The following is a 144,179-nucleotide window of genomic DNA, read 5'->3' on the forward strand; positions in this document are numbered from 1 at the left end:
AAATAGGTCCTTGCTGGCAAAGAGAAGGGGCAACCAGAACGGAGATGTGTACCTAGGTGAGAGTCTGTCACAGGTATAGGCACCATATTTTGAGAAGGATATTAACAAATTCAAGGGAATCTAAATGAAAATGACCAGGGTTTCCAGGGCCTGGAAACTGTATCATATTTTGAGTAAATAATGGAATCAGGCACAATCCAGGTTCTGATGTCATTAGACAACTGGATGAGCCAATCCTTGAATTTTCTTAATATACAGAATACAAAGCTTAAAGGATATCATAATTACCATTTAATATTTGAAGAAATACCATTAGATAGTTGATTAAGTTTAATTGAGATGCACCAGGGGATATAGCTAAGAACAGTATAGGAACTGGATCTTTTTCCCATATATTAGACAGACATTTCCCTTTAATAAGTCATAAATAATATGATAAAATAACTAATATCTTCACCAATAAAAAATCAAGCAAAAGCTGAATGATATTATCAATTTATATTCCTGTAGGGGTCTATGCATAAAAAGTACAAACCTAATTATACTTTTATATATTTATAATTTTAGAGTATAATTACATTTGATTACTCTTAAAACCCTATAAAATGTGTGTGGGGGGGTACCTGGGTGGTTTAGTCAGTTAAGTGTCTGACTTGATTTCAGCTCAGGCCATGCTCTCAGGGTTGTGAGATCAAGCCCTGCATTGGGCTCCATTCTGGGTGTGCAGTCTGCTTAAAAGACTGTTTCTCCCTCTACCCTTCCCCCTCTACCCCCTCCCTTCCTCTCTAAAACAAAGCAAAACAAAACCTATAAGGTAGGAGAGTGTAGATACTGTTATTTCTGTTTTCCTTGTGGAAAGTATGAGGCTCTGCAAGCTTCATGATTGCTCAAAGTCGGAAAGCTAATAAATAGCATGGATGTGACACTCAAATTATCTGGTTCAGAACTACTGGCAATTCCTAAAACTTTATAACTATTAGGCTTTGGTTCTACTGCCTTATGTTTTATTGCTGGCAATCTGTTTCCAGGAATACCCATCATTAGCATCTTGCCCCTTAATAACTTAAAATATCTCTTAATAGCCCCTGCTGCTATATTTCTATATCTTGTAGATTCTGCCTGAACCCCATTAGCAGAAGATGTTTTATTCAGTATTAGTCATTATGCAGATTTTTACTCTTTCTAGTATTCTATTGGGTCCAGTTTGTGAATATATAAAAACACAGCTAGAGGAAGTCAATCTTGTTTCTCTCCTTAATCAACCTAAATTTTCTTTCTTTCATGGAATGTTCTGGTTTATTTCATGACTTACCAGAACGCAATAAACTCTGTTCTCTCCTTTGTATTAGATTTTAAGGATTAAAACTGTTGTTCCAGTCACCTTCTCTTCTGTTTTTAACTTCCTTACTGGGGGAAAGGATAGTGACGTCTCTATAACCAGCACTCAGTGGGATCTCTATGAATTCTCTTCGAATAAATTAGGGAATTCTAACCTGAGTTGTGGGATCTTTTGATATAGTTCTGGGTGTTACCTTATGGTTCTGTGGTTTGGTTTTTTTTTTTACAGTAGTGCAAACATACTATTTCTGTAGTTCTTGTGTTGAAATTTTTAACAACCACCAGATCTTCAAGCTTTGCAGGATTTGGAGCAACTCACTATCTTCAGGTGCCAAAAATTAGAAGTTAAAAAAGTTTAAAAAAAGAAAAAGATTTTGCATCTCAAGTATGTTGATGCAGGATTTTTCTTCAACTCATGCAGATTGATTCTGAGCCAGGAAGAGCAACTGCTGATATTGGACTGATGGCTGAGTTTGTGTTATTTGGGAGCAACTCCAAAGAATGCGTAAGAATTTTTAACTCCAAGAATAGAGTATCAAAAGATATAGATTAGGTAAATGACTCTACAATTATTGCCCTGATGCTTGTTTCTTAATGTTCTTTGATCTGCTATTTCCTACTAATTGATGCTTTATTTTGGGGTAGCGATAACAAAAATATAATAAACAACAATACCTAACAGTTATTAAGTGTTTACTATATCCGACACAGGATTCTAGGTATTTTATACATTTTACACAACTCTGTCAACATTATTATTATTCTCATTAATTGTGCTCACCAAGTTGAAATTTTTAGAGGGCTGTCAAGAAAGCATAAAAAAAAAAACTCATTTCTTAGAATCCATTAATGTATTTCTTTCTTCCCTTGCAATAAATTCCTGTTGTTTTAACTTTCATGTTTAAGTGTTGGCCAACTTTAAATATTTCATTTTTATTAATTTCTACTCTTTGCTTTCTATGTAGAGAATATATATACATATGTATATGTGTATGTATATACATATATATGTACATGTATATACTGTATTATGTTAATTATATCATATATTACATATATATACATATACATATAATAAATTGTTAGGGCAGATATTCTTGAGTAAATTCCCTGTTTAGACCTCTAAAATCTTTGAGATTAGAGATTGTACCTTGGGAATTTTCTGAAGGACTGACTTGGCCTATCTTTGAAGGTAGTCCAAACTAAGAAGTAAAATTGACTAAGAGAAACTAACCAGAACAATGATGGGAAGGATTCTCAGTAGTTGTAAGGACAGTAAAAGACATGTGAATAAAAGAGAAAAAAGATTTTAGTCATAAGTCCTGATGGAGAAAAGCAGTTGAAATAGTATAAATATTCTTATAAGGGGAGTAAAAAATTAGGAATGTTTAGAAATAAAAGTTAATCTATAGGAACAGAAATTTCAGATTAATATTTATAAATCAAAGAAAAAATGAATTTCTACAAAGAGGTACAGATATATACAGGAAAGAAATTGCAATTATTACTACAGAGCCTCTGAAAAATGAAGGAAAAAAGAAGCAAAAAGTCAAGGAGATGGATAGGGGAAAGGTGTAGTAAAGCAATGAAAGAAAAACAAGAAAGAAAAATATTGAGGGAGCAATATTCACAGAGAAATTCCTATGGTTTTTAATGACACAGATACATAAAATGTGAGAAAAAGGCAGAGTTGAGTCATTCCCACAGCTGGCTGCTGAAGTAAAGGCTGCAATGTTTCTTTATTATGACAATTGACCAGCCAGATAAATTATGATTCAGTAAGTTACAGGTGTAGGAAATGGGGTGGAAACGTACAAGGAACTCAGCAAACTGTAAAACTGCATTGGCTTTATCAGTGGACTCCTGTTGAGTCCATCTAGTTGATGAACATCTTTATCAGCCAGCAAATATAAATGACTTATGGGAATAATATTTCAAGGCATAATGACACAGCTATATCTAGTATTCTTCTAAGATCTGGGTTATTAAATATTAAATATCAAAGCTGTAAATTATAGTAGCAGCTTTATATAACTAAATCAAATTCAAACAAAACCTAATTTCCTTAATCATTGGCTGTAATCCTCCAGGAACATATGCTATTAACTCAACTACAAATGGCACAGAAATTGTATGACTTCAGTTAAGTTATTTGATATCAAATTCTAATCCAGGGCAGACTTCTCTGTAAATCTCCTACAGGGATTTTAGTACTTCTACAATCATATTGGCTTTTTTACAGAGTAACTAATCTTTTCATACTCTTATTTCTCACTCCTTTATCCAATTTCTTTTTATTTTTTTTCTCTCAGAACACATTCTAGGTCAATTTTTAAAACAAATGTCTCATGGAATTAAAAAAACATTACTCAAAATTATCACCAGAGCTATCATAACCTTAGATTCTACACAGAAAACTAATTAAACTTAACTGGGAATATTTATAGATCCAATTAACTGTCTATGGTCATGTATGTCAGTGCAAACCCAAAATAGTAAAGAAATGATCAGTATAATTTGGCTCATTGTCTCCATTGGACAAATTTTTATCATGGAGTTTGTTCAATGATGAAGTACATTGTGTCTATTGTAATTATAAAGAAATGGTTTAAGTGAATTTGTTTTGTGCTCTTCTTGGACAAATGTTAGCCATTTTTTGAATAGTCTATAATGGATATAGACTACATATATGATTAAGAATCTACAATTGAAGGGGAGGTGAACAATGAGAGACTATGGACTCTGAAAAACAATCTGAAGGTTGGAAGAGGTGGGGAGGTGGGAGGTTGGGGGAACCAGGTGGTGGGTATTAGAAAGGGCACGGACTGCATGGAGCACTGGGTGTGGTACAAAAACAATGAATACTGTTATGCTGAAAATAAATTTAGAAAATGATTTTAAAAAAAGAATCTACAATTGCTTAAAGTACAAAAGTTCGAAGAAGAAGGAGGAGGAGGAGGAGGAAGAGAAATTAGTTCATATTAGGGGACTTACACAACAGTAAGGAGATGAAAGTCTTGGCCTTAATAGATGTCTGGGAAGTTGGGCTTCTGTTCATAACCAAGGTGAACAGTGATATTAGGCAAGGGGATATTGGTCTTGATAGATACTAAGAAAAAGGAAAGTAGCTTAGGCTTTAATCCTAGATCTCAGGCGTCCTGAATGTGAGGATGGGGCAGTCCAAGACCCCCTTGAATCCAATGAGATGGTAATTCAAGATGGTGGGTAGTTCAGTGAAAGGAGAGGATTGCTTTCCTAAAAAGCAAAAGGTCATAACTACTCTCTTCTGCATCTGTATACTGTAGATTCTTACTGTTTTTTTTCCCTAGCCCAAACTTTCCCAGGCTTAGGGTTTCTCCAGACTCATTTTTGTTTGTCTATCTATATCTTCACTTGGAGGTCTTGTAGGAAAATCAACAAGGACATGGATCCTATCACACTCAGGATCTCATCATGGACAAGCTGGCACCTTCAAAAGGTTAACTGAGACAAGTTTAATGAGAAGCAGTTCACAAAGGTATTGGTAAAATTAAAGACACCAGTACAGAATACTGAAACACCCAAGGATGGTAACATTGGGAAGGTATTATCTCCTTCAAGCTTTCATGTAGGAACAGGGGCAAGCAGCCCAGATGGCACACTGAGCCATGGATCAGAGTCCGTCAGATTGAAGCAGTGAACCCAGAAAGCAGTCACTGGCAGAAATAGGGTGGGACAGGAAGGAATTAGAAGAATAAATTCTTCTACTTTTATTTTCTCCTGCTTCCTGCTGTTACCTCACATATATGCGTCTATGACAGACATACGTCCATTGATTTATCTATTGACACATCTATCTTCTATCTATAGATTTATATAAAGAAAGAAATTCCTTACTCATATGTATATACATGTATACAGGTACATATAAGTCAACTTTCTCCTGTATTAAAAGTACACACAAACATCAATATTTTTACTAGTTACTGTAGACATCTGGGCTGGTTGATCCTTGCATGAGGCAACTGACTTGGAGCTCTTGCTTCTCCCAGGCTCCCTTCACTGCCTAACTGCAAGCATTACCAAAGACTGAGCCCTCAACCCTCGAGTCTTTCTTCTTACATTCTATTTTCGGAATTGAACTATTGCCTTTATGCTACTGTGAGTTCTGACCTCAAAGCACAAGTCTTAATTCACAGGAACAATATTTGATTAAAAGTGTAGAATTTAAAACAAGATGAAAAGCTGTAGAATTAAAAATTAAATAGACCCACTTTTGTCTTTTTTTTTTTTTTTTACTAAAAATTAAGCAACCCAAATGAAAAACAAAAGATAATGGGAGCAGATGGTCCATCAGAGTAGCAGTATAGGGTCTAATATAGATTCTTAAACTAGCTGCGGTATGCTCTATAATCATAAACAAGTTTTGATCTAATGTGGTTTAAGACATAAGTAACTCAAATGTTCCCTGTTCTCTCCAGCTTGTAGGTGAAGTCACCAAAAGTCTTCCCTCAAGTCCCTGAGGGTAGATGGTTGCCCTGCATATAATTGATACTCTATTGAGTGTCAGTGCCTTTCAGACAGATCTTCTCCAGAAGTGCCAGACTGAGGGTACTGCTGTGACTGTTCATGTAATGGTGTTGGTTATCCACGGCTGCTCCCCTCTGGAGCATCATCAAGTCCACACTGCCCTTGGAGTTCCATCGCCACTTGCTCTTGCCTCTGGTTCTTTCTGTAAGCAGTAGGAAAATGTCTTCCCTTCTCACACTTTATGCTTACAGGTGATGTCCCATGGTGGAGTGGCCTGTTTCCTTGGTCATGGCTCATTGCAACACTCACCCAAAGCGGCAGGTGACTCAGGCATGGATGAATTAGAGAATCACCTCACAGAACACAATAGACTACTCTTTCCTCATCTGCTAAGGCTACTCATGTGAGTTTGACTCACAGAGCCAGAATCCCTTATCAGTTTCGGTGAATGATTTCTCTTAGGGGCCCTCCTTGCAATGGCTCTCCTACAATCTGTCTCCCATTATATACCCATGCCCAATTAGACTATATCCCTGCTGCAGATGGAATTCAAGCTCTTTGAGACTTGTGGGTCCCCCAACCACCCCAAGCATGGGGCATGGCTAGGTCTACCTGTGTGGAGGGTGCAGAATGGGAGTAGGGTAGTAAGGGAAGAATAAACAGCCTCTTTCTCTCTGAAGGCAGGAGAGCAAGTTTCCTTAGCTCCATTTGGGATAAGACTGGAAGTGGGGATGAGGCAGGGAGGCAAAAGGGTAGAAAGGGAGTCTGAAGTGTGGGGCCAAGGGACCTGTCATCCTCTAATGCTAACACGTTCAAGCCTCAACTCTGACCTCTAAATTACTTGAGAGGTTTATGTGATCAGCCATATGGAAATTTTCTTTTATTATAATCCATGTTTAGCTAATTCCACTGAGGATATCTTTATCTGTGACTAAATGTTCAACTCTTTGTTTTAGAAAATGATAAAAATTGTCTTAAATGCCTTTGACTCTAAATTGGATTGGGTTGGTTCATGAGAGACTATTTTTGAAGTTTCTTAGATTTCTTGTAAAAAGTACCACTGTCCATTAATCTTCTCCCTACTGTTTCCATTCAACATTCATCACTCATTTTACCACCACAACTTTGGGAAGTTGTTGTCATAGTTGTTGTAGAGGTTGGTAGAAGTTAGAAACTGAGAAGTAACCATGTTGATATATGACTTTTCTTAAAGCTCTGTGGGAAACAAAGGTAGCATGTGTGTAATTCTTAGATCTCGGGTTGTTAAAAAATTACAACTTTTTTTTCTTTATTGGTGGTTTTGAAAAGATGAAAAACTAAGAATTGCAGTCAATTTCATACTCAATACAGAATATTATAAGCTGAAAACTTCTGTACCAGGGGCTTCAAAGAAAAAAAGTGGCTCATTTTAAAGACATAAAGCTTACCTATTCCATTAGGTAATTTGGCAAGTCCAAATAGCTTTAGCCGTTGCTATGAAGTCTCCACAATTTTCTGAAGACTGCTACTCTTCAAGTTACAACTTCTGTTCAATAAAAAGAAAAGATGCTGTAGTCATGGCATTTGTGCAATATTTCTACATTATCAACTTTTGCTACAGAAAGAAGGGGGGAAAAAAAAAACCCTTTAGTTTCTCCAAGGAAAGTCTGTACCAATCTATTAAATGAATCTCACATTGTATCTATTGGAGAGTTTAGAAATTGTTTCACAGAAAAATTGTATTGCTTTTATTTACAGTTTCATAGGCCATCTCCAAAATCTATGAATGCAGCAGAGTGAAAATTTGAAACACCTAGTGTTGTTACATATCAGACTTTATTTGGCTTTTCTTTAAGATGTACTGCATAAAGGTGTTATATTAACACTGAAAATATTTCAAGAGCTCTCTTCAACTTTGTCAAAAAATATCCCAAAGAATGAAAACCACCTCCATACAAACATGGGCCTTGCAATAAATTAGAAGTTGGCTCCGTAAGTATAGTTAAAAACACAAGACACACATATACACCGTTCTGCAAACCTACAAACTCTTCAGACTGAAATCAAGTTTTTTACAACACAGCTGGTAGCACAATGTCAAGGTGTCAAGGTGACCAGGCTAGAGCAAGTGCTACTCCCACTGATAGCCCACGATGGTAAGGGAAAAAGCAAACACTTCCCCAAGCCAGGGAGGAATAACATCCAGTTAAGCCTTATGCATAGGTGGGATTCCTGCTAGACTCTCCAAATAAACTTTTTGACATCGTTTTTTTTTTTCATGACAACCTTACAGATTCAGAGGAAGAAATACTCTATCCCACCCTAGAAACTAGGGCAGCACTAGAAGAGTACCTGAGGGTAGGGACAATGTGTATCTTTTCCTCATTGTATCTACCAGGCTCAGTGTATGGTAAACACTCAGTAAAACTGCCTCCTCTTTTTCCCAGTCATTCCTCCTACAGCTGGAAATTTCGCCATGCTGCTTTTGAGAAAATGTGGAAAGACTCGCAGTTTATAAGTTATAATCCAGCCCTCAACATACCAGGAAAGTATGTTTTCAGAGATGCTTTATTAAAAAGCTTCATTTAGGGTTTATGCCCAGCCTAGAAGTTTAATGGAATGGTTTAACACATGCAGATAATTGTTGGACTGACATACTTCAAATAACTTCCCTCTTCTGTGATAGTAACAAATATCTCAGGTGGGGCTTTGGTCATTGTATTGGTCAGTTCAGGCTGCCATGACAGGATACACACACTGGGTGGCTTACATAACAGAGATTTATTTTCTCAAGTTCTGGAGGCTGAAAGTCCAAGAACAAGGATCCCACAAGGTTGATTTTTGATGAGACCTCTCTTCCTGCTTTGCAAATGGCCACCTTCTTGCTCTGTGCTTACATTGCCCTTCCTGTGTGCACATGCAGATTGAGAAAGAGAGACATCTGGTGTCTCTTCTTATAAGACACCAATCCTATTGGATTAGAGTCCTACCATTAGGACCTCATTTAACACTAATTATCTTCTTAAAAGCCTTATCTCTGAGTACAGTCACATTGGCCATTAAGGTTTTAGTATAGGAATTTTGAGAGGGGACACAATCCAGTCCATAACATCTCACTCTCATAGTACTTAAGTTATGAGATACCAAATAGAAGAGTAAATATCACTCAAGGACTTTGTTTCCTTTTCTGGGAAAAGGGTTAGTGTATTTTGGTTGAATATAGGATAGTTGTATCATATTAGGTGATCTTGCTATTTGCTTTATTTTGAGATTAAGTACAGTTTAAGGAGAAGTGTATGGGTGACAAATTGACAAGGAGTAGACTAGTGATAGTGATGATTAATTTTATGTGTCCACTTGAATGGACCCAGATATTCAGTCAAACATTATTCTGGGTTTTTCTGTAAGGGTGTTGTTGAATGAGATTAACATTTAAATTGGTAGAGGGAGTAAAGCAGATTGCTCTCCCTAATGTGGGTGAGCCTTATCCAATCAGTTGAAGGCCTGCCTAGAACAAAAGCCAGGCTCTTCCCCAAGTAAGAGTGAATTCTCCTGCCTCATGGCCTTCAAACTGAGACCTCTTTTATTCCTGGTTCTATAGCAGCCTGCCATTCTTCAGATTTCAACTGGGACATGAAATCTGCAGATTTTCATCTTCCCAGCCTCCATAATCATATGGACAAATCATTTATGATAAATCTATTTATGTATTTTTTCTGGAGTTGACTAATACAATCATCCATTCCCTTCAAAGGTTGGCTATCTCTGACTTTTCACGTAATCATGTATGCACACATTTACTGTAAATGTCTCCCAAGTAGTCAACTTTATAGTTTGTTGTTGCATAATTTAGGAATCAGAAAATCCTAGACATAGTTCCAGCAGTGATTGCAAAATGTTCAAACGACTACATATTATTTCCTAAATTCTCTAACTTACCAGCTACATGACCGAGCATGAATTACTTATCTTTTCTGAAATTCAGTTCCTTATTTGGAAATGGGTATACAAATACATCCCCTTTCTATCTCATGAAATCACTTTAGGATCTCATGAGATGATACATGTGGAAGTTCTTCTGAAGACAGAAAGCATCATCATATGATTGGATTTATTACTATTACTGCATAATACACATATGCATTTGTTACTATGGGTTGACCTTAAAATAAAAATTTCCAACCTTTGAAAACAGACACTATAACAAACTTTCCTGGTTAAACCAGGGACAGTAACTAAGTAGCCCATGGGCTGCTACTCTCTCTGCCCCCTTCCCTGACAAATATCCAAAACCTACTAGCTAGGCACTTTCCCACTGAGTTTATAAAGAGCTTTTGGATTCTTCTAATGCTTCCTATTCCTGGCAGCCTCTACCAGTGGACCTAAGTAGGCACACAAATTGATACCTTGTTGTCATCTCTGAGTTTGTTACTAATCCATCAATTCTGTGGGCCAGCCTGTTCTGTCAAAGGAATGTGTAGATTACTGTTAATTTATGTAAGGCAATATGGATCTGTGGATGAGGTGGAGAACACATATCTAATCTCAGCTACTGACTGCATTTAACCATGAGAATCATAACTTCTTTTTCAGCTTTGCCCCACATCACTCAGCCTTTTTAACCTTTGTGGTCAGAGACACAGAGGTGTCTGCTCTCATCTGCAAATTTCCTTACAAATGGGAGATGTCTTTGCAGAAGAGTGTTATTTGAAAGGGAGCAAGAAATCAAACAGATTGGTTGCCAAAAGAAGAAAATAAGCTAAATTATTCACCTTCCTCCCTATCTCTTTCTCACCCTCCTCCCCCTCTATAGGTACAACTAGTTCTTCTGGGGATATTTTCCCAGTTCTTCTTCAGATTACATAGAAGAAACCTGAGGTCTGTGATTAAAGTAAGCAGAAGGTTTTAATGTTTCTTTTGTCACTGAGTCATAGAAAAGAAACAAAACAAAACATGTTCAGCTCAATCGAAATCTAACCAATCACATAGCTTTATTAAACATAGCATCAACAGAAAGAAAATACGAAGTCCTTGCCCAGGAAGGATGGATTCCAAGAACAGAGTAATTTTCTGGCTTTGTCCTTGATATCTATAAATTTTTTTCTTTGTGCAAGTCACTATGTTCCTGTATTGCTATTGATATTAAACATTGGGGGAAACTTACAAATAGACAGTGAAATGCACCAGGGATTACCAGATGTTAGCTAGCCACACTCCATAAGAACTTTATTCACATCTGTTTTTGAGCTCCAGAGTACATAAAGCACTTTCTTCTCTCTTCTATTATTTGATCTCCTTATTTTTGTGGCCAAATATATATTGGATGCAAAGACTTTTTCAGACCAAAACTTGGCATGTGAACTCTTGATTTGGCTGCAGTTGGGTTACCACCAATTTGCGAAATAAAGTATGAATAATAATCCAAGCTGTAAGAGTGCAAAGTAAAATAAATCTTTACTTTACCATCTTATCAGGGAATATAAATCAATCTGGCACATACGTCAACCTTAATTTCTGTGTAAAGTTTCCAGATGTAGTTATTATTCTATTTTATAAATATAACCAACATGTTATATATAATGAGAATTAAAGACCCCATAGATCTCGTGAATGTCCCTTTCCTTATAAATACAACCTGAGCCCAGAGCCATGGAATTCGACTGAGTTCACTTCACAGTATTGCCTCTCCACAGGTTTTTCTCTTCTCTTTGTTCCTGCTCCTTCCTCGATTCCTCTTCCCCCTCTCCTTATTTTCTGCTGTGTCTATGCCTCCTCCTTACCTAGGAACAAAAGACTAGCCCTTTGGACAACAATCGGGGCCCCAGTGGGAGTTGTTTTTAGAACACGTATCTGCAGAAGTGATTTGCTATGTTGCTTTTCCCATCTTTTGTATCTCAAAATAGACTTTAATATTGAACTCTTTCTTGCTACTGGTTTTTAAGGCAGAGCCCTCAGTTCTGTCAGAACCTGTCACTGTTACTCTGCCTGCCTGGGACCAGGGTAGCAGCTAGGGCTCTCTATCCACTGTGTGCAGGTCTTGCTCAGATAGACCAGACCCTCCAGGACTCCCAGCCATAGTCAAATGGAGAAAAAAACCCACTGGCTCTCATTTACTATGTATCTCCCACATACTGAGGTAGGGGGCACATGGCCTTCTTTGGGGCCATGACAGCCTCCTAGAGCAGAGGTCTTACACGTGAAGAAAGGGAGGCTTAGGGAGTTAATGGACTTGCCTGTAGTTACACAGGTAGGTTGGCCTGATCCCAAGGCCCATTCCTTCAACATGAGCTGTTTCCCTCCTGGCTGTATTTGAAGCAATCTATTCTAGCTTTTGCTCCCATTTCTGTGATCCTTGGTCCCTAAAGAGAAGGCGTCTCTAACCATGTCCTTTCCTTGCTGCATCTCCCTTACTGCTTTGCCATTCTGCACCTCTGAAAACCCTGATACCTGGGATGCATTCTCCTGGCACCACACCCAGTTTCTACCCTCAGGTAAGTGTCATCCTCTGTTGAAGTCGCATGAATTGAATGCCCATTTCCCCTCTCTCCGCCATCTGGGCATCTCATTTCATTTACTCAGGTCCTCCACACGTGGATTAGCCTTCTACCAAATTTAGTTTTAAGACAGTTTTACTTTCCCTTATCCCTATAGAGACATCATATGTCCTACTACCTTGATTTTCTTCTAGTCTCTTGACTTCCTCAATTTTCCTTTTTGCCCTGCCCATCCTGGGCTTCATAGCTGATGTCTGTAACAGATGACATCAACCATTCTTGGTTCCCTTAGATCCCTATACTCTGCCAGCCCTGCCTGGGAATACTGAACCCAAAATGAACGTTACAGTCCACTTCCTCTGTAATTTCTCTACACTTGGACAGCTGAATGCTGCCAGAGGAAATTTCACATTCCCATATGTTTGTACTAATGCCAGCTCAGAATTGTTCATTAGCCCTTCATTTACCTTTGCTTACATTTTACCCTCTTTTCCCTCAGACACAGGGCCAAATCTTTACCTCTCTCTCCAAGTTGCCCACCCAGTGCCCATCCCTCACTATCAGCATATGGCTTCATATCCTACTTCACTGTGATGAGTGGCATCCTCAAGCCTGATTTCAGTTGACTTCTGGTCGCCCTTCATCCCCTGCCTTAACTAAACTCACACCCTTCCTTCCTAGCTTGCAATCACAAAGGATAAGTCCCTTCTGCCTGGAATTCCTTCCTCCTCTCTCTTCATTTGGCTAACTCTTCAGTCATCTTTTAAGACATCTCTGGTGGTCACTCTTCAATGAATGGGTCTTTAAAGCCGATCCTGTAGTTGGGTCAGTTGTCTCTCCTCAGTGCTTTCTCAGGGCTTAAGGCTGCCCCTGGGCTTTTGAGGTTCTAATGGAAAGCTGCTTCGGTGTTTGCTTTGTAGACCAGTCTGTGAGGTCCTCAAGATTAGAGACCAGATATGCACCCCTTTAAATCTTTAATGTTTCATACAGGCCTATCACAAGGACAGAGTTTTATTTGTTTTTGTTCTCAAACTTCCTTCCTTAACTGAGCTGGATGTGTTTCCTTAATAATCTAGACCAAAACCAAACCAAAACAAAACAAAACAAAATCCAGCAGACTAATAGACCCACTAAAGAGACTGTCTTGTGCTTTCATTTCTATTTAAAAGGAATATTATATACATAATGCAATATATGATTTATGTTTTGTGTGTGTACATACTTCTACACAAATACATACATATATATCCATATTTTTAATACTTTAGGTGCAATTAAAAAAATTTTTTCTTTCACATTCTTAGCACTGCCAAAAGTGAAATGAATTGTGACTTTGGACAAGTCATCTGCCCATTCTGGGGCTCAGTATGCAAGGTAAGGAGGATGATAAACTCTCTGGTCTCTTCAGCACTGAGATAATTTTGTAGATGGCAATGATAATAAAGGAGAAACTATTCATGGGAAACAGGAAAAGAATAATTGACTCTTCTGTAAATATTCTCACAATATCACATAATTCCTTTCTCTAACATTTTTAAAGTGAGTGTTTGAATTTTTAAGCCATTTTCAAATCAGATTAAATAACCAAATAAAATATACATGCATTTTAAAATAAACTTTTTAATTCTATCATAGTTTTTTCATAAAATTTGCAAAGATAATTCAAAGAGTTCCCATAACCCCCCACCCAGTTTCCTTCTTCTCATATCATCACATTTATTAAATTAGTCAACACTATAGACCCAACATTGGTATATTACTACCAACAACTGTAGATCTTATTTGAATTTCACTTGTTTTCCAGCTAATAAACTTTTTGTCTTCCAGGACCCCATCCAAGATACCACAATACACTTAGTCATCATGTCTACTTAATTTCCTCCAGTCTGTGAGAGTTTCTTAGTCTTTTGCTTGTTTTTCATAACCGTGACAGTTTAGAGAAGTGCTGGTAGGGTATCCTGTAGAATGTCACCGATTTAGGTTTGTCTCATGGTTAGATTAGGGTTATGGGTTTGAGGGAGTAAGACCACAGAGATAAAGTGCCATTCTCATCACATTATATCAAGGGTACATTCTATGGACTCAGCACTAGTATGTTAACCTTGACCTTGATGTATTTTCACAGAGCATTTTCATAATCATTACCTCATGTGACTCTTTAAAGGATCATGGCATGTACAAGACTGGCCCTTTCAGCTTCATTTTACAAAGGAAGATCCTGAAACAGAGCTAGAACTAAGGCATTATAACTGTTAACCCATTAATCTCTTCTTTACACCCTGACCACTTCTTCCAAATCAAACCTAAAAGAAGTATTTATAGGAAGCAACATCTTATTATGGTTTCCAGTGTAAATTCATTTTAGTGCTCCTGTGGTTAAGAATTTTCACGATTAATATGAACCAGTAATTCCACTTCTGGGTATTTACTAATGAAAACAAAAACAGTAAATCAAGAAGATATATGCCTCTCTATGTTTATAGCAACATTATTTACAATAGCCAAAATATGCAAGCAACCTAACTGTTCACCAATGGATAAGTGGATAAAATGATGTGGTATATAAACACAATGGAATATTACTCAGCCATAAAAAGGAAATGAAATTTTGCCATTCACAACAACACAGATGGATTTACAAGATATTATGTTAAGTGAAATAAATCAGACAGGAAAAAATAATGCTACATGATTTCACTTACATGTAGAATCTAAGAAACAAAACAAATAAACCAACACAAAAAAGTAGAAATAGATTCACTATTAAAGAGAAAAAACTAGTGACTGCCAGAGGGAAGGGTATAGGGGGATGGGTGAAATAGGTAAAGTGGAGAAAGAAGAACAAAATTCCAGTTATAAAATAAATAAGTCATTGCAATGGAAAGTACAGCATAGGGAATATTATCAATAATATTGTAATAACTGTATGGTGACAGATGGTAACTACACTGATCATGGTGGACATCAAGTAATGTATATAACTATTGAACCACTATGCTGCACACCTAAGACTAATATAATATTGTATGTCAACTATACATCAAAAAAAAAACTTAGAATAAGAGAATTTTCATGATTAAATGACACATAGTATCTTCAAGCAATAGCTATCACCCTTGGCTAATTTGAACAAATTCAAAATGGATCAAAATGTCCATTTACCTAACAGTGCACACAAACTACATGAACTAAGCATCATGATTTAAATTCCTGTTTCGGATAAACTTTCTTTTTCAAACTGATTATTTTGTGTTTTATAGTCATACTTTATTCTGTTGAATATTCAGGCCTTTTTACCAGACCCCAAAAATCATTTAAAAAAAGGTTATTTTCACATCTGTAAAATAGGGTTGTGATTACAAAAAAAAGATGCACTATTTTGGGTGTGTAACCGTGCTGCTCACTTTCCAACCACATAGGGAAGGTGCCTGATAGCTGTACCCTCTGAAGACATTAGTAACAACAATAATAACTATCACTGTTTATAGCAACAATAATAATGATGATAGCTAACATGTTTGGCTCTTACTGTGAGGCAGACTTGGTGTTAAATGTCAACCTCATTTCATCCTCAAAAATCTATGGATTAAGTCCCGCTAATATCCTCATTCTGCCAATGAGTTAACTGAGGCTCTGAGAGAGAGCAAAACCTACCCACCTTTACTGAGATCATATGCTTGAAGCTTTAGTTTGCTCCGACTACTGTAACAAATCAGCACAGATGGGGTGGCTGAAACCATAGGCATTTACTTTCTCTCAACCTGGATCACAGAAAGTCCAAGATCAAGGTGTTGGCAGGTTTGATTTCTTCTGAAGCTTCCCTCCTTGTCTTGCAGATGGCGGCCTTCCTGCTGTGTCTTCACATGTTCTTTCTTCTGTGCTGGTGTATCCCCAATATCTCTCTGTGTGCCCAAATTTCTTCTTTTTAGAAAGACACTAGTCAAACTGGATTAGGACCCACCCTAATGGCTGCATTTTTATTTAATTGCTTATTTAAGACCTTATCTTAAAATCTAGTTACATTCTGAGGCACTAAAAGTTAAGATTTAACATGTGGGTCTGGGGGAACATAAGTCAGTCCATATAGGAGCTGTGATTCAAACCCAAGCTGTATGACTCCAAAGTCAAAATCCTAACTATACATAACAACTCAGCTCTCCTGGGAGATGAGTCTCACACTACTCAGGGTAGTAAAACCACCAGCGTTAGACGTGCTTATCATCACCAGCAAACATGCAGTGTCTCTACTTATCTGTGATCTCTTTGGGATCTCCTCCAGGAATGAGGCCTTGAGCTCAGACCAATGACATTTACTGGCTTTATTACTTCCCATATCATGTACAAGCAGCTGGCCTTAGAAGAAGACTCCGTGATGGTACCAGCTGGAGAATAACACATTTCTGTTTCAGATGTTGTTTATTCAACCCTCACTCATATCTTCTTATTCAACAAATATTTACTGAGTGCCTGCTATATTTCAGGCATTTTTATAAGCACTTTTGAAACATCAACCAATTTGATCCTTACAGTAGACATGAAGATACTATCATTCTTATCTTATGGATAAGAAACCAAGGCTCAAGGAGATTAAGGAATTTGTGACCTATAGTTGCATCACTTAGGAAGTGAAGCCGGGGCCCAAGAAGGCAAATTGAAGAAGGAAACCTCACTCCTGTTCCTTCACTGGCACTTTAGACTTCTCTTCTTTGCTAGCTTTGGAACTTCCTTGCTAGCTCTGAAACTTGATCATCCACTGACCTTTAGTTTCTTTTTTAAAAGAAGAGTAATCATTACTGTTAATGATAACTTAATAAAGCTCTGCTTATTTTCACTGTCATACATAACATACAAGAGTTGCAGTTGCTGTTCCTATCTAATCCACATATTTCACAAAGAAATCTGTGAGTCTTCTGATTCAAATTTTGGTCTAGAAACTAAGACTTCATCTTTGAAATATTAGAAATAATTTTTGAAACCAAAGAGTATGCAATACAACCAGTACTAGGAAGAAGGAAGGGGTGGACCCAGAATGTTGAGGACTTCCAGGAATTCCAGGAGTCCATGGTGAAACCAGAGCATAGGAAAATAGCCAAAGCTAGCAGAGGTGAGCACGGTTCTTCCGTGAGAGCCCCCACGAAGCTGAAGTCCTACCAGCCAGAGCAAAGAGAAGTCGTGCTTAAGGGGTCTGTGAAATCACTGCATTCAAGACAGCAGAAATGGTTGAAGATCTTGTCTGCTTCCTTACTCAAAGTCATCAATGATTTCCAGCTAAATCTGGGAGCTGTTCTTTGGACACAGATAGGAATGGGGTAAGACTCCTAGCAAAAGTATAAAAAGAATCAGAGCATCCTTGGGGGCTGTGGCTAGGAAGTTGTAGCTTTTGAGATACATTGCAGCTTTGGTGATGATTTGATGATGAATCAAAGGATGATTCCTGATGGATGAAGATGATTTTGGATTGCATTGCTGTTGGGAGGTCATAGGTGAGCCCATAACTGCATGTACGGTGTTTAAGTAGTTTCAGAGAGGGACATCTCTAGGACTGTAGGCATAGGATGTGTGCATATCAGCTGAGCAGTGAATGGTCCTAGATGTTAGTCAATGTGCCTGCTGTGACCCTTCCTCCCCTGCTTATACTGCCCTACCCAGAATGCCATGTTGAAAGATGATAAAGTAGCATCAGTGTTGGTCTTCCCTTAGGGATGATCAGTGACCAGATTACAGTCATTCAATAGCCTATTCACTGTCCATAATGTGACCTGGTAACTAGAGTTGAAAGAGTTCAGTGAATTCCTTTTCTTAGGAATTTGAACTCAGAATGTGGAAAGACTTGCCTGGAGGTGGACAGGGTCAGAGAGCTGCTATGAAAAGGTCTACAAACTGTAACCATGAGATCCCAGAGTCACTCAAGTCCACAGCTGTCTTACAATTCCAGCCCAAGGCTCTACTGTAATGCTTGTGCTTGAGTTCCAAGGGGTTCCATCTCCTATAAGGCCATATGTACCCTTCTAATAACTACTCCTTTTACTTGAATTAGCTTGAGACAGACTCTTGCGTGCAACCAAAATCACTCTAAATGAAATAAATGCTTGACATGGGTTTCAATTTGCATTCAGAAGGCAAGAGAGGCCTGGTGACTGCTGTCCCCTGGGACAATAAGGTGAGCTCCACTTTGTGCAACCCAATCCTATACCACAAGAATTGACTGCATGAGGCTAAAATTGATTTTTTGAGGAGAGTAGTTTAAAAAAAAAAAAACTACATATTTTTTTTCTTTTTTAAAAGCTTGCTGCTGTATTGGATTGGAGATCTCAAGATAGTTCTCAAAGCTTCCAGTCTTCTTTTAGATAGATTGATAGATGAAAGATAGATAGATAAGTTTATTTATTTATATTAGAGAGAAAGAGAGAGCACATACATGAGTGGGAGGAGGGACAGAGGGAGAGAGAAGATCTTAAGCACACTCTGTGCTGAGCGTACAGCCCTGAGGCAGGGCTCAATGTCACGTCCCTGAGATCATGATTCTGACATCAGGACCTGAGCCCAAAACCAAGAGTCAGACACCCAACTGATTGATTGAGCCACACAGGTACCCCAACCTCCAGTCTTCTAAAATGAGCTTAGGAGAATTTTTTTTTTTTAAATAACCTCAAAGTTCCATTTAATGACAGTTTTGTTTTTCAGACCCAGAGGAAATGGATCCTATACTGACCTAAACCTTCAAAACAGAGAGCAGCAAAGATGTTTGGAAGCTGTTAGACTGACTTTCTTCCTTTCTTGTTAAACCCTTCTCTTGGAGCCCTTCCTAGGAAGCCTGAGAAGGAGAGAAGCCAACCTTGACCGCAGGAAACTGGTCTGCCCAGCAGCCAGGCCTTGCCATTCTCCTGTTGAACACAAAACTTTCACCGAGTATGAATATCAAGCAAAGCCATTTTGTGAGCCTGATGGATCAAGATAAAGACAGGATCACTCTGTCGTTGTGTCTGAACTCAAACAAAACATAAACATTGTCCTAACTGTCCAAACAGTCCCCTAAGTAAGCTTTATTAAGACAACCCATTACAGAATTAACCCCACTTCCTCAGAGCATCCAATTAAAGTCAAGCCCTACTTTCTTAGTCCTCCTTAAAGCACCTAACACAAGCCCATATCCTTTCTAGTAAGTTCTCTCTAATCCTTCTAATATCTTCTTCCTGAGATGCCCACAGTTCTCCCTGGAGTGTGCTCTTTCTCCCTAAAAGACCAGTAAACCAAACTTGTTCAGCAACAGATGTATTCCTGATGGTGTTCAGCCTGAGGCTTTGACAGGTCTTATGTTTGTCTGCTCTACTCCTAGTGTTACTTGTCACAGATCATCAAAGAGCGTGGAACTAACTTTTTTGGTCCAGGCAATAATCACCAGTGTTACCAAGTACTTATTACCTGCCAGGTGCTTTGTATAGATTAACTCATTTGATCCTCACAATGGCCCTATAAGTTAATAGGCTTGATAAGGAAACTGAGTTACAAAGGTTATAACACTACTAAGTGGCTGAGCCAGGACTCCAAGGCAGCCAGCTGGCCTGGCTCTAGGCTCCAGTGTCCACACCACCCTGCCTCCCACTGCACTGGTACACTGTGCTCTTGTGTGTCACTGAATAGCGTGAGGTCACTGGTCACTATGCCATCACCCCACAATGAAAAGCACTATGATAAGATGTCCCAGGAAATCACTGCTGGGTTTCCTGAGATATGGAAGAATACACACACACGGGGAAAGGAAAATCTTCCTGATAACAGTATCAGAAGTAACTGAGCTTCTAAGCAACTGGATTTTTTTTCACTTCATGAACACACTAATCATATAATTCAGAGTTTTCAACCTAATTTTAAGAAAGGTAAGGGATGATCATAAGTTGAATAAACCTAACCAAGATACTCCTTTTGTGTTTTTCTCTCAGTTTTACTAATGTGGTCAAGAGAACATCCCTGTTTGGTAGTATTATGACCGGAATTTCTTTTTCTTTTTTTTAAGATTTATTTTTTTAAATTTATTTGACAGACAGAAATAACAAGTAGGCAGAGAAGCAGGCTGAAAGAGAGAGAAGCAGGCTCCCTGCTGAGCAGAGAGCACTCTGTGGGGCTTGATCCCAGGACCCTAGGATCATGACCTGAGGGGAAGGCAGAGGCTTAACCCACTGAGCCACCCAGGTGCCCCCTGGCATTTTTTTTATCTCCCCAGAAAGAAGGAGGCTGAGGTACAGAGTCTTAGAAGGCAATAATTAATATCTACTGAGATTTCAAAAACTTAGTTTCATTTTATTTTATTTGTTTTTGTAATACCATCTACCTCTGGCCTACTATACTGGTTTTTCCATTTGCAAGTGATATAAAGTTTCATTTTAAAAATTATTTCAGTAAAAATTTGAGTTCATTTAAAGAAAGGTGTCAAATAAATAGTGGTACAGGCAGTAGGGAAACAAGGGAACAGAAATCATGAAGGTATTTTGGGAAACCCTGACTTCAGTTTCCTCTTCACCTTGGATGCTAGAAAGACCAGAGTTGAATTCATTGGTCATTGATCTCAAGGGTGCCTTCCCAGCTGCATGAATTGCTCCCACAAGTCCAACCCCTGGCTTTATCCTCTCCTTCCTTCTTCTGTCTCCCCTCTGCCTTCCTGCCTTGCTAACCTCCAACTTTCAGAAGAAATTCCAAGGGGTGGGGGGTGGGGGGGTAGTGAGAGTAGGGACGACATAATAAAGAACATCTCTTTGCTTTGATAACACATTGACCAAAGAGTGGGAGTAACCTGGGCTACCCACTCCTTAAATGAGGTGCAGGGACCGCTCTCAGAAACCCCCCATCTGATTTCCTCTAGTCCTGTGAAGTTTCATTCTTCAAACTGCGCAGGAACAGCATTTCCAAAACTGCTTGGACAGCGGATTCTTGGGCCCTCCTCCGGTTCCAGCTTAGAGTCACTATGACAGCTTGTTCCCATAAGAAGTGTGAGTGAATCAAACTACTTCGCTGGAAAAGCCAGGGAGGAGATGGCAGTGATGCATCCTCCTCCCCCCTCTCAGGCTATGTAGCATCTCGACCCTCACTCCACCCTATCTCTGGGAGTGGGGAAGTTTTGGAGGACACCCTGCGGGGGTGGGATGGGGTAGACTGCAGGGTTGGAGCCTGGCTCCCGGGATTGAGAGGGAGATGGGCAGCGCCGGGGAATAACGCCCCGGAGATCCCGGAGGCGCAGCCCCAGAACTCCCTGGAAAGCCCAGCAGTCTAGACAGGCTGGGTTTAGATTCTCCCCTCTTTGAGAGTTGTCAGGAAGTTTGGGGGAGGGGCGAGCCGCTGTCTCCTGTTCTCCCTGCTCGGGAGGCTGAGGAGGGACGGCAGCAGCGGCGGGTCTCGAGCTGTCAGGTTCCCGCCCACGGGCGGGCTCCGGGGCTCCCGAGGGGGCCTGCGGGGGCGCAGGCGGGGGTCGGGGGGCGGCAGGCAGAGCGCGCGGGCCGGCATGGAGGGACTGGTCCTGCTCAACAATCTGGCCACCCGGCTGCTGTTCGTGCTGCACTCTCTGGTTGGGGTCTGGCGAGTGACCGAGGTGAAGAAGGAGCCGCGGTACTGGCTGCTCGCGCTGCTCAACCTCTTGCTCTTTCTGGAGACTGGGCTCACCCTCAAGTTCAAGCGCGGCAGAGGCTACAAATGGTGAGCGCACCCCGGGACAGGGAGGGCGCGCGGAGTCCCTGGGCACTGTTCCCTATGGCATTCGCCAGCAGCCCAAGAGCCAGTCTCCCCGCAGCCCGCCCATTTCTTACTCGGTTTCTGACCCTCTTTGTCCTCGCCGGGAGCTTCCAAGGAGCGCGAGATGCTTGCGCATCTCTGGGACATGCCGCAGTACCTCAGGGTCCTTCCTGTCCCAGGGCAACACAGGAAAGACTCAGTCTCTGCCCCGTGTCACCCAGTCCCAGGTTTGGCAACTTGAAAGATGTGAAAAAAGAAGGGAAACGCTTGCCTTCTCTGCGGAAGGTGCTCCCGAGCGGGGGAGTCGTGGGGCAGGGGGGATGTCCATGAGCCCAGCTTCCTGAACTTGGGGTGTGTGGGTATGCACTCGTTACTCTGTGCCTGCAGGTGGGGGGATGCCTTTCGCTGAGCACAAGCGACTTTTGTAAGAGCTTGTGTGCATAGAATAGTCGCCTAGGGCAAGAAGCTCCTCGAAGCACTTCTGTGCTGCTCTGCATCAGCTTCAGGTGCCGCAGGTTGGTTCCTTGGGAGCTCCGTTAATGGAAGTTCACCTTGCAGAGAAGGGTCGCCACGCTGGTGGAGGGACTAGCAAGGAAGGTTCAAACTTAACCTCAACCTGCAGGAACGACAGGCTCTGTGTGATGTTTTATTTCCTCCCGGAAGACTTGACTGGCAATAGAAGAGTTGAGAAAAAGAGTTTCTTGCCATTTACAAAGAGTTTCCACCTCCATCCCTCCACTCCCAGTAGATTTTCATTTAAACTTCTCCAAGCTAGGCCTCTTCCTGTATTATTTTTTAAAAACAGCAAGACTAGAGTCACATAAAAAATCAGTAAAATTATACTATACATTAGTTTAAAAAAAAAACAGTAAGGCAATATTTTCACATATGTCAGTAGTTTTAAAAATACTTAATGCTGGAAGAAAATATTATTAGTCAAATCAAAGAATTACATACACAATGGCATTATAGTCAGCCACCATATTAAGGGGGGGATAAAACCCCCTGTCTACAATTTTGCATATTAAACTGCAAAAAGCTTTGTATTTTGTGACAATCCAAGGGTGAGAATGTGTTGTTGTGTCTCTTAAGATGATGTGAATCTTGCTTAAAATTTCCACTTTCAAAAATTGCCAGAATTATCAGTGAAAAAATTATGCAGGTAGACTCCTGATGTAATACAATAAGGATGGAAATGTTTCAACCCCTCCCCCCACCCTATGATCAGCTTATTAAGGAGGAGAGATTTGAAGTACTTTCCAATGTGTCCTTTAAAAACCTCAAAGAAAATTGTCATTAGCTTCCCCAATAAGCCTTAGGGTTAAAAAAACAGAAGGGGAGAGGAATGTTCACCCAGCAGGTCGTATGAGATATTTTTTTCATTTTTACTGAGTAGCTTTGAGATCCTGGGTAGAAAATATCTTCAGTAGCAGGAGCCTGCGATCTGAGGCTAAAAAGTGTTCCATGCAACGTAGCTCTGTCACCAACCAGCACAGCTTCTGCGAGAAAGGTCAGCCTTAAAAGGGGGACCAACCCAATGGTCCATGAAATATTCTCCCTTGTGCTCCAAGAGTAGACCAGAGGCCTTCACTCATGTTAAGTCAGAATTCCCCTCCAGTTATGTAGAAATACTGTAGCCCATTGAAACTTTACCTTCATGTCTATACCATCACTGGCAGCTGATTACAACTATGAGAGGAAAAATGATTGGGACAAAAATAGGTGATCAATGTATAGAATTAAATAGGGAACTGGGGACCTATTCGTGTGTAGTGTGGTCTCAAAATCAGAAGGAAAATGGAGCAATGGAGCAATACTTATTTGTTCTGAGGCATTGGGCATGTTACTGAACCTCTCTGACCCTCGGTTTCCTCATCTATAAATACTTATAGGTCATTATAAATTAAATGAAATAATATATTTTATGGTTGATGAATAAAAAAGGAATTATTTTTTTAAATACTAGGGTTTTTCTCTTTTCTTCTTCTTATTAAGAAATATTATGAGTCAATTGGACACATTTTCTGTCTGTACAAGTCCAACAACTTTACTTGAGGGACTGGCCAATAAATAATTGGCTCAGAATCAAAAAGTAGAAAAAAATTTCTCACCTTTATTTCAGAGCAGGCCATGATGTGTACTGTATATTTTAGCACTTATTGAAAAAAATGTGCTGGCTCAATATCTAGACTAATATTTGAAAATAGGCAAAGAAAATAGTAGATTTGACTTATAAAATTTCAAGAACAACTGAGTCTTTGTAAATTATCTAAATAAAAATGTGATTAATAATGCTTTGTTCTACTGATATTACTAAATGCTTTGTTCTGCTGAGTCTGAAAATGTGGTCAATTTTGTGGTGGACAAAGCTCATACACTATTGTCAGTAAGTTTGAGGGGGAAAAATCAGAAGATAGGATGCTGAAAAAATATAGACAATTATCCATGTATATCATGGTAACAATTAAAAAGTATTTGATTTGAGACATATTTCATTGCTGGGTTGAAGTTTTCTGAGTAAGGCAAGGCATGATTTTTATTTTTGTGTGATTAAAAAAAACAATTTCCATTAGGAAATCAAGACTGATGAAGTTAAAAAAAAGCTAAGTAAATATGACAGTATCCAGATCTTTCTATAGAAAAAATGTAAATATATAGATTTATGTACAGATCTACATATTGTATACCTTTTGATCCATTGGTCTTATAATCTGGAATCTACCCTATAGAAACCAAGGTGGTCGTATGTAAAGACATACATATGAAAATATTAATTTCCATCTTGTAGTAAGTAAAAAATAAACCTAAAAACAACCTGATTAGCCATCCATAGACTGGTTGAAAATTGTTAATATACCCATACTGTGTATATTTTGTTGGTATTAAAAGTGATGAGCTGGAGTTTAACTATTGACCTAGAAAGATGCCTATGACATGTTGTCAGGAGAATAAAGTTACAGAATTATGTATACTATGGGTTAATTTTTTTAAAGGACTTGTCAAAGAATTATATTTTGTATCAGTTGGATACATTATCCACTTACAAGTTAAGAAGAAGGGACACCTGAGTGTCTCCGTTGGTTAAGTGGCTGCCTTCAGCTCAGGTCATGATCCCAATGTCCTGGGATCGAGTCCCACATCGGGCTCCTTGCTCAGCAGGAAGCCTGCTTCTCCTTCTGCCTCTGCCTGTCACTCTGTCTGCCTGTGCTCACTCTCTCTGACAAAAAAAAAAAAAAAAAAAAGTTTAAAAAGAAGAAGAAGAAAGTGAAACCTTTCCATACTTAAAATCCATCAACCAGTCAAATAATGCCTGGATGGTAGATGAAGCTCCGTACATACAGGAGGTGAAAATTTCTTTTCCAGAGCATCAAATCTATGACCCTCATTTAGATTACTCTGGTCTATTCTGAACATTGTGCTTTTTACTAACTTTTGCACCTGACCCCACATAAATCAAGCCCACAGAAATCATGGAACAATACATTGAGCTATAGAGGAAAATGTGAAAAAAAATTCCTGAAACATAGCAAACATATTACACTTGTCAAAAGAATGTTTCTTTAGCTATCCTTTGGAAAGGAAACATGGAACTAGTGCTGCTGAGCTCAGCTGTCCAGGGACAGCAACATTACGTCAACACTCATAACTTCCAGTTGGAGAAGTTTAAATTGTTGGAATCCTATAGGATAGAGAGGGTAAGCCAATGACACATCCCTTCTTAAGCCCAATAAATGTGTGCTGGTGTAATTTGCTCATTTTCACCTGGTATTTATTAATTTCACATGAATATTCACTTACATTCCTATACGATGGAGATTAGTATTGCTTGCTTTTTTGTTTTCTTGATTTTATTTTCTATTATCCAGGTAACAGTCTAATAGATCTATGAATTACCATTTAGGTAAAGTCAAACACAAGACAGTGTTTCTGTTGCTTATTTGCCAATACCAATAAAATATTTCTCAGGAGTAAGAAAAATGACCAATCTTGTGAAAAGTTTGAAGCCTGTTTACTTGAAAGGAGGCAGCATCCTCAAATAAATAGAAATCTAAGTTGAATTTATTGGCAAAAAATACTGATTAAGCCTTGAGATTTCCTCATCAGAATTTCAAGAATATAAGGTAAATATAATTGAGTTAATAAAAGACCTTACCTACCTTTCTTCATTATATCCCTTTCCTATTTCCTTTATTGAGCTTAACCAAATGTCTATTTGTCGAATTACCCAATAAGTACATATGATACTATGCTAGACTCTGTGTGAATAGGCAGAAAGAACAGAAAACCAAAATATTTGAGATTTTAAATTTAAGGGCAGCATTCTGATTAAGTGCTCAAATATGTAGGAATAATTATGAATATTTAGCATTTGTTGATGATCGGGCTCTTTCGTCCTACACTGATTATTCCATGTGATCCTGACAGCAGCCACCATGATTTTCTGTTTCTCTGTTTTCCCCCATTTTTAGATGAGGAAACTGAGGCACAGAGTTATGAAGTCATTTTATTCACAACTCCTTAGCTGGCAATTGAAAGAGCGGGGTATCAAGAGTCCAGCTATTTAGGGGAGAAGGGATGTGATGAAGTGTAAGGGAGTGGGGTGAACATGGAGAAAGGCCATCATGGCATTTGAGCTGAAACAGGAGATACGGGTAAGAGACAGGAGTGCAAAGGCTGTGTAGTGAAAGGATGTCCTGAGGGAGGGGAGTATAGGAAACCTTGAGCAGATTTCTCTGGAAAGCCTTATCCGTCTTCATTCAACAAACGTATGTCGAATAGCTAATAGGTATTAGACACCGAGTGTCAAGAATATGGAGGGTGAAAAAAAACAGGTAAAATTCTTCCCTGAAGGAACTCACGTTTTAGCCCAAGGACTCAGAAAATAAAGAAGTCAATAAGAAACAAGGGAGCTAAAAAGTAACAAAGAGGGATCTCAACCCTGGAGGCCTAAGTGGTAGCAGTTACAGAGGGATAAAGGAGTAGGGGGAGGGTTCCCACTGGGTGGTTAGAGAAGCCTGGCTGAGAGGAGACGTCTGAGGCTTGTCTGTTTAGAGAGGAGAAGGAGTCAATGTGGCAACAGCCAGGGCGATGAAAAGAGGGAGAGAGAAAGGCCAAGTGTGCCCTGGGACATTTCTGACATACTCCCCAGAAGACAGATAAAACTGCATTTCTTTTCTCTTCTTCCAGGTCTCTACTCTTCCCCAGGTCCTTTGCCTCTAAGTGAAAAATTCCTTTTAAATTTTATATTGTTACCATATCTCATTTGAGACACCATGTGTTTGACAGTGTATGGGTGGCTCCCAACTACAAACAGGAAAGACAAATGGGGAGTCAGAAGAGATTCTATCCTAAACGGATTTCAAATTCAAACCAATTTTGTAACAAAACAAAACAAACAAACAAACAAACCTCAGTGTAGTCTGTTCTGAATACTCAATTGTATTTAGAAGGTTCAGCAGCAGAAGTGGAAACACAGACTTGACAGAAACCATATGAAGCCTAACCTTGAACAAGTCTTGGGTAGTGTAGGAGAATCTTTGTCATTCTGTAGTATTTGACAATGTGTATCTTCCTTCATCAAAATTGTTTAGCCAGTGAGAAAGTTGGGAAATAAAAGCACTCTTCTCTTGCTGATCTTTTCAGATATCAGGGAGGATGAAATGGAGAGATTTAGAAGGAGAACCTGTGATTTCCATATGGCCAACTTGGGCAATGGAAATTCTCCCAGCAGATTATTTCTCTTATTGTTCGCACTTGCTGTCCAGATTTCTTGAAATCTCTCTTTAGCTTTTAAGTTATTCTAGGAACACTTTCCACTGTGCTTTGGGTTTAACAGCCGTGTCTGAAGTGTGTATCCAGAGTTTTATAATATTCATTGTCCTCGCAGGTTGTGTGTTTATGTTTTATATCCTGAGCCTTGAGCTCAATGCACAAGGATGACTTAGGTTTGCATCTGTTTTGGAAGCACACATTGAATGTTACCAGCAATTGATTTTGTTTTTAGTGATCTGACTCACTGTTTAGGAAGAAGAATCTTACCTTAACTTGAATTAGTAAAATGCTTCACTCCTAAGAAACTGTCATATTTTCTTCTTTTATTTTGCAATGGACTTGGGATCAAAGCAATAATTATGTCTGCATTTAGAATGGGAACCCCAGGAAACTGAACCATTAAGTGATGTCCATGCTTTTTTCAAGAGTATGTTCAACATAGACATTTAGAACTAAAAATTAAGGTTCTGGTATTTTGTAACTTCTTATACTTGACAGAGAGAAAAACAAAGTGCAAATTGATGTGGGAAGCTCCCATGAGCTGGTATAAATATACCCTTCCTCCTCAATTTCATGCATTTCTCCTTCTCATGCAGTGCCATTATTTGCATACAGCATCAGGACAAATCTGAATAGTTTAACTTCTTTTCCAACAATGGAAAATTCACCTTTCATTCAAGGTCTCTTCTCCTCATGCGCATGACCCTCATTACTCCAGAAGTTTCTCTGGAGTATGGGTATCAGGAGGGTTAGATTTAGGGGATATAAGTTATTTTGTTTAAAAAAAAAAAACAGTGTTTTGTTTTTAAACAAAACAGGGGTTTTTATATGCAGGTATTGAAAATTGAACTTTCTTTGAAAGCCACATTGAAGTGATATTAAGGACACAGAGATTGTTAATACCAAATGCCAGGATAGGATTGATTTGGTTTCTTTTCTCTGAATACAAACCTACAATAATTGTTTAGAGAAGAGTGTTGTATTTTATCTTCAGTTTGTCCGACTGATTTTAAAAAGACCGTGGATGTACAACTGACTTAATGTTGTATGCTTATTAGAATAAAAATTAGTATTCTTTAGGGGGAGGAGTCCTCTCTACTATCAGCCTTGCTGCCAGTCCTGGTCGGGTGTTCCAGTATACCTTTGCTTTTGTAGGTCCCTGATTGAACTTCCTGTCTCACACACCTGTTTTAATCTGCCTTGAACAGCCTCCTAATAAATTGGCTGTGCCATTTTCTGACAGTCCGTTCATAGTAGTGATGAGCATGATGATGAAGGTGATGGTGATGGTGACAATGGGGGTGGAAACAGTTATCGGTAACTGTGTACTGACAATGCTCCAAGCCTGCTTCCCATCCATTATGTCAGTGATCCTCACGAGGACCCTAGACGAGAGCTTCACTCTTTATTACCATTTGATGATGAGGATGCTGCTGCTCAGCAAGGCTCCACCTCTTGTCTAAGGTCACAACTAATTATATTAAATCACAGAACAATTCTCAGCATCTGGTTAGTGCTCCCATTTATTTTTTTTTCTGTTTGCATGTTTTATTTCAATTTCAGAAAGTGCATTATAAAAGAGAAGGGAGAGAGCGCTCACATTTACTGAGCTGGGAACGTACCTGGCCCACATTACCTCATTCAGTCCTCACTAGAGCCCTGGAAGCACTATTCTTGCTTCTACCTGCACAGAAGGAAGCAAAGGCTCAGAGGCATCCTCATCCCAGCTCTGAAAGCCATCAGCTGATTTCTTGTGCTCTGCATTCAATAAGCAGACTGGGTTTTATCTGTGGAAAATACAACTACCTAGATTTTTAGGATCAAGGATTCCTGATAGCAGGAAAAGGGTCAAAGTATTTTGTCTTTTTCAAAATTGGGGTGACTTGAAAATGAGCAGTGGGATGATTTTGCTTAGAACGGAATGTAGAGGAGTCCAGGCTACACATGGACATGGCTCAGAGACACTCTTGCACAAGTAGACATGCTTGGAAAGCCAACACAGGATGTAAAACAAAACAGAAGAGGGGGAAAATCCTCGAGCGCCTGTATTTTTGTTCCTAAGGTGAAGAAATAAGCTTTTCTACAGAACAGAAATAAATTCCACTGTCTTTTATAGAATGAAATGAGTTACAGCATTACATAAATAACATCCGTCATGCATTTTATCCTCTCAGAAACCATTAAAATTCCTGTAGTCATTAGCACTTAGGTTCACTTAATCATTAAACAATCAGTTATTGTACTAAGTGCTATAATGATGTTCTTGAAGGAATATAAAATTCATGCAGTTATATGAGAACAGGAAAAAAACAACACCCTGAAGAACCAAATAATTTTCCACAAATTAAGTCCAAGACTGAAGAATGTTTGCAGAATAAAGATACGGTCATTACAGTAGGCTTGTTAGACAAGGGAAATTTCTCAGGTCAGTGATTTATGTACTGGCCTTTATAATAGCTGGGGGTTTTACAAGAGTCCAGAAAAGAGAGAAAGGTTTTTCAGGTTGGGGGGATATCATGATGGCAGCACTTAGGGTTTTAGTTGGAACCAATTCATTTAAGAAGATGTTGTGATTTTCTTTGCCTCAGAAATTTTATGAGATAAATAGTACATAGAACTTAAAATTGATGCATATTGTGTTCCTCTAAATTGTTTAGTCATACTGAAGCATACTGCTGAGTTTTGAATGTGAGCAGCTTCAAATTTAATAAAACTTGTTCTTGCTTTAAATATACTTTGGGAAATTTTTTTAAAAAATTATTTATTTATTTATTTATTTGACAGATCACAAGTAGGCAGAGAAGCAGGCAGAGAGAGAGAGGGAAGCAGGCTATCTGCCGTGCAGAGAGCCCGATGCTGGGCTCGATCCCAGGACCCCGGGATCATGACCTGAGCTTTAGCCCACTGGGCCACCCAGGCGCCCCTACTTTGGGAAATTTTTAAGTGACGTATCTATTACTAATTTTGCCACCAGTTTATATCATAATTTGGGAATATGACTTTATTAGAAAAACAACTGGCAATAACAGTGAAAATTACAAGCAAGAGCCCTACTCCTATTCACCTCCAGAAGGATTCCCTCGGCAAACGCCAATGTGGGCGTTTGTGAAGGGCTTCCACAGCATAAAGCAGGGGCGTTCCCAGCCCACGTGAGATTCCTCCAGTCTCCTGTGATCTTGTACTTCACCTGTTCTCCTAGAAGCTCACAGAGAACACAAACCAATCATCTGATTTGGGTACCAATTAAATCATGATCAACCCCTACTCCGTTTTCCTTTCAGAGGGAGTTCTCAGGAGCTTACGGCCCGTTGGTGTGGCCTCCTCCCCTGCCTAATGGGGCAGACACAGGCAAAGGCTGCGGGAGGGTGAGCTGCTTAAGAAGACAGACGGGGGGGGGGGGGGGGGGGGGGGGGGGGGGGGGGGGGGGCGGGTATCTGGGGTTGGATCCGTGTCTTCCCAGGTGTGCAGGGTTCTGTGTTCTGCAAGACTACCTTCAGCTGTGTGTGGAGGCTGCCATGCTGGCTGCTCTTCCCAGCGTGGACGGACACCAAGCCGCTGCTGAACAGCCCAGATGGAAATCGCGGATGTTAAGGCCCACTTAGACAAAGTAGTCTGTGTGAAAGGAGGACAGACAATCCTTAAACAGTTAGACACCGTTTGGGGGCTCATGAAAGGGTATCTTGACCTAGTTTCTTGATTCCATGAAAATAGGCCTATTATTATAAAGTGCTCTGGAAATTTTATTGAGGACACTCAAGGCAGTTTAATATGAGACTGTGAAACTTGTATCCTTACAACTCCAGTCTGCCTTTCTAGCTTAGGAAATACTGAGGAATGAAGTGCAAATAAAATCGTGATCCACACCGAAGTAATCTTGGAACCGTATTTTTGTTTCTCTTAAATATTATCTATTTTCAGATCTATGCGTATGGTTACAAGACTAGAATCCTCACTGTTTGCAGAGAGAAAAGCCATACAGGGTAGTGGGGATATTATGGTTAATTTTTCTATTTGCTGATATATATTATAATACATTTCTAAAAGGAACAAAGGTTACTTCCCAATAAGAAAATGGTAACTGTCATTTTTTGAAAAAATAAAATGGAACCCTAACTTTAGACTAATGATGAGATAAAGTAAATAAGATGTGTTGTAGGGCTAAACTGCTAAATGTCATGACATAATCATTTTGTGAAGAACACTGTAATTTGTTGAAATGACAACTTTGTATGATTAATAATATTTTATTTTTGGATGAAACAAAAAAAATGAGGATAGCTCTTTAAGAGCTCAGGGCACTGTCTAGCAGGTAGCAAGACCTTTAACACATTTGATTAGTAAACAAATGAGTACATAAACAAATGGATAAAAAAATCCTTTAAGAGGTTGCTCCTGCCATGTACTTTAGAGAAAACTGGTGGGTTGGATAAGGGCTGTGGTTTAAAAACCAAAACAAGGGGTGCCTGAGTGGCTCAGTTGTTTAAGCACCTGCCTTTGGCTCAGGTTATGATCTCAGAGTCCTGGCATCAAGTCCTTCATCAGGTTGTCTGCTCAGTGAGGAGACTGCTTCTCCCTCTCTCTGTCTATAGCTCTTTGTGTGTGTGTGCACTCTCTCTATCAAATAAATTAATACAGTCTTTAAAAAACTTTATAAATAATGAATAACAAAACAAAAACACCAAACGTCTTGGAAAGAAAGAGTATCTTTTGAAAGGCTTTAATTTGAAAAAAAAAAAAAAAACCTAAGCAACAAAATTTATCATGAAACTGTTAATGTTGGGAACCTTTTGTCTTCTGACAGGATAGTGGTAATTTGTATCATTGCATATTTGAGTCTCTAAGACCAAATAGCTGATTAGTACTAAGGTGTTACACATTTTCTAAAAATTTCCCACTTGAACGTGTCTTATGAATTTATCATGTTTATCAGTTTTTGTTAGCTTATGAATAAATGGTATATCTTATTTTCATAAACAAGTATCCAGAAACCTAATTTATTTCTGGATTGGCTAGTCCCCTCTATGGCTTTAGACTTTATACAAAATGCTTGGCATTGACTTACTTCTGATGCTGTTGACATAAAGTCTGGAGTAAAATTATTTTGTAGCTGCTAAGAAAAGGCATGCAATCTGATTAATTACACAGAGAAAGGTAGGATCAGGCATAGTTTTTAATTTTTAGAGTTCAGATTCTCCTGAATCTGAATGAGAATCAGAGTCTCAGTTTCAGATTCTGAAACTGAATTGCACAGACAACACATGGTCAAGAATATGGCAAACCTTCCAACTAATAAGTAATGGCTAGAATGTCACCTTGGAATATTAAATCTTTCATAGTAGCAAAACAATATTTTTTTCCAGTTTTCTTTTTTGCCTTTAATAAGTAGTGGTTATGTATAATTCTTTTTTTTAAAATAAATTTTATTTTTTTAAACATATATTTATATTCCCAGGGGTACAGGTCTGTGAATTGCTAGGTTTACACATTTCACAGCACTCACCATAGCACATACCCTCCCCAATGTCCATAACCCCACCCCCACTCTCCTAACCCCCCTCCCCCCATCAACCCTCAGTTTGTTTTGTGAGATTAAGAGTCACTTATGGTTTGTCTCCCTCTCAATCCCAACTTGTTTCATTTACTCTTCTCCTACCCCATTAACCCCCCATGTTGCATCTCCTCTCCCTCATATGAGGGAGATCATATGATAATTATCTTTCTCCAATTGACTTACTTCGCTAAGCATGATACCCTCTAGTTCCATCCACGTCGTCGCAAATGGCAAGATTTCATTTCTTTTGATGGCTGCATAGTATTCCATTGTGTATATATACCACATCTTCTTTATCCATTCGTCTGTTGATGGACATCTAGGTTCTTTCCATAGTTTGGCTATTGTACACATTGCTGCTATAAACATTCGGGTGCACGTGCCCCTTCGAAACACTACGTTTGTATCCTTAGGGTAAATACCCAGTAGTGCAATTGCTGGGTCATAGGGTAGTTCTATTTTCAACATTTTGAGGAACATCCATGCTGTTTTCCAGAGTGGTTGCACCAGCTTGCATTCCCACCAACAGTGTAGGAGGGTTCCCCTTTCTCCTCATCCTCGCCAGCATCTGTCATTTCCTGACTTGTTAATTTTAGCCATTCTGACTGGTGTGAGGTGATATCTCATTGTGGTTTTGATTTGTATTTCCCTGATGCTGAGTGATATGGAACACTTTTTCATGTGTCTATTGGCCATCTGGATGTCTTCTTTGCAGAAATGTCTATTCATGTCCTCTGCCCATTTCTTGATTGGATTATTTGTTCTTTGGTGTTGAGTTTGCTAAGTTCTTTATAGATTCTGGACACTAGCCCTTTATCTGATACGTCGTTTGCAAATATCTTCTCCCATTCTGTCAGTTGTCTTTTGGTTTTGTTAACTGTTTCCTTTGCTGTGCAAAAGCTTTCGATCTTGATAAAATCCCAATAGTTCATTTTTGCCCTTGCTTCCCTTGCCTTTGGCGATGTTCCTAGGAAGATGTTGCTGCGGCTGAGGTTGAAGAGGTTGCTGCCTGTATTCTCCTCAAGGATTTTGATGGATTCCTTTCTCACATTGAGGTCCTTCATCCATTTTTAGTCTATTTTCATGTGTGATGTAGGGAAATGATCCAATTTCATTCTTCTGCATGTGGCTGTCCAATTTTCCCAACACCATTTATTGAAGAGGCTGTCTTTTTTCCATTGGACATTCTTTCCTGCTTTGTCGAAGATTAGTTGACCATGGAGTTGAGGGTCTATTTCTGGGCTCTCTATTCTGTTCCATTGATCTATGGGTCTGTTTTTGTGCCAGTACCATGCTGTCTTGATGATGACAGCTTTGTAATAGAGCTTGAAGTCCGGGGTTGTGATGTCACCAACTTTGGCTTTCTTTTTCAATATTCCTTTGGTTATTCGAGGTCTTTTCTGGTTCCATATAAATTTTAGGATTATTTGTTCCATTTCTTTGAAAAAAATGGATGGTACTTTGATAGGAATTGCATTAAATGTGTAGATTGCTTTAGGTAGCATAGACATTTTCACAATATTTATTCTTCCAATCCAGGAGCATGGAACATTTTTCCATTTCTTTGTGTCTTCCTCAATTTCTTTCATGAGTACTTTATAGTTTTCTGAGTATAGATTCTTAGCCTCTTTGGTTAGGTTTATTCCTAGGTATCTTATAGTTTTGGGTGAAATTGTAAATGGGATTGACTCCTTAATTTCTCTTTCTTCTGTCTTGTTGTTGGTGTAGAGAAATGCAACTGATTTCTGTGCATTGATTTTATATCCTGACACTTTACTGAATTCCTGTACAAGTTCAAGCAGTTTTGGAGTGGAGTCTTTTGGGTTTTCCACATATAGTATCATATCATCTGCAAAGAGTGATAGTTTGACTTCTTCTTTGCTGATTTGGATGCCTTTAATTTCCTTTTGTTGTCTGATTGCTGAGGCTAGGACTTCTAGTACTATGTTGAATAGCAGTGGTGATAATGGACATCCCTGCCGTGTTCCTGACCTTAGCAGAAAAGCTTTCAGTTTTTCTCCATTGAGAATGATATTTGCGGTGGGTTTTTCATAGATGGCTTTGATAATATTGAGGTATGTGCCCTCTATCCCTACACTTTGAAGACTTTTGATCAGGAAGGGATGCTGTACTTTCTCAAATGCTTTTTCAGCATCTATGGAGAGTATCATATGGTTCTTGTTCTTTCTTTTATTAATGTGTTGTATCACATTGATTGATTTGCGGATGTTGAACCAACCTTGCAGCCCTGGAATAAATCCCACTTGGTCGTGGTGAATAATCCTTTTAATGTACTGTTGAATCCTATTGGCTAGTATTTTGGTGAGAATTTTTGCATCTGTGTTCATCAAGGATATTGGTCTGTAGTTCTCTTTTTTGATGGGATCCTTGTCTGGTTTTGGGATCAAGGTGATGCTGGCCTCATCAAATGAGTTTGGAAGTTTTCCTTCCATTTCTATTTTTTGGAACAGTTTCAGGAGAATAGGAATTAATTCTTCTTTAAATGTTTGGTAGAATTCCCCCCGGGAAGCCGTCTGGCCCTGGGCTTTTGTTTGCTTGGAGATTTTTGATGACTGTTTCAATCTCCTTACTGGTTATGGGTCTGTCCAGGCTTTCTATTTCTTCCTGGTTCAGTTGTGGTAGTTTATATGTCTCTCGAATGCATCCATTTCTTCCAGATTGTCAAATTTGTTGGCATAGAGTTGCTCATAGTATGTTCTTATAATTGTCTGTATTTCTTTGGTGTTCGTTGTGATCTCTCCTCTTTCATTCATGATTTTATTTATTTGTGTCCTTTCTCTTTTCTTTTTGATAAGTCTGGCCAGGGGTTTATCAATCTTATTAATTCTTTCAAAGAACCAGCTCCTAGGTTCGTTGATTTGTTCTATTGTTTTTTGGGTTTCTATTTCATTGATTTCTGCTCTGATCTTTATGATTTCTCTTCTCCTGCTGGGTTTAGGGTTTCTTTCTTGTTCTTTCTCCAGCTCCTTTAGGTGTAGGTTTAGGTTGTGTACCTGAGACCTTTCTTGTTTCTTGAGGAAGGCTTGTACCACGATATATTTTCCTCTCAGGACTGCCTTTGTTGTGTCCCACAGATTTTGAACCATTGTGTTTTCATTATCATTTGTTTCCATGAATTTTTTCAATTCTTCTTTAATTTCCTGGTTGACCCATTCATTCTTTAGAAGGATGCTGTTTAGTCTCCATGTATTTGTGTTCTTTCCAAATTTCCTCTTGTGATTGAGTTCTAGCTTCAGAGCATTGTAGTCTGAAAATATGCAGGGAATGATCCCAATCTTTTGATACCGGTTGAGACCTGATTTAGGACCGAGGATGTGATCTATTCTGGAGAACGTTCCATGTGCACTAGAGAAGAATGTGTATTCTGTTGCTTTGGGATGAAATGTTCTGAATATATCTGTGATGTCCATCTGGTCCAATGTGTCATTTAAGGCCTTTATTTCCTTGTTGATCTTTTGCTTGGATGATCTGTCCATTTCAGTGAGGGGAGTGTTAAAGTCCCCTACTATTATTGTATTATTGTTGATGTGTTTCTTTGATTTTGTTATTAAATGGTTTATATAGTTGGCTGCTCCCACGTTAGGGGCATAGATATTTAAAATTGTTAGATCTTCTTGTTGGACAGATCCTTTGAGTATGGTATAGTGTCCTTCCTCATCTCTTATTATAGTATTTGGCTTAAAATCTAATTGAGCTGATATAAGGATTGCCACTCCTGCTTTCTTCTGATGTCCATTAGCATGGTAAATTGTTTTCCACCCCCTCACTTTAAATCTGGAGGTGTCTTCGGGTTTAAAATGAGTTTCTTGTAGGCAACATATAGATGGGTTTTGTTTTTTTATCCATTCTGATACCCTGTGTCTTTTGATTGGGGCATTTAGCCCATTAACATTCAGGGTAACTATTGAGAGATATGAATTTAGTGCCATTGTATTGCCTGTAAGGTGACTGTTATTGAATATTGTCTCTGTTCCTTTCTGATCTACTACTTTTAGGGTCTCTCTTTGCTTAGAGGACCCCTTTCAATATTTCCTGTAGAGCTGGTTTGGTGTTTGCTAATTCTTTCAGTTTTTGTTTGTCCTGGAAGCTTTTTATCTCTCCTTCTATTTTCAGTGATAGCCTAGCTGGATATAGTATTCTTGGCTGCATGTTTTTCTCCTTTAGTGCTCTGAATATATCATGCCAGCTCTTTCTGGCCTGCCGGGTCTCTGTGGATAAGTGTGCTTCCAATCTAATGTTTTTACCATTGTATGTTACAGACTTCTTTTCCCGGTCTGCTTTCTGGATTTTCTCTTTGTCACTAAGACTTGTAAATTTTACTATTAGTGGCGGGGTGTGGACCTATTCTTATTGATTTTGAGGGGGGTTCTCTGAACCTCCTGGATTTTGATGCTTGTTCCCTTTGCCATATTGGGGAAATTCTCTCCAATAATTCTCTCCAGTATACCTTCTGCTCCCCTCTCTCTTTCTTCTTCTTCTGGAATCCCAATTATTCTAATGTTGTTTCATCTTATGGTGTCACTTATCTCTCGAATTCTGCCCTCGTGGTCCAGTAGCTGTTTGTCCCTCTTTTGCTCAGCTTCTTTATTCTCTGTCATTTGGTCTTCTATATCGCTAATTCTCTCTTCTGCCTCATTTATCCTAGCAGTGAGAGCCTCCATTTTTGATTGCACCTCATTAATAGCTTTTTTGATTTCAACTTGGTTAGATTTTAGTTCTTTTATTTCTCCAGAAAGGGCTTTTATATCTCCTGAGAGGGCTTCTCTAATATCTTCCATGCCTTTTTCGAGCCCAGCTAGAACCTTGAGAATCGTCATTCTGAACTCTAGATCTGACATATTACCAATGTCTGTATTGATTAGGTCCCTAGCCTTTGGTACTGCCTCTTGTTCTTTTTTTTGTGGTGAATTTTTTCGCCGTGTCATTTTGTCCAGATAAGAGTATATGAGGGAGCAAGTAAAATACTAAAAGGGTGGCAACAACCTCAGGAAAATATGCTTTAACCAAATCAGAAGAGTTCCCAAATCGTGAGGGGGGAGAAAGGGGATAAAAAGAGGTTTAGAAAAAAAAAAATTAAACAAGTAAAAGAAGAAAACGAATAAAGACAAAATATAAAAAGGAAATATATATATATATTAGATAAACTAGTTAAAAAACGTTAAAAAAGAAAAGGGTAAAAGTTTAAAATAATTTAGCAGAAGAAGAGAAAAAAAAATTGAAAAAGAAAAAAAAATTTAATTAACTGCAAGGCTAAAGAATCATGAGGAGAAAGCCATGAGTTCCGTGCTTTGCTTTCTCCTCCTCTGGGATTCTGCTGCTCTCCTTGGTATTGAAACTGCACTCCTTGGTAGGTGAACTTGGTCCTGGCTGGATTTCTTGTTGATCTTCTGGGGGAGGGTCCTGTTGTAGTGATTCTCAAGTGTCTTTGCAGAGTTGCACCGCCCTTACCAGGGGCCGGGCTGAGTAATCCGCTCGGGTTTGCTTTCGGGAGCTTTTGTTCCCTGAGTGCTTTCCATAGAGTTCCAGAGGACGGGAATGAAGATGGTGGCCTCCCAGTCTCTGGCCCGGAGAAGCCGAGAGCCCGGAGCCCCACTCCTCAGTGCGCCCTCAGAGAACAGCGCCCAATTACTCCCGTCACCCTGGCCTCCGGCCGTGCTCCGAGCTCACTGAGCCTGCGACCAGTTCAAGGTAACCCGAGTTTAGAGCTCATTCCTCGGCTCTGTCTCTGTAGCCAGCTTCCCCATTCTAATACCTGTAAGCTCTGCGACACTCAGACACCCCCAATCCTTCTGTGACCCTGCGGGACCTGAGGACACGCTGACCCCGCGTGGGCTTCACCCCAGTTAAGCCTCTGGAGTGATGTCCCTCAGCGGAACAGCCTTTTAAAGTCCTGATTTTGTGCTCCGTTGCTCCGCCGCTTGCCGGGAGCAGGCCCCTCCCCCCGCGGTCTATCTTCCCGTTGCTTTGGATTCACTTTTCCGCCAGTCCTACCTTTCAGAAAGTGGTGGATTTTCTGTTTCCAGAATTGCTGTTCTTCTTCTCTTTGATCTCTCGTTGGATTTGTAGGTGTTTGCAATCTTTAGATAAGCTATCTAGCTGATCTCCCGCTACCTGAAGTAGTCTCAGCCTGCTACTTCTCCGCCATCTTGACTCTGTAGCAAAACAATATTAAATTCATGTAAGAACAGAATAATTAATTTCCCTCAAAAAACTTTTGATAAGAATCAACTAATGTGATATATCAGGAAGAGGTTTCTAGTCAAACAAGCAACAGAGTGTCAAGAAAATAGAAATTTTAAATCAACCAGGACCTTACCATGTCAACAAATATTTGTGGAGAACACACAGCCAAGTACTATGGGAGGCACTGAGGATATAAGGATGAACACACAACTTTTGTGCTTATACTACTTACAGTTGCTGGGAGACAGTTAAGTGCCAGCGAACACTCACACATGTGCACATATATAATTATAAATTTTGAAGATCTACAGGGTAAAAATGAAGAATCCTATAGGGCAAGTATAACAAGGAGATCTAATTTAGACTGGAGGACCAGGAAAGTTCTTCCACAGGGTCTCCTACATCTGACATGAACTATGAGAAGGAAATAATCAGGTGAAGAGTGGGGGGAAAGAGATGTTTCAAGAGAGAAACACATGTGTGAAGTCCTGAGTTAGGAAGGTACGTAGGTTTTCTCCAGAACTGAATGAAAAACAATGTTATGGGAGCACAGTGAGGAAAAAAAGAAAAAGCGACAAAGCCCAAGAAGTAGGCAGGGCCCTGACTTTGCAGCATTCTGTAGGCCATTATGGGCAAATGACCTGTGTAAATCATGACTGGATGACAGGATTTGCCTTAACATCAAATGTGGAGTTAAGGATAATGATGTCTTTAGCAGTGCAAACAATTTCCTCTGATTCAAGAGGTCTTAAATGGGTTTCATTTGGGGAATTATAGTTTGACAATAGGATTGATTGTGAGTTATTTGAAGAAACAGCCTTCTAACCTGGTATCCTCTGGTCCTCTTTAGGTGTAGGTCTTGAATATGTAGCTATGAGTTTACTTGCAGAGCTGAGCCTAGGTAAGGCAGCAATGCACATGTGTTGAGCCATACACTATCAGGCCCATGACACACACTCTCTCTTCTCATCCTCGCAACCATCCTATGACCTGGATATTTTATCTCCATTCTATAGATGAGGACATTGACTCATAGGGAAGGTAGCAAATTTCCACTACCTTGGAAGATGTGCCTTGGAACAGGTGATTCAAATCTGGGTCTCCTAGGTTTGTGTAGTAATTCTTCACAGGCCACAACTCCAGGGGTGTACTTGCTACTGGATCTCCTGAAATGGGCATAAAAAAGGTCTTTGTAGATGCCAGTATCCTCTATGCCCTCCACTTTATTCATAAATTCAGGCACTCAAACATTTAAGCATTTTCTTAATAAGTGTTTATTAAAGACTTAGTAAGACATCTGACATCACTGAGAAGAAGAAAAGATGAATGAGAAGAAAGAAGGGAGGGAGATAAATATAAATAAGACAGAATCTGCCTTCTAGGAGCCTGTATTAGGAAAGCTAAGGCTAATATACACATAATCATGAAATAGTGGAGAATGTGTTAGGTCACAAGAGAAATATAAGCTAAGATTAAGTCCTACTATGCCTCTGAAATATAGGTAGGATGTTGATGGCTAGAGAGGCAAGAGGAGAGCATTCCAAAACAGTCATAATTTGGAGGGACGTTTCCTCTAAAGTCATTTCAGAACCTCTCTTCTCAGATTAATCAAGCTGATGGAGCAAGGAGCACTTTGTTCTTAACAGGGACAAACGGTCAAACAAAACATATGCTATATGTGGCTGAAATGTATTCCTCGTATCCAAAAAAATAAAATATATTTAGACATGTTTTAATACTTCCCTAGATAAGAGAGACTTCTATTTTCTCCATAAGGCTTGTTGTTTTAATTTCAGCTGTACAACTACCACTGCTGACTACAGGGGAGTTAGAAAGGAAGGACAGGAGGAAGCTCTGGATGGTGATTTGTTGTTGATCACTTAGGCATGCTATCCACGTCACCAGTAACTCTTCCTGGAAGCCTCCCAAAATTCCAGCAAATCCTCTCCGGTATAGGGTTAGGAGGGTAGAACATATGGGGAGAAACGCTACGGACTAAGTTGAATATGGTAAATTCCTAAGCTCTCAGCCTGTTATCTTCTTTCTACCCCCTTCTCACTTATGTCGAAAAAGATTATGAAGACAGATTGAAGTGAGGGGATCTTTGTAGAAAACGTTCTGTTTTGAGGATGTAGTGCAGGAAGAGAAAAGGGAAGTGGAAAAACTAGAATACGGAGGCTTTGAATGTCCGATTATGGAATTTAGATGTTCTGTGGCAGGTAATGTAGACAATCTCGGATCTTAAAGTTTGTTGTTGTTTTTGTTTTTTAGGTTTGTTTTTGTTTTTGTTTTTACATAACTAGATTCCTAATTAGAGGAAATACCTTGAAATAGGGTAGTATTTTTTTTCCAATTATAGAAATCATTCTTATGCATACAAGATGTTAAGGGTTGTTTGTTTCATGTTGAACCTCTTTCAAGAGTTATTATATGGTCAGTCCATGGTTTCCCTGGATATTATTGTTATGATATTTTTAGGGAAGTCAGTCCAAAATTAATTCCTAGAGAGTCAACAAAATTGCAATCCAGTCAACATTTGACATAGCCGAACAAACATTTACATATTCCAAATGTCCTTGCAATTGGAATTCATTTCCTTTCTCAATCTCACAAAGGAAATACTCTCTCCTGATGTTTCCCTTGATATGTAAGGTCAAGGAATAAATTTTCCTTATTTTTTTTTAAAGATTTTATTTACTTATTTGACATAGACGCAGGATGAGAGAGGGATCACAAGTGGGAGTGGGTGAAGGAGAAGCAGGCTTCCCGTTGAGGGAAGCCTTTCAGCTTCCAAAAGCTGAAATGCACTATTAGTGAAATTGTTAACAGACTTGAAAAAGCCCATTCTAGATGCTTTCTTCCTTTTAGGTTTGCTCACTTTTCTCTCCTGGATTATGATAATATGGTTTTAATACCATTTCATCTAAAGTAATTCTATTTGTTGAGCAATTAACATTTCTGTTTTTCAAACCATTTTAAACCATCACATGCATATACTTAAAGTATTTTAATAAAATTATATTAACTCACAATTTTTTTCTTTGAGATGGCCTATAAAGCAATAGTCCTATCTAAAATGATAGAGGTGCAATTTTAAGAAATAAATTTGGAAACTATGTTACTTTTATCTTATTTTGAATTTCTAAGGGTATATTTTCATTATATAATGTCCTATAAAAATACTAATAGTAGTTCCCTATTATGGAATACCCACCTCTGCCATGCACTGCTTTATAGAAAGTGTAATAAAGACCTCTGTGAGATAAATGGGACCACTCTGGACTAAACTGTGTTTCCCAAAAATTTGTATGCTGAAGCCCTAACCCCCAGTGTGACTCTATTTTGAGATATAGCTTTTAGGAATTTATTAAGGGTAAAAGATGTCATAAGGGTAGGATCTTAATCCAATAAGATTGGTCAACGTTTAAGCGGAGAAGAGAGTGATCTCTGTCTCTCTCTGCTTGTGATGTGCATGCCCTGAGGAAAGGCCATGTAAGGCCAGGATACAGCAAGAGGGAGGCTATCTATAAACCAGGAAGGGAGACCTCACCATGCTTCCAACCTCCAGAACTGTGAGAAAATAACTATCTGATGTTTAAGCTACCCAGTCTGTGGTATATTGGTATGCTGACTATTAAGTGACTGTCTCCATTTTGTGGACTAAGAAGCAGACAGAGCCACTGGTATTTGAACCTAAATATGTTTGACTATAAATCCCACTCTTTGGACTACCCTCTGAATTTTAAGCCAGCAAATAATGAATATAGATAGCCTTTTAAAACAATACCAAGCACTTCATCTGTTGTTGTTTCTATGCATTTTAATTTTTACTAGGTTTATCAGATATCACAAAGTCAGTTGATTTTGTTCATTCCTATTCATTATCATCTGATTTTTGTCTTCTAGTAGGATGTTACTATTTGAGCTTTCAGAATTCCAGGATAATATTTAAAAATGTAGCTAATCTTCTTGAAATTGCAATCTTGAAAAAATCCAAGAAGATTTACTATTGCTGTATTTGCTTGTTGTAAAACATATTAAATACAAAATACCCAGTTTTGTGCCTGAAACTAGTTGGCAGTGTCCCATTAAGCCATATTAAAATTAACTTCTATTAATTGGATTAGAAATTCAGTGAGAATGACAGCTGCTAGTGCCTTTTGCAGTTACTTTGTTTCTCTACAATCCATATGGCAGAAATCACATAATGCTTTTATCCCCATTGAAATAAACACTTGAGATAAAAAGGTTTAACTCAATGTGATCAGGGTATGTGTATTTGTTTTTCTTTAATTAAAAAAGGGTTTTTTTTTTAAATGAACTTTTTCCCTCTCTTTTACAGGTTTTCACCAGCCATATTTTTATATCTGATTAGCATTGTTCCATCATTATGGCTTCTTGAAATGCACGATGAGACCCAGGTATGTCCCTTTGGAAAGTAAGAAAGTGGAATATTTATCAGTAAACTATTTTCATACTATAATTTATTTCAGAAATGCACTTCTCAAAGGAATTGGAGTTATCAAGAATTGAAAAAGAGGCCATTAGCAAAAGAAAGTGAATTCATGATCTATCAAAGCCAATAAAAATGTTACAGTTAAGAGTTAAGATTATATAATTAGCTAACAACTTACGTTAAAGATCTTGTTCTTAAGCACTCCTGACCTCAAATATGCTAGAGTTTTTTACATGGGGTACGGGAGGGTTGTGTGTAAAAATTGGGTTTTAAACTTCGCAGATTCAGTGAATTCCTGTATTGTACTGAAAATGGGCAGGGCTCAATAATCTAGCATCCTATAAAATAAAAGTAGCAGAAATTAAAAAGAAACCCCATTGTCTAGACTCTGCTATGTAAATGCAATGAAACTTGGAGGGGCTACTAAAAACAGTCTGTCTTAAAATACAGACCTTACAGATTACAAAAGATTCCTTTTTGAGGGTCCCATGAGCTGTTTTAGTGAAATAGGTATTCTACTCTGGAGCCAGATAAGAAGAGTTAAAAAGAAGAGTTAAAAAGAAGAGTATGAGATCTACCACTGGGAGAGGTGTGCTACATGTATAAGGACTGACTTAAAAAATAAACAATGGCTTCCAATGAGAGTCCCTAATCTATACAGAGAGAAAGAGCTACTGATTTTTAAGTGAGTTGCTTCTTAGATGGGCAGCCCCAGGTATCAGGATCTGGATTAGATTCACAATCTATTGCTATTAATGCTCCTGTACCACACTGCAAAAGGCAGACTCCACCAGATGCCAGCCTGGACTTCACATCTTCTGGGTCAGGTTATAGGGCTATGTTATAGATAAGCTGTAGTTATGATATAATATTATTATAGTACTTTCACTGATATAATGCATTATTCAAGATAAGAATTTGCCCCTATACAGATTTCTTTGCTGCAGTTGGTCATTTTATAGTAAAGTTAAGCCTCTGATGTATGTTTCAGATATCCAAACCTTGTCTGGAAAATGCTTGCTCCAAATTTTAGGCACACACAGGGGAATTTAGTTCTGTGGACTATTTCTGAAGAATTCCACAAGCACATACCAATAAAATAAGCATGAGGAAAACATTTATCTGCTTTAAATCCCCTGTTTAAAAATATTAAAGTCATAGGCATCTCTATGACTGTAGCAAAATATTTTTGTAGCACTAGATTGGCTGGTTCAAGTTGTCATGGTTTTTAAAAACCGTACCATAAGGAGTTAGGGGACTGTTTCAATTTCCTTACTACTTACTACTTTCAGGGGGATGGAAATAAGCTCTGGTGATTTGAATCATTTCTTTCTTTCACATCCAATTCTATAACATGACTATCATCCACAATAACAATTCATTTCCCCAAATGATTTTATAATATAAATGCATTGCACAGTTAATTGATATACAGGTCAAATCCCATTACAACAAATAGCATGCAACCAAAAGCTTTCTTTTTGATAAAAAAAGATTTTTGAGCCCCAGGCAGTACCTCTCTAATTTTCATACTACAAAAGAAATTGGACCTTTAGTAGTAATGGATTTGACTCATTTTGACACTAAGAATTAAAATGAATGCCCAAAGATTGAATTGGGCAGGGTGGGCAGAGATGGAAGTAGAAAAAGGTAAGCGTAAGGGAGACAAAACAGTATTGGAATTGCATTTAAAGAAATGAAAAATGGCAGAATAAAGGAAGGTACAGCAATTCTCTTAGTCCATTCATTTAAAAAAATTTGATTGTGATAATAACCACTTTTCTTTATGTAGTCCTTTCTTTCAAAGTATTTTCAAATGCATTTTCTCCTTTATGAACTCATCAACTCCATGAGTTAGGCATGTTATATATATTTCTACTTTACTGATGAGGACGCCGAGACAGAAACGTTAAAGTAATTTTCTCAAGGTCACACAGCTAATCAATAACAGTCCTGGGGCTTAGCACCTAGGTCTTAACAGCCACTCTGTTAAACCACACTGCCTTTCTCAGTTTTGTGTTCTATGTTTTAGAGGAGTTATCAAAATTACCTGATTTTTTTTCATGACAGATTAGTGATTTAATTTCTTTTCACATTTTCTATGTATTCTACATCCTAAACGTTCTAACCTATGTCTTGTCATTAGGAAAACATCCTGACCTATCTCATGAAGACATTCCTACGAGGTGATCAGTTCTGTACCTTCATTTCTGCATTTGCCTAGGTCCACATGACTAGAAACAACATGATTATGATAACAGTTATGACCATAATTCTTAGGTCTATTTATGAAGTGGCAGAATTAAAGCAATGGAAACTTTCTGGTCTTGATGGGGTTAGGGTCTGGTTTGACCCAAAGGAATATTCTTGAAGCAATAAGAGTTTTTAAGACCCATGAAAAAGTGGCTTGTTTGTACCCAGATCATCTAAATGAACTCACCTATACAATGCTAAATGGAAATAATATTACCATAAAAACAATACAAGCCAGGTTAGGTTGTAGGAATCAAACCAGTTGATCTTTGCAGTCCCAAGAAGCTGTCACTTAAAGGAAAAATTTCATCAATTTGTAACAAGTAGAATTACAAGAATGGAATGGGACTCAGGTTGCAATATCATAATATGGACTACAAGCTGTTGGCCACTACAGGGCAGATGAATTTTTTTTTCTTTTTGTAATAATCAGATGTCTATGGATTTTGGTGCTAAGGATGAAAAAAAACATATCAAGGTCACCACTTTAATAAATAGATTTCATGCCTATGGAATAAAGTGATCAAAATTATTTCCTCTTGCCCTTTTGATTCTCACAAAGCTACTCTGCAAGGAGGATTTGTTGCTTGGTTCAAAGATTTAATTTTTTATCTTCATTATCTTTCCATGGAGTCTTAGCTGCACAGAAAATAAAAGTGTGCAAACAGCTAGATTTTTGCTCCTAGAGATATGGCACATGGTCATGTTTCCTAAGTATTCCTGTCATTTCACCCATAACACTAGTTGTTTTGATGGGGAGTAGAAAAAAATAGCTTCTTGACAGACTTTCTTTTATTTTTTCAAGTAGCTTATAGATTGATTGATGTAGTATCTAGACTAATTAAGAAAAATACACTTCTTACAGCATTAGCATTTAAAAAAATACTTTCTAAGTCCAAATATGTGAGTGTTGTTATGCGGTGGTGATGATGATGGTAGTGATGTGTGTATATGTATGTGTGTGTTTCAAAAGTATATTAGCCTTGCAGGTGTTTGAAAAAAATCAACTTTTTTTTAAACTTTTTTTTTTAATTTGTGAAATAATCATTAGCTAAACTTATATTTTCAAGTACCACTCTTTTTCTTTCTTACATATTTTTTCTGTACCTCAGATTCCTAGCATCTGGATAAAAATCATGCACAGTTAACTTGTAGAAATTTACATGCAAAATGAAGGAACCAAAAGGGAAAAACTTCAAGTTTGGGTCTTTGTCAAAGTTTCCATAAACCTAAGTTGACCTCCAAACTGACACTAAAATACATATTTTAATAGAGGAACATGTTAATTTTTTTGGTTGTCTCAGTGTTTAACAGGCAAGATTGAAAATAATTGGATTACCTGCTTAAGCAAACGTTATTTTAGATAAATATCCTTCTGGACAAGAAATAAACTCTAAGAATGGATGTTCTGACCAGATCATACATGTTTTCATGGTGTCACTATTGATTTGTTTGTTCTACAACTGGTCCAGGTTTCAAAAAAGGAACCCCAGTTATTACTCTGTGAATTGTACAGCTCTCAAATACCAACAGCATTTTTCACAGAACCAAAACCAACAATCCTAAAATTTGCATGGAACCAAAGACTCTGAATAGGCTAAACAATCTTGAAACAGATATATATATCTGTTCTTCTGTCAGTGGATGCTTTGGGCTGCTTCTCATATATATATATATGAGTGTATATATATAGTGTATATATATACACACTAAGTATATATACTCAGCCACAAAAAAGAATGAAGTCTTGCCATTTGCCATTTTCAAGGACATGGATGGAACTAGAGAATATAATGTTAAGTTACATAAGTTATTCAGAGAAAGACAAATACCATTGATTTCACTCATGGAGTTTAAGAAAGAAAACAAGCAATCAAAGGGAAAAAATGAAAGACAAATGAAGAAACAAACTATAGAGAACAAACTGATATTCACCAGAATGGAGGTGGGCGGGGGAATGGGGGAAACTGGTGACAGAGATTAAGCAGTGACTTGTTATGATGACCACCAAGTGATGTATGGAATTGTTGAGTCGCTATATTGTAACCTGAAACTAATATAATACTCTATGTGTACTAACTGAAATTAAAATAAGAACTTAAAAATTCTGCAGCTCTGTACAATGAACTTAGAGACTACATCCTCATAGACTTGTGGGAAAGTAAAACGTGTATAGTTGATTTTCATCTCATATTAATTAAAAAGTGGTTTTCTATTTTAAGACTATAACCTGAATTTTGGAAATATTTGTGCATAGTGTGTAAATATACATATCTACTCATAATCTCTTAGATAATTGAAGCCATTTTAAATTCTACATACTGTGTTTTTTTTTTTAACATATTGGCTTTGTACCAAATTCTTAGTATTGCAGTAGCCAATCTGAAGGAACATCACAAAATTCCAGTAGCAAAGAAAACTTCAATCAAACTCTGATATCAAGTGACCAAGACAATGGAGCAGATGATCTTATTAGGACGGTGAGAGATTTTTCCACTGTATTTTAAAGGGTATAGGAAATCACCTTTCATTCAGAGGATAACATGTTCTACACCTTTCAGCTCATTCTTCCCTAAGGAAATTTGCCAGTTGTTTAATCGTTTGGCTCAGGAATTTATGAAATAATTGTATTTTTATTTATTAAACATATTTAATATACACAATAGTCACGTATATCATATATATGTTAATAGATATATTTAACTTGCAGCATTAAGTAGCCTTTAACAGGTCAGATCTTACATGTACAAGGTGAGATACATATTATTTGTGAGTGAATGATATACTTAAAAGTTTGAGACCTCGCCTATATGTTTTTAAGAGTATATATTAACAAAATAGGGAAGATTTCCAACCAAAATGAATCAGTTTTTTGTTCTTCACTTGCCTGATATTTGTCAAACTAACCATGGCCTATTATAAAATGGTATATGGGGGAGACTCAAGGCCCAGACCCCTCCCTACCAATAAGTCACATTTTCAACAATACGATAGATTATTGATTCTAAGAGATTTAATTGAATTAGCCTTGGATTCTAATTCAAGCTCCAATCACAGCTGACTGATATCACTTTGAACAAGTCACTTAATCACTCTGTGTCTCAGTTGTTCATCTAACTGAAAATATTAATATCCACCCTGCCTAGTATGCGTCCTGTGAGAATCAAGTAGGATGTATGTGAAGTCCAATAGAAAAAATATGAAACACTGTGTAAATGAAAAATCATTGATCTTCACACATGGCTTCAATCAGGTTAGCATCCTGCCTTGTCCTTTATCCTCCCTCTACCTCTATGCTCAACATCAGTAAGTCATCAATAGGGGTAATAAATAGGTTTTGCACAAACATAGCTAAGTTACTTGTATAAATCAGTTGGAATCAACTATCCAAGCCACTGGAGACATACAATCCCATAGTCTTTAAAAGATTATAGACTTTAGGGGCACCTCGGTGACTCAGTGGGTTAAGCCTCTGCCTTTGGCTCAGGTCATGATCGCAGGGTCCTAGGATCGAGTCCTGCATCGAGCTCTGTGCTTGGCAGGGAGCCTGCTTCCCCCTCTCTCTCTGCCTGCCTCCCTGCCTACTTGTAATCTCTCTCTGTCAAATAAATAAATAAATAAAATCTTAAAAAAAAAGGTTATAGACTTTAGGGCCAATAATATATTTTAAAACTTATTTGGAAATTAAATGGGCAAGAGATACCATTCAGAATCCATGAAAGGGATATAAATTTTTCTCTGAGTTCAAGATTAAGAGCAGAATAAAATTTGGTTGCTAGCTTATGGATTTTTCAATAGTATGCTAAATATTCAGAATAAAAATAATAACTACAGTTAATCTCTTTCTTTGCATTTAGGTAATGAATAAACATTATTATGCATTTTCTTATTTGATATAATAGTGCTCTAAACCAGTAAAAAACAAGATACCTGTACTATGTTAAAATATTCCCAGATTAGTAAACTCAGACTTGAAAACCCTGAAAGAAAAAATAGAGGATTTTTTTGTGTGTGATTTTAATATGGTATTTAAACAGTTTTTCTGTGTGCAATACTTTGTTATGGAGAAGAGTAAAACAAGAAATGATCTTTAAAACATATCAAATTGGCTCTTTAAGTATCAAATGTTATAATACAAGTATGAGGTTTAAATTATTTCTTGTTATAAGGCTGCCCCTTTTTACGGACCATCTTAGCCTCTTTTTCCCCCCAGAATGTCCAGTTGAAAGGAGTTTTATTTTCTTTAGTAAGTGAGAAATCATTTTTCTGAAAATGACCTTCCACAAAAGCTAACTCTTGATTGAAAGCCATGGTGAAGAAGGCATATCTCTCCAAGGTGGTAGCTCATAGTCTTCTCCCTGTATGACATTTTTGTTACACAGGCCCAAGTTTTTGTAAATAACTTATCTACAGTATGTGAGAAAGTTTGGACTTTGGGACTCCATCAGACATTCTTGTTAATGCTCATAATTGGAAGATGGCTTCTACCCATTGGAGGAGGGATCACTCGGGACCAACTCTCTCAACTTCTCCTTATGTTTGTGGGGACAGCTGCTGACATACTGGAATTCACAAGTGAGACCCTGGAAGAACAAAATGTGAGGTAAGCAGGCCTACAAGGTCAGGACCCCCATGCTTGTCTATTTGTATTCTACACAAATAAGGATTTTCAGTCTATTATATGTCTATTTCAGTCTATTATATGAATATAAATATATGTATTTATATTCTACACAAATAAGGATTTTCAGTCTATTATATGTCCAATGATAGAATCATAGAATTTCCAAATGTTCAGATACATATTAGGTACCAGCCAGTGTATTATGTATGTGTGTGTGTGTATATATATATATGTGTGTGTGTGTGTGTGTGTGTGTGTGTATTTGAACTTCTTGCTGAAGAAAAAGGGCAAGCAATATTTCCTTTGGGTGAGAACAGAAAAGCTCTATACTTCTGCGTGACCATGTGTTAGGTGGGGCCATGGTTGTTAGAAAACCTTCAGGAGGTGGAATGATCATCCGTAGTTCCTCTCTCATGTTCTCAAGTGTCCTGAAATGCAGCCAATCATAAAATTCTCTTCTAGAGCATAGCATAGCTACAATTCCAGGAAAGCACCTAGAAAAGACATAGAGAAATCTCTCCTCTCTACCTAGCTGTGAATTTATATTCCCTGGTGTGAATGGAGAATGGGGCATATTAGGTTTATTTTACTAAATTTTATTTTTAGTCAGTTTTGTTCAAAGTGCCTAAAGGCCTTCTGGTGTAGATGCCTATAAATTAAAACTTATTGAGTTGGTACTTTTATTTTTGCCACAAGCAAATAAACTCAGAATCCATGATCACATCTGTTTATGGAACCACTTTCTTACCTTTAGGGATTTAAGTCTCACTGCCTGAATGTACTTTCAGCTTGGGTTGTTTTGCACTATGCTATAAAAATAAATTGCAATGAAGCTGGCTTTTAATGCTACAGTTTACTTTATGCTGTGTTTCTCAAATAATGAAACATAAAGCTGAGCAAAATACACTAACTTACTGAGTAAACTTAATATCCCAATTATAACAGTAAGTATATCTGTAACCAGGGGTTACCTTTACATGATCATTTCCTGTTTCAGTTACACTAATTTTTCTTACACTTTATTAAGTAGACATAGAATTTTAAAAAGAATACAAATAAAGTTGATCTGTTGTCCTCAAAATATTGATGTCAATTTTGTAACTTTAATACCTTATATTTGGTCAGTGCTGTACATTGTATAACAAGTTCTCGGATACTTTAAAACAGTTGTAATACAATGGAGTTACAAGAAAAACATGAAGAACCATAACCAAGAACATAAAAACAATAAATAACTACAGGCACAGTGACAAGGACATAAAACAATAAATATGACTAGCTATACCTATATAGAAATAAACACATATGTGCTTAATATCTAGGGAGATGAGAGGGATATGCGGTAGGAAATGGAGTATTCAGGAGGGATATGTTTTGTGGAGCTGGTAATATAAATGTGAGAAATGCCAAACTTGGCTACTTAAATGGTCTGTTTATTAGGCCCATCCACAAATAACACCAACATGCATTTTATAGATCAGTATTTGCCAATAGATGTTAAATATTCAATAAGTTAATCAATAAAATCTTAATTTCCCAGAAAAAAAATCTTCGAAAATAATGAGGCATTCATTAATTCATCAGCTGCAGATTGATTATCTAGTATGTACCAGGCAATGTGCTAGGTGGAGACTGGGAGCAAATGGTAAGTGGTGAGAGAAATTCTGGACACACCGTCCTCTCCCAACATAGGTGATTTCAATTCAGCAATTTCTTCTGCCACATACAAATTAATCATATGTTTCAAAAATCTTTTTTTCTTATTTCAAACTCGCATTATATTCTGAGAAGGGATCAAATAAAGTACACCACCATGGTTATTGTTTTAAAATTTCTTTTCAGTCTTCGTGGTCTCAGACTGAAGTCATTTTATTTTTAATATAACTGCATTGTGTCAGTGTATATGTAGTCTCCACTCCCAAATGCCTCCATCACTCCAAAGTCGAGGCCCAGAAATAACCTAGAATTTTTTCTCCCTCTTAAAGCTCACCTTCTGACTCATAATTTTGTCACTGGTCTCATCAATACTGTAAGAATTGACACAACAAGTATCTATCTCTTCAAAGGACAGACAAACTCACACTGAGGCAGAGCTTTCCCCTTTAAATTCAAAAAGACAATCATGAAAAATAAATTTAATGTGCCATAAAAGATGTTCACTTGTTTGGCTTCTTAACTATAACCCACTTAGCATTTACCTATTTTTATATCATTTTATTTTCTATTTTATTTAATTCCATAATTTGGGCTAAAAGATTTAGGAGAAAATCTTCAATAATGTGTACACTGAAATGATGTCTACTTCTCTTTCCTGTATCCTTGCTAAATACCTCAAATCCAATTTTTTTTAACTTAAGTCAATTTCTTTCCATATGCCCACTTTAAGTTCATTTGACTAATTCTTATGAATTTACATGGACTTGTGAGATGCTACAAATTTTTCTTAAGAGCTTGACTTTACCCACCATAAAATTCAACTATTCTGTGGTCCAATGATATTTAATAAATTTATTGATGTGCAACCATCGTGAGAATCTAGATTCCTTGTAGCTGGTTGGAGTCAATTCTCACTCCTCCCATGACCAACCCTAAGCAACCCCTGATATGCTTTCTTTCTGTACCGAGTCTCCTTTTCCAGAAATTTTGTGCAAATGGGATCATAAAATATGTAGCATTTTGTGTGTGGCTTTTTCACTTAGCATGCTTTTAGGATTCATTCACACTGTTGCATGTATTTGGTAGTGAGTTCCTTTATAATTGCTGAATAGTATGCCACATGCATACACCACATTTTATTTGTTCATTCAAATTGATTCATTCATTCATTGATATACATGCATACTGCTATCTTCTTACTATTAAAAATGATGTTGCTTATAAACATACACTAAAATCCTTTGAATAGATCAGTTTTCATTTTTCTTTGGTCTATACTAGGATTAAAATGAATGGGTTTATGTTAAGTACATGTTTAACTTTTTAAGAAACTCCCAAACTGTTTTCCAAAGTGGCTGTACCTTTTTATATTCCATTCCTTCACATCCTTACCATTTTTTCAGTATTTTGATTATGACCATTCTATTGGGTTCTTGTGGTATCATATTGTAGTTTTCATTTCTGTTTCTCTAATGACTAAATGAACATCTTTCCATGTGCTAATTAGCTAATCCTATATCTTCCTTCAGTGAAGTGTCTGTTCAAATTTTTGCCCATTTCGGGGGGTTGGATTGATTTTTTGTTGTTGAATTGTAAGAGATTCTAAGAGTTCTTTATATTCTTTATATTCTGGACACAAGTCCTTCATTAGATACATAAATGTGATTTTTTTCCCCCAGTATACAGCTTGCTTTTCATTTTTGTCATTTAAAAAGTCTTTTTAAATTTCTTTATTTAAATTCAATTTAATGAACATAAACTATATTATTAGTTTCAGAGAATTTAGTGATTTATCAGTTGCATACAACAACCAGTGCTCACAACTCCATGCCCTCAACCCACATACCCTCCAGCAATCCTCAGTTTGTTTCCTGTAGTTAAGAGTCTCTTAAGGTTTGCATCTGTCTCTGTTTAAAAAAAAAAAAAAAAAAAAAAAAAAAAAAGTATTTTATTTATTTATTTATTTATTTATAAATTTTTTATTTCTTTTCAGCGTAACAGTATTCATTGTTTTTGCACCACACCCAGTGCTCCATGCAATCCGTGCCCTCCCTAGTACCCACCACCTGCTTCCCCCAACCTCCCACCCCCCGCCCCTTCAAAACCCTCAGGTTGTTTTTCAGAGTCCATAGTCTCTCATGGTTCACCTCCCCTTCCAATTTCCCTCAACTCCCTTCTCCTCTCCATCTCCCCTTGTCCTCCATGCTATTTGTTATGCTCCACAAATAAGTGAAATCATATGATAATTGACTCTCTCTGCTTTACTTATTTCACTCAGCATAATCTCTTCCAGTCCTGTCCATGTTGCTACAAAAGTTGGGTATTCATCCTTTCTGATGGAGGCATAATACTCCGTAGTGTATATGGACCACATCTTCCTTATCCATTTGTCCGGTTGAAGGGCATCTTGGTTCTTTCCACAGTTTGGCAACCGTGGCCATTGCTGCTATAAGAGTATTTTTAAAAATTTTTTGATAAAGTCCCATGTATCTTATTTTTAATTTTAAGTAGTGTTTTGGGAGTCATACCTAAGAGATATTTTCCTCACCCAAAATCAGAAATATTTCCCTCTATAATATTTTGACTTGACTTTTGTGTGTGTGTAGTTAGGATCTAAATTTGTGTTTTGTCTTATTTTGTCTCCTTTTTTTGCACTGTCCCAGAACATTTTTTGTCCTACCAGAGACCAATTGTCTCTGCAATATTTGCTGAAAAGACTGCCCTTTCTCTATTAAATTTCCTTGATATCTTTGTCAAAAATCAATTGGCAACACATGTTAGAGTTTTTATAGACTTTCTATTGTATTCCATTGCTCTATACATTTATCCTTATGCCAGTACTACACTATTGTGATTACTGCAATATTATGTAAGTTTGAAACTAGATGCTGTAAATCTTCTAACATTGTTCTTTTAATTTGGGGGAGTGAGGGGCTATCCTAGGTCCTCTGTATTTCTGTTTAAGTTATGATCAGCTTGTCAAATTCTATAAAATAATCCTGCTGGAGTTTTGATAAGCATTGTATTAAATTTAAGCAGCAAACTATGAAGAAATGACATCTTAATATTAAGTCTTTTAATGTGTGAACATGAATTATCTCATCATTTATTCAGATATCCCTTAATTTCTCTCTGTAATGTTTTATAATTTTCAGCATGTAGGTCTTGTCCTGCTTTTCCTAAACTTATTCTTAAGTATTTTATTCTTTTCTATAGAATTATTTTCTTAATTTCATAATATCATTTTCATGTTTTTATTGGTACTACATAGAAATACAATTGATTTTTGGATGATGATCTTGTACCCAGCAATAATGTCACCTTCTTTATTAGTTTTGTATATTCCTTAGTATTTTTGACTTACAGGATAATGCCATTTGTAAGTAAAGGTAGCTTTCATTCTTTCTAGTCTGTATGATTTTAATTAATTTTTCTTACTTTATTACACTGGCTAGGATTTCTAGTAAAATGTTAAATAGAAGTGTAAGAGTGGGCATTTCAATCTCAAAGGATAAAAATTCTGTCTTTCACTACTAAAGATGATGTGATAGGTATAGGTTTTGCTCAGATACACTTTGTAGATGCCCTTGATCAGTTGGAGGAAATTCCTATTTATTTCTAGGTTACTGAGGGTCCCTTCCTTCCTTCCTTCTTTCTTTCCTTCCTTCCTTCCTTCCTTTTTTCCTTCCTTCCTTCCTTTTTTCCTTCCTTCCTCTCTCTTTTGGACATTGAATTTTGTTAAATTCTTTTTCTATTTTTATCAAGATTATTATGTCATGGTTGTTTTCATTCTATAAATATGGTGTATTATAACTTTCAGATGCTAAACCAACTTTGACTTCCTGGGATAAATCAAATTTGATTATGGTGTATAATGGTTTCAGTGTATCGCTGATATGGGTTTGCATACATTTTATTAGTAATTTTTATATCTATGCTCATGAGCATATTGATCTATAGTAATATTTTCTAATGGTATGTTTTTCTGGTTTTAGTATTAGGATAATATTGGATTCAGTGAATGCCTCAGAAAGCATCCCTTCTTTCTTTATTTTCCAAGAGCTTTGTAAGGATTAGTACTGTTTTTTTCTTTGAATATTTTGTAGAATTTACCTATGAAGCCATCTGGGCCCAGATTTTACTTTTGGGAAGATATTTTATTACAAATTCAGCATAATTATTTCATTATAAGCCTAGTCAGTTATTCTATTTCTTCCTGAGTAAACTTGATTACATTTTTCTTTTTTTATTCCTAAGAATTTTTCCATTTCAAATAAATTATCTAGTTTTTCATATAAAGTTTTTAATATTAGGGTTTTTTTTAATATTATTCCCTTAAACTTGTGTCAGTTTCTATAGGGTCACTTATTATGCCCCATTTTATATTCTGAGTTGGTCATTTGTGTCTTCTCTGGTTTTTGTTTCTTGGGTGGTTTTTTTTTTTTTTTTTTAGATTTATCAATTTTGTTAATGTTCTAAAATGACCAACTTTTTATTTCATTGATTTTTCTCTATTGTTATTCTGTTCTCCATTTCATTGATTTGTGCTCTGATGTTTAATTTTTCTTTCCTCCTGCTTGCTTTGGATTTAATTTGCTCTTTTTCCCCCAATTGTCTTAAGATGGAAGCTTAGATTATTGATTTGAGATCTTTCTGCTTTTCTAACATGACATTCAAAACTACAGATTTCCCTCTAACTATTGCTTTATCTGTGTCCCATAAGCTTTGATATGTTATCTTTTTGTTTAATATGGTTCAAAATATTTTCCACTGTGATTTATCTTTTGGCACATGGGTTATTTAGAAGTAAGTTATTTAATTTCCATATGGAGATTTCCCAAATTTCTTTCTGTTGTTTTCTATTTTAGTTCTGCTGTTGTCTTCAAATTATTTTAATCTTTTAAAACCTATTGAGACTTATCTTATGACCTAGTGTATGGCTTATCCTGGAGAATGTTCTACATATACTTAAAAAAATGTGTATTTATCTGTTGTTTGGTTAAGTGTTCTGTAAATGTCAGTTGTGTCATGTTGGTTATTAGGCTATTTAATTCTTCTGTATCCTTACTGATTTTTTGTGTAGTTGTTCTATCAACTTTTGAGAGTGGGGACATTGAAATCTTCAACTCTAGTTGCTGAATTATCTATTTCCTTTTTCAATACTGTCAGTTTTTGCTACAAGTATTTTGAGGCTCTGTTTTTAGGTGTGCATATGTTAATTTTTTAAAACATCCTCCTGAGGAATAACTATTTTTCATTATGAAATGTCACTCTTTCTCTAGTAATATGTCTGAAAGTCTATTTTGTCTCATATGAACTTAGGTACTCTATTCTCTTATGATACTGTTGGCGTGGGATATTTGACACTGATGTATGTCGGTGTATTTCTCCTTGTCTCCTTAACCTTACTACAAGTTTGTTGATTGTTGATCTTGGATCTGTAAATTGTGTTTTTCCTCAAATTTAGGAATTTTCAGTCGTCGCCTATTGAAACATATTTTCTGGTCTATTCTCTCATGTTCCTTATGAGTCTCCTATTACAGATAATATACTTAAATGTGTTCCATAGGTTTGTGACACTCTGTTTTTTCTCCCATCCGTTTTACTCTCTTTTCATCCATTTGGATAATTTTCATTGATTTACCTTCCAGATCACTGATTCTTTCTTCTACCATCTCAAACCTACGTCCAGACTCAAATTGTAGAGTATAGCTATGAATTTTTCATTTTGGCTCTTGTATTTTCAACTACAGAATTTCTATTTATTTTTACAGTTTATATATCTTTATTTAGATTATCTGTTTGTTGAGTCATTGTCATCATATTCTTCTTTAATTTGTGGAACATAGTTTTATTTTATCCTTTGAACATACTTATAATAGTTGCTTTGATGCCTTCATCTATTAAGCCCAACATCTGAACCCCATTAGAGTCAGTTTCTATTGATTTTTTTTTTTTCCTGAGTATAGGTCAGCCACTATTTATTTATTTTTTTTTTGATGTTTTATATTTTTGGTGGAAACTGGACATTTTAGATTATATTTTGTAGCAATGTATTATCCTCAAGCTTCCCCTGTACTTTAGGTTTCTGAGTGTTGTTGTTTTTGTTGTCTCCGTAAATTTTCTGAACTTAATCTAAGGAATCTCTCATCCCTTAGAGTGTAGCCACTGATGTCTCTGCCTTTTTTTTTCTAATCCTTCTTTTGCTTGTTTGTTTTTAGCATGGCCTATTAGGATTGTAGCTATGACTACAGAGCTTGTGATTAGCCAATGATTTGGACAGGATTTGTGATCAAACACTTCAAGCCCTTATCACCTATACTCTCTGCCAATGGATCTGTGTATGAGTTGGATAGCACATTTAAATTCAGAAAGTTTTCATATATACTCAGTTTTCAATTTCCACTGGGTTTGCATTGATCTTCCTGACACATGTCTGGCATATGTGGAGACATTATCTAGCCCATCTAAGTCTCTTATTTTCAAAATCTCTCCATTAAAATTCAAGTTAGTCTACCGTTCACCCCAACTGGGATTGCAACCATAAAGTAGCAAGGCTGTGGTCTCTCCTATTCATTTCCAACAAAGTTTATTACTCTTGCTGACCACACCTCTAAGCACAAGATTTCACAATCCACTCCAAGCCAAATCAGCACACTATGGCCATGAGGGGCCTCTGGTTTTCATTGTCAAACCCTCCCTCGTAAAACTACTATTCTACCAAGACAGCCTTAACATTCCTCTCAGTTTGACTAAACTTTCAAAAGATCTGTTGCAACTAATGAATCATTGGAACAAAGCATCAAAAACTAATGATGTACTATATGTTGGCTAACTGAACATAAAAAAAGAAAAGTTTTATGAAAAAATAAAAATAAAAAATGAATCATTTTTAAAAGTTTTTAAATTAAATGAGGATGATGATATATAATTTTAAAAATTAAAAAAAGATCTATTGCTGAGTATAGACCTTTGACTTCCCTTTCCTTATAGCATTTACTTTAGAAAACTTGCAATTATAAGTTATCTCTCTGCCCCTTCAAGATTAAGTCTTCTTCCAACCTTTTTCTTATTTTACTACCCAGAAATCTTTCTAATGGATGAAAGAGTCATCCCTTCAAAATGTGATCATCAAGAAAGATAGCACTCCTATCTCTCTGTCTCTTTGTGATATTAGAACCGTAACTTACCTCAGTGCCAATTAGCAAACACACACACAAAAAAATGGTCTAATCCGGTTGACCAATCTCCCCATCTAATATCCTTTAGTAGCCTTGCACTAGCTCACTCCAGTGCTTAAAACCTCTCTTGCCTTTTGTTTCAGTAGGGATGAACTCAATATTTCTCTCCTTTTGCAATAATCTACAATAAAGTCTTCCTTGCCTGTTTAATTCTGTCTGATGCAATTTTTCTTTAACATATCCATGCTGGAGGGGTGTGAAAATAGCCCATGGAAAATAGTGCTTCAAACTCCCACTCTTCTTAACTGAAGTTCTACCAGTTTCTCATAAATAAATGTTATTCAATTTGGTTTTTTTTTTGTTTTGTTTTGTTTTGTTTTGTTTTGTTTTTTTTGGCCTTTGGTTGATTTTTTAGAGATCTAAAGTGGTTATTTTTGACAATTTGTCAAGTATGTTTGTTGCAGAGAGGTTTTTGAACTTTTCATTCTGAGACAGCCATCTTCCAACACTTTTAACAATTCTGAATATTAATATCATTGCCAGGAAGAGCTAACTGGTTATTTACACATTTAGAGATAATTTTTCATGTGCAGTCTTTTTTTGAACACAGATCATTTATTAAAGAGGAAAAAGTCCGTTCTCATAACATTACTGTTATCTCACTGTATTTGACCACACAAAGGAGAATTTTCCTATGTTTACACTGTATTTTCTTTTCATTTAACTCTTTTTGCTTTTCTTCTAAGGTCAGTTAATACTTCATTTTCCCATTTACTTTTTCTCTTTATTTTTTTTTCTTTTCTGAAGAGGTTGATGATTTTCTAAAAACTGGGTGAATTAGAGGAGTCTGAGTGGCACAAACAATTAAAATTCCAACTCTTTGTTTCAGCTCAGGTCGTTATTTCAGGGCTGTGAGATTGAGTCCTATGTTGGGGCTCTGCACTCAGTGTGGAGTCTGCTTGAATTTCTCACTCCCTCTGCCCCTCTCCCCATACTCACACACACTCTCTCTAAAAAAATAAAAAAAATTTTTAAAGTAAAAATGAGGTGAATTCTATCCACTGCTTATCTCTTATCTATAGGAACATTTACATGTCCAAAAAGAAACAGTTAAGCAAATTAGCAATGTATGACTTTATTTTTACTTTATACCCATAAAATCTGGTGCACTGATCTACCAAATTCCAGTCTTTTATCCTCCTAATTTTCCAAGTAGAGAAGTGATACTCACATATATAATTATATTTGTCAAGATCTTTTGTCTCTTTATAAATAGAGTCCATTGTCTGCTTACATGCTTCTCAGTTGACATTTATGAAGACATTACACATGAGAAAATGGGGTGAGACAATTAGGGGAGTCAATTACACAATGGAAATAATGTTGAATAAATTTACTCCAAAATTCCTTCACATTTTGAATAATTGTCATTTAAGCTCAGTGATTTATTTACTTTCCTTTTAACCTTCCTGAGTAACGTTTACTATCTGACTTAGTACAAATTTGTCTGCTTTAAAATTTTTCTGGCCATTTTTTCCAAAGTTATTTTTGATAAATTTAGTAATATGTTTCTCAACACTCAGTTTCCTATATTTTGTGTGTGCTCAGATATTGCATATGCAAAAGATATATGTTTATATTGTAGGGTTAGAATTTGGCTTACTAAGGGCTAGTGTTTAATATTTATCCTTATTTTGTAAAATGATAGAATTAAAACAAAAAAATTAAGAGGTATGTTCACATAATAAAAATACTACTGCTAACATTGCCGCTGCTTCTGCTGCTGCCGCTTGCTACTACTGCTAGGTAATGTTTATCTCTTTCTGTGCTCCAAGTACTGTTCTAGGGTTTTAGTTATGATAAGTTATTTAGTCTTTACAATACACTATGAGGTAGATACTATCATTATCACCATTTCATAAGTTGAACTGTGGCAGGCAAGAGAAGTTGAGAAGGTCTCAAGGTTATATGGTAATAAAAAATAAAACCTAACCTTCATAATTAGTCTGTTTTGAGTGTTGTTCTAAGAGCTTTATATGTTTAATACATTTTTATAATATGCTTAATGTAATTATCATATAAAGTCTAGTAGCTATTAAATTATTATCATTATCCTCACATGGAATATGGATAAACTAAAGCATATAGATATGAAATTACTTGTCATGTTCATGTATCAGTAAATATGGATCTGGGACTGAAGGCCCACATCCTACCTCTCTGGTGAGGGTTGGAGCTGGTATTTGAACTCCAGCAACATAGCACCAGACCTTGTTCTTTACCATTGCTTCCTGCTGCCTTGCAGACAAATTGCATGTGAGTTTTTGGTAGAATTATTGAAGTTTGGGATTAGAAGAAACTTCAAAAGTAACCATCTATTGAACAATCTATTTTACATCTGTTGCAAAATCCTCTCCAGAATTTTCTCAACAAATTTTTGTCCAGACTTTCTTTGAAAATTTTCACTAAACCTCAGGGTAACTCATTCCATTTTGAGTTGGTATTATTAGAGAGTACTTTTCTCTATTGTGATAAAATTTGCATTCTTATAGGCACCACTAAAGTTCTTTGAATCTGATTGGTCTTCTGAAGTCAGAAGAAATAAGTTTAATTCCTTTTCCATATGATAGCTTTTTTTTTAAGATTTTATTCATTTATTTGACAGGGAGAGAGAGATTACAAGCAGGCAGAGAGGCAGGCAGAGAGAGAGGGGGAAGCAGGCTCCCTACTGAGCAGAGAGCCCGATGTGGGGCTCGATTCCAGGACCCTGAGATCATGACCTGAGCCGAAGGCAGAGGCTTTAACCCACTGAGCCACCCAGGCGCCCCCATATGATAGCCTTTTAAATATATAAAATTTCTTGAGCTATCCCACATATAACATGACTCTGAGATCGCTCACCATCCTAGCCTCTCTCCCTTAGACCAAAAACTTTATAAATTTTCCTCCTAAAACATTAGGCACAATATGTAATATTTCTAATATATTCTGAACATTATAGATACAACAGGGCTAAAACTTACTGTTTCCTTTATGGAAATAGTATAGTACCATGGTTAAAAGTGTGGATGCTGAAACAAGCTATCCAATTCTGACTTCTGCTTCCAACACTTAAAATAACCACATTACTTTGGACAACTAGAGTTTCTACAACTCTCTGCCTCAGTTTCCTCACTGGTCAAATAGGGACAAGTATAATTATTTTGTGAAACTGGTATGAGGACTAAGTGTGATCATAGTTAAATCATTAGAAACTTCCTGAAACAGTATGAGTTCAGAAACTGTAGGTAAAATTATTTAATAATTCACTACTTATTGAAGGTCTATTATGTATAGACATTGACATTGCAAAGATGGAATAAAGTTATAGACTGCATTCCCTAGGTATCTCCACTTAAAATTCTAGACTTTATACTTCTTTAGAAATGACCTATAATTACATTTAATTTTGGAAAGTCATAAATCCATGTCATACTGTGAACTTATAATTAGATAATAGTAAGGGAAAATCCTTGAGCCTTTTTTATGGCGGCTGCTGTGAAATGCTACCTCTTCTATCCCGTTCTAGGTCATCCAGTTATATCTTGTCAGGATCTTTTGAGATCCTGATTGTGTCTTCTGGGGTAATTGTTTTCTATCCAGCCTCGATGTCATATGTGCATATGAGAAGCCTTCCATCAATGTGGCAACCAAGTCATTGGTGAAATGTGAAGTGGAATCGAATCAAAGGCAGAGCCTGCCACAACCCTTAGAGGGGTCCCTTTGGGGAGTCATTTACACAGTTAGGAATCCACCTAACTGTGCTTATACCCAGAACATTTCTTAATCTTGTTAATAAGAACACTGTGGGAGGCTTTTTCACAAGTCTTATTTAAACCCAAATGTCTTATATTAATTTATATATCATTACTTGCTTGGTAATCCTAACTCTATTGGAGAGAGAGAGAGAGAGAGAGAGAAAATCTTAGTATGCTGAGTATAATTGTTCCAAGTAACCCGTGCTAATGCCTAGTAATTATTGTCTTCTATAAGGGCTTTCAGAAATCTTCTAAATAACCACTTATATAACCTAACTAGGGATTAATTGTAAATGTGCATTTTGTACTTTAAGATACACTTCTGCTTCATTTTGAAAATTAAGACTTTATTTATTTATTTTTTTGTCATCACCCTTGTCTCTGTCACTAACTACCAGGATAATGAGGCTTAGAAATGTCATTTACAATTTCTCTCATAGTTTTTGAGATCCAATTTTTCCAGGCCTCAATACTTGAAGCATTTAAAGATATCTCTTGCAACCACCTCATTTATATTTGGTTTCAACTTGATGCCTTTCTATCCCCCTCCAATCTGAAAATCTCTCTTGACAGAGAAGTTGGCAATAAAATCTACTATTATACCACTAACCTCAAATTGCTACCTTCCTTTGTAATTTTGCTAAAAAAATTAATTTTGATATTTCTATAATATCCTTTGTATTTTTATAACATCTATTCTTTATGACTTCAGTCTTCAAGACCATTCTCATAGGTCAATGATGTTTGTGTATTTGTATATTTGCCAAGTATGGCCCTTCTTTCATACATTCAATAATTTCTTCCATAAATATTTGTTGAGGTTCTCTTATTTGCTATTCCAGTCACTGGGGATACAATAGTGAATGAAACTGTCATATTCCCTGACTTACATCCTAGAAATTGGTGTAAACTTTTTATTATTGGATTTATCTTCTCACTTTCTTTTCCCGGCTGAAGGTAGTTTTCTTTTATGTGTTGAACTTTTAATTTTTGGGCATCATGTAGTCCTTTTGAGATGTATCTTTAGGTTAGCGTATCATGATCTTAGAAAAAAAAATTATTTTTAATTTTCTCCTTGAAAATTCTTGAAGTCAGCCCTCTGAATTTCTGAGTCAAAGTCTAACATTTTTCCTAGCATCTATCTCCAATAATGTTTCCATGATTTTGTAAAACTAAAGACGACAATATGAGACAAAGAGGCTTTGCCATAATTTACACAGATATTGACACATGTGGAAGTTGGATTTTAAGTCTCAGAGTTTTTTTACTTCTTCATTACTACATTATTATCATGAATGGATTTTTTTCACGGGTTTCTTATATCACCAAGATATTTTGACAACACTTGAGAGGTTTATTAAGGTATGCTCAAATATGAGAAAAAAGAGAAAATATTTCTTTAAAAATGATCATATTTTTTATTACTAATTTAAAATGTTGTCTGTGTTCTAGGAATAGTCCTGCCCTAGTCTATGCCATCCTTGTCATATGGACCTGGAGCATGCTGCAGTTTCCACTCGACCTGGCAGGTAAATGTCTCAATATTTGCTCAAAGAAACAGAAAATTATAACTCCTGATTACAAGCTATAATCTTGTAGGCATTTGAGAATATTATCATTTTTAATCATTTTGATATCCCAGTGTTAGTGCCGGTTCAGTTTAGAAGAAAAATTGACTGAAACTTAAGAAAACCGCTAGTGGATCCATTCTGGGACCTGGTGATCCTGAGAGAGTCGCGTGTACTGGAGCACAGCTTTACACTCACTTCAAAAAGAGGTTCCATCACATGTGCATTGTAAAATCTCCCACAAACTATGTAAGACCTTTGTGCCTCAATTTTCACCAATGAAATGGGACTGTTAATCATAGTAACTAGAGTTGAAATTTCTTGTGATGACTAAATAAGATAGAGTTTGTGAAGTACTTAGCATAGTTGCTGGGATATATATGTTACCTCTTGATATTTTCAGACCTCATTTTCATTCTTTTGTCAGACCCATATCTTAGAATATCACAGGGAATAAGAGCAGTTTGGGGGCTACAAGGAAAATTAAAATTTTCCTCAGTAGTGGCCCTTAGAATTCCATTGGTCATATTAATAAATACATCAACTCCTAAGACTTTGTAAGAAGAAACTGTTTACCAAGCATATCATACTAGTAATGATCTAGAGCTGTTTGTCCAATATAGCATCCACTAGCCACATGTGGCTGTTTAAATTTAAATTAATTGAAATGAAATAAAATTAAAAGTTCAGTTCCTCAGTCACACTAGCCACAATTCAAGTCCTCAGCTACCGCATATGGCTGCTGTAGTAGGCAGTGCGTTAAGCAGAAGATTTTTTTACCATCACAGGAAGGTCAATTGGATGACATTAATCTGGAGTCATCCCCTAACTTCCAGGAAAGATACCTGGAATTCTGACTTGAGAATTCTCCAGGATGCTACTTTACCCTGAAGAAATTCTAGGATTTAATAATTACATATTCCTTAAGCCTGACTTCTTTTTTTATGGCACCCTACTCGATGGCCTCAGGATTAAAATTAATCTAAAACAGAGATATTTAATCTTTCTGCATCTTCTTTTGGCTTACTTTAATAGGCCCAGAGTTTTCAGAGGCCATTTTAGAATTTAGCAAACACTCTCTGAAACAAAACTGTCATCAAAATAGATGGAAAGAATGGGGGTGGATTTTTAGAAACATCCAAAATCTAATTACCGGTTAATAATTACAAACAAATGTATGCTAATAACACACAGACACAGACACTGACACACACAGACACACACACACACACACACACACACACATTTTGTTGTAATGTGCCCAATCTATACCTCTTGATCAGGTGGTGTTTCCTGACAGAATATTTGGTACCATCACTTTAGATGTTGAAGAACACTCTTAGGAGGTCCCCTTGGAACCATTTCCTTACCCTAACTTCTTAAGAGAAGCCGCTATTGGAGCACCTGGGTGGCTCAGTCAGTTAAGCATCTGACTCTTGTTTTCAGCTCAGGTCATGATCTCAGTGTTGTGGGATCAAGCCCTGTGTAGGTTTTGCCCTCAGCAGGGATTCTCTCTCCCCATCTCTCTCCTCCTCTCTGCTCACCCTCTAAAAGAGATAAATAAATCTTTTTTAAAAAAGAGAGAGAGGCCACTATTGATTTTCTTTTTTTATTCACACTGTTCCTCCTCACCCTCCCATATCTTGTGGTTTATAGCCTTGCTAAGAAAATTTTTATTTGGGAAAGAAATTGTATAAACTTTCAGGGGTGATAATGTTATACAGCTGTTTGAAAAACAAAGACCAAATGTTACTTCTGCCTAAATCACTATTGTATTTTCCAACAAACAGTACATTATGTTCACCCATATCAAAGCAGCTTCATAATATTTGCAGGCTCCAGTAGACGAAGGCATTCTTTGTTTGAAAATTCCAAATGGAAGGCTTCATTATTATAAAGGATTATTTTATGCCCTTGACCTTGAATTAAATTAGCATTTTAGAAATTAAAACAAAAAGGTTCATCTGTTGATTGGGCCTCCTTTTGTTCAACTGGAAAATCAGTAATTATATCCAGTGTTTCTTGTAAACCGTGAAATGAAACCATACGGCATTAGACAAAATAAAATAACAATGGCATTTATTTTGGGCTTTTGTCCACCCACCATTAGAAAAATATGTTTAACATGAATTAAGTTTGAATTTGAATTATAAACACTTGCATTTTCACAACATAATTTACACGTGTGGCTAAGTGAGTCAACCAGGAAACAGGTAAATCCCAAAACAGAAGGATCCCAAACTCAGCATCAGCTAAGTCATTCATTATCCCAAGGGAAAGAGAGAAGTGAGAAATCAGAGAGGAGCCAAGGGTGTTACTCTCATGGAAATAAAAAGAGCCAAGGAATAGGGGCCCCTCTCCTCACAGACATCGTTGTTACCTTGTTTTTCTAAAGAAAAAACTGGGGCCCAGGAAGGTTAAGTAACTTGGCCAGCATCTTACTACAAAAAAAACGAGGCAGCTAGCCTATCTGGCTTGAGACCTAAAATGCCCTGCTGTGCTCTCTCTCTACACTGCAGACCCTAGGGACAGAAAGGTGGTGTGGTGTCCCCAGGATGGGGACTAGAAGGTGATCTAAAATTTGTGACATGGATGGAAAGCTGAGGACTGGCTTTCTTTTGTGTGTTTTATTGAAATTACAACAGACAATTGATTTTAAACATAAAATGACCACAGATATTAGGTGGTTAAGGGGTGGCTAAACGTGGTGTTCAATGTTAAGGATGAGCTCACTCATTCCCCCCAGAATTAAACTATAGAATCAGTCCTACCTGTTAAGTAGTACAGCCCCCATCATTGATGACTTGTCCCCACTTCATTCTGTCTTATACATTTCAGAGGTGCACTAATTGGTCTGTCTTGTGTTCTCAGTACAGCATGTGGTCTGCCCCTTGTCCTTGGCAATGAGGGGGTTCCCCAGCTTCTTCTTTTGCCAATACAGCGCCGATCTTTGGAACATTGGGATCAGCATCTTCATACAAGACGGCCCCTTCCTCATCGTGCGTCTCATATTGATGACCTACTTCAAAGTCATAAACCAGATGTTGGTGTTCTTTGCCGCCAAGAATTTCCTTGTGGTGGTGTTACAGCTCTACCGCCTGGCAGTGCTGGCAATGGATGTCCGCGCTTCCTTGCTACATCAGCCCGGAAGCCTGAAAGCAAAACACCGCTGCCCGTGTGAACCCACTGCAAGTGGGATCTCATCTGGAGACCCGGAGAGCGGCTCTAAGGCCGGCTTGGGGGTCCCCTTGGAGACCTTACCAGTCACCCCTGAGGACTCTCAGTCCACCCCATAGCTCCTTACTGACAGAAGGCAGCCACTAGAACGTTTGACTTCCTGGTCCTTCTTATGGATGAATCTATACTCTCTCCCTCTTTTTTAACTTTGGCATATAATAATTTTCAAAAGAACAACATAAAAAGTGATCTTAAACCAAAGCTGAGGAATTTTCTTTTTTCACCTGAATGGAAAGAACTTTGATTAGTGGCTATCGCTACAACTTCTGTGCGATGGTATCAGATGTTACAGTTGTTCAACGACTGAGTGATTTGTTTGTCTTGAACTGTTTGAAAAGCTATGGACAGGGTTACAGTGACATGCCCTCAAAAGATGTAGTGCAGACAAACTGTCACGGCTGTTACCTGAAAATAGAGAAGCTTTGAACTTTGGCTCCATTGTCAGACTATCTCATCTGATCTTTCCTGCAATGTCCCTGACATCAAAAAATGTACATTCAGTGAATGCAGAACAAATGAAGGGAAAAGTGCTTTTAAAATTACCTCACTGTGAGCTGGAAGCAGTGAAAATCTCTGCCCAGCTTCCATAGCATTGAGAGCCCTCTCCATCGCTGCACAGACCTTCCCAGGAAAATCATTTTTCTGGGCTGATGTGGTATTCTGTCATGGTGCATATGCTCTTACAGAAATTTTATTGCTTTTGGCTTGGGCACTGCAAAATTCACAGCAAGCCATTTCGGTTGTGAGGCAGGAAATACTGGTAATGCTAGCAAAGTCACAATTTCCACTCTGAAACATGATTTGTGGTATTCGTCAGTATTTTTCTTAACTCTACTTTGCCATTTTCTGTATTGCCAAGTCGAATTATGTGGGTTGATGCAAGGAAGCACTGAAACAGGGAGTAAAGGTGTTTCAGGCCCTTTAAGTGTTACCATAGTTTCCGGAGTCAGCCAGAGGTGGATGGAACCCCTCCTAACTGCGGCTATAGGGAGCCTGAGTCGGCCTTTGGTCCCTGGTAAGGTGTCGGGGATAGAGGCTTGCATCAGCCAGACACGCAGCCAGCAGCCCTTGACTGGTGACCGGATGCAGAGTATGCCACGCCACGACACTGTGGAAATCAGGAAATTCGCTTTTCTTCCCTGCATTAAGACTTCACCTCCCTGGTGTTGAAATAGACATTCTTTCCCCTTACACACCTCTGTACTTTCTAGATGGAGGTCATTCAGAACAGTTTTAAATGATTTTTGCTTTTAAAGATACAGTGTGAAAATTTACCTGACTGTATAGCAGTGATTACATTCGAGGCAAGCAGTTACGAAACTGCTCTTTTAGGGTTCAAAGCATAATTCCTCCTTGTTATTATGCTGAGGAATTCAAAGGGACATGAAAGATAAGACCGGAGTATGACCTTAAATTGGGTGTGACTGTTTGACAACCACTGGGGACAATTTTATCTATAAATCTGTGTGACAGGATATCTGTTCAAAATATTTGATTCAGTGTTTCATAGGCAAATTCTATTTTTATACAGAGAAATTAATATTTTCCAATCCTTGGTTTTTTCAGTGCCTGATAGTATGTTTTTATTTCATCCTTTTCTTCCTTGTGTTTCTAATTATAACAGTATGATGATTGTAAAATTACACATGAGACGAGTGGAATACATTTATAATTTTCATAATAATTTTATGAACATTAAGATCAGGAAATTATATTTATATAAAGAAAAGAACTTGACAACTTTTAAGGGCATGTTATTTAAAATGCTTAGCAATTGGAAGCAAAATAATAAGTGCTACTATTTATAAAAACGCCTCGGCAGAATCTGTTTTTCTGTTGACTAGTTTATGTTGAATGTTTTCTTCTACAACATGTATGTGCTGCTTATTATTGCAGATTTGCTCATGGCATACTTTTCATGTTTTAATTTTTTTCTTCCAGCAAAACAAACATTGAGCATCTAAAAATAGATAAACTATAAAGTAGTACGGCTGTTGAAAGGATATTTTTAAACGTTTTCAAATCTGAGACTTGGCTTGGCTTCGTGAATGAGTTCCTAGTGTTTCAGTAAAGTATTTTGTAATTAGCACTCCTCCAAAGGCCTGGGAAATGGGAAGTCCAGAGTCTGGCTTTACTTAGCGTTCCAGAAAGGCAAAGGGCATGGAGGACCATCTCGGCAATGAATGGTGGCAGAAATAAACACACGCTCCACAGGGTTTTCCAGGAAAATCTGTGAAGAGCAACATTTGTTAACCTAACCGCGGGTACCTCTACTCTCATGGACTATTTTTGTAATCATTTAGTTCATTTAAAAACAAAACCTAAATGCAAGACCTAAATCCAACCTAAATCTAAGACCCCTGATGAAAAGAGCTAAACTTGTATTCAATAATTGTCTGTTTTTATTCTAGATTGCTAAACATTGTAGTGTTTGAAAACAGTCCAGCATTTCCTATAAAGTGATTAGAACAGCAGTTACCATGCGTATATTAACAACCCGGGACCTGCTTCCGTGGTATGTGTAAGCAGATAACTGTTCAGATCATCTGTATGATGTGTCGCAAGCCATACCTCTCTATGATCCCTCACAGACCCACAACACACCAATCCCCAGCCAATGAGGAGAGTGGCTCGTTTGTGGTGGTGTCGTTATTGTTGTGGTTGTTGTTACCTAATTCCTTGATGGAAACTCAATCAAATGTCTTTCCTAAAGACATATCATTCTACTCATGAGGAAACACAGGGTACATGTTTTAATGATGTTGCATGGAAACATAACCATGGCACGGGGTTTTCTTTTGACCCTGACTAGATGAGTCCCAAAGGACATGACTTCCCATTGCAAGATCCTTAAACTGTCTTTATCTTTCATTATTCTGTGAATTTTTATTTCAGCTGGAACTGCTAACATAGGAAAATAAAAACTTGTATTGGCCAATAACATTCTAGCTAATCTTCCAAAGTGAAGACTCTTACACAAATTTACCGGTCGGACCTGTAGTGCTTCCACTAATATGTTGCAGCACTTCAGGCCCTGTAAAACCAGAAAGACACAACCAAGAAGCATTGGGATTCTCTACTGTAATATTAATTGTGGATTTGTGATTTAATAGAAAGCTTCCAAAGCTCTGGAAAAGCATGCATTATAGGTGCACATGGTTTAAGTTTTCTCCAAGGTTTCAGATTTCAGCACTGACATCTATTCTCTTTGGCACTTAGTTTCAATTCTTAATCTATTCTCTGGTTAAGAAAGAGAAAGAATTGTAGAAGGCCAAGTTTCTGTCCACCTTCACTCTGCTTTGGCACTAGGAAAGTGAAATGCTGAAATATATTGCAGAGACTTGACGTACACACACAAAAAATCTTGAATTGTAAGAAGAGACTGTTACTTTTTTGTTTTGTTTGGGTTTTTTGTTTTGGTTTGGTTTTGCTAATTTCTTTGTACTTTGGGCCATTCTGATCCACTCTTGCAAATATCCTATTTGGGGGTAAAACTCGGCAGCTGGAGGACATTTATAGCCCTGAGGCTTCAAATAACATTCCATATGATGGGAGGAACTTTAAACAGTGTTCAAATAATCAACGGCTGCAGCCTTATATTTTACGCATGTCCATCCTCTAAGTCCTTTCTAGAATATTTTGTGAGAATATTTTCTCCAAATTATTTATATCAATACTATTTTACTACAAATGACCTTTGTATTTTATTATATACATTAAAGAGTTTGTGTACAACATTATCTTGATGTCTGTTTTTTGTCTGCATTTCTTGTCTTTGTTCTCTACTGTCATTCATTTCATTTCATTTTTAAGCTTTGATTTTAAAAAACAGATCTATTTAGAATGTGACTAAAGTGGCATTTCAAACTAGCGAGGAAAGGCTGACCAACTTTATAAATGATGTTGGGGAATTTGTGAACCATCTGGAAAAAATAAAGTTAGATTTTTATCTCACGCAATATATAGAAATAAATTCCAGATGGATTAAAGAACTAAATATAAAAGTAAAAACTATAAAATATTAGAAGAAAATACAGGATGTGTCTTTAGCATTTGGGGAATGGAAAAGATCTTCCAAAGCAAGACGTGAAATCCAGAAGCTCTGAGAGAAAAGATGGACAGATTTTCCTACATAAAGGTTTAAAATTTCTAAATGGCCAAAGGTGTCATAAATATATCTATTACTCTCCTTTCTGGGGAATGGTGTCAGTGCAGTTATACAAGAGAAATGAGAGTTATAGAAGTTAGAAAGGAGTTAAATTTATCACTTAATTGTAGAAGATTGAAACTTGAACATCCAAGAAAAGCACATAAAAACATAAACTGTTAAAAATAATAATCTAAAATCATGCCAAAATCAATGCTTTTCTATACATAAACAAAGATTACATAAGATATTTGAAGGAGAGAGTTCCATTGTAATATAAATTAGAACCAGAAAATATGTAAGAATAGACTTAGTAAATGTGCAAGATCCATGCGAAGAAAACTTCAAAATGATTTTGAAAAGCATCAGTGGATAATTTAACAAACTGAAGGTTATATTTTTATTAGGGAATGGTTAGATGCCTTGGTATTTTAAAAAGTATTAATTTCTCCTAAATTGATCTACAAATTTAACACAATCTCAACAATGACAGCAACACGATTTTCATTTTTAAAGATGAACCATGCTAATTCTAAAGATTTTATGACAAAATAAGCATGAAAGAATACCCGGGAAACATTAAAAGTAAAGAAAAAAATGAGAAAGAGCTTTAAGGATATTTAAATATATTATAGATCTACAATAACCAAGAGAATTCAATTCTGTCAGGCAGAAAATGGAACAGAATAAGGTCAAGAAATAAACTAAAGTACATAAGGATTTTGATATATGATAAATCATGAGTGGGGAGTGATAAAGTATTGTAAGTGCCTTAAGGTTTTTAAAATATCAAATTAAATACCTACCTCAACCCTTATGTCCAAAATCTTTCCAGATGGACCAAAGAATTTAACACTCAAATTAAAAAAAAAAAAAACTGCAATGATGAGAATGTTTTCTAAGCAAGATACAAAACCAGAAACCATAGGCAATGAATAAATTTCAACTTGTAAAATTAAAAAGTCTTAGCATCACGAATATACCATAAGTGAATTCAAAAATTGAACAATGAACTGGGTAACTACTCTTTCAACAAATGTAACAAAGCATTAGTTTTCTTAATGAGCAAAGAGCTCTTACAAATAAAAAAAAAATCTTTTGGAAAAATAAGCCAAAGATACATGATTCAATGTGAAAGGCATAGTCAAGGAAATGCAAATCAAACCACAATGAAATACCATTTTTCAAATGCAGATGAAACCACAAGATACCATTTTTCAATTATCAGCTTGGCAAAGATTCAAAAATGTTTTAGGATGCTGCATTAGAGGGGCTCAAGGGAAGTAGGAATTCTTATTCAATGCTAGTGAGGATATAACTTGGAAGATGATTTGGCAGTAACAGTCTGAATTAAAAATACATTTGTCATCTGACCCAGCAACTCAACTTCTAAGGAAGTATTCTACAGACAATGTGCACAAGAATGTATGTATAAGACTAATCAAAGCAGTATTTTCTGTAGCAGCAGCACAATGCCCATCCATAGGGTCATTATTAAATTATGAAATATCCATACTACATAATAGTGTGTAGCTTTTTAAAGGAATAAAGTAGATCCGTAAGTGCTGATAAGGAAAAACCACTTTAAAATTTTGTTAGGTAACACCAAGGGATTAAACCATGAGGTTAGTATGTCGCTATTTTTATAAATGTTATTCATACCTTTACAAGTGGCTGGTAAACCTAGAAAATGATCCCCAAGTTTCTGATGATCATAGACATTCCCATCTTTCCTGAGTTTTTTTTTTTTAGCTTTTATAGCTTTTCATAGTTTGAAAGTCTTAAGTATCCATTACTTTAGTGATTTTAAAAATAATTATTAATAAAAAAGAAACCTCACCAACTCACAGAGCCTTTTGCCATGTACAGACACTCTGATATCATTTTGCAAATAGAGCAAAAGCACATCAATCATTTTCACTAAAGAAAATATAGACTTTGCCATTATAACTAAGAACAATCTTTAGACTCTTTAGGTGAATCAACAGTTAAAACCTTGTCAAATTCCGCTTGCCTTATTAAGTGTCAAACCTTAGGTAATTAAGTAATGAATAGACTTATAAGACCACAGAAAAATCAAACTGACAAAAACGATTCACTGGTTCTTGATGGGTACCACGAAGACTACTTTGCAATGGCCAGTCTGATACTTTCACACCTCCTTACATTTTTGAAGCCACCAAAACAAACCACAGAGGAATTTCCCAATTGAATTACAGAGTCAAACTGATTTTCCCAGAAGAGACGGAGAGCTGAAGGAGCCCTGAAAGAGAAGTCAGAAAGAATCTGTTCATCTGTTCCCAAGTCCATATTCATAGTCCATCTAACTTGTGTATACAAGCTTTTCAGATTTTTGTCAAATATTTACTAAACTTAAAATTGATTGAGTAAGTGATCAAATGGATCAAATGCAAATCTGATCACATTATTGAGGAAAACAAAAATTCCTAAACCAACCATATGTCAGATATCGTATAGTCTTTGTATCCAAACTAAGAATTTTGGGCAAGGAAATTTGAATCTACAAGACAAAAAATGTTTTCTCTGTGGATGCTGTTGTTCAGTGTCTGCCAAGTGCATAGCTGGAGAATTCAGATGGCTGTGGTTCTGGGATCTTGGGGATTGTTTCTACCTTCTGGCAAAGAATGTTCTTCCCTATTATTCAAAGGTTCCCATATGACCTGAATGACAGCTAACAGCTGGGTCAAAAGCTATAATTATATCATCAGCTCTCTTGGTTTCAACTAACTTCTGTAACTTGTGGGGTTTTTTTGGTATTTAACTTCAACCTCTTTCCTGACTCCATGCCTGGGTTTGCATCTCCCTCAGCTGCTCTGTAAGCATCTCACACTCAGTCTATATAGAATACATATCTGACACACTCCACTACCAATAGACTCTCTTCCCTATGTTCCATGTAATGGCTAGCAGCATCACCAGCCACACAGGCACCCACACTAAATCTGGAGATATCCCTGACCTTCTGCTCTTCTTTCTTATCCTTCCTACCCAAGTAATCGCCTCATTCTTTCAGTTATGTTGCTCATAATTTCGTTAAATCTTTAACCTGTCCTCTCTTTTTCAACAGCTACTGTCCTCTTTTAGCATCTCATCATTTCTTGCATCAGTGACTGTTGTCATTTCCCAACTGACCCTCCAACCTCCTGGTTAATCCCCCATAAATATTTCAAACTGCATTTAGAGCTGTTCCAAAATGCACAATGGATCATGTATCTCTTCTATTTAAAATGATGGTGCCTCATTGCCAATAAGATCAAGTATAAAGTCCCAGGAAAATCACTGAAGACCTTTCATAAGCTGACCCTAACTTGACTTTTCAACTTCGTTTACCATCACCATGTACATGTGTGTGCACACACACACGTGCATGCACACACACACACACACACACACCCCTTCCACTGTAACATAGTACTCATGCTCCCCTAAACATGTCATTATATTTCACATAATAATGTAAAGTTGGCACACTTTGCTATTTCACTTTTCAGTGATGCCCTTCATTACTACTAGTCTATTAGTGATTCTTTGTCTCTCAGCCCTCACCTCTCTTGGGTGGCCCATTTCACCATCCAGAGTTGATAGCTAAGGGAAGGAGACAAAATCCCATTGGCCAAGATTGTTCTGCATGCCGTAGGAACTCTAGGAGAGTGAACACAAGTATTATTGGAGAGTAGAGAATGCTCTAGTCTCAGGTCTCTGATTTCTAGGATTTCCTTCAAAGAAACAACTCTGTGTAGAACTGGGGGATTCATCAATTATCATGGTCCCAGACTAGAGGCTATAGGAGAGGCAGCAGGCCAATGACTCTCAGAAGTTTCCTCCTTTCTTCTCACGTCTTCACAGCTTCCAGAACTGAGTGACTCTCCTTCCTTCCTGTGTATTCATAGCATTTTGTACTTGCTTCTGTCCCAGTGTTTATCATAATATATGTAATGATTTCTTTATGTGTCTGTCTCTCCCATGCCTATGAGCTGTTTGGGGGCATAGGCCATCTCTTATAGTCTATCATAAAACCACACAGCTCCAGACATACTGAAATTTTGTCTGTTCTCAGAAAACAAGTTTTTTTTCTGTCTTGGGGAATTTGTTCTTACTGGTGCTTCCAGTAACCCTCACCCTGACTCTTTCTTTTTATTTGAATTCCAGCTTAAATGCAAGGTCCTCAAAGAGACCATCACTTTTTGCCTTCTTCAGTCATCCCCATCACATCAATCTTTATTTTTTTCCTAGCATTTTTCACTAAGTGAAATTATCTTTACTTTATAAATTTATTTACTGTCTATCCTACCTATAATGAAAATATAAAGGTCAAGTGTATCTGTCTTGTTCACCTCTGTGTCCCAGAGACTAGCACATGGTAAGTAGCTGCTCAGAAACTACTGTTGAGTCCATTATTTTTTTCTGTGCTTATTTATATCTTTAATTCTTTTAAAAAACTAAAATCATACTATTTATGTATATATTCTACTTTGTTCATTTATTATCATTTCTTGAGCTTTTCCTAAAGTTAACTATTCTTTGAGAGCATAATGTTTACCTACTCCTCTGGGTGAATGTAGAAAAAACCTAATCACCCAGGGCACCTGCGTGGCTCAGTCAGTCAAGTATCTGCCTTTGGCTCAGGTCATGATGCCAAGATCCTGGGATGGAGCCCCACACTGGGCTCCTTGCTCAGCCAGGAGTCTGCTTCTCCCTCTCCCTCTGCCTCCTCCATCCCCCACTCGTGCGCTCTCTCCCTCTCTCAAATAAATGAATAAAATCTTTTAAAAGAGAGAAAGACAAAAAAGAAAGAAAGGAAAAAACCTAACAAAACCACCATAGGCTTTTCCAGCCACCCTCCTCCTTGACACTTTGCCTTTGGTGCTGTGGAATGCCTCTTCTTTGTGGCTTCCTACACTCCTGTGGTGATGTGAGATCCCCAGCTCTGTGTCTCATACTCTCTCATGGTTTGATCCTTCTTTTCCATGGGTCTGTTGACTCTTGCACTCCCTAAATGTATAAGCTCTATCTTGGCCATCCGGGCTCAACTCTACCTCTGTAATTTTGCTCTCATCAATGATCCCTTAAGTCTCTATTGCCAGCTTTTCCCCAAGCTTCTCTTCCGCATTTCCATGTAGATGCCCTTCTGCCGCTTCCAGATCAACATGTCCACGATTGGATCAAAACATGCCCTCTTCCAAACCACTTCCTTTTCTTGAAATTTCTATTTCTCTTAATAGAATCATGATCCTTCCAGCCATTTTAGCTCAAACTAAGTTGTCATCTTTGATTGACTTTCCTCATTCACACATTTGCTGAATATTTTTGTTTTGCATAATGAATATAATTTTATTGCTTTTCTCTGATTATATAAGTCATATGTGTTCCATGTAATGCTTCAAACATTTAGAAAACAAAAAAGAAGAAGGTAACAATCACAAGGAACAGCAACCTCCTAACTACAATGCTCACCATTAATAATGCCATCATTAATAAAAGCCAACTTTTTGTTAATCTTTTATTTAAGATAGGAAAATGAGAGACAATATTTGGATACATAAACAAGTTTACATAAATAAGATAATAGGTTAATTAAATCTTTAAAATAAAAACCAGAGAAGGAGTTGCAAAAAATTGTGGCTTCATTTAAATCTGTATGATGAACAATTTCAGTCCTCAGTCTTGTCAGTTTTACCTCTAGGAAGGCATATATAATCTTATGTTCAAAAATGAAAAATGTCCACATTTTAGGCCTTTTGTGAATTTGACGTCTGGACCAAATGGTGCCCCTGTGGTAAACTCTGGAATTGGGACCTTATTTTATTCATCTTTTTATGCCCCATGGCGACTCTCATGGCACATGTGGAGCAATTTTTTGCTCTGTGAATGATCAATGGCATCAACAAATATCTTTTAATACCTACTATACACAAGCCACTGCTAGCTATGTGTGAGATACACACATGAATAAGACATTTCCCTTGCTATTGAGGAAATTTATATCCATAATCTTTCCCAAAAAATGCCACTATAACCTCCATAAACTTCACTACCTCCCACCTATCTTCATGCCTGTGAAGGGTTCCTTTTGGTTCTCTGTGGGTTTTGTGTAGAACCTGAAGTCCTTGGCCTTGCTCCCAACATGCACTTTGATATGTGAGAGTGGATGCAAAAAAGAGAGGCGATCTGAGAGAACAGGTTTAAAAGGAATGAACATTGTTTGTTTTCTGAAAACATATTTTGTAGTTTCATGGCCCTTGATCACTGTAGGATGGCCACCGTGGGATCCCTCAAACATTGCAAGAGCTCATCGTGGTCATATAATGATTTTGGCTGTAATCTGCTGCCTTCTTTTCACAGGATGCAGCCATTCTGCAGAGGCTTCTGTCTGAACCCAGCCATATTTCTAGGCTCAAAGTGGTGGGACACCATTCATGTGAAGGCACCATGGGAGACTTAAAAGCATCATGTGGACCTTCAGGATAATCTAAAGTGTATTCCTAGCAGATGTCCAAGGCAGAAGATGCTCATTTGTTACATGTAAGGGAGCAGAGAGATTTATTTTTACACATCCACTGGCCTGAAAGGAAGAACACTTGATGCGATCACATCCTAGCGATCTCAATTACAGCAAAAGAGTCTTGGAAGGAAGACATGCCTGCCCTACACTCAAAGAGCATAATCTCTCCTTAAGTTTTTGAAAAATACTTTTCAAAAAGTTTTAAATTTTACTGAAGCAATACATGGCATGAAAGCCTTAGAGAAAATGCTAGCTTGGAGAACATGTCAGTCATTTTTAAGAGCAGATGTCCACCACTTTTCTCTTTGGGGGAAGCAGCCCATTAAGCTGCATGCTGCTGAATCAGATGTGACAAAAAAGTTCAGTCAGCCCAGTTTATTTTGTCTTGAGAGTCAGCAGCCATGAGTGGGCAATGGCTGGTATTTCTGGATCTGCTATAGCTTCTACTTTAGAGACTATTGAGTCAGACTTGACTGAACTCACAGACCTCTCTGGTTCTGCTGCACACATGTGCCTCTTCATCGCCCGACTGCTGGACATCTATAGCATCCTCGTAATTTGTGTTTTAAAATTGCACACCTACCTGCACAGATGTAAAATCAGCACCAAGCAAAATAAGCTTACCCTCGAATCTTTGTATTCTGTGTTCTTCCATAGAAGACTAAACACCCAGGCGTGGATCCATTTATTATACAGTACATGTCATCTCTGGGGGTGACAGCCACATTCATCAAAGCTCCAATCCCTCGAAAGGGATAATGTTCAGGAAATATTTGAACGGCTATCAGAGAATTCATCCTCGCCTTATGGCTTTTCTAAAACTTAATAAAAATCCTGTTTTCAATCAGAATCTTCCAAAGAGTACAGACCTCATTTCTCCAACTTTTCTTGGAGAAGCCAAAGCAAACATCAACTATTAAAAGTTCTATATTTTAGTTTCAAGTGCCTCACTTAGTGTCATCCTGTTGACTTCCTTTCAGATGTTGTCCACACAGGATTTTACTCAAGACAGATTCTGCTCTATATTTGTGCTTTGAGTCACATACGTTTGGAGTGTTTGAGCTTGAACTGATGTTAGATCTCCTTACTTCTTTGAAAGTGAAGAAATAAAAAAAAAAGTGAAGAAATAAAAGCTGGAAGAAAAACAGGGTCATCCTAGATATACCCTAACGAATGGGAAATTTTAGACCAAAATGACCTGTACAAAAAAAGCAAAATACAAATAAAAATATACAACAAAACAAAAAATTAATCATGTTTAGTTATCTAATAACACTCAGTATCTATTATAATCTAAACATAATCTTACCTGCCCAACATTTTAGAGTTTACACAATGTTTTCACATCAATTGTTTCAATCCTCACAACTGCTTTAGAAACTTTTTTTTTTTTTTTTTGCCTTAAACAAATGAGGAAATGAGCACTCAGAATGGCTAGAACACTTGCAAAGGTCAGGATTTGGGGTCTGCACAGGGGCTCGTATCCAAAGGTTCTGATTCCCAGGCCAGTAAATTTTGTGAAATGATTCTATTCCAACAGTAAGCAGCCCTGCCCATAAATCAACTTAAAAATCTAATAGATTTGTTTTTCCACTTGGTCTGAAATTTTCCAAACCTAGCTTTGACCAGCAATATTGTTCTAATGTCCCAGGGAGTGGGTCCAAAGACATGCATCCATAGATGACAACATCTGTCAGCATAATCAGAACGGGATTAAGTTACGACTCTATTTCTTCGGTCCCTAAACTGGTTTGCTCCCAGCAGCTTCCATCCTCAGAGTATTTAAGTAATGTGACTGCCTCTTCCCAAAGAGAGACTGGTATTGTGAATATTGGTTCAAAGACAACTGTTGCTGTTGTTCCTGTGGTACTGGGATTAATTATATCTGAGTGTTTTCTTTTGATTGTCTCCTTTTCTATATTTAATGGAGCTGGGGAAAATAAAACTCAATTTTCCTTTTCCCCACACAGAAACCCTTTCCATATTTTCTAAAACAAGTAAGATAATAAAGGAAAGGCATAGTGACAGGGAAGATACAGGGTTCATTTACAGACCTTTGTAGTTTCTTTGACAGACTTCTACCTTCCCTCCCCTTCCAGGCTCTTCCCTTTCACAAGAGTAGTTTAGGTCACAAGGATAGGACTCTACAGCAGGTAAAAGTAAAAGGAAACCAGTAAATCTTTCTTTCTCTTCTTTCTCTGACTTCTTCATTTGCATAAATTAAAACCCATCCTAAACTGGCTTCTTTCCTTTAGCATAAAAGTAAGTTCTTCAAGTACTCATTAAATGCCCAGTCATCTCATCCTGTTTTTGGCTTCCTTAACTTTTTGTCCCTCAACCTCTCATGGATATCTCTTGTCAGACTGGTAGGATTTTTTTTTTTTTCTGTAAAATTTGTATTGGTAACCTTGGAAAGTCTGAATTGCATCCAAAAGGAATTCATTACTGAGTGGGGGTGACTTTGACTTTCATAAAAATGAATGCTCCGAAATCATCAGCTTCAGAAAATAATTCATTATACTTTTTTTTTTGGTGGTGGGGTGGATAAAGTACCCTTCATAAAAGCACCTCTTGCATGAGTATCCTGCATGACCTATCTCTTATGAAAGAAAATGTTAGGACAGTCAGCTATTTGGAAACACTGTACGTGCAAGCTTTTATGCTGACTTTCAGTGAGAACAAGATGAATCATGAATACTTAAAATTCTTTCCCCATGGTTCGGCTTGAATCCTCATTTAATTGTTTCAGAATATGCACCTGGGAGATGCTGTATACAATATGGGTTTGTGCGTTGGAGCCTCCAAAAATTGTCCAGCTTAGTGGCCAGTGAGAATGTAGTTCCCTGGAAATTTCATCTCAGAACTCTCCTGTCTCATTATTTGGCCAGATACTTTCATTTCTCTCTTCTCCCAAGGCAAAAGAATATCGACCACTAACCCCAGTATATTGAAGGTTAACAAAAGTTTTTTAAGATTTTTCCTTAATTTAGAAAAATTACATAAAACAACTGAGGATAAGATGTGTGCATCTAACACCCAGCTCAAAATAATTTTAATATTTTGCCACATTTGCTTTCGATTTTCTCATGTTAAATATATAAATACAGTAACGATTAAATAAAAATCCTCTTTGTACTCCTACTCAGTTGCATTCTTCTTTCTCTCTCTCTAGAGGCACACACTTTCATAAATTTGGGATATAATCTCCCAGTCCATATTTTTATATCTTTACTATGTATCTTTAAATATGATATAATATTTGAGGCAGATAAATCTAACTGTCCACTTAATCACTGTCACACTGCCTTCTGCCATTCTATCAGAAGCCTGGTCCTATCTAGGAAGAAGTGGGTCAGGAAGTTACACACACACACACACACACACACACACACACACACACACACACACTAGTCTGTGGTGTAGCTAAGGAGTGAAGGGATAGGTAGGAAAGAATGTGACCTAGTTTGGGTCAAGAAGCTTTACACAGAAGGTCAGAAAGTGAGGTTTCTAGGAAAACCATTGTTTTCTTGGTAAAGAGGATACATTCAGATTCAGCTCTGAGGCATGGATGCAATGTATGACATGGAAGCTATCATCTCGTCATCTTGGGAATGGAAGAGAGGGAGATAGAATTAGCAACGCAAGCCTTGAAAAAAAGACACTGGCTTCAGGTTTGAGCCCCTCTGAAATATTTTTTTGAGTCCTCCGGCAAAGATGGACTAATTAAACATATTTAGACATGTACATACCCTGTTATCCTTTTGGACCAGACCTGGTTAATTGTACAAGTGTCCCATCTCTCACTTTGTGGGACTTGACTGATGGCACCTTGGAGCCACTTCATCTGGATCACCTTCAGCTGAACTCTTAGAGGACAAAAAACTGCCATTTTAGTTAAGCCACTGTCATTACATTTCTTTAAATGCAGCCAAACACAATCTTAAATGCTAATGTATTATCTTGTTTTTTTAAGATTTTTATAGAAATGATATTACCTTAACAATCTGTTTTTTCACTCAAATTACGTTCACTCTTTATCCACTTGATACATAAATATTGTTTATTTACTTTTAAATTTATTTTTCCACCCACTTTTTTTCCCATGGGTATTTAGATTGTATCTTAATTTTCACCATTACCAATGATGTTGTAGACTCATTTGCATAAAAGTTTCTCTAGGATGTATGTTAGATGAAGACTCTAATGGATTTCTTTTATATTCTTAGTTTGGGTCTAAGTGACTTTTTGAAAATATAGAATTATTTGTGAATTTAAAGGCAGGTGGGTAATGACAGTCTCTGGGCTCTTTAAACTATATGATGTCACATTTTTTTACCATATTTATTAAGCTTCTGACAAAAGTGAAAACAAAAATTTAAAAATATACAGAAACAGCAGTAACTGAGTAAAAAAGATTTTTATTTCCACAAGTTCTATGACAATTCCTTCTGTTAATCCCCTTTTGGTCATGAAACTCTATACCAGGATTTTTCAACCAGGGTACAAATGGGACTATATCATTCTTTGTTGTAGGGCCTCTCCTGTGCATTATAGGATGTTTAGTAGCCTCTCTGGCCTCTATTCACTAGAAGGCATTAGCACACTCCTTCCCAGCTGTGGCAACCAAAAATAACTCTAGACATCACCAAATGTCTCTAGGGGTAAGGGGGTGCAAAATGACCTGGTTGAGAACTACTGCTTTATAGCAGCTAATTTTTGTGGTATTTAGGATCAATATGAACAAAGAACCCCATGGAGGCAATGGCAGACCATGAATTTTTTTTAATGGTAATTTTCAGCCCAATATAGTACTGGTTTCAGTAAACCTATATTTCCAGCCCTTAAGTTGGGGAAATTAATATGAATAATCGTAAAACCTTTGTAAAATAAACATATGAGGAATAATAAGTATATAATTACATTTATACTGTGCAGAGAATTTTCCTCAATGTGTTAGATATACCTGCTTATTTAATCTTCACAACCTACTTGTAATATAGGTACTATTTTATACCCATTTGACAGATGAGAAAACTGAGGTGCAAGAAGTTTAAGATTTGTTCAAGGTATGTGCAATTACCACCATGTTATAGATGAATAAATTGAAAGCGAGATTAAGAAAGCTAACAGGATCTCATAGTACTAAACTCTGAGGTAATATTCATTATGGATTAATATGATTACATGCATGAACATGATACAAATTAAAACTATTTACTGTCAGAGCTACTTAGCATTAGGGATATGGAATTTAGTTACCTCTTTTTCAAATATAGAAAAATTAGATTTTGTAATTTGTCATTAGAAGATTATATTTATGTCTAAGTTCTAACAATTCAGTTTTCTTCCTCTTTCTCTTTCCTCCCTAACCCTTCACATTTTTTCCCAGTATGGATTTAGGTAAGGCAGGCAACTGGATGGATAAAGCTAACTAACTATAATATATTATAGTTATATAATATATGATAAAACCTTATGGGAACATAAGATGGATTCAGAAATGATAACAAAATACATCCTAGAAGAACCTATGCATTGTCATAAAAAGACTATACAAGAGAAATTGGCTCTCTGTCAAAGGAAGCCTGGTCAGTTACACAGCTCTAATGGCCCATAGAGAAAAACAAACCCATTACTCAGAGGAAGTACACTGTTTCTGGTGTTAAGATCAGACAGGAATTTCTCCCATTGTGCCTGTCAAAGTTACTTGGTGCACAGTATTTTGAACAGCTTTCCTCATCAGCATTCAAACAAGAAATCCAGGGATGAATTTTCCGTCTGGGTAAGCCCAGCTTAGGAAAGCATGTTGTCAATTATGTGTTGTCCTTTTTATGCTGACTAGATTTTGATTCTTTCATGAAGAAATCTAGAGTCATCAAAATTTCAAAGTATACAAGAATTTTATATACAATCCTGACCTGATTGTACTTTTTTCCAGATTCTTTGGAATCTTTATTAGTTTCCATTTGACATCTCTATTATAAATATTCAGACAAATACACTTATTTTGAAATGTGCTTTCTTTTTTAAGTTTTGAAAATTCCTGATTGTGCCTCTTCTCCCAAAGCTACTATATTGAGCCATCGTAGGGTCACTGTGGTTTGTGCTACTAACTTAATAGCGATTTGTGTAACTTTATTTGCCAAGCCAGTAGCTTATATTCTGTAAGGCTCAAGGCACTTTATAAATTAATAATTTTTAAAAAGCCTACAATAATAGTTGCAAAACCAGCAAAACCCACAGTGGGCAGATTTCACTTTCTATTCCAAATTGCTAGCATAGGTCTATTAACAACTAGAACAATGGTGAGGGTTATAATGGTTTTTTGTGCATTACATCTTTAAAAGAAGATTCAGCAGGGTTGGTCAAGGGGAAAATAGCTGAAACTTCTAGTTCCTGTTGTAATTCAGAAATTACTAATATTTATTATTAGTAATATTAATATTATTATTATTATCATTACAAATAGTGAAAGTAGGAATGCATAAATAAAGTCTGCCCCAGGGGCAGCCTGGAGCTATATTCCAGCAAGTTACTGTGCTTCAGTATTATGAGAATTTTTATCCATCATCAATAAAAAATGAGCATAGCAGTTATTATGGCAGTTCCACAGTCAAGACTGTTTCTGCTATTACATCTCTTGGTAAAAGGGTGATACACTCTCCATTATATGATGTCAACTCATCCACCTTTCCGACATTAAAGTATAATGTACAATCTTTACATGGATTTTTCCTTAGTGAAGTCACATTTCCATGAACTTGGGGCAAGGACACAATGGGGCTAAATTAACTGTGGGCAGAAAGTAAAGTAAATTACATTTTTTATAAGCCAATAGCAGCACTGAGCTACCGCCCTTCCTTTTTCAGAAAGGAATGAAGTTGAAATAAATTTGACAAAATAAATATTTTACAGAGCAGGCCTGCGCTCACCAGTGGTGGAATTATGCCAGATCAATGCCCTTGATGCTCCGCTGGGCACAATCTCCGGAACCACATTTGAAGCAAATACTTCCCTAGCCCCAAACTCTCCAGTACCACATATATAAGTCAACAGTCTGAGCAGACTGTCTGGCTGCAGCAGCCATCTTTCTAGCAGCATGGCGGTTGGGGTTGGGTTCTCAGTACATCAAAGTCCCCCTCTTTATATGCTGATTTATTTCTTCCCATAACCCCTTTAATTTTATTTTATCCTTTTCCTAAATGTAACTACTCTTGCTTACAGTCATCAACAGGATATAAAAGCTTCACGGTAACTGACTAGAGCATAGGTATGGGGAAATTTGAGAAGCCCAAGATACAGAACAAAAGACCCCAGTCAAGCCCAAACTCTGCCCCTCCTTTGATGTCTTACTTTGGGAAAATATCTTTCCTACTTTTTAGTAGATAGTTTTAAGGGTATCTGACCAGCTCTAAATGGTTCCCACTTCTCTGGGAAGCCATGCCTGTCTTATCTGCATACTCCTTATCTATAGCTAATTGGATTTTATTCATCAGATTTTCTCCCCCAGCAGAGCTGATAAAAGGTAAGCTGTGAAAAGCTCCTTTCTGCCATGGGAACAAAGCAGGAAAAGCTATCTGCAGGAAGAAAATAATATGGTAGAAAGTAAGAGAAGAACAAATAAGGAAAGGAAAACTGAATCTTAATGCTTCTTAACCTAACATAGGGAAGGAGGGAATGTCATCTTGGCAGCATTCCTATCTCACAGTCTTCATTTAGATCATACCTAAGATTTGCCTGCACACGTACCCTCTGGTTCTATGAGACCCCCTATGTCTTAGTGCTAGAGTTTTATCCTTTTTTTTTTTTAAGATTTTTGTGAGTTTTTGTTACCTGTGACCACAAGAGTCCTAAGATACTCCTTGAAGCCTTGACTTTTCTTTTTCTACCACAGAACTAAAATTCCTGACCCATTATCATCATGGATTTGTGGAAGAGGAAAGTGAGTTCATGACAATATTCTTTGTTGTTAATGAGTTACAAACTCATTTCTTTGACAAACAAATGTTTACTGGGCATCCACTATGTTTCTGACACTACCGTAGACATAAGAATAGAGCACTGAGTAAATAAATAAATAAATAAATAAATAATAAAATAAAGCATTGCCAAATGGAATTTATATTCTGGAGGAGGGAAATATAAAGTGAAAAGTTAAAAAGCAAGTAAATATATTGTATGACAGGTGATAAAAGGAAATTTTAAAAAGTAGTATAAAGGTGGCAGGGAATGATGGAAGTGAAGGGTTGTTATTTTAGGTAGATTAGTTGGAGAAAGCCTCAATAATGTATTAACATCTGAGACATGAAGCAAATTAGGGAGTGAGATAGGGAGCCATCTGGAGAACAGCATTCCAGAAGAGAGAAAAGTAACACAAAAGCCCAGGGGAAGGTGTGGACATATTGCACTTGGGGGAACAGAAAGAAGACCGGAGTGACATGGTAGAAGATGGGATCCAGGAGTGGCTCTTACACTATGGTAAGGACTTCTAACTTTACTCTGAGTGAGGTAGGAAACTAATGGATGTTTTGAGGAGAGACTTGGCATGATTTGACTCCCATTTTGAAAGGATTCTTGAGATTCTGCATGAAGAACAGACAGTCAAGGGAAAGGTGAAGCAAGGAAACTTTCCTGGAGCCACTGCGGTGGTCCAGCAGATGGGTTTGGGTGGCTCAGCTAAGAACGATGGCTATAGTGGAATAAGAAAGGGCCAGATTTTCACTGGATTTGAAGGCAGAAGCTGCAGAGCTTATTGATGGTTTAGAAATGGGTTTGAGAGAAGATGGGGCTAAAGGAAGAGTAAAGATTTTGGACCAATAGACCAATGGAGCTCTTGCTGACGAGCTGAGGGAAGATTACAGGATCAGAAGCCATTGAAGTGGGGGAAAAGAAAAGTTTCATTTTGGATATGGTAAAATTTTAACAATAATTAGACATCTAAGTAGAAAGGTGAAGTAAGTAAGGACTTGGACATGAGAGTTTGGAGAGACTTCTAGACTGGAGATCTGGATTATATTCCTGCCTTCTTATATCCCCCAATCCCCTTTCACGTCCAGAGGTGCTTCCCACAGGAGCCTACTAAAAGACTGATATTTTCAGTTGGTGGATTAAAAATTATGATTATGGATGACATTATACTTTAATACCAAAGTGTTTGGAAGGGAAGTGAGAGAATTTTTAAAGCCCCAATTGACTCTCTTGGTTTTCTGTAATTAATCTGGGTAAATATAACTTTTATCTTTGAACAAAATACTATCAGCAGCAAAACATTTTATATCTATAAATACGTTTATTAGAAACACTTGGAACTTCTGAGTCAGAAAATATAGAGATCATTGTAATAATATTTAACAAATTATTCTTTGATGTATGAACTGTTGGATGAGCATATTAGTCATTGAACATTTATGCTGAGAACAGCCTAATAGGGCTAAGACTAATAAAACTCAGTCCCTGCCATGAAGGGGCTTAGAGCAGAGAGCCTGAAATCTGGCATATTTCTAAGGTCAACTCAGAGCAAATGGTAAGTTTGCAAAATCTGTCCACTTTCCAATAGTACGTCCACTTTCCAAACCAATGTGTAAGCCGGAGAATTTGCATAGCAGGGCATACCCTGAAAATATATGCAAGCAAAAAAAACTATATTTGAGATGACGAATACAGCTGAAAATCATGAAAGCATGCAGATTGGTGTAAATAGCACAAAAATAGAGCCAACTACCTAATCCTGCTTAGCATGTAACTTATCCATTGTGTTATATATGATAAATTCATATATATCACACTTCAATACCTCATTAATGCAAGAGAGCAATTATCCTACACCAAAGTCTTAGAAATTTCTATCGTCAATCCTTCAAACCTTCTTCATTACTTTATGCAGCTTTGTTTTTTAATCCTTATTTTTGTGGGATTTACCTACCCAACTTCAAAATATTTTAATGTATAAACATCACACATGGCACTCGGGAGCCCAGTGAACACTAATTGGACACCAACTGTGCTACACACTGGTAAGACAAAGAACAACCTGCAGCCATTCCCTTCAAGCATGGAGAACCATATACACATAATACATTATAGAAATTGCAAAGGTGAATTTTTGCATGAGATATTATGAAAGCCCAGAAAAAAGACACGGATCAATCCAAGAGGGTTGGTGAAGTCTTGATTAGGGAGTCTTAGAGGAAAAATAAGAGTTCACCAGGAAGACAGGAAGGCCATGGGCAGGAAGGACAATCGTTCCTGTTAGATGGAGCAATAAGAAACAACAATGAGCCCGTTCCATGAGATTAAGTGTTGATAGAATGAATATAAATTTTGAGACCACAAATCATAAGAGTTGAAGTTGGAAGAGTAGACTAGAGCCCAGTCATGGGGGCTTGATGTGTGAACTTAATCTGGCTCTTGTTAGGGAGCCATTCTTCCCTAAGTCAACTTAAATTCCTCTTTTTTTGAAGAAGGCGGGAGTGGGCAGAGCATGTCAAACAACTGAGAACTAAATAAATGACTTTATACAACTGTGAGGTTTTGGGTTTTTTTTAACACCATTTCCTGATGCTTGGAGGGAAATGATGCAAAATCTAGGAATATAAATATTATGGAAATGAATTAATTAGGATATTGCTTGTTGTATTTAGAAGTCATGAGAAATAATGGTACATGCTATAAGCATCTTTGAAATAATTTTAAGGGATTACAATCAGAAAGCATAAATATTAAGTCAATGACCTCTGGGGTCTCTTCCAACAGTTGCAAAATTCCAATATTATGACCTTGCTTTTTTTTTTTTTTTCCTCTTGTCTGAGGAATTGCCAGAGGGGAAGTATCTCTAAAGGAGGAATTAAGAACTCAAGTCTCAGCTTGTGTTGCAACATCTCTTTGTTCTTAGAGCTCACTTCATAGCAAACAGTGGGCTTCTCAGAAATGATTTCAAATTTCAGGAAAATGCATTATAGAACTTAGGAGATCAGCCTGACAAAAACTTATAAGAAAAATGCAAGTGACATAAAAATATTAATTTAAGTAATACCACCATGCTTACTCTCAGTTTACAAGGATAGATATATATGCAAATATACTAACTACACTTCATTAGTGCTTTGTACGATGTGTCTGGTTCTATGACTAAATATATATTCACTAATACACATATTTTTGATCTGGTACATTTCCATTTAAAAAATCATTCCCCAAATCCAATAATTACAGAGATTGCTGACTAGTGCTATTTGAAAACTCTTTGTAGTCCAGGTTACTTATCATCATGTTGGATAAAAATAGGCAAATGACATCTGTTCCCTTTTAAGAAATAGAGTTCCTGGCTTCATCGAACCTAATTAACTGGTTAGAGTAGCCGTCCATAAAAACAGGAGCTAGCACTTCAGGGCCCATTAGCATCGCCCCATGAAGCTGTTCTCCTTAGCTAGCTGATTTTTCTCTTTCCAAGCCTAAGGATCCTGACCCTGAATATGTGGTAGGTCCCATTCAAGTTTCCTTTTACCTTTAATTCTGCAAGTGGTTAGAGTAGGTTGCTAATGAGGTTAAATAATGGGCTGAAGTTCTGGGCAGATTTTTTTCACTATTGTTGTTGTTCTATGAGTTAATGTCTTGACCCAATTAGTTTCATCAAAATTAAGACGATGGTCAGTTGTAGTTTATAAGTTCTCTTCTTAAAAGCACATTCTAACTTAAAAACAGAAATTCAGACACTGAATTTTAAACATTTGTCTCATAGAGCACCAATTCTCAAAAAAGGAATCCTTGAAAAACAAATGAGGGAAAGATTCTAGATTAACACTTGCATGTGCCTGTTGACTTTACATGTCAAGATCAACATTTGAAAGGTTGCATGGATGGCTCCCTCAAGAAGACTCCTAACTATTATCACATTAAAAGTTCTGAGAATTCTAGCAGTAAACAAACCTGCTTCCCCTTATTTAACCAGAAAAACCAAGCTTATCTGATCAAGGAAAGTTTGTTTTATTTTTATAAAATATATTCTTATTCCATGGAATTCTATAATTTTAGAAATAAGAGATATTAATTCAGAATTTTTGAGTCCACAGTGTTTGAAATTTATTCATTTTATAGATCTACAACAAATCCCATTTGACAGATAACTTGAGGGTCACAGGTATCATTCCAAGACTGGCTTACTCCACTTGTAGAAATCTCAGTGGCAATAAGGTTTCCTTATTTCCATTCTAAATGACCCCATTGTTACCAAGAATTCTTGGTTAGTTGCTCAGAGATATTCTCCACTACTTCATGTGGAGACACAATTTACTTTCTACCAGATTTGGAATAGGTATGTAGTTATGACTCAATCTAATAACAAAATTTCCAAATATACGCAAAGGGAAGCATGCTTACATTTTTACCACATGAAGAGTTCCAAAATCATAGTAATAAGAGATAAAATACAGTAGTAGGCATTACAAATGTCATACTGAGGTTTGCCAAGATAAATCCTCATAGAGATGGGAAAAAGAATAGAGAAGCAAATTGGTAAGCAAAACTGAATCCATGAGTCCAAATTCAAAACTGAATCCATGAGTATGTAGCAGTTACTGATAGAAAGTTAAAATTTGAATTCTAGGTATTAGTACCAAAAGGAGAGTCATTACCGAAAAATAGAGGCTAGGGTAGAGTGATCCTGCTCGTAAAAAATAAGGCTGTGCATTGGGATTGGAACTGGGGAGCAGGCAAGTAATGTTGACTTATACCTGGAACTATAGCATATAGGAATGAGGAAAAACAAGACAAGGACACACTCTCAAATGAAAGAATAATTCCTATATATCAAGAGCAAGAATCTATAAAACATAAATATACATAAATGATATAGCCCAAGGGGAGATGAGACAGACTGCAACACAGACTGGAAATGAAAAATATAACCATTAAAATTAAAGACTAAAACAACACCCATGAGATGAAACAATGCTAAAGATGAAGTAGCACTGTAGAAAAAAAGAGAGTTAACGAATTTGACAGTTATACCAAGAATTCACAAAGAATATATCACAAAGAACAAAACAAACTTCTAAAGAATAACAAAAAGCAGGTGAGAAATATGGATGACTGATTTGAGAGGCTCCAGAATATGAGAATAGAAGGAGTGGGCAAAAAACAATTTCTGAACAGATATAACTGAATTTTCCAGAAGGTAAGAAAAACATGTTCATAGCAAACTGTTAAGTTCTGAGAAGTGTGCAAGATAAGCATAAAGCTAGAACTGAAATATTTAAGAATCCTAATCTTAAATAATAATCCTAAAAGCTGGAGGCAAAATATTATCTGCAGAAAATGGCATTTAAACAGTCAGATTTCTCTTTAGCAATAAGAAACCCCAGAAGACAGTGGAGTTATATGTTTAAGGTGCTGAAGATAATAACTGTGAGCTAGAATTTTATACCCAGTTAAACTATAAGAGTAAAAGCAAAATGAAAACATTTTCAAGCATATAAACATGAAGACTGTTAACTACTATAGGTAATCTGTTTGAAAAAAATAAAAACTGTCAAGTGGAGAAGCAAACTCAGAAATTGATAATATATCACTAAATTTAGTCATTTACTGACTGTAAAATCCACTAACAGCTTTATATATTTTTGGAAATGTAAAATATAACTCTACTGAAAAAAATGAAATGGTAGATTAAAATGAGTAATTCATAATTGTAGTATGATACATTCTGTGTTATGCATGAGAGAAGGGGGAAAATGTCACATAGTTTTAGCATTTGTTTAAAAATAAAAGTTGTTATATATGTTTTTTAAAATTCAGCATAAACATTGAATTCTGTTACACTGAAAAGAAATAAATAAAAAAATAAAATAAAATAAAATAAAATAAAATAAAAATAAAATTCCAGAACACCTAGTAAAATAATAATACAATTAGAGCTTCTAAAACTGTATAGGAAAATAAAAGACTATTAAAAATTTTGTTATTTGAAAAGAAAACAGGAGAAAAAGGAACAAAAGAAAAAGATGTAAACAAAGAACACAAAATAAAATAATAGAAGTAAGACTAAATTGAACAATAAATATAGTAAATGTAAGAGATTTAACATTTAACAAAGCTAACAATTACCGAAAGATTGTGATTTACTAAATTATGGTTAGAAAACAAAATCCATCTAAGACAAAACTACTTTGAGAAATTAAAAATAAGAAGATAGGTAACTCATAAATTATAAATCATATATATATAAAATATTGTGTCATTCTACAATTTTTTCACTTAGCCTTATGTTTTAGGGACTTATTAACCTTTTTTTAACTTTATTTTATTTTTTTCAGTGAAAGGGACTTATTAATCTTGACATATATAGCTCTAGCTCGTTCATTTAAATTTCCATGCTTACTACTTATACACTATTGTTTGATATTAACAATAACTGCAATAACTAATAATTTACCCATTCTCTTTTAGAAAGCTTTTTAGGTTATTTCTAATTTTAGGGCTCTTTGAAACAATGCTACAATTTATACATTGCATCTGCCATTTTGCACATTTCTGCAAGATTGTTTTCCAGATAATATGTCTAAAGAATTGCGGCATTGTTAGCTATACACTTTGTCAATGTATTGGATATAACCCAATTGCTAAACAAAGGGTTTGTAGTAGTAGCAATTTATACTCCCACTCAAGACGAAAATTCTAAACTTTCCAAGCTTCTTTCTGTTTTTGTCAATATTAATATTGTCAGACTTCTTAAATTTTACCAGCTCAATGCCTATAACAATGTCCTTCATTTTTGTCTTGGTGGTGCCATGAGGTTTAATATCTATTACTGCGTTTTAGGTTTTCTCTAGTGCATTACCTGTTCAGATTATTTCCCCATTTTCTAAGGAATTCTTTTAAAGCTGAACTGTTCTTGATTTATTGGACAGATATTAATTGACTATGACATGTATATTAAATCATTTAATTTCTTTTTCTTGTATTTTATTTAGAAACTTTGTATTTATGTTCATAATTTCACTTTCTTTTTCTGTCCTTGTCTGGTTTTGATTTTCAGATTATTACTTGTCTTATAAAATGAGTTGTGACTGACTTTCCCTCTTTTCTCATTTTGTCATTTTGTATTTGTTAGTTTTTTAAGGTTAGAAAAATTCACCTTGAAAATTGTCAGTTTTTTCTTTTTTGTGTTTTGTGTTTTCTTAGAAGAAAGGATAATAAGAATGAAGACAATAATTTTGATTATAAGTTAAATTTATTTAAAAGCTATACTTTTCTGTTGTTTTTTAAAAGATTGTATGACATTTTTCTAGAAATATTTATATTTAATCAATGTTTTCAAATTTTTTGTTATAATATTCTCTTATGGTTTTAAAAATCAATACAATTTCTGTGATTGTGTCCCTTTACTTCAAATATCTTAAGTTTTTGTTTTTCTTGATTACTCTTGTTTGAAATGTGACTACTTTATTAGTTCATTAAAGAACTTATGTTTTGTTAATCTCTTTTGTTTCTTTCATTCATTTTACATTAATTTTTTACCTTATTTTTGAAATTTTCTTCTCTCTAGTTATAAGTCTGTTTTTTGGGACTTTCTTAGCTTCATGAGTTGAAAGTGACACTCATTCCCAAATATTCTTGTTTGTTTTTAATAAAGGAACTTAAAACTATAAATTTATTCTAATGAGATTCTTAGATACTATAAATTTTTATTATTTAATATTCTTATTTTTCAACTCTATTTTTAAATTTCTATTAGAAATTTAGAAATGTCCACGAATTTCTAGTGTTTATAATTTTATATATATAAATATATATACTTATATAATTTTATAATTTTGTAATTTAAAAATAATTATAAAATTATATAATTTTATAATTTTGTAATTTAAAATATATTTTATATATTATATATAAAAATATATAAAATTATATAATTTTGTAATTTAAGTCATCAATTTATTGTTGAATTTTCTTTTAAAAGATTCTATTTATCTCTCAGAGAGAGACTGAGCACGAGAATGCACAAACAGGGGGAGCCAAGGGCAGAGGAAGAAGCAGGCTCCCCACTGATCAAGGAGCCCAGTGTGAGACTCAATCCCAGGACCGGGATCATGACCTGAGCTGAAGATGTTTAACCACTGAGCCACCCAGGCATCCCTATTATTGAATTATTAATTTAACTTATTTTAGTCAGATAGAGTGTGGAATGTTTGAGCTCATTTTTTTTATTTTTTTTTATTAACATATAATGTATTATTAGCCCCAGGGATACAGTCCTGTGATTCACCAGGTTTACACACTTCACAGCACTCACCATAGTATATACCTTCCCCAGTGTCCACAATCCAACCACCTTCTCCCTAATCCCCTCCCCCTGGCAACCCTCAGTTTGTTTTGTGAGATTAAGAGTCTCTTTGAGCTCAATTTTAATAAATGTTTTTTGTGTATTTGAAATGAAGGTGTATTTTCTATTTCTTTGGTGTAAAATTCTCTTTCCCTCTCTCTCTTTTTCCCTTCTTTTCTCCCTTCCTCATTCCCCCACTTTGTATTTCTAAGTGTTTCATTCAAAATGTCTGTATTCTGGGGAGCCTGGGTGTCTCAGTGGGTTAGGGATCCAACTTCTGATTTTGGTTGCAGGTAAGATCTCAGAGTTGCGAGATCGAGCCCCGTGATAGGTTCCATACTCAGCAGGGAGTCTGCTTGAGATTCTCTCTCTCCTTCTCCCTCTGTCCCCCCCCCCCCGCTACTCTCAAATACATAAATCTTATTTTAAATTGTCTACATCCTCACTACTTTACTTTTGGGCACTTGGTCTATGGAGTCTTATAGACTTAAAATATACCATATGGTTGTTAGTTTGTGAAATTTAACTTGAAATTCTGTCAGTCTTGTTTTATACAGATAAAACTATATTTTTAGTTTTACAAACACTTCGCTGTTCTTAAATATTTCTTGTGAGTTCTTCTTTAATTATTTTCTGTCTCCATTCAGTTCTTCTTGCCTTAAGTTCTCTTTTAACAGATATTAATAATTCCCTACCAGTTTTCTTTTTGTTAATGTTTATATGGCATTTTTATAAATATAAATTTATATATACAAATACAAATTTAATGAAAACAGAGAAATAGCATGTGCTGTTTATGGATCCATGCATACATAGAAATAGTCAAAGATAGAGAGAATACCACTGTTGATAATGACAAACTAACAATTTGGATAAATACACCCACAGAAAAAATCTGTATGTATGTATATATAGTTTTTACAAGAGGCAGGTGAGATATTGTGGGTCAAAGAAAAAAATTAAAAAGGAATGTAGAATATATTACTGTATTTTGAATTAATGACAGTAAAAAGACTGTATATCAAATCTTGTTTGCTGCAATTAAAGTCATGTCAGAGGGACAATTTTAGCATTCAATATGTATATCAGAAAAGAAAGAAAGGTGAATATCTATAAGCTAAACACCCGTTTAAAGAAGTTAGAACAACTAAATTTATGGAAAACACAAGAAAGGAAATAATATTGACAAAAGCAGAAATTTTAATGAAACCAGAAAAAAGAAAAGCACTTTTCAACTCATTATTTGAGGCCCAAATCACAGCAACTAAAAAACAAACAAACAAAAACTGGGGTTCTGGGGGGCTCAGTTAAGCATCTGACTCTTGATTTCAGCTCAATTCATGATCTCAGTCATGGGATTGAGCCCCACATCAGACTCTGCACTCAGCAGGGAGCCTGCTTTTTTTCCCCTCTCTCTCTGTCCCTCCCCCCATGCTCGCTCTCTCTCTCTAAAATAAATAAAATGTTAAAAAAAAAAAAACAAAAAAAACAACAACAACTAAGATGTCAAAAGAGAAAAAATACAGGTCAGTTTTACTTAAGCTAGAATGCAAATGAAATCTAGCAACACATAAACGAACTACATCACAAAGAATCTGACTTATTCCAGGAATGCAAGGTTTTTTAACATGGAACATTGGATGTGAAGTCACTGTATGTACAGCATAAAGGAGAACATATTATGATCATCTCAATGCAGAAAATTTATTTGGTAACATTTATTATCTGTGGTAGGCTGAATAATGTTCCCCAAAAATGTATGTGCCTTAATCCCCAGAACCCATGAATATGCTGCCTTACATGGTAAGAGGGACTTTGTACATGTGATTAATCTAAGGATCCTGATATGGGCATACTATCCTGGATTACTCTGATTAGGCCAAGGTAATCACAAGAGTCTTTATAGGAAGAAGGCAGGAAGTCAATGTCAGAGAAGATGTTACAAAAAAACAAACAAAAACAAAACAAAACAAAACAAAAAAAACCAGAGTTTGGAATGGCCAAGAACCAAGGAATGAAGAAAACAATGGAAACTGGAAGACATAAGGAAACACAATCTCCCATAGAGCCCTGAAAAGGAATGCAACTTTGCTGACCCATTTGGTGCTTCTAACCTCTAGATCTGCAAGAAATCAATCTGTACTGTTGTTAAGCCACTACTCTGTGACAATTTGTTACAGCAGCAATATGAAACTAATATATTATCATTTAGGATTTTTTTTAAAAAGCTTAGCAATTACGAAAAGAAAGGAATTAACTTAAGAGGGTATCTACAAAGAGTGTAGTATAAACATCATCCTTAAAGTGAGGTGTTGAAAGCTTTCTCTCTGAAATCAGACAAGAGACAAGGATGACCACCAATATCACTTTTTTTATTTAGCATTGGGAAGTCCTGCCCAATGTCGTAAGAGAAAAAAATGATAAAGGGATTGTAAAAAATATGTAAAACCACTGTTATTTATTAGCAGATTTCATGATTAATGTTTATTAAAATCCAAAGAATCTATAATAATGTCAGAATAAAAAAGTGAATTTAACAAATTAAAAGAAAACAGATCTTAAAAATTTGGCTAACTCCAAAGTCATTGCAGTAAAAATAAAAGATGAGCCTGGAACATCTTGTTATGTCAAAAAATAAAGAAGAGTTCCAAAAATGAAAAGGACATGTCAAAATGATACAGAGCCAACTCAATGAGGCTGGCCATACTAGAGGCAGATTCAGCTTCAAAATGAACAATGACAGTGTTACCATTGAATAAAATAATAATCCATGAGTCCATGCTGAAAGTAGGTAAACAACTACATAAAGGAAGATTGAAAGCTCTTTTTTATAGTATAATGACTATACATTAATTTACATAGGACTCATGAATGAGTATTTTAACCACTGGATGAATATTTAAAGAGGAATAGGAAATTTACTTAATTTCAAAGTCTCTCTCTTTAGTTTATGTAACTAAAAATGGAAATCAATGATAAATAGAAATAAATGATGATCAAGTGATCAAAGTAAACATTACGAAAATGGAAAAAACTTAAACATGTGCCTTCAGATGTAATGCACTGGGAAGCAAAGATTAGAGAGATAACAGATAGACTACACATAAATACATATGTCTGTGTGTGTGTCTGTAAAGTACTAACAATTGGTAAATCTGGGTGAGGAGTAAATGGAAGTCATCTGTACTAACTTAATGAAATATGTAAGATATCTGTGGACAGAAAATTCAGAAAACTTTAGAAAAATTAAAGACCTAAATGGATAAAAGTGTATCACAATCATTAATTAGAATGCTCAATGTCATAAAAATTTAAATTGTCCTCAGTACACCAATTTGTTCCAAATGAAATTTTAACAGATTTGTGGGTGGGTGGGGGGAGGTGTGGGTATGGAAATTGATAGGGATAGTCTAAAATGTATATAGAAATTCCAAGTGCCAAGAATAATCAAAACACTCATGAAGAGTAAGGTACACCATCTTTTTCTCTTGTTCAAGAAAAAAAAGATGAAAAAATTTCTCTCACATGTACCAAGGCTACAAGATTGCAAGGTATAAGGCTGCAGTAGCTAATTAAACAATGTGGCATGAACAAAAAGATAGACAAATGGTTCAGAATAAAGAAAGCAAATCTTCTCATCTATTATTTTTGATAAACACACTAAAAAGCACTAGGTAAATAATGGCCTTTTTGATCAGTGTTACTGATCAAAAACCAGATGACCATATGGGGGGAAGTGAAATTATATCCCTACCACACATCATACACAAAAAAATTTCTAAGTAGTTTGAAGATCTCAATGTAAAAGGAAAAGAAATAGAGAGTTTGGAAAAAACATGAGAGAATATCTTCATGACTTTGAGGAGGGGGATATTTTTTAAGTAATATAAAGAAGCCATATCCATAAAGGAAAATATAAATTGTACACATTAAAATTAAGAACTTCTATTTGTCAAATAGAAAATTATATGAATGAAAAAGGCAAGTTAGGGAATATATTTCTAACATACATAATTTGCCAAAGGTTCATGTACATAATAAAGAATTTCTACAAATCAATAAAAGAAAAAACAGACAACCTAATCAAATATTGGACAAGACACTGAATAAAAAATCACCTAAATGGACCACTTTTCTTATACTTCAGAAAAGTGTGGAACCTTATTAGTCATCAGGGAAATGCAAATAAAATCACAATAACAGTTTATCTTCATCAAATGGCTAAATGAAAAAAACTGATAATTCCAAATACTGACAAAGATGCAGAACAATGGCAAGCTCATGCACTGTTGCTAGGAGAGTTTATTAAATCACTTTGGAAACTACATTATCTATTAATTCCACAATATCCTTTCTTGGATATATACCAAACAGAATTCTATGGAGAAGAATGTGCATAGCAGCATTATTAATATTTGGAGACTGGACACAATCCAAATGGTATCAGAAATGGAGTGATTGAATCAATTCTAATATGTTGATACATTGATATAATATATTGATACAAAAACTTCAAAGCAACAAAAATGAGCAATTAAAGTGACTTGCAACAAGATGAATATCACAAACATCATTTTGAGCAAAAGAAACCAAACACAAGGTGTCATACAGTTTGATAACATATTAAGTTCAAAAACAGGCAGAACTGACTTATGGTGGTAGAAGACAGAATACTGGTTAGGTTTTGAAAAGAAGGGTAAGGGACAGTGGTTGTTAAGGGGTACAAATTTGGCAGGGAGCAGACAACTTGGGAGCTAATGTTCTACCTCCTAAATGGGGAAGTGTCCACGTGAGCCTCTTCACTTTGTAAAAATTAACTGAGCTGTACACTTGACATTTATACACTTCTATACAATGTATTTAAACAATTAAATTTGCTTAATCCATGAGCATAATGAATATCAAAATCCTAGTTTTGGTTACTTCTGGAGAAAGAGAGTGCTAATGGGTTGGGAGGAGTTGGTGGGGATAGGGGGAGAGTTCAAGTCTGTGTGTTATTTCATTTTAAAAGAATATAATGCATGCATAACAAAAATATTAAGTTACAATTAAACTGAGGGCTTGTAACATAGGTGTTTATTATAGTACCATTAAACTGTATACATTTCTATAAATTTAAATTCCTTCCCATATAAACAAAAATCAGTCAGTGAAGTTATCCTAAATAGTATGTTTATCAATGCAAGAGACACTTCCAGGACCATGCCATTATATGGCTCTCTAAGACTAAAATTGGAGCATCTCAAGATGCTGTTGAAGACTGTATTCACAACATATCATAGAGTGCATCTCCTTAAGTCTTGGGAGAAACTTTTCCTGGGTCTGAGTACTGGGAAGATTTGACCTTCCCCTTCCCTAATGGAAATAATAGACATTTTTGAATTATCATCTAATTTGTCCTATTTTTTTTCTTTCATACTATTAATTAGAAATTTCAGAGCCAGGGGAACCTAGGTGGTCCAGTCAGTTAAGTGTCCAGCTCTTGACTTTGGCTCAGGTCATGCATGATTTCAGGGTCATGAGATCGAGACACAGGTCAGGCTCCATTCTGGGGTAAAGCCTACTTAAGATCTCTCTCTCTCCCTCTGCCCCTCCTCCATCTTCTCACTCTCACTCTCGCTTTCTTCCTCTTAAAAAAAGAAAAGAAAAGAAATTCAGAGCCAAATCTGTGGTCCTTTCCCTATAGTATGGGTTGTTAGTACTAATCTAAATCTTAGCTTAATTTTACTTTAGTGTTAGTTATTTTTTGCCCCTATTTACTCTCAAATGTTTTTTAATGTTGAATTTACTTCTTAAAACCTTCCAGGAATATGATTGGTTAAAATTTTTTGAACACATGATAATTTGACCCAGTGATTTTTTTTAAGAAAATGTTCATTCAATTATTTATCTTCTGTGATTGTAAATATGAAGAGATTTGCACGACAGAACAGTTTGAAGAGTAAAAAACAATAAGCTATTCTGTTCTCTGTAGGGAACTGTGAAATCTTAGTGACTTTTACTGGGATAAGCACCTTTATGAATTCTTTATAGAATCCTCAAACATGCATGGAGAAAATTTACACATTTACATATAGTGGCTATGAAAGGCAAAACTAGCTTTCTGACTCTTCTGAATATCTTGTATTGAAACATGAAACATGAAGATATCATGTTTGCAGTGTTGTTACATTTGTGTCATCTTTTATTTTGTTGATAATTTTATTTCATTACTATTTTACTTTACCACATGGATTTATTGAAATTGTTATAAATGATAGACACTCTGATTTCTGCAGTTTCCCCTATATACCTTTTATCTGTACACACACACACACACACACACACCACTTTCACATAACCATGAATGATTTGTAAACTACTTCTCACCTCATTTTCCATTTCAGTTTCATTAAAATTTCCAGGGTCTACTTTAGAGTGCAAGCTTTCTCAAAGATCAATGCAGACTTCACTTACCATTGGGTTTTGTTGATCCATCCTTCAAGAAGCTAATTTAAATTTCTTCTCACCAGGTAATATGGTAAGTCACTACTCTATGTCAATATTTGCTTTAAGTTCTTTTCCACTTGATGGAGTTCATGAGATGTGTAAAGCATTTACTTGGCTCTTCAAGAGTAGGTTATATACGTATGTAAAAACAGAAAGGAAATGAGTGTAAACTTTTCCAAAAGGCCTTTCTGAAATGAATGATCATTTTATTATTTTCTCAGATAAAATTAACTCAGTCACTTGAAAGAAATACAACACTCATATTTAATGCAAAGTATTGAGATGAGAGAATGAAATATATCTGTATTTATAATTCATCATAACATTTTACATTCAATTTTCACTTTGCCAAAATGCATCCATCACTGTATTTTAGAAAAATAGAGGAATTCTTAATATTTCATGAATAAAAATCTGAGGGGTAAGAATTCCCTCTGGTAGCAGTTTCATTTCAATACAAGTTGTATCTTTAATTCTTTGATGCAGAAAAAAATCCCAAAGAAAAAGCTTAAATGTTGGAATGTCCTCTTAGTATTTATAAGAAAAGTAACTCCCTATACTTAGAAACACAGATCCAATAGTAACCTCCCACCTTTGAGTCCATCAACTTTAGGTCCCAGCTATAGGATGACAGGAGTTGACCAGTGAAAGGATAACATTTCTAAGAGTTCATTTTACTCTTGAGTCACTTTTGCATGAAATGATAGCATGCCTTTTGGGGATTGGCCTCAATGCATCTCTCTGTAAATTACTTACCATATATCAGTCTTGATTCAATAGACTATAAAATATAGGGGCTTTTTATTGGCAAGAACTTAGGGCACTTTTACAATGGAAAATAATGCTCCCCTGCAGGAAAACTTAAAGGAATTAAGAGTTATGGAACTATAAGGAGAAAATGAGCATGTCTTCCTTTGCAAATCTCTCCCTATCTTCTATTACAGATTTCCCATGTACATCCTTCTAATGCTTTCATCCAAAGAAAGAAGACTGAAGCTGTAAAAATCATTTTAACTCAAACTTCTTTGATTCAATTCACATAATTAATTTAACAACAGCTCAAGGTTTCTTTTTTCCTTAAACGCACTTTTTCCCTAATTGCCTGATTTTCTAATAGGAATTGGAATCTTCCATTTGAATCCTCTCAGAGCCTGATTTGATGTATGTCCTATATTGGAGACTAGAAAACTGGATTGCCTATTAAGCTTACCCTGCTTTTAAGCTTCTTGAATCTGGTTCCTATTGGATATTGGGTTCCTCTAGTGGCTAAGAAACCATGGGGATGATGGTACACAATGCTCTGATATGATCAAATAAAATCAATCTCCACACTTAAATATTAAAAACCATTTATCTCTGAAATTATATTGTATATCTGGATCATGATTCTGGGTTTTTTAAAATATTATTGCTTGTGTTTAATTTTTATGTTTTTGTAGGGTAAAAGTGAAAAAATGAGTTCATCCTTTATGGAAGTGGAAGTTGTGGCATAAACCCAGGTACAGACACACACACACACACACACACACACACACACACACACAGAGAGGCAAATCCATACAGAGGTCCAACAAAGAACCAGTTAGTGCAAATGAGTTCTTAATAAGGTGTGTATATGAATGCTGTTTGAAAATAAAAAAATGGTAGTGTGGTTCTTAGAGGAAAAATCTTTCCTAATTGGAAAAAGATCATCCTGAAAGAATCACACTGCTGACTAAAGCATTTGGCCTCCTCTGTTTTCCCTTTTTGTTTCTTCTCTTACCATGAAGGGAGGAAAAGTGAGCAGAAACCACAAAAAGAAATAAATAAGACTAAAGGGGACCTAAAATTGAGAGCAAAATGAAGCAAGTTAGAATCCTTAAAACTGGATAATGAGACAAAAAGTTAAAGCAAATATGATAGCTCCTCAATATCTTCACTCTATCAAGCTAACTTTCAGGCAATAAATCGCCTGGAGCTATGAATACATTCTATGGCTATAAAGAAGATAAAGTTAAAACTTTTCATTTCACAAATGAAAAATAAGGCTGAATTTAGTAAAAAGGCACCAATCATGAAAAGATCCTCAGCAAACCTAATCCCTTTATTAGAAGAGGGAACTGAGAATGAGGGAAATTTAATGATAAGCTTACTGATGACAGGGCTGGAACTAGAACCCACACCTCCTGGAATTTTCACTGACACCCTCAATACCTAAAAAATTTTGTGTCTTTACATTTGTCCTAAATTTGCATTAATTCTACAATTATGTATTCAACATTTTCTCTGGGCCCAGAATTATGTTCAATGTGTCTCTTTACTCGTGGAGCTTATCATCGTGGAGGAAAACTGACACCAACTACTCTTTACAAAATGAATTACATCTGGAATGAGTGCTACAAAGAAGTGGAGGGTAAAGAAACATTTTGGAAGTATCAGCTATTCACCTGCTGCTCTGATGAAATTTTCCTCATTAAGTCACTAAAACACATTTCTTACCTTGTCTTACCTGAACTCTCTTCAGCTTTTAATGTTACTAATAGTTTCTTCCTCTTAAAACTTCCTCCACCCTTGACACACACCCTCTTTTCTTGGTGGCATTTTATCAACCTTCCAAACAAAGTAATACATGGATTTTGGGATCCAGGCCAAGTTAGAGAGGTACTGCTGGACAAGCTTGTGGCTGCAAACCTCGGATAAAACCAGAGCTCAACACAGCTTTGGGGGATGAGTCTTCCACAGAGTCAAGTGGATGGTAGTAAAAGGTCCTGAGAACTCATCAAGGAGTCATCAAGAATGAAGCCATGGGAAGAATAAGTAACCTGGAGTTTATGAGTATGGGGCATGTGGACCCAGAGAAAATTTTCCCAAAGATCTTTATTTTCAGAAATGTCTAAATATGCATACAATTTTTTCATATAGTATATGAATTCTAAAAGTAAAAGTGAATATAAAAAAATAAATTGAGGAATATGAGTTTCATTACATACACTGCTTTAGACATGAAGAGGATAATTTAATATTAAGAATACTAAACTGATATGTTTTCATGTCCCCCTTAATTATATTGCCCTGCAGCTCTTCTGCCATTATAGTTCCAAGAAAGAATAAGATGTGATGCACTGAAAGTCCCCACCAGTCAAGAAGCAGAAGTGTTTCCAGTTACAGGAGGAGAGAAGGAGATTGAAAAGAAAGGATAACAAGTAGAAGGGAATGTCCTGTCCTCTTCAGAACTGAAACAACCACCAGGCGGGAAGAATAGAAACACCCAGGCAGTTTATGGGAGTGTGTGTGTGTGTGTGTGTGTGTGTGTGTGTGTGTGTATGGCTGATGGAGGAGAGTAATAAGACCAAAAAAATTACCTATTAAAATTCTAAAAGAGATGGGGGAAGAAGTTTTCAAGTAGATGTTTCATTTTTCCAGCACTTCCAACAAGGCTCATGAGTGGCACAATGGCATAGAAGAGAATATGTGAGGGATGAGCCTCAGAGTTTCATTTATGCATATGTGACACATGAAGGATTCAGAATTCTGAATGTTCTTCCCCATTCAGGAGGTTCAGTTGCAAGCTTTCAGGCCTGCCAGGAGTTTCTGTAATAATAGGCAAAGTGTCCCCTGAGTAGAAACTAAGAGTGAGGTGAAGACATGGCTGAGAATGAAAGGACCTGTTGGCCAGCGAGAGTGGAAGAAGGTAAACACAATTGCCACTTAACCTAGCAACTCCATTCTCTGCTGTAGACCAAAAAGAATTATAAGCAAGTCTTCAAATAGAAATCTGTGCAAAATCATTTACAGAAGCTCTATTCACAATGGCCAAAAGGTAAAAATAACCCATATTTCCATTAAGAGAGAAATGGATGAACAAAAAGTGATATATCCATTAGAATGGAATATTATTCAGCCATTAAAAAGGAATAAAGTATTAGCACATGCAACTGTATAGATGAATTTTGAGAACATTATGCTGAGTGAAATAATCCAGACACTAAAGACCACATGTTTTATGATTCCATTATCTGAAATATTCAGAACAGACAAATTCGGTCTCTTCTCTCTTCAGAGAGATCAGAAATACATGGGTTGTTGTGAGAAGCTGTGGGGGAGAGGCAACGGTTATTGAGTCTGTGGTTTCCATTTGGGGTGATGAAAAACTTCCCAAACTAGAGAGTGGTGATGGTTGCACATTATAAATACACTTAATGCCACCTGACTGTACACTTTAGTTAAAATGGTAAGTTTTATGATAAGTGCATTTTACCACAAGATTGATGATGATAATAATAATAATAATAATAATAGTAATATAATAGGCATAAATGTAGGGCCTTGTCAGCGGGGAGTGATGGCTAACTCCCCAGTGTACACTCAATATGCTTTATACATGCCAAAGGAACAGACTATGAATTTCAGTGAGTGAGCTCTTTGTTATTGGGCACCAGACCACCACAAGTGGTCAATAGAGAGCCAGAAAAGAGTATGAGGACCCTGGACCCCCAACTACTCCACTGTCAGGATAGAGAAGTAAGCCTTGAAACCAGAAGCTGCCTTGGGGAGTGAGAAGAAAGAAGAAAATTAGATTGGAATTGATTTTGAGGTGCCTTAATAATTTCTGAAACAAGACTATCCAAACCAAAAGAAATGATTTTAAACTGAAAGGGCCTGAGATACTGTAACTGGCAAGCTTAGAAGTACTTTTTTCCTGCAGGAATGGGTATCTCAGAGTGAGATAACCACAAAAAGACCACTTTTTTGGTGAACAGTATAGTACATATATTTTACGCTTTAATAAGACGGAAATCAGAAGCAACCAATGCAGATGTGTTTATAACCCATATCTTTGTTTGAGTGATTTCACGGTGTGTTTATCATAACAGTGATGAGGATAGTGACAGAAATGTAAGAAGTGCTGTATCAGTGAGAATGTGGTGACAGAAGAGTCTGCTCTTGAGCAAAAGTGTGTAGGAAGTCAACACTCCATGATGTTTAGGTACTATAGCTCTACACGTACATAATGATAAAAATCACCATTACTGTGAAATTCCTACATCATAAAGATGTGTTACAGAGAGTCTGAAAGTCTTACACATTTAATCTCCACTTTCCTGTTGAAACAACTGTTTTTATAATGACCTTTTTGATAGTGTCAGACTTCCAAGGGCACAATTATGATGTCATAGCACAGAGGTGTTTCTCAGAGTTCCTCAAAAACACTTTGATTACTATTTTTAAGAATTGGGATATTTTACATAGATGTCTACAGATTTTATGTTTTTCTACAGATTTCATGTTTTCTTTCATTTTGCAGAGCTTGAGTTGACACATGGCAGCAATCAGAACTGAATCTCCAGCTGGACAGAGCCTTTAACCTCCCTGCTATCTCACCAACACCAGCATCCCTTGACTCATTTTACATATCTTGACCTGTGGGCACTGGTGTTCACTCCCTGCTAGAGCCAAATGTGTGTTATCACATCCAGTAACAAAGATCACTGGTGAATCATATAGTTTGGCTTAAGTGGCGAAATCCCAGAACTATCCCATCTCTGGCTGACAAACCACCAACTCCCTACTTCAAAAGGACCAAAGTCCTAGTAAGTGTACCATCACCCTTAAAACAGAATTGTTTACTAACCAAGAGAGCATTATGTAAATTAGACTGTAAAGTGCAAATCGGTGTACATATATCAGCGTTGTCATTAACAAGCATTCTGGAGTTTTGCCAAAGAATCTTGATATTTGATGATGATGATTTTGGTACAGCAAATACAGCCCAGGAGACCCTAGATTAGCTACAAGCCATAGTAGAAAAACTTAAAAAGCGTAAAGACATTCATTAAAAAATAGCATTTGAAATCTCTACATTTGTGGTAGAGAGTATCCAGCCTTCCTAGTGTATTGTTAAGTAAAAGCATTGGTTTTGAAATATAGGTTTTTAATCTTAGTGCATGGATCTGTGTTTCGCAATGGCTATGGGTACTTTGAGGAAAACAATGTCTTCAGTCCTTCTGGCATCTCTGTTGATTTTGTGATTTAAATGAACTCTCATTTTCACACAAGGTAAAAATGAAACAGAGGGATTAAGCAACTGGTTGAAGGTTCCACAGTGACTCAATGCAGAGAAAAGATGAACAGTGTCTCTTGATTCCCATACCAATTTTATATTGTGACCTACTTCTTCTCAGGTAGCAAGACCCAGCTAAATAAACTTTTCATTTTTCATTTCCTAGGAATTGATTAAATAATGACTCAAGATTGTCACTGAACTTTTATTATCTTAATTGTATGCTATCAATAGTTATGTAGAGATTCATAAAAGATTGTTCTTGATGTGATGTAAGAATCGATTTTCTTTCAGACAACTGATCACTCAGAATTTTGAATGTGGAAATCTTTCAGAACTGTACTTTGATTTCTTAATAGGATTATGGTTAATCTCTTGATGAATAGTAATGCAGAATCTTTTGTTCTTGGCTTTATGTCGAATAGTTCACTTTGTTACACTCTCTTATGACGTGTTTTCTCCGGCTCTGTCAATAAGTACAAATATCAAACAGCCTGAAGATCTCTTTCACTGGCCTGTTCTCTGACTGAAAAGTATTAGTTCAAATAAAATGAAAAGATAAAGACGATTTGCTATTTGGTATAAGATAAACACACCCTAGGAGATAAAAAGAGACAATTTACAAGATTAACTTGAAAAAAATCTACTTTCCTGGACATTTTTGGGCATGGATAGGCTATGAAATCATTTATCATTTCTGAGTCCTGTAGGTTTTATAAATTTCTGGTAAGAAACAAAAATGGGACTGTGGGAAACAGTAATTGAGACAATGATAAAAACTGAAATTTGGAACTGTGGTTTGTCTTTGTTTCAGCTGAGACACAGCTGAGGTTTTCTGCTAAATGTAGTGGAAAATAAGGGAAAAGGAATTATTGCCAAAAAAGTAAATACAGTGATGGTTGAATATATATATATTAAATTATTTTCAAGGAGCTTTTGTGTGAGAGCCTGTCTGATAGTGCACTTCAATACATTTACATCTTGGAATTTTAAAGGGTCTGTCTATCAGTGTGCTTTCTGAATGGGTTTTCAATTGCACAAATGGTCTCTATCACATGAAAAGCAATACTGTTTTTTGAAAGGCAATGTACTTATTGTGCTACCCACATGGGACTATCAGTGCCTATTGGCTACCAACAATTACCTTTGAAATGAAAAATATTGTTTGTATCAAAGAACTGTTTGAGTCTAAAGAAAAAGCTTTGCAGCCTGCCAATCATCCCCATATCCTGAGGATTATATTGTTGGGAGTTTTATACAATTTACATGCAGAACCTGAAAATGACTCCAGTGAGTTATATAACCCCATGGGGTGTTTTCACTCTGGTTAGGTTGCATTTCCTGACACTGCTGACATCAGATTCTTTTTGTGAGTGTAGGGGAACCAGTGTCCTTCTCTTTTTAGATATCTGTAGTCTGTCCATCAGTGATTACTTGGAATGCCTTTTTCCTCCAGAAATTTCAGAAAATCACCTTTATCAGTTCAGCTGGGGATTAAGGAAAACAGTTATTATAAATGTCTCCCCAGATTACTGGTTTAGAAAAGCAGCAAATAGAATAGTGAGTGTCATCTAGATTACCAGAATAAGTTACCAGTGTTCCTAAATTTCCAGTAACTAAAGCAGATTCAGGGATCTTCATAAATCAGTATTTTCGAATTATTTTTCTACCACAGTTTTTGAAAAAGCTTTATCACTCATTTTTTTTTTAGATCATGGAGCAGAACCAGGCTGTCATTCCAAAATTCATTTCTTGCTCAAAAAAATGCATCTATAATTTCCTTATAGTGTGTGGATGCCATAACAGGAAACTGCTCTGGAGACAGAAGACATGCCAATGTCATTAAATAATCCATATGTCTGCCTAATGCATGAGAGTGAGTTATTGTAAAGCTTGATATAAACAGATATGTTATATGATAAATATATAATAGGATACTTGGTGAAGGTTTAAGTATTACCAGACACTCATGAGGTCTCCTAGGCATATTTCCAAAGGAACTCTAGTCTTAGCTTTGTCTGAAATTAATTCTGATTATTAACAGAAAGAGAATTTTTATTTTAATCAGAAACATACAGTCTTTATATTTCAAAAACTAAAAAACAAGAAGAGGTAAAGGGAAAAGGATTAAGGAAACATGCAGAATATTATCACTTTCATTATAAAGGGAAACATTTTGGATGTTCACAAGCAGGAGTCACACCATTAGTGATAACTCTGTATGTGTGTGTGAGTGTGTGCATGTGCATGTGTGTAGACATATTTATTTTTACTTTGTGTGTGTGTGTGTGTATACATATGTATGTATATGTATGATATATGTATATATATATATATATATACACACATAACCATAACTACCAATATACTTAGAGTAATCAAATATAATGTATGTAATATAGTAGATATGTAGTACAGATATGGATAGTAGATACCTGTTTGACATGTTATGTCATAATTTCATCATGTTCCCAAATTGTCAAGAGACCACAGTATAACCATAAAAACTCTAAAAACCCTTTAGTCCATAGGAACCTGCTTTTAATTTCATATAAATTCCAAACTACAAACCTTGGTAAAGTCAAATCAACTGGTCTATTGAGTCTTTAGGCTTTTGCTGTGTACTATGACTAATAGAAGACATTAAAATAAGAAAATTCAATCCATTCATTTAATTTTTTGCTACAAAGATTCCCATTCTTTGTAGTCTGCCATGGAACACCTGGGCACTAGTGAGAAAGAAGCAGAATTTGAGAGCCATTGCAGTAAGCAATGAATTTTGTGGATTCTTATGTGGAGAGGAGAGAAAATGATAAAAGCAGGTCTTTTCGACAACAAATGGGTATGGATGCTGCAGACTGTGGGTGGTAGCTAGAGAAAAGAAAAGGTGGCCAAGAGGTCAAATGTGGGTCAAGGTCCAAAGCAGAATCGGTCAGGAAAGTAAGAGTCAGCAACAAGTAGTTTAACTCTGAATCAACATGAATGCAATAGAAACAGAGTCTGTCCCATTCTGTCTCCTTATTGACTTTTGTTTATTTATTTATCTATATGTGACCTTTCTGATTTCTGAAGACCTTCCTGGTTGCTGAAAGAAATTAAGGTGTTTGCAAAACAAATGAGGTCAAGACAATTTCTGGGCTGAATGAAAAGACTGGGATAATTTAAGTTCCATGTTCAAGGTGATGAACAGGTAGGGAAATATGACATCTGGTCAGGACATTGGTAACCAGGTAGATGGCAAGAGTGGGAGGAATAGAGATGAACCAGAAAATCCACAGAGATTAGCCTGGTACTTAGAAACCCAAGAAAGGAGGTGGACCCAATGTGATCAGAAAGAAGACTGGACTACAAGAATGTGGCAACTCTTACTCCCACCTCTTCTTGGCAAGAAAGAAGTCTGAAGTTGAAGCAATGCAACGGTTCAACCAAGAATATTTGATATCCTTCCTGCTATGTCATGGACAGAACTTCAAGCCTAATGGCATTACAGGCATGACAAACAGATGTATCTGAATGAAGTGGGGAAATAAATGGATACAGCAGTATTCCTAGAAAGATGAATAGGTAGGAACAGCAAGAGATTGATGGCAAGGATAGAGGTATAAACTGATGAGAGTATAAACCAAGAGGTGAGAAGTGAGAATGGAATGGAAAGGGAAAAGAAATCTAAATGAGAACATGATATCAGCACTGAAATAGAATTCAATTAATCTAGAAAAGATCAAGAATCAAGTTCATCTACATTTGAGCCTTTACTTACTTTTAACATCTGGGTTTTTATTCTCTCAAAGGTTGTCCTAGAACTAATTGTTCTGTTCCTTTCTCTTCTACCACTTTGTCCCATTGACCTATTATTGCTTAGGACCTTCTGTGGCAATCACAGAGCCACTGGCATTTCAACATCTGAATACCCAAGTTGAAGTCTTTTGTATATCACAGCTGGTAGGGTTTATTAATGATACTTTTCAAAGCCTAAACATGAATCAATGTCTTGCAATTCTTTACATGAGAGAACATTAAAATATATATATCCTACACAGACCTGCTTTTTCTCCATTCTCCATCAATGTTGCTTCATCATGGTGGCCCATAGCCTCAAGAAACACAATTTCTTTTCATGCTTTGCTATATATACAGCATGATTTGAATGAATGTACAGAAAACTTTGAGGCTAATTAAAAGAGGGAAAAAAAGCTTTTTCATTCATTGAGTCACCTCAGATATTTAAAATTGAAGATATTTTCTCACTCTCCCCAACCACCACTCTCTCTCTCTTTTTTCAGTATTTATTAATTTCTTATGTTGTTCCAGGTCCTCTGTGGGGTGTAGAGGTAGTTTTATGAAAAAATTGCCTAGTACCTTCTTCCATGCAGTGTCCCATATATTTAGGAAGAAAGAAAATTAAACAGATCACTACAACTTAATAAAGTGTTATCAAAAAACAAGTAATGCTATGGTAGGGAGTGGGAGAGCAGAAAGTATCAAGATAGACTTTCTCCAAAAAAGTGCTGTTTAAGCTAAAAGTAGTAGACAATAATCTAACCAAGTTAGCATATTGGGAGAAAGTGAAGACCAGAAGACTATACCAGAGAGAAGAAATATGTAGATGCGTGAAAGTAAATTCATTCAAAGAATGGAAGGAGGTTCAAATAGAACACGCTATTGGTTGTGATCATTAGGGTAATTGGCAAGAAGTGAGACTGGAGAGATAAGTGAGGGCCAGCACCACACTAGGAATGTGAGGATAGTTTGATCTCCAAAAGTATATTAATATAACACGCAATTTTTAACCATAAAAGAGAAATCTCAGTATTAGATAAAGTTATTAGATAAAAGTTAACACTCATTCAGGAAAATTCCTTAGCAAACTTGGGTTTCTTTCAATAAACCTAAAGAAATAACTTATGTGGCACTAAAACATAAAAAGCACTTCTTTAAAGTCAGAAACAATGTGCTTTCTATTCCCACTATTCTTTTACCTTATAATAGCAACTGAAGCAAAACAATTCAAAATAAAATAGAAGAAAGAAGTAAGAATTGTAAAAATAGTAACAGTTGATGCTTTGCCTGCAAAATTTCCTTTGCGGCTACTAAACAGCTGATTGTATTGGGAAGGATTAATCCAGTTTTTCTATGACAAGCTAATTAAAGCAACTATTTCAATGCACCCAACACCCCAGTTGATAATACAACTTAAAGTTGGCAATAGTTTGTCAATGAATTACTAACCAAAGTAAATGGTCTGTGTTTGTTTTTCTTCAATATCTTTTACAATCCAATCTATGTTCAATTTTCTTGCCAGTTGCATTCAGTAGTTACTTGATGTGTGCATGCAAACTGTAAATGATTGCAGAGACATGCCTTTTTAGGGTCATTTTTTTCTTATAATATGCCCAGTATCTGTTTAAAGAGTATAATGAGCATGAGACTTTTATATCCGTAGAGCCTTTTAAGAGTAGCACAAGAAATTTTATAACAACTGCCCTTCCTTAGAAGCAAATAACAACAAAACCCACCCTAAACAATGGTTCTGAATATTAACAATCATCTTGAACATGTAAATAGCACAAAGGATATTTCTCTAGGCATCACTGGCTCTTTAGCCTCTAATTAGTTTTCTTCACCTTATTAACTCTGTTTGCTGGCATTTGTCAAGTGAGGCCAAACTTCACAGGAAACATTGTACATCTTAATGATACATGTACTTTACATTTTATATAAATAATATTAGGTTTATAAAATTATATTATGAGAGCAAATGTAGTTTTATATGAAATCCGTGGGGTTATACATTTCAACTCCTTGCTATACTACTTATAAAATCTACAATCTAAGCAAGATTCACTTAACTCCCTTAAGGCTTAGTTTATCTGTACAACATGCATGATAACACCTACTTTACATGAATCTTGTAAAGACTAGATGAGATAAGCCCAGCCAAGTCCACAGTGGTTGGCGTTTGGCATTGAGTAAATGGGAGTCCTTTCACTTTTGTCTTTCTGTCTATAATATCAAATAACTCATGTCATGGCATCAAACCCTTAGCAAGCTTTCTAGCTTCCCAAACTGTCCACTGACATAAAGAGAACAAAACATAATATCCAAAACTGGGGTCATGATTAGGAAGAAAACCTCTAAAGATACAGTTTTCGTAAGGTTAGGGACCATGTCTTTTTGTTCGTTATTATGTCGTCAGAATAGAACACATTGCCTCTTATTATAGCAAAGGTTTAATAGAAATTTATTGACTAAATGAATGAATGAACAAACTATGAGGGATCTTGAATATCATCTAATGAAACCATACATTTTTATTGAGATAAAAAGCTCATAAAACAAAATTTACTATTTTATTTTAAATTGTAGAATTCAGGATTTAGTACATTCACATTGTTGTACAACCAATATCACTATCTGATACTGATCACTATCATCACTTCCCCCAAACAGACCATGTACCCACTGAACAGTTCCACTCCCCACTCTGTCAGCCCCTAACAATCATTACTCTGCTTTCTGCCTCTATCAGCCACTTTCTATTAAGATGAAGGTAAGCTGAGGTCTAAAGACATCAAATGACTTCCCAGGTTACAGAATCAGTAAACCTCAGGGCTGGGCCATCAATATAAGTTTAATTTCCTCTCAGAGCCTCATTGTACATTGCTTCATGTACAGATCATTTGAGCAGCTTCTTCATTAGGAGTCGCTCACTACCATCTCGTTTTCCAGGGATGTAAAGACAATAATATTCATCTTGAATTTCTCTGCTTAAGTGAATGATTGGAAGAAGCCTCTTCATTTTGCAAAATGAGTTCCAAGAGTAACTAACACACTGCCCAGGCACTATTATTATGTGTATGACAGATGTTAGCTCATTTCAACCTCAGTACACCTATGAGATAGGGACTGATGTCCCATTTTTAGGTGAGGAAATTTCAGTACAGAGAATTTAAGTGATTCACCCATGATCACACAACTACTCAAGTGATAATCCAAGGATGTTGATAGGATTTAATTTTTAAGATGGGAGGGATTAGAAGTAACATAGTTTCAGGGAATGTGGAAATCAACAGTTAATTAATCAGTGTTCTACATGATAGGATTTCTCTGAGCTTCTAATGATTCAATTGCCTCTCATGGATTAAGAATCTTTAATTGATTAATTATGAATTTCTGAGAGGAGAAGATAGGATGAATTATTTCTCAAATATATTTGAGCAAAGGAGTAGTTATTTATTTATTTATTTATTTATTGAGGTATAATTGACATGTAACATTATATTAGTTTCAGGTGTACAGTATAATGCTTCACTATTTTATATATTACAAAATAATCACTACAAAGAGTCTAGGTACCATCCAACACCATAGAAAACTACACTTTTTTTTTCTTGTGATGAGAATTTTAAGATTTACTTTCTTGGCAGCTTTCAAGCATATACCAGAATATTACTGCCTATAGTTATTAATGTGTCATTTATTACATCCCTAGGGCTTATTTATTTTGTAATTGCAAGTTTCATCCATTTTTTTGTACCTCCCAGACCCCCTGTCATTCAACCTGTCCAAGCATTTAGTTGTCTTGAACCTTTGTGATTATCTGAACAGCCTGATTTATTCTTGATAAGTCCCAGTTGTTAAGGGTGTGCCAAGATTTAACAATGTTCCAAAGGAAGGGATTTCAGTCAGCCCCTAGTTTCAGGGTGAGTAGGAGCCAGACCCTCAGGCAGCAGGTTTTAAAGTTTGCAAATATATATGGTTCTGTGGGACTGTAGTTGTAAACCTTGATGCCCTCCAAACCAGGTGATCTGGAGGTGTCCCCCTGGAAAATAGCTGCAAAACTTGAAGCTCCAGATGAGTGCATAAGCTCCTTTCTAGAAGGTACTGGCAAAAGCAAGACCAGGAAAGAGTGTAAGGATGGTGTCTCCTGGCCTATGTCCTCTGAAATCATTACCATAGTCTCTAGATGAGTGGTAAACTTGAAGTCTGTCCCTCAGGCTGAAGCTCCAGCACAACTAAATAAGTCCTTTTCACAGGAAGACTGCAGGAACATTGCCTTTTACTTCAGTGCAGTGCCCTGGGGGTGTCAGAATGCCAAGAACTGACTCTCTGACTATTAGTCCTGTGGGACTCAGGAATGTGAGTCCCCATGGCCACCAGAGCCAGGTGCTGAAGGACAGCCCCCTGTGTGTGCCCACAAGCCTTGACAAGGTAGCCAGAGAATACAGGAATTCTGGCTTTAGTGAGGCAGATGAAGAACACAATGGCAAGGTATGCCTGCTGGCTTTGGCAGGGCCACTGAAGAGTGTGTACACCTGCCTATGCTAGTGAGGTAGAACGAGAGTACAAAAATGGCTCCCACCAGAGCCTTGCTCTGGGAGAGAGTCCTAGCAGACACTTTCCACCTTGGGCTTTAAAATTAACAGTTGGATCTCCTTCACAAATAGTGTAGGCACTTTCCAAAATGCTGTTGGGCCCCAGAGAGTTTGCATGTGAGCCTTTTAAGAATGGTATTTCACTTCCCTAACAGTCTTTTTAGGTTTCCTAGACCTAAGTTTCACTATTTTTCAAAGCCAGACATTTTGGCAGCTTGTCTTTCTGGTACAGCTCCCAAGTATTGGGGTGCCTGCTATAGAGCTTGAACCCCTCACTCCCAAGGGAGAAGCTCCAGATTTGTGAGATCCCTCCCAACTGTGAGTCACTGCACTGGGGGAGGGGCTTTTGGCAAGACCTTATCTCGTCCTCTCCCTCCCATCCTTATGTGGTCCTTTTTTCCTAATGGAGGTGCTGTTTAGGTGGTTTTCAGAGGAAATTTTCCTATCTATAGATTCTGTTTGTCTGTAGGAAAAGGCGAGTAAAGGATCTTTCAACACAGCCATCTTGGATTGCCCCCTCCAAAGAAGGTTTTAAAATCCATGTACTGAGTTACAATTTACATGCTGTAAGTACACTCAATTTAAATGACCTGTTCAATGGGTTTTGACACATACAGCCACCACCATAGTCAAGGTAGAGAAGCAAGCATTCCATCACCCTCTCCCCAGAGAAGTTCCCCACCTCCAGCCTGAGACAACTACTGCTCTGTTTTCAAAATAGACTAGATTTGCCCTTTCTACAATTTCATATGCAGAATCACAGTATGTTCTCTTTTTGTCTGTCTTCCTTCACTCGGCATGATTTTAAGATTTTTTGGTGTTACTGCATGTTATACCAGTAGACTGTTCCTTAAATCAGTACTCTGTTCCTTTTATTGCATTGTATGGAAACAGCATAATGTGTTTATTCATTCATCCACTGATGAATATTTTTGGTTTTTTTGTTTGTTTGTTTGTTTGTTTTGATGGAGCATCTTCCACTTTGGAAATCATTGACATGAATCCTGGCTAATGTGAAATTCTTAGATACTTATGGACTCCTTTGGAAAAGTACAAACCAGAGATGTCATATAGACAACAATTCGTTTGGTCATGTAGCAGCTGTGACATCAAAGGAAAAAAAAAAAAAAAACATCTGGGGAGCACCTCCTTTGTGTCTGACATTTTGTTGGACATTTAACATAACTTACCTAATTTAATCCTGGAATGTTTGGAAGTCACTCTGAAGACCACAGATTATTCTGGGGAATGTGTGTGTGTGTGTGTGTGTGTGTGTGTGTGTGCGCGCGTTCATGCATGTGTGGGGGGTGCACGCACGTGCTATATTAAGTACAACAGAGAAATAAAAGAAATCTTAGCTTCTCTCTGGACAAATTGAGCAGGTTTTTGTGACAGAATATTAATCGAGCTTCAGTCTGTAGATTGATGGCAAGTGCTTTGTTGAATGTAATTAATAAATATGAAGGATTAGATGTTGAGTCTGATATGTGTTGACCTTATAATTCTACAGAATTTACAGGCAATAAAATGTCCCCGTATGTTGTACTGAATCTGTGTCTTGTTTTCACAATTATCTTTGTAACCAGTCTTACTCAGTTACCATTCCAGAGAGCTCCTCTTCCCTATTACAGCACTAATAAATTAGGGGTTCCATAAGTGCCTTTGTTCAGATTCATTTTCTTCTTTCAGTTAATGAACAGCCATCTGCAGCTGCTCCTCGATCTTAATCCATCTGCGTGGAGATGCCATTGTTATATACAGCATCCTATAAATATTGCTATGTTGACAAGCTGACTGCAGATGGGGGGGGTATATTTTTATTATTATTATCCCTGATTAAGAGAGAGGCCAGATTGACAACACAAGGGCTCTGAGGTCTCTTCTCTTCTGTAAATTGTCTGTTCACATAATTATATTTCTAGTAACAGTATTACGGTATGCATTACAATCATCATTGTGGCTGTTATTTGTTTTCGCTGAGTACCACTTCTGCATTCAGCAGTGTAGAAGGCACAGCGTGTAGGAAGCCAGAGTTCAGACTTGAAAGGATTAAATATTCTTACTGTAAAAAGGAATCTTATCAGCCTAACAGAACTGAGCTGTTACAGTAGATATGGTGTCTTGGGCCACATTTATATGCCATGGACTATATAGTAAAGAAGTTGAGTTGCACCATCTGTATGTCAACCTTTCTCTTACACAATGAGATTAGTCGGAGGTTCCTAAGTAAAGCAATGCACTAGAAGAGAAATATCTTCATTTAAATTCAGAATATGAATGCTTTTTTAATGAGACAGCTTGAGAGATGACAAGTTCACAATTAGTGGGAAGAACTTTCATTACCAATGACTTAGGCTATTTCTACCCAGCAACATGGGAGGAAAAAGCAGTGATCCAGTTAGTTTGAGAAAAAACAAACAAACAAACTACTTTTCATGTGTTTAATCCATATTGGGTGCCAGGAACATAGCTATGAACAAGACAGATTTCCTACCTATGGGAAGGTGTGCTCTAATGGACCAATAATAGACCTTGAACAGGTCATCACAACTGTGATTCTGCTAAAGGGCAAGATGCTGTGGAGCATGTAATGGGAGGACCCATGGCGTCCTGCATCCAAGCAGTTGACCCGTAGTAGGTTGGATGGTGGGTCCCAAAAGATATGCCCTGCTAGTCCCCAGAACCTGTGAATGTTGCCTCCCTCATTTAGAAAAAAGATCTTTCCATATGAATCTGGAGATAAGATTATTCTGGATTATTATGTGAACCCTAAATTCAATAACAAATGTCCTTATGAGAAAAACGCAGGAGATTTGAGACCGACACAGAAAAGAAGAGGAGAAGACACAGAAAAGAGGAAGAGGCAACTCTAGGTAGAGACTAGAGTGTCGTGACACCAGTCAAGCAGTGCTGACACCCACCAAAAGCTGAAATCAGCAAAGAACAGACTCTGTCAGGAACTAAACTGTGTCTCTGTGAGATTCTTCCCTATTCTGTGAGAGACAGTGTAGCTCATCTGACACCTTGATTGTCAGCTGGTAAGACCCTGAGGAAAGGCTCTAACTTTACCATGCCTGGAGTCTTGACCCACTGGAACTGTGAGATAATAAATGTGTGTTATTTGATGCTGACTTTGTTGTAATTTGTTACACAGCAATAAAAAACTAATACACCCATTGAAAGAGTACTGGGGTTGGGTGGAGTGTTCCAGCCAGGAGCTGGGAGTATAAGAACCTATTGCAAAAAGAGGCATGGCATGATACAAAACTGTGCCGGCATAACTGGGTTATGCCAACTGAGGAGGAGAGCATCTGTAATGAGGTTTAAGAGGGGGCACAGGCAAATCATGCAGGGAATCATGCCAAGAAAAAAAAATCTCTTCCTGTGGGGTTTTCTTGGGTTGGCTTTGTCCCACAGTCTCTCAGACACCCCTCTCCATGCAGTTCTTGTGTGTTCTCTCTCCCTCCATATCTCTCTCCCCCTCATCTCTCTCTCTCTCTCTCTTGCACACATACACACACACACACACACACACACACACTCATTCTGGGTTCTTGTAACCACTTCCTCCCCTTGTCCTATGGATCTGGGAGTGCTAATAGTTTCCTGCTGTTACTAGGCCTACAATAATGTATCAACCTTTGTTGCTCTTTCTAAACATTGTCCACAATTTTCCAAATAGATCCTTTATTAAAACTTCTCTTTCCTGCCAGAAGAGTTCAGTTGTAGACATATTGATGATGGTAAGATGTCCCAGTGGAAATTTAGACAGATGAGACTGGAGCTCAGAAGCAAAGTGTGAATTGGAAATATGAATGTGCACATTACTATGCTAAAGATAATAACTGGAACTTTGGCAACTGATCAGATCATTTAAGAAAGAAGTACAGAGTTAAAAGAAAAATATCTTAGAAGAGAGGACAGAGGAGTTCTAATACTTAATGGCTGGTGGAGAAGTGAAGGAGACTAAATAGAATTAGCCAGTGAAATAAAAGAGAAACCAAAGAGAAAACAAGGTCATAGGAGATAACAAAAAGGATTTGTATTAGTCTGCTTGGCTGCCTTTACAAAAACCATAGACTAGGTGGCTTAAATGACAAAAATTTGCTTTTCACATTTCTGGATACTGGGAAGTCCAAGATCAAGGTGCAGCATGACCAGTTTCTCATGCAGATAACTCTCTTCCTGGCTTGCAGATAGCTGCCTCCTCCCAGTATCCTCCCATGGTACAGAGAAATGAAGAGATACCTCTTCTTAGAAAGGCACTAAACCCATCATGAGGGCCCAATCTTCATGACCTCAACTAAACCTAATTACCTTACAAAAGTCCCATTTCCAAATACCACCACATTGGAGTTAGGGCTTCAACATAGGAACGGGGTGGGGCGGGGGTGGGGAGCACAGTGCAGTTCACAGCAGGATTCAAAATGGGGAAGTGGTCAACTGTGCCAAATGCTGCTGAGAAATTAGTTCAGGAAAAATTGAAAAGTACCCACTGGATAGTACAATGCAGATTACACATTTGATCAGTATGTATTAATAGCTTAACTTTACACCATAATTTACTAGGTGGTAATGGCATCTAAAGTATAACTCAGTCCTTTGAGCTCATGAAGTTTCCCATAGAGCTGTAGAGACAAGTCATAAATATATGTCAATATAAAATTAAGAATTAGCGCAGAGCTCTATGAAGGCCTGAAAGAAAGAAAACAATTTCAACTCTCATTTATTGGTGTATATTTAGATGTGAGACACTGTGCTAAGAACAATACATATGTTATCTCATTCTAATAATTTCAAAAATGCTATAAGATACATATTATAATTCCCTTGATTATCTTTTGACAGGAAAGGAAATTGAGAATTTGAAACAATAAGTAATTTTCCATGACCTATGGGTAGTAAATGAAAAGGCTGAGTGAGATTGAAGCCCATTTGACACCAAAACCCAGACTCCTAACATGTAATTCAGGGTGCAAAGTCATTGAAACAATGTTTTTCACCTTGTTAAGAAAAATTAATACATAGTCTATGGATTCTTCATAACCTTTGGAGGCTTTTAAAGATAATTTTTATATCAAAATAGTTTTAGGTTTACACGAAGTTACAAAGGTACTGAAAGATCCCAGGTATGCTTTACCCTATTTCCTCCAGCAGATACATTTTACATAACTATATTTACTGAAAATATCAAAACCAGGTGTTAACTGACACAAATGTGTGTAAATGCTATATCATCTTATCACATCTGTACATTCATGTAATCATCGTAACAATCAAGACACAGAGCGATTCCATCACCTCAAAAGTTCCTTCATACTATCCCTTTCTAGTCATACTCACCACCCAATCTCCTTTCATCCCTAATCCCCAGCAGCCTCTAATCTGCTATCCATCTCTATAATTGTGTCATTCTGAACGTGTTGTATAAACAGAATCATGTGGTATAAGACATTTGGGGAACTGGCTTTTTTCAGGAAGCATAGTGTCCTGAGATCCATCACCATTCTTGTATGTACCAACAATCCTTTCCTTCTTATTGCTGAGTCATATTCCATGTTGTGGATATACCACAGTCTGTTTAACCATCCGCCTATTGAAGGACATTTCGTTTCCTGTTTTAAGCAGTTACAAATAAAATTTTTATGTGGGTGTAAATGCCCAAAGAGCAACGGCTGGCTTGTGTGGTAAGCGTGTATTTAGTTGTTGTTGTTTTTTTTTTTTTTTCAAGAATATGCCCAAGTATTCCCCAAAGTGGTTATAGGACCTTACATTCCCATCAACAATGTATGAGAAATCCAGTTTCTCAGCCTCTTCAGCAGCGTTTGGTATTCTCACAATTCTTCATTTTAGCTGTTATAATAGATACACAATGATATTCACTATGGATTTACTTGCATTTCCCTAATAGGCAGTGATGCTGAACATCTTTTCATATGCTTAGTGGCTATGCCATCTGTATATCTTGTTTGGTAAAATATCTTTTCATATCTTTTACCATTTTCTCATTGGATTGTATGAGAGGGGTCTGTTTGTTTTCTTTTACTGTTGTGTTTGAGAGCTCTTTACCCATTCAAGACACAGGTCCCTTATCAGACATGTGATTTACACATATTTTTGCCCAGTCTGTATCTTGTCTTTTCATTCTCCTAACAAGGTCCTTCAGAGAGCAAAAGTTTTTCATTAAATGCACGTTATATGTACTTATATATGCATGTATTTTTTGTATATGTATTTATATATGTGATTTTTAATCTATAAAACTTTAGAGACATTGACTTGGAAGTCTTTCTCAATGATATTGTCATTTGGATCAGAAATTCTGCTAGTGCTTACAAGTCATGTCTTGGCAATAGCACACAAAACAGCAAATGTCATGCTTATTCTATCTCAGGTACTTTAGAATAATATGCACCCAAAATACAAAGAGCATGTGGGCAAGTTTCTATTAATTGATGTAAACTGTACATTAAAATGGCCTATACTTCACATTTTGAGAACACTTTCATTCAGGACAGTAACTGTTTCACAAGCAGCAAAAGAGGAATATTCAGAGTCTGAGATTAACAAAATTAGAAGGTGGCACTCAGGGAGATAGAAGTTATAAAGTGCAATTAATACAATTATTTTAGGTATTAAATTTTGTAGGAAATAGCTTGTTATAGCTCATAGTTGATTAATTTAAATACATACACTGGAAAGCAAAAACTAAATGTTCAAGGACTGTATCCTATAACATGCATTTGAGAAATGCCTTTGAAAAGACAAATTCTGTGGGGAAACTAGAGTTATTGTAGTAGTAAAGTGAAAATAGAGACAACTGTGGCTTTTTAAGTTGTCTAGATGTTATTTATTTTTCTTGACTGATTTAATTTCTTCAGGATTGTTAACATAAACAGGATGGGTATTTTTCCTTTTAAGTATTAGAGTCAGTCTTATTAATTCTAGGTTTCAATCAATCGGTGAACTGTATATTGTAACTATATATGGCATTGCTTTAATTACTGTCTAGCTAGAGAAGTGAGTAATTTAAGTCTATGAAGGTGTAATCTCTTAATTTCTATTAGTTGAGGGAAAGTTTTCCTTAGCATTTTTTTAATAGTCACAAAGACTAGCTCCAGGAATAACAAAATACTCTAACTTCTAAAATCAGTTTGTCTTTACAATATAACTTCAGTATTCTATTTGAGTTATGTTCTTAATATGCATCTAGAAGAAATGTCTAAACTTTTAACTTAATAATGTGTCCTAAAGTATTCAGAACTCTGTTGCCAGTAACTTGTTTTTTATGTTTGTTTGAACAGTGAAAGAGAGGCAATTTTAAAATTAATGGATTCACAGCATATACAATATTCCACAAAGCTGCTCTGCTTTTTCTCCCTCTCTCTGAGCTGCCAGCTTTGGACAAAGAAAGTTTTATGGCGGCAACTGACTTGCAGAACCATCTAAGACCACCCTTTCTGTGAGGAAGAGGTCACCAATTAGATAAGGTGATGGTAGATTGACCTTAACACCAGGGGCTGTCCAGCTGGAGCTTAGTGTTCATTCCATCCTTTCAATTAAGTTCTTAACAGATTCTTGAGGAAATAAGGGGGAAAGGGCAAACTGGCTTGAAAATCAGAACATACAACAGAGGGCAAAAAGCACAGGAACAAAAATACATTCCAGATAAGTCTTTCTAAAATCAGCAAGCCAACATGTCATGAAAAGGGCAGACTTATCAATGACAAAACAATATCCTCTCAGCCCAATGATATAATTATTTACTTTGGTTAGTGGCACTTAACTCCAGGAAAATATTTTATAAATTAAATACTTATAATAGGAATATAGCCCAATTTATTCCAACAATGTCTGTAGAATCTCTCTTCTCTCTCTCTCTTTCATGGTGGGGAGAATGAGGCTGATGGCAGTGTGCCATGGTTATGTGATATCCTGGCAAGAAAATGCCTCATTTTATATCACAAACATATGGTCTGGTAATGGTTTTATATTATATTCCTTCAGTGTTTTATTCCCATTTTTAGGAGACCTCTTCTAGACAAGAGCAATATGTTTTCTTGTCGACCTATCACATCAACTGTTAACACATGTCTCTACTTTTAGAGTTCACAATGGTTAAAAAGTTAAAACTTAACCTTATGTTACATATGACCTAAGTTTTGATTATGCAGTAAAGTTCATCTCTGATGCTCATCTGTGTTGAAGTTACTGTTTCTCTGTTTACCTTTCAATTAAGGAAGCCTCTCCTTTTTTCCAATGGTTAACATTCCTCAAGTTACAACTAACTAAATAAAAATGTGTACAAAATGTGGCAACCAGGATGGTAAAATGACTCTAAACTTAAGGTTTTAAACTAGTGTTTCACAAAGCAAATCTGGCCCACAGATGTGTTTTGTTTGGCTTACAGAGTGTTTAAACATTTTTTAAAAATTAGTTGCCAACATTTAAAAATTGGGAGATTTCAAATAGAAATCTTGATCCTTGAATTCTTTTAAAATCTCCCCAATAACCCTGGCCCAGAATTTCACACAACAACTGGTGGATGCCAGGTAGCCTCTGCCTCTTCTCTGGGGTTTTCCCTCTCTGGTTCACCACAGTCCCATCCAACATGCTCTCAACTTGTTTACATTTGATCTCCCACCCCTGTCAATATCTAAGTTTGAGACTCCTCAACTACCCTAGATGGGGAGTTGGAAAGAATTGGTGGCATGTGGCCTTGGGAAATAAATAATCATGAAAGACAAGTAGCTATCTTCAAATATATGAAGGATTATTCCTGGGGGAAAATAATTAGAGTCAATAGGCAGAAAAGAATAATCTAGAGTGAGACAAATGTTGCCTATATGTAACAATAACATCTTGAATGACAAGGGCCAACCGGTGGGGGGGGGAGTGCTACTCTGGGGCAGAGACTCCCATTAGTAGAAGTGTGCAAGCAGGTGTGGGCACGGTGGAATGTGTAATGAAAGCATTGTCTCCTGAGTTAACCAATGGTCTCCAAGTCCTCCTTCAGCTCCATGAGTCTGTGAACTGGCTTTTTAAAAAATTGTCCTTTGTAGCTATAAAGTGAGGACTATACTAACTGGAAAACGAGTATGAATTTTTAAATATTATACAAACATAGAAGTCTTTGGCATATTTTTGGATTCTCTGGGATAGGGTTTAGCGAATGCCACCTTAACCTTCTAAATCACAGGCCATGTCCTGATAAGATTTGTTTCAGAGTCTTAGTTTCTAGTTATAAGGCATTTTATTTCCTTTTTAATAACACATGGCAATCAGATGTACAGTTTTTCTTCTGGGGAAAAATATTGATTATTTTAAAAACAGTAACATCAGCACAACTGTCAGGGAAAAAAAGCACAATGGTTTTGAAAATTACTCTGAAGTTTTTATTTGCTGAAGAGATTAAAGAAAATATATACTGCCCCAAAGTATTTACAAACCACTGGGAAAAAATTACATTAATTGCTTTGCAAAGAAACAGTTATTGGGAAAGCATAAGATTGATATGGGCATGATTAAATTTCAGCCTTTTCTCTGTGAAGGTTTTTGCCTTTTTATACAGATCAGGGATTGGCAAACCAACAACCTGAAAGCCAAATCCGGCCCACGTTGCGTTTTTGTAAATAAAGCTTTATTAGAACAAACCACACTCATTGATTTTCATTGTTTAAGATTTTTTGTGCTACAATGAGATTGGGTAGTTTCAACATGGACTGTCTAACCCCCAAAGCCTAAAATATTCTACTGTTTGTCACTTAACCAAAAAAGTTTGCTAACCCCCGACACACACTAGCTAACTTAGACTGTTTCTATCCCTATTTCTTGTCAGTATAACAAAAAGGCAAGCTAACCCTTAAGTTTCTATAAAAGAAAATACCACATTCTCTTGCTTTGGTAGTAAACAAAAGAGCTTTTCTTTTAACTTCTGACTGCTGTGTCTCCGTTTTCACCTTGCACGTATGGAGACACAAAATTCAACACATTTTTCAGTTTCTCATGAGGAATTCTCTCATGCAGAAGTATCAGAATAATGTAGCCTTCATTAAGGTGTTTAGGGGGAAGGGCAGTGGAATAGAGGTGCTACATTCTCCATAGTAAACAATTTTGGAATCCCTTTTTAAACTTTCTCCAGAGTTCTTTTTGTCTGAAATTTGTTGAAAACTTAGCGAATGAAAGTTTCTTAACAATATTGATTATCTCCATGATAAGTGAGAGGAAGCAAAATAGAAAGTTTATTTTCTTAGCAGAATTGTCTTCATTTTCATTTCCTAATTCCTCTGGAGTAGAGAACTATATAGCACTGTAGTTTAGAGTCTTTTTGTAATCTCTGGTCAAAATGTGGAGATCACTGTTTTAGATGACTAATCAATTTCACTAGTGTGATATCTCCTGGTCCCCTTAATAACAGATTTTGCACATATTCTAGAAAAGAAGCAATATGACTTGTGCTGCTGAGATGTACAACTCTAACACTTATCCTAGAAATTACAACCTCTCCTTTGTTGCAAAGGATGATGATGGAAGGAGAATATATTGTTGCTAAATATAGTTTGGATATACAGTAGAGCGAGTGGTTGTTGTTCACAATTTAAAAATACCAAGGACTTCTGTTGCTGGCATTAGGTCAAAGTAGATATCACAGGGTGGGGGGAAACACCCTGCTCCAACACTTGGAAATAACGGATCAGACACAAACATCACTTTATATACAAAGCTGAGCTCAGGAGCAAAGGAAACTCGCAAGAACCAAAACCTAAGAGAAAAGAACCAACAGTTTTCCTCTCTTATCTTTCTTCCAGGCAGCGCACAGCTTTCTGGATCTCTCCCAGGGAATGTCAACTCTCTATTATGCAGAATGCTTCAGCTCTGACCCAGTCCTTACCATCATAATTCCATACGAGTCTTCCTCAGGAAGAAAAGTTAGCTGACGGGGTGCCTGGGTGGCTCAGTGGGTTAAGCCTCTGCCTTCGGCTCAGGTCCTGATCGCAGGGTCCTGGAATCGAGCCCCACATCGGGCTCTCTGCCCGGCAGGGAGCCTGCTTCCCGCTCTCTCTCTGCCTGTCTCTCTGCCTACTTGTGATCTCTGTCTGTCAGATAAATAAATAAAATCTTTTAAAAAAGAAAAGAAAAGTTAGCTGTCTAGTAAGATCTCACCTTCTTCAGAAGGTATTTTTGTGACTTGTGCCAGATGGACAGCTTGCCATCTACCCAGCACCATCCCAAGCTGTGGCCTCATAGTATTTCCCCGGACAAATGCAGTGTTCATCCCAAGAATAAATCTGTAACGTGGGACTTCTCATTCAATTATCCAAATTGGAAAAAGGATCACATGAATGGGCAGAGGACAGTTTCCTGTGAGGCAAAGCAAATACTACATGGCCCCTCTCTTCCCTGAAAAGAAGGAGGACTCTCAGAGAGGCAGCAAGCTGGGAGCAAAGCTGATCAACACACATCCACAGGCTCAGAACGTCTACCCCTTCCGGATAACTCATTGAAAAGTGCCACAGATGATGATTTCACAGACTGAAGTCTACCGAAGAACAGTGGAAAGCAGGAATCCGTCGATCTAGATGCAGAATGAAGGATCATGAAAAGGTGGTTTTGAGAATATATCAATAAGAGAGAATGCTATCAGAGTCAAGAGGGGGCTCTTCTGGAATCCAAGTGAAGCATGCAATACCTTAAGGTACCAATGGGGAATTTAGGAAAATCAAAGGCTATGTTAAAATATTTAAAGTTTCTGAGGCTGAGCTTATTTCATTCTGACTCATCTTTTAGATCTGAGCTCAAAGATCACTTTTTTCCCAGGATGATTTCCTGACACTACTCCCAAATTTCTCTCAGATCCTTCTGGTATTCAGTCTTATTACCCCTGAATTTGTTTTCTAGTGTCACTGTGACCATTATAATACCATAATTAATTAATTGTGCAATTCATCTCCTCTCTAAATGCAAGTTCCATGAAGGGGTGTACCTTATTCACTGCTTTAATTTCAGCACCTAGCCCTTGCCAGGCATGGAATTGGTTTTACTAAATGAAGAAGCTATAAAATGACTGCAATGATATGGTTTGGGTCATTATAATATTTATCTGTTCGTGATGCACCTTTGAGCAGTTTTTTTCAAACGTTTAATAACTGCCACCCAGTAAGAAACACATGATACATCCTGACATACATACATATATACATACATGCACACAAAATGAAACAATCAAAAATGTTGCTGTAAACAATACTGACAATAATCATGTACAATTCATTCTAAAATATTCTAATCTCTTCTGTTTTCATTTTTGAAAGCGCTAGACTAGACCCCCTAAATTGATTTCTGAACCTTTTTTTGAATTTTAACCTAGAGTTTGAAAAACCCTGACCTAGGGCACTTCATAATCATAAGATATAATTGAATATTAAATGTGTTTAAACTTTGCCTTTGTTCTTCTGTCTGTATATGTTTCATAGGATTTAGGTAAAATAAATATTCTTTATGGGGAGGGGAGTAGAGGGAGAGGGAGAGAGAGATTAAGTAGGCTCCATGCTGAGTGTGCACCCTGATATAGGGCTCAATCTCATGACCCTAACATCATGACCTGAACCAAATTCAAGAGTTGGACTCTTAACCAAGTGAGCCACCCAGGCACCCCTAGATAAAATATTCTTTGCAGATGCAACAACATATTTTTCAAGGAATCCAAAATTCCTTAAATTAAACTCCAGTTGGCAATACCCCACTGTGGGTACTTACAGGCAGAGGGCAGTATGGGAAGAGGGCCAAACATGCCAAAGTCCACGGTGTCCTAAGGTAATAACTTACCCGCAGAAAGTATAATTTACCTAACATTCTGATCATACATTTATAATTAGATTTGTATTTCTTGCCCAGTTTTACTACATCAGACTAACATATGCTGTGCTACAGATGGAAGTCCCAGGTTATTCAGCATCAGGGACCCTAGGGTCTTGTGATTCCAAATTAAACTTGGGTGTGCACATAAACCATGCAAATTAGGTTATGGCCACATGCTCAGCACTGCTCAGAAGAAATCAGACAATGTCTAGAAACAAAATGCATTGAAGGCTGCCTCTTCTTGGTGGAAAAGTTTCTCTTAGGTTTGGTGATTGAAAAGATCGGTGATTGAAGAGGTTTGAAAGCAAACACTCACTTCAAATTGCCATGACTAGATGCCCATGTTTCCTTGACCACCAAAACAGGCTGGGTGGTTAGGTACATTTTACAAGACTCATCCATGTCTACTGAATGGACTTAAATTTAGTGAACTGACCAGAACTTTTGTGGACTCAGTATTTGGAAAATGTTTTCACATGTAGATGACTGGAGCTGTATTCTTCCATGGGTGATGCACATCAGTTGGAGAAAGACTGTATTCTTCCTCTTGTCTGGGTGACACACCTGTTGTCTAAGACATCTCTGCCCAGATGTGATCCCAAGACTGAGCTTATGTTCATGCTTTCATAGCTTGGACCTGGTTGCAGGGAAATCAGCAGAGCCCTAGCACCCAGTGGCAGGATGGCTCTCCTCTATGGTAGACCGGCTTCATTTTCCTCTTCCTGAGGATGTCGTGCTTTAAATTTGTGAGAGTAAACTTTGTACTGAAAAGTAAATTTTGTAAGTAAACTTTGTAAAGCAAAGTGCAGAAATGATAAGCACAGCTCAATAAATTTTACAAAGTGATTCTACCCATATAATTAACCTCATATCAAGAAACAAAACATTTCTAGTAATACTAGAAGCACAATCTATTCCAATCATTATCTGTTCCCCAAGGGTAACCATTATCTCTCCAACTATAGGATAGATGATTTTTTCTTATTTTTGAATTTTTTTATGAATGGACTTTTGTAGCACATACTTCTTTAAATCTGGATTCTGACATACCACTCTCTGTTTATGAGATTAATCCTTGTGCTTGATTGTAGTTTGTTCATTTTTATGCCTGTGTGGCAGGCACTTCAGTGGATGAATATAAAACAATTTTTATATTCATTCTATTATTAATGGACATTTTGGCTGTTTCCAGTTCGTGGCAATTCTAAATAATGCTACTATGAACATCCTTGCACATGTCATTTGGTAAATCTATGAGCACATTTCTGTTGTTATATCTAGCAGTAGAATTGTGAGAACATAAGACATAAGGATATCCAGCTTTAACTAAAATCTGAATAATTCTCCAACGTGATTATACACTCCCACCAGCAGGGTGTGCAAAGCCCAGTTGCTCCATAATCTCATACTGTACATCTTTATTTTAGTTTAGCTTTTAATTTAATTTAGTTTAATTTAATTAGAGAAGGAGAGGCAAGAACAGCAGAGGGAGAGGGAGAGAGAGAATCTTAAGCAAGCTCCATGCCCAGCACGGAGCTTGACATAAGGGCTCAATCTCATAACTCTGAGATCATGATCTGAGCTGAAATCAGGAGTCAGACACTTGATGACTAAGCCACCCAGGCACACCTGTCCATCTTTTTAATTTTAGTCACTCTGATGGATATTTTTAATTAGAAGAGAATGGACTTTGGAATTAGACAGACATGACTTTTATTCTTGCTGTGTCACATTCCAGCAGTTTCCAGGGTCTCAAGCAAGTCATGTTTCCTCTCTGAATCTGTGTTTCTCATCTGCAATATGGTGATAAAAATAGTTATCACACAGGAGAGTTGCAAATTATAAATTAAATAATATGTGCAAATAATAACTATTATTTCATAAGCATCTACCATACACTACTATGTTAAGTACTTACCTACACCAGTGAACTTGAAACGTAGTACTTACGAACAGCACCAATAATAATAGCTATCTCCCCCACCATCAGACTTGTAAATATCCGGCCTTCTAAAGAGACTCTGAGTTAGTCTTGCCATTGTGCCCAGAAGATGACTGCTCTATCTCCCAGGACAAAGGAGGCAGAATGTAGTGCTTTATAGTTGTCCAAAAAGTGTGTCAGGGTATCACTGGGGCAGCTGTGATTTGATTATTTCTGTCTTATTTCATCTCAAAGTCCCCAAATCATACCACAATGTCATGATGGAAATGGCTTAGAGCAGACCAAGGAACTAGCAGGTGAAGACATAAACTCTGATTTTTCCCCAAATTAAGAACAAGAAATGACCAGGGCATATCTGTGCTTTCCAACTGCTTTTATTATAGAGTCTGCATATGAATGTATTCATTTGTCAAAACTTCGCCACATCTTTTTCTGCAAAGACGTGTCATGTTGCCTTAAGAATTGAAAAGTAGAGTTGTTTATTGTCTGTCTTCCTGCCCAATTTATGGAAGCTGAAAAAGCCTTCAGTTTTAGAATGAGCCTATGATTTTCAGAACACATGAAGAAACCTTTAGGTTGGCAGATCTCTTTCAACAATTGGTATCAATCCAACAGCTCTTCAATTGCCAGGGCTCTGTCTACACAATAGGAAATTAAACATTTAAGCAGAAAATAAAACATCACAAAGAATCTTAGTTTCAAATTGAAAGTGTACCGCATGTTCTCCCTCTGTTACTGCTGTATTATTTGGGTGGGGTGGGAAATGTTGATTTTTCACTGGCTATTAGGGACCCACTCCCACTTGGGTTCACAAACATAAGCCTCTTGGTTCTTACTGAACTGTGTTCCGTGTTCTCACTTATCTTTAGGTTTAACAAATAATTATACTGTTCCCCCAATACAAGACTGTTTAGAAACCATGGAAGAATGATTTCTAAGTTAATAAACCTAAAACACATTTGCCCAACATAGTTCCTTTAATTTTTAAAGGCTTGTATAATTTAAGGGAATTTAAATCCATGTGTTTTTTATTCACTTGCACTGACATCATCAAAATAGTCCTTTAAACAGCTGGTTGAGCCTTTTTTAATAAAGTTCTCCTATGACTTGTTTCTTTTTGAAAATAAGATTTTTTTTTTTTGCCAAAGGCAAATGAACTTAAATGCCAAATATCTGGATTTCAATCAAGATTCCAAACCTGTATATTTTGAGGTTGAACATTTTGCAAATGGGCTCCTGACTCTCCACTGAAATTAGCTGCAAAGAAGGAAAAAGTACCATCTGAACGAAGTACACGGTCAAATCTGGTGTCAGAAGACTAAAGAAACATCTATATTTGCTGCTTAATTTTGTGCCAAATCTGAAATGAATCAATGTACAATGTGTATTGGATTATTACAGAAATGTGATCCACTGCCAAGTAGTTAACTTTTCCACCATCTCTGGTTATCATGAGTAAACCACAAAGCTGTACTCTCCAGAGGTTAGAAACCCAGCACACGGCGGCTGTCTGAGATTTGTGAGAAGTGATCGTTTTAACAGAGTCATTTTGGAAAAAAAATCTTTCACTTAACATTGTAGATCCTTATAATACATATGCATGCTCATGCATGTGTGTAAGAAATACATACATACATGTGTATATAGGAATATATATATATGCATTTATAGGAAATATATACATTTATATTCCCATATACATACATGAAGGATTTTTCTTTTTAATAAGAATACTCTCCTCTAAAAATATGCTTAATGATTTAGCAAGTGAAATTATAATCTGAGCATAAAATATGTAAAGGAGTTCAGCCTTTATAAGTATATCCACATGCTGCAGTCAAAACAAAAATCTTAAAGCCTTTTGGTATTAACAATTCGAGACTGTTTTTCTCTTTGTCAAAATGTATATAGCTAAGCAGTAATCAGAGAGATGTATGACTGGGAGTAGTTGAATTTTATGGGAATCTGTGAAGCAAATGGGCATTCTGATCCCTCCAGCCCTCCAGCACAACTGCAGAAACCAATGCTCCATTTGAGAAACAAATTTGTCTGCCATCATGAAACTCCTCAAAGGATAATTCCCTTGTAATAGAAAAATTAAAAGTGAGGAAGAAAGAAAGAAAAAAAGAAAGAAAGAAAGAAAGAAAGAAAGAAAGAACAAGTTCTCTGATTCTATTTTACAATTGAGATTTTTTAAAAAGAGGAAATTTACATATACACATTCACATGAAAGTGCATAAATATTAATAGATCCAGGCTTCTGATAAAAATAGAAACCAAAGTCTTTTTCATTGTATTACTGCTAACAGATTTGATTGTATCATTCTTTTCTAAGGATAGCTCTACATTTTCCTATAGGGTGGAATTTGTTTGCTGTCAAAATCTCTGGAATCGTCAAAACCAGTTTTCAAAATCCAGCCTGATATTAAAAGAATATTCATGAGTTTACAAAATTGTCTTCTTTAAGAAACTTTAATGAGCAAAAATTCATATTTACAAATGAGATGATGATTCTTATGTACTTACTCTTGTCCAAAGTTTGTCACGAGGTATCTTATTAAAAATTTAAAACCTTGACAAGGAGAAGACCGTTGTCCCCCACTGATAAATATAGAAACTTTGACATACAGAGCTAGAGCAGAATGAATGAATTTCATTATGAATGTATAGTCACAGAATTTTTAGTGGATTCACCACAGGGTCCATTTAAATATGAACTTCCATTGTGCTTTGAACAACTGGATGAAGGTTGGAAACAAAGTATAGAAATAAAGCAGGAGACAAATCTAAAGGAGATACCACCCTTTGAAGATCAAACAAATTAAAGTGTTGCCAGTGACAAGTAGGATCTGATTTAAAGACATTCGATTTGTATCTTTCAAATAACTCTTTGACTGCATAACATGAAGTACATCACTATTTGCATTATTAAGCAATAGAAGTTTTCAGAAGTGTTTTATATATTGACTTTTCAGCCTAATCCAGAGAACACTGTTTCATATTGGCAGTAAAATTGCTAGATTCTATGACTTAGCTATGTGACCTTGGCAAGTCACAAACTTTCTATATTGCAATTTCCTCATTTATAAAATGACAGTGATGCTATATAGACACATTGTACAAGAATGAATGTACTGAAATATCTGAAAGTCTTTTGACTGCATTATGAACTGCAAAGACAACAGTCTGTTCAATTACACACCAAACTCTCTCATCTCTTCCTCTCTATTTCTCTTTTCTCTTCTCCTTCTCCCTCACCCCTTATCCCCCTCCCAAAGATGTTCTCTGCTGGAATCGTATGTTGTCAGAACTGGAAGAAAAAAAGACATAGAGATCAGGCAGTTCTATCAAAAAAGAAAATAAAGTTCCCAAAAAATGAAATAATTTATCCCAAGTCACAAAGCTATAAAACTAATTAATGGCATGAGTAGGTTTAGGTCCCAAGTCACTAGAACTCCCAATCCTTACCTCCTAGGGAGGTACTCTAGCAGAGTCATTAAGAGCATAAGATTGGGTAACAGACAATCAACCTCTCTCATTGACTAACTCTCTGTATCTGTAAAATGGGATTAAAAACAATAGAACACCTGGCATTACTGTGAGATATTTAAACACTTTGCAGAATGTCTGGAATTTAATAGCACTGAATGAACATTATGGATTTTTATCATTTTCTCACTGCATTTCATTGTTTCTCACTGCATTTCATTGTGAAGAAACTTCACTTTCACAGTATAGGCTGCATTCACCTCCATTTTTCTGAGAAGGACCTAAGAGTCAGGAATTGCCTTCTCCATGACCAGGATGATTCTACTACTTGAGTTCTTGCTACACAATACTTTGTGATAGGTAGTGGCAAGAAAACTTTATTACAGATGAGAAAACTGAGGCACAGAGAAGTAACTTATTCAAGAGCACCTGGCTATTAAGTGGCTCCAGAGCCCACATTTTGTATCATTATGATACACTGAAGCTAAAGCAATGGAGGGCATTCAGCATCAATCACCAAGTTCAGGTGATCAGGGTTGGGAAGTCAGGAAATGTGCCTCCTTCTCCATTCACTGTGAACTTCTAAAGAGAGCTGCCTTCTGGAGAATTATGTGAACATAGCTGTCCATCTGCAAAGGAAATGGGCTCCACAATTATGACGTAAAAGAATCACAGCTGGCCTGGAGACCTAAGCCAAATCCCCCAAGAGTGAAAACTTGGATGCCACATCCAAGTCCCATGGGTGCTGGTCCAAGACCAACATACTTGGGACACTCTCTCTGCTGAAGCCAGTCCTGACAATGATACATCAGAGATGCTGCAGCTCAAGGTTAAAGTGGTCGATTGTTGGGGATGTCATCATTCTTAGAAGTTGTGTTCATCTCTCATTTCTGGGAGCATTAGATTCATGAACACATTGGTATGAAAAAGCTAATTTAAAAATGGAGTCCAATGTTTAATTATTGTTTGATTTGGGGTTACAGCCTTTCATTTTTCAAACATCTTAAGAGCAGAGAATGAAAATTGTTACCTAAGAAACTATTGAAATTCTCTTAACTCTTCTGGGTATGTATTTTGTATTCCACGAGTTCTCTGCCAGGGATATAAGTCAGAAACTCTCCTGCTGGTTTTGATTACAGCTGCAAAGTCACAGATTTGAACAGCTCTAGACAATCATTCTTCTGAACCTGCACATAAATATAAAACATTTTCTTTATCCTTATCACATAAACCTTCAACGAGTCTTGCTTCAAAGTAAATTCCAGTTTTCTTCCATTTTTTTCTCATTTATCATTTTAATAATTAGCAAACTGCATTTTTTTTTTGCAAAAAGTACTCCATTTACATATTCAAAGGTCACTGTACAGGTTCAAGCTATTTAATATCTAAGCAATGATAATTTAACAATCTCTTCTTCTGGAGTCAGATAAAACACAAAATTACCTCTGGCTTTTTAATTTTGCACATTTATAGACACATGATAAAAATATGAGATTAAGATAATGGCAGGAGCAATATAATGAACCATCAGTTAAGCTATGGCAAACTTTCTTCATATCTAGCTTCAGGTCTTTGCATTGTCACTTTATTATTTAAAATGGAGCCATCACGTTTCAGTAAGTGATATCAAGAACATAATTTGCTAAGACACCTCTTTATTTGAGATGCTGTCAGGACTGGCAATGAGAAATGACACAATCCCTCAGTTGTAAGCGACAGGCGCCACTCTATTAGTCCAGCCCTTGTGTATTTCTCTGCTGTTTTTGAAAAATTGCATTTCCTTTGTGTAAGCAGAACAAAAAGAAATAGAAATCGGTTCCATGTGAATTCTGTGGTCCTCTATATTAAACTGTAATTGTTTCCTGGGTAAAAAACCAAGCCTGCAGGATTTCCTGAAAAATAATTTACAAGGATGGGTACTGGGTCCAGCTTGCTTTTTTCCCTGTGCTTCTGTGATTGATGACACTGCAAGGAGCTGATGGATTTGCTGCTGCTGCATCTCTAGAAAGTTCTTTTGCTTTAAACAAACTGCAATCTTCCCCCCCTTCCCCAGAAAAATTCACTTTCCTGGATTTTTGGTTCCTAGTTTCTTTTCAATTCTGGCACTGCTCTGAGGGACCCAGCTAACAGACCCCATTGCATCAATAGGACCATGAAGACAGCTTGAATGAATTATTTAAGGTAATGGCTAGGCAGAAATTTGTAATTCAATCTAGTTAGTTCAGTATGAGCTATGATATTTAGAGAGGTAATATGGAAAGAATGCTTGCCGAGGGGTCCTACACACCTGAATTCAGATCCTTCCTCTCCTGCTGTATAACTTGTACATGTCACTTCAACGATGTGAGCTATGATTTCTTCTTATGCAAAACTGGGGAATGATGAAGCCTATTTTCAAAAGAGGAAGCAATAAGCTTCTTATGAAAACCCAGTGAGTTAGAGGTTGGAAAACAGTCTGTAAATCGTAGATGGTTTTACAAATAATAAAATCCCAAAAATGGTAAATCAGAGCTTCAGGCCCCATTCTTTGAGGATCCCCATATTATTTTAATAACAAGCGCTAAGGAAGAAAAGCTAACTATCCTTAGGCCTTGCAATATGCTGGGCATTATGCCAGGCCCATAACACACATTTATACCTCACAAAAGTCTTGTAAGGAATGTGTCATTCTTATCTTTTATAGTAATAATTATGTCAAACAATTATTGACTGTGCAGTATATACCATATACTGTGCTAAGTAATTTACACACAAAATTTCATGTAATCCTTAAAATAATCCTAGGAAGAAGGTACAGCGTTATCCCTACTGAGGAAGTGAAGGCTCAGGGAAATTAATTTGCCCAAAGTCATAGAGCTGATCGGTGGGACTCATTAAACCACCTCCCAGCAAAAGCATCAGCCCATCTCTATGAATATACCCTCTGCTTTTGGACCTTTTGATCTCTTCACACTTTTCATACATTTTAATCTGACTTTATTTGTAGAAGTGTGCAGTGGGACTGGACGTTGGGCATAGAATGATGTCGTGTGACTTGTTCTGGGGTCCTCAGATGTTCGTTCACATCTCATGTCACTTGGCCCTGCATATGCTGCAGGGTCAGGCAAAAGCCCTCAGGCCTACAGGTTTCCTTTCTTATGTCCCTTGGTATGCTTCTAGGCAAGGGTTGGCAGCACAAAAGGAATAAAGATCCAAATATACTATGTCCTATGAAATGAGGTTAGAATAATGACATGAGCTTTCTAATAAACTCCACTTGTGATAGCCTGGCTATACATCCAGCAAGATTAGTCACATGGCCATTTGTTATTGAAAATAATATGCTTTAGAAAGCAATACCAATTAAGTTCCATAAAGGTCCCTTCCATTCATTCTTAATATTTGAGTCCGCAGCACAAATAATGAAGCTTCGGAGGTGCTGCACCACAAGAAAGAGAATCATAATCCTTCAAACCTGCTTCTGCTGGGGCAGATGGATTGGTGAAATGTTTGACAAATTTTCTATCATTTTAGAGGAGACTGAGAACCAGAGCAGAACACCGAATGAGAACCCGAGGGCCTCGGAGGCCTGCCAAAAATCAGACCAAGTAAACATTCACACCTAGAAATTAAATCAACAGAAATACCTTGTAGCCAACAACTTTTGCTATCATTCCTTTCTCAGCCCCCACATGCTAGATGGCTTCTTCACAGACACTAAACCCAGCTACTTGTCATGTATACAGTGTGGTGAACAAAGAAGGAAGCAGGATGAGATTTCTGTCCCAGTGAGGTAATCACTTGCATTAACTCTTTAATCCTTGTCCTGAGAATTAAAATGACATCATACGTGCCAAGCACACAAAGCCAGACTGTGCCTGGCACATGATAAGGAGTCAAAAGGTGCTGATTGTTGGTGGTGTTGTTGTTGTTTCCATCATATATTCCCCTTTTCTTTCTAGACATTCTTCACCAATTCAAGCCATGTCCTACCCATTTATCTACCATTTTGGTGAAAAAGAGAAGATATAACGAAGAGGAAAAAATAAAGAAGTACTTAGGAATAAGAAAGCAGAGAGAGTTGCTCCAATATTCTGCCCGAGTTCATGAGCTTAGGCAGAATATTCGACCTCAGTGAGCTTATCTATAAAATGGGAGGTTGGGTAATATGAGTGCATTGGCCTCCTCCAGGGAAGATATGCTGTCTGACAAGCCATAGGGTACTTCACCATCAATATACAGTCAGGAGCAAAGAACCTAGATTTCTGAATCCCTAGATGCCAGTGGGCGGCATCATGTACACCAATGGATCTCATTCACTAGACTTCCTTCTTTGCTAGAAATAGAAGCAAAATTTGCCTTAAACATAGCTACTTTATTGGGTGTTATCTCCTGTGAATAAGGAAGTTTTTAAGGGTCTTGTGAGGACAACACAACATGTGATAAGTTCATCTAAACTTCCCAATATGATGAGACACAATGCATAATGAATGCATTTCCCTCTCTATATAAGTGTGTATATATGTGTGTGTATGCATATGCATATATGTATATTACATATACACTATAAGTTTATATTATATATGTACACATATGTACGCATCCTTAGATACACACGCACACTATTGTGCTTAAAATATTTTGTTCAGGACACAGTCCTGAACTGATTTGTATAAGGCCTTCTTTTCTTTGTGTAGGTAATATATTAAACTACAAAAAACCTTCCCTCTCATGAAAACTAGAACACTGGTATACTTACATATACTTCACAGGTTTTACCTCATCCCTTCTCTAGTCTCCCCCCACTCGAAAATAACCATATCCTAGATTTTGTGTCTGTCATAAGCTTGCTTTCCATTTATATCGTTTTATCATGTCTAAAAAATTATACCCTTATTTTAGTCATTTTAACCATAAAAAAAGCTTTATGTAATATAATATCCTGGGACTTACTGTTTTTGTCTAAAATCATTGCTAAAATCAATACATTTGGTTGTATGTAGCTATACTTCAATTTTTTGACACGTACATTGTAATACACCACACTTTATTTATCTATTCTTCTGTCAATGGGCATTTGAATTATTTCCACATTTTACAATCTTTCTGGCCTGAAATGTATATTAACCAGTAATAATTCAATGAACACCTAATGTTTTTCTTAAAACACTTTACCATTCAAACATAGTCATGAAACCAGTCAAAGGAGAAGGAATAAAGGCTGAGTGAATTTTAGTAAGGACTGCTTTTTGGGGTGGGGGATTTCCCTTTAGTAAGAACTGGTGCTTGCCTGTTAGCTCCAGGGGAGGCATTTTTATAAACATTTTACCTATCATCTCCTGAGCCAGCCATTTGCAGTCAACAATAGCTTTGCTACTTTAAACCATGATTCAGTTTCTTTCTCTATGAAAATAACCAGGCTGATTTTAAAAAGCTGTGAGATTCCTCTCACCCCCTGAGGTTCTAAGCCCTGAAGAAGAGAGAGGGACTTATCTACAGTAGGAAAACCTCACATTTGCTGTGGAATTATGATGCAAATGATACTCTATAGTTCATATACAGTATTTTATTTAATGTTGGCAATGACCTGATGAACTAGTTACTATTATCTTCCTCTTTGGAGATAAACTGAAGCAGAGGTTAAAGAAAAGACCACACACACGCCTAAGTTTTTAAAAAGCTAGCTAGTGAGTCATGGAATGAAGATGGAAATCCATGCAGCCTAAAGCAAAAGCCCATCCTGTTGGCCAAGCAGTCTGGATCTTAGCCAGCTGAGCCATCTTCTGAATTCCCTAGCGTTCTAAGAGCAATCATTGCCAAATTCAAGCATACAACATGCATCTCCAGCTAGAAGACCTGCCTCTCACAAACCAAACAATGAAATTTGACACCCTTCTAGGAGTAGAGAAGTTTTTTCATCAGTACCTGCTTAAAAAAATAACTTATGCATTTTTTGGTTTGTTATCACAACTATTCACTCATAAGTGGACAGAGAAGAATTGAAGTTGCTAAGACTGAAGACATCACAATGAATTCTGGTGGAGAACTTTTGTGTCATCAGCATTCCAAACTGAAATGATAGCATATTCTTTTTCTTTTTTCCTGTTCAGTTCTGTTGATACATTTTTCACTCTTGCAAAAATACATTTTTTAAATTATTATGTTCAGTTAGCCAACATAGAGTGCATCATTAGTTTTTGATGTAGTGTTCAATGATTCATCAGTTGCGTATAACACCAAGTGCCCACGACAACATGTGTCCTCCTTAATACCCATCCCCCAGTCACCCCATACCCCCACCTCCTCCCTTCTTATGATGTTTTATGTTCTTCTTTTTTTAAAGATTTATTCATCTATTTGAGGGACACAGTGAAAGAGAGAGAGAGAGATCAGCGAGCAGAGAGAGAATGAGAATTTCAAGTAGACTTCCCCCCCAGGTAGGGAGCCCAGCACAGGGCTCAATCCCGTGACCCTGAGATTATGACCTGAGCCAAAATCATGATCTGAGATTCTTAACCAACTGAGCCACCCAAGTGCCCCTATCTTTACTTCTTAGACATTTCCCCACAGTGTGACTGCAGCACCATGGAAAATTCAATTAATTAGTGCAATATTTGAATATTTTTGCCAACATGCAAAGCTGCAGTATTTTCAGTTTATTAAATATTAAATATTATCAGTATGAAAGCTTGGTTTTCTAGTTCATTAGGAGGCTAAAAGAATACAGTGTTGCCAACTTATAATCATCAGCCAGTGAACATTCATCTTGTGTCATGTACAGAATACTGAATGAGGCAGTTGGGACACGATAAAAAGAAGTAGAAGATTCTGCATCAAACGATTTTATAATTTAATTGAGAAAATTATCTAAACAAGAGCAGCTTATTAAATATCAAACACAAATTTAAATGGTATGAATTAAATTGGTATATACTTAGGGAACACAGAGTAAGAGAGGATTTGCAGATTAATCAGAGATCAGCTCTAAGGAAAGTACATGTGCTCTGAAAGTCATAACTGCTCTTGAATACGACTGTGTGCAAGCCGTTATGCTTAAGCACTGCCCAGGCAGTATCTCATTTGATTTTCACAACTACCTTTTAACAAAGCATTGATTTTGCTCCCATTTAAAAAACAAAGGTGAGGAAATCAAGGACTAGAAAACCAAGACAATATACCTAACATCCCCCAGCTAACTGGTTCAGGATTTACGTCCAAGTCAGTCTGATACCAAAGGATGTACTAACCATTATGTGTACTGTGTTTAAGAAACTGCACAAAGGTGGATGTTGGCTGTGGAGAGATGGACAAAGGGAGATGAACATACTCCTAAGGAAGAGCACAGGCACGAAGGGAGGCATCATGTGGAAGACAGCGGTGGATCAGCTTTTTTTTTTTTTAATCTTTGAACTAATTCTAAACTTATAGACAAGTTGCAAAAACAGTAAGAGTTCTTTTGTATGCTTCAACTTCCTTCCCTTTGTTGTTAACATCTTACAAAACAATGTTCAAGAACAAGGAATTAACACTGGCACAATATTACTAAAGAGGATTTAGATCTTGTTTAAAATTTCAGTTTTTCCATTAGTGTTCTTTTTTCTGCTCTGGGACCCTATCTAGGATTCCATATTCCACTTAGCTGCCAGCTAAGGCAGCTTCCTCCTTAGGGTCTTCTTGTCCATCACAATTCTCCAGTCTTTCCTGGTTTTTCATGGTTTTTACACTTTTGAAAACTACTGATCAGTTATTTTTATAGACTATCTCCCGATTTTCATTTGTTTGGTATTTTGCCATAACTGGAATGAGGTTATACATTTTCGGTTAGAATATCCTGACAATGATGTTTCTGTCCTCAGCTCACCATATCTCGAGGTTCAAGATAATCAATGTATCTTTTTACTGGTGTGTGCTGGGTTTGCCACTATAAAATTACTATCTTTTCCTTTGTAGTTGATAAGTATTTGGGGGTAGGAGAGATTCCTTGAGACTATGTAAATCTTATTTTTCCTCAAATAATTGCCCCCTAATTTTAGTATTCATTGGTGGATTTTGTCTGACATTATTAGTACAGTGTTCCCCTAATGATGGTTCTCTATTTCTCTCTTTTGCTTCTACATTTGTTGATCAGAATACTATTGTGAGGAAGAGCTGTCTCTTCTCCTTTACTGATTTATTTATGTATATAAGCATGGATTATGGATATTGGTTTATTCCATGTGTTAAATCCAATATTATTATTATTAATTTTGTGGCTTGAATTATTCCACATTTGACCACTGGGGGAGCTCCCTCAGGTTGAATCTTGTATTCTTTTGACAAGGTTCATTTATTTAAATCATTTCCTTGCTTTCTGGCATAACATGCTATATCCTAGGTTCATCTTTTATATTTCTTGCCCTAGCCATGGAATCAAATACTTCTTCAAGAAGATATGATTCCTTCTACTGAAGAACAGTGATTAGAGAATTAAAGAACAAGATTTAGTTGCTGGGTTATTCAGATTGGTTTTTAATTACCATCTTTGGACTTTTCTTTTTCATTTATGGGAACAAATCTCAGTGATATGGGAATGAAAAGAATGACTGGGTAGACCTCTAAAGTATTTTACATGCCAGCCTAAGGATTTGGGATTTGATATCATTGATATTGGAGAGAAATTTTGTAAGGCTAAGCAGGGGAGTAAGTGACAGAATTGTGTTACAGCATAATTCTCATACTCAGGTACAGGATATAACAGGTGAGTGGGCAAAAGCTCACATAATTAAGAATACCTAGGTAAGGTTACCTATGCACCGAGTGAGAGAGGCCCAGTAGTAGAATAAAATTATAGGAGTAAGAAAGAAAAGGAAGAAGCAGAAACATTAAAGAAAAATAATTGACTAGAGAAGGTGATAGACACAACAGAGTGTTGGGGGAAGTGTAAAATTATTCCGTTTGGTATTTTGGAGAGCTGAATATATAGAGGTGTCATTAGTAAAATCAGGAATGATTGATTCTGTGTCAAGACAGCACAGATTTCAGTTTTGACATATTTAGCTTAAGAATTATTGAGACATGCTAATGGAAATATCTCCAGTAGGAATAGGAGGTATTATACTAAAGATAGGTATTGTATTTTTGAATAGCTAATACCCACCTCTGCATGTCCTTTCAGTGGGTATTTAGAATAATAATAGCTAACATTTTTAAGTGCTTACCTTGTGTCAGGCTTATGCCAGGCATTTTTATATACATCAAGCATATATATATATATACATATATATATATGGCTTTTTTAAATCCTCATAATATTCATATCATTTCCATATTTCTATGGAGAAGCTGAGATTTAAGGACACTAAATACCTGAACCAAACAGACACATAGTAATTTTTGAAGTCAAGATTTGACTCCAACTCATATGACTCCAATGCCCCTACTCTTAATCAATACACTGTTTTAAAGAGAAAAGTAGGTAAACAGGTAAAAAAAAAAGTAGAAAACATGTAAACATGTCAGAGTGATCAAACAAAAAGCATACCTTAGAGAAACAGATTTGAGACTTATTTGTGCAAAAGAACTCACTAGAAGAGTAAGACTAAAGGAATAAAAACACCCTAAGACAGAATCTCAAAAAAATAGATTTGAAGTAAAGAAGATAAAGTCAAGATGACTAAAAAGAATAAAACAGAGAAGGAAAT

General features: G+C 36.6%; 1 protein-coding gene across 1 annotated transcript; it reads left to right on the top strand.

The window, feature by feature from the left end:
* Positions 1–20,091: 20,091 nt before the first annotated feature.
* Positions 20,092–68,435, top strand: TMEM26 (transmembrane protein 26). Its single transcript, XM_032842342.1, has 7 exons — positions 20,092–20,197; positions 21,178–22,004; positions 43,910–43,988; positions 48,643–48,756; positions 50,659–50,879; positions 64,987–65,063; positions 67,974–68,435. Exons 2-7 carry the CDS (start codon positions 21,814–21,816, stop codon positions 68,396–68,398), a joined length of 1,107 nt encoding a protein of 368 aa, XP_032698233.1. The 5' UTR covers positions 20,092–20,197; positions 21,178–21,813; the 3' UTR covers positions 68,399–68,435.
* The last annotated feature ends 75,744 nt before the right edge of the window (positions 68,436–144,179 follow it).

The sequence above is a fragment of the Lontra canadensis genome, unplaced genomic scaffold (assembly GCF_010015895.1).
Source record: "Lontra canadensis isolate GAN:19392208 unplaced genomic scaffold, GSC_riverotter_1.0 scaffold3, whole genome shotgun sequence".
Classification (NCBI taxonomy): Eukaryota; Metazoa; Chordata; class Mammalia; order Carnivora; family Mustelidae; genus Lontra; species Lontra canadensis.

What these genes read in the sequence shown, in the direction of transcription:
- TMEM26 (XM_032842342.1), top strand. Translation starts at nt 21,814, where the DNA reads ATGGAGGGACTGGTCCTGCTCAACAATCTGGCCACCCGGCTGCTGTTC. An exon ending in CGCGGCAGAGGCTACAAATG is followed by an intron (nt 22,005 to 43,909) that starts GTGAGCGCACCC and finishes TCTCTTTTACAG; the next exon opens with GTTTTCACCAGCCATATTTT. An exon ending in CTGGAAGAACAAAATGTGAG is followed by an intron (nt 50,880 to 64,986) that starts GTAAGCAGGCCT and finishes TCTGTGTTCTAG; the next exon opens with GAATAGTCCTGCCCTAGTCT.